At 64.0% G+C, this 134,567-nt stretch overlaps 6 protein-coding genes across 16 annotated transcripts in view; 5 read left to right on the forward strand and 1 right to left on the reverse strand.

The window, feature by feature from the left end:
* The first annotated feature begins 9,588 nt into the window (after positions 1 to 9,588).
* On the forward strand, positions 9,589 to 34,440 carry STAT6 (signal transducer and activator of transcription 6). 8 transcript variants are annotated; one of them, XM_075901815.1, is made up of 23 exons: positions 9,589 to 9,898; positions 11,780 to 12,075; positions 15,801 to 15,932; positions 17,328 to 17,466; positions 21,959 to 22,042; positions 22,638 to 22,776; positions 25,058 to 25,119; positions 25,313 to 25,461; positions 25,680 to 25,811; positions 26,519 to 26,707; positions 26,798 to 26,885; positions 28,080 to 28,202; positions 28,523 to 28,615; positions 29,061 to 29,267; positions 29,348 to 29,442; positions 29,954 to 30,090; positions 31,096 to 31,242; positions 31,364 to 31,433; positions 31,984 to 32,112; positions 32,469 to 32,543; positions 32,754 to 32,846; positions 33,252 to 33,398; positions 33,486 to 34,440. In XM_075901815.1, the coding sequence occupies exons 2-23, from the start codon at positions 12,068 to 12,070 to the stop codon at positions 33,610 to 33,612; spliced, it is 2,565 nt and encodes an 854-aa protein (XP_075757930.1). In that variant the 5' UTR covers positions 9,589 to 9,898; positions 11,780 to 12,067; the 3' UTR covers positions 33,613 to 34,440. The 8 variants fall into 8 exon arrangements, with proteins under 8 accessions (XP_075757930.1, XP_075757932.1, XP_075757933.1 ...); XM_075901817.1 differs by lacking the exon at positions 11,780 to 12,075 and having other exon boundaries at positions 9,590 to 9,898; XM_075901818.1 differs by lacking the exons at positions 9,589 to 9,898; positions 11,780 to 12,075 and adding an exon at positions 13,750 to 14,618.
* A 2-nt stretch (positions 34,441 to 34,442) lies between these two features.
* NAB2 (NGFI-A binding protein 2) lies at positions 34,443 to 41,539 on the reverse strand. Of its 2 annotated transcripts, none has more exons than XM_075901824.1 (7): positions 41,309 to 41,539; positions 38,085 to 38,887; positions 37,565 to 37,698; positions 37,077 to 37,128; positions 36,598 to 36,730; positions 36,225 to 36,425; positions 34,443 to 35,580 (listed from the first exon to the last, which is right to left on the reverse strand). In XM_075901824.1, the coding sequence occupies exons 2-7, from the start codon at positions 38,871 to 38,873 to the stop codon at positions 35,486 to 35,488; spliced, it is 1,404 nt and encodes a 467-aa protein (XP_075757939.1). In that variant the 5' UTR covers positions 38,874 to 38,887; positions 41,309 to 41,539; the 3' UTR covers positions 34,443 to 35,485. The 2 variants fall into 2 exon arrangements, with proteins under 2 accessions (XP_075757939.1, XP_075757938.1); XM_075901823.1 differs by having other exon boundaries at positions 41,305 to 41,538.
* Positions 41,540 to 51,373: 9,834 nt separating this feature from the next.
* Positions 51,374 to 66,854, forward strand: NEMP1 (nuclear envelope integral membrane protein 1). Of its 2 annotated transcripts, none has more exons than XM_075901826.1 (9): positions 51,374 to 51,527; positions 55,633 to 55,754; positions 59,221 to 59,440; positions 59,995 to 60,067; positions 60,483 to 60,576; positions 61,170 to 61,284; positions 61,917 to 62,142; positions 63,197 to 63,370; positions 63,889 to 66,854. In XM_075901826.1, the coding sequence occupies exons 1-9, from the start codon at positions 51,455 to 51,457 to the stop codon at positions 64,073 to 64,075; spliced, it is 1,284 nt and encodes a 427-aa protein (XP_075757941.1). In that variant the 5' UTR covers positions 51,374 to 51,454; the 3' UTR covers positions 64,076 to 66,854. The 2 variants fall into 2 exon arrangements, with proteins under 2 accessions (XP_075757941.1, XP_075757942.1); XM_075901827.1 differs by lacking the exon at positions 51,374 to 51,527 and adding an exon at positions 54,822 to 55,530.
* Positions 66,855 to 68,249: 1,395 nt separating this feature from the next.
* On the forward strand, positions 68,250 to 93,638 carry MYO1A (myosin IA). The gene is given in 32 exon segments (XM_075901825.1): positions 68,250 to 68,491; positions 70,845 to 70,994; positions 71,240 to 71,355; positions 72,652 to 72,746; positions 74,005 to 74,093; positions 74,095 to 74,110; positions 74,359 to 74,405; positions 76,296 to 76,359; positions 77,813 to 77,911; positions 78,138 to 78,241; positions 78,954 to 79,101; positions 79,310 to 79,428; positions 79,723 to 79,809; positions 80,115 to 80,180; positions 81,026 to 81,130; positions 81,704 to 81,766; positions 83,355 to 83,555; positions 83,895 to 84,121; positions 84,523 to 84,723; positions 85,042 to 85,135; positions 85,658 to 85,807; positions 86,226 to 86,294; positions 86,665 to 86,751; positions 87,400 to 87,486; positions 88,971 to 89,057; positions 89,567 to 89,641; positions 90,310 to 90,444; positions 91,111 to 91,217; positions 91,351 to 91,483; positions 92,138 to 92,290; positions 92,636 to 92,763; positions 93,229 to 93,638. Coding segments are annotated over 31 exon segments (3,399 nt in total). The 5' UTR covers positions 68,250 to 68,491; positions 70,845 to 70,871; the 3' UTR covers positions 93,353 to 93,638.
* Positions 93,639 to 118,367: 24,729 nt separating this feature from the next.
* LOC112547062 (tachykinin-3) lies at positions 118,368 to 127,169 on the forward strand. Its single transcript, XM_075903402.1, has 7 exons — positions 118,368 to 118,522; positions 120,544 to 120,695; positions 123,672 to 123,780; positions 123,943 to 123,972; positions 124,264 to 124,317; positions 124,614 to 124,688; positions 126,302 to 127,169. The coding sequence occupies exons 2-6, from the start codon at positions 120,582 to 120,584 to the stop codon at positions 124,685 to 124,687; spliced, it is 381 nt and encodes a 126-aa protein (XP_075759517.1). The 5' UTR covers positions 118,368 to 118,522; positions 120,544 to 120,581; the 3' UTR covers position 124,688; positions 126,302 to 127,169.
* A 4,048-nt stretch (positions 127,170 to 131,217) lies between these two features.
* Positions 131,218 to 134,567, forward strand: part of ZBTB39 (zinc finger and BTB domain containing 39) — an 11,207-nt gene continuing 7,857 nt past the window's right edge. The window contains exon 1 of one of the 2 annotated variants that reach the window (XM_075901828.1): positions 131,218 to 131,338. The gene's annotated coding sequence lies outside the window, so the exon portion shown is untranslated. Of the gene's footprint in view, positions 131,339 to 132,230; positions 132,750 to 134,567 lie in introns of those variants that run through there. The other variant, XM_014577357.3, reaches the window with a different exon arrangement.

A 134,567-nucleotide genomic window follows, 5' to 3' on the forward strand; every position in this document is an offset into this window, starting at 1 on the left:
AAACCTGGGTCCTCTGGAGGTTAGCGGGGGAAGCTACTACATTTACAGCATGAGTTATAGAGCCAGCTGGCTCCTAGCTCCCTTGTTCTTAGCTCTCGCCGTAAGTGGGTTACATGCCACTCCATGGGGTGTAGGCTACAGAATGTCAAGCTGAAGAGGCCCCCGGAGAATTACCCCCACAATGTGCATTATTCTCACAGAAAGGACAATGAGCATAGAAATGATCAAATTTGATATTTGCATCTGTCCCCGCACAGAGGGGAGGATGCAACAAAAAACGAGTCGTCGTTTTTGTGTTTGAAGACCCTTTGTAATCATAGAAACATAGAACACCAGAACTGGAAGGTCCCTCGTGGCAGGACCCAGTACCATCTAGATCAGTGGTCTCCAAACTTTTTTGATCACACACCCCTATCAGTAAAAACTTTTTGAGCATGCACCCCCAATATATGTATATTTATTTACATAATAAGCATGCGCTTACCGGCTTGTAATCTACTCTCCATGGGTGAGTCGATTACACGAATTGTCGAGCCCTGTTAATACTCATATTTTTTAGTGAGAGCGATGTGATTGAATATGCTCCATTATTTTTGAAAATCTTGGTTTAACACGTTGTGAGGCAGCAATTCGAAGGTCTGGTTCTAAGTCCAGTTTATTTCGCTAATTAGTTTTAATGACTGTCATAGCGGAAAAAGACGCCTCACAAAGATACGTAGGTCCAAATGGAAGAAATGCATCGTTGCCTGCGCTCACTCAATCATGATACTCGTTTTTCAATCCCGTCCACCAATTATGCAAAGGTTTTTGTTGAAATTCGACTAGTAAATTTCCATCTTCCCTGATGTCAATCAGTCGTTCTTGCAAACGAATCGGAAGGTGTTGCGTTTTTATATTTTTAACAAATGGGTTCAAAACCCACTGAAACGCTTCGTTTGGAAGATTTTTAAACAGGTTAGAAAATTCTGCTTCCAAGTTTTTTCAGGGTGCAGATAGGTGACACACTTACATCGTTTTTGGCAATAAAATCACACAACGATGGAAACCCTTCCAAACACCCTCCCTCCACCAGCCCTTCTCTCCCCCCTGGGCCCCCAATGCCCTTCCCCCTCCTCTCCCAGCATCACCCTGTCCACCCCGCCCCCCTCCCGACCCCTCCCCTCCTGCCCTTTTCCTCATTGTCTCCACTTGGCCCACTGGCATTTGTCTCTCCTCCACCCTGTCCCTTGGGGCCTTCCCCTTTCTTCTCCTGACCTGCCCCCCTCCCCCCTGCCCTCAGCACAAGCCCCTTCCTCCCCCACCTCTTCCCCCTATTTTTCCTCCTTCCCCTCCCCCACCTTCTGCCTTCCAATTTGTGGGGCTGCAGTCTGTGATTGGGCCCCAGAAGTCCCCGTAGTCCTGGCCCCAGCTGCTTCCAGGGCTCCAGTCCACGTGCTGAGCCTCGTGGTGCAATGCTGGGCCGGGCGGTTTTAAAGCCCCAGGCCTTGATGTCGCGCCACGCCCGGGTGTCTCCCCTCTCAGCTGTTGAGCACACCACTCATACACTCCCTCAGCCCCACCCCTCTCGGCCCCACTGTGCCCCGTACATGGCCGGCGCCGGGGAATTTTCTTCCCGCACCCCGATGGATCGTCTTGCGCCCCCTCTGGAGTGAGCGCCCCCCACGTGGGAGACCACTGGTCTAGATCATCCCTCGTCGATGTCTAGCCAACCTGCTCTTCCATATCACCAGTGATTCCCCAACCTCTGTAGGCAATTTATTCCGGTGTTTAACCCCCCTGACAGGACATTTCTCCTAGGCTGTGTCTACACTGGCCACTTATTCCGGAAAATCATGCCAGTGTAGGCATAGCCCTAATGTCCAGCCTGAACCTCCCTTGCTGCAGTTTAAGCCCATTGCTTCTTGTCCTGTCCTCAGCGGCCAAGGAGAACAATTCCCCCCCCCCTCCTCCCTGTGACTCCCTTTTAGATCCCTGCAAACGGCTCTCATGTCCCCTCTCAGTCTTCTCTTTCCCAAACTAAACCCGCCCAATTCTTTCAGTCGTCCCTCCCAGCTCGCGTCCTCTAGAGCTTTCCTCATTCTCGTTGCTCTTCTCTGGACCCTCTCCAACGTCTCTGGAATGTGGTGCCCAGAACTGGCCACAACGCTCCAGATGAGGCTGGAAAACGCCGCTTTGGAGGGAGAGAGATGCTGGTGTCTGGCCCCGAGATGGAGCCTGGCCCTGGCTGGACCAGGCAAGGGGAATACAGGCGGGGCTGCTGCGACGCCCGGCTTCGCTTCGGATCCGGTCTGGCCCCGGCGAGCGGGTCCCAGCTGACAAAGTCCAGCTCAAGGCTTCAGGATCAAAGAGCGGCTTGACTACCCAAAAAGTCCGTCGTATCCAGAACACAGCTGGGGTTGGGCTGTTTTGGCAGGAGCCTTTGCCAGTCTGCGGGGGGGGGGGGGGGGGGGGGGGGGGGGGGGGGGGGCGTCGTTGCTAATCAACTTCCTGCTTTACCAGCCTGGTCAGCCACACCCACCCAGGGCAAGAGGCTGGAAATACTGGTTCAGACTGGATACCTCAGGGCGCAGCAGGGCCGACTCAGCAAAGGGAGGGAGACGCGCCGTGTGACAGAAGGGGAAACTGAGGCACCGAGCTGGGGTGGGAGGAAGCTCCTGGCATCCAGCTAGAGAGCGAAGGGCACAGATGGGACCCAGGCATCCTGGCTTCCGTTCCTTGGCTTTATCCCCCCACGGACCAGTAAGCCGGGGGAGCACGGTTGTAGGGGGAGTTCTGGAGCGTGGAAAACCCTGCTATGTTCCATCTGGTGGGGCCCATTATTAGGTGCATTACAATCGTACGGAGCAGCCTTGCTCCCAGACACGGACACCTCCCCCGGCGCTAGGAGCTGTATTTCCACAGCGCAGTCCTCATGCTAAGCTTTGGCCACCGGCAGGTTTTGGGAGGGGCTGGCATCTCCCATCGAAAGCCACCATGAAACCAAAGGCCCACACGCCCTTCCCACCCTCTTGGCGAGACTTATTCTGGGCTGGATCGCTGGGCGCTGTCTGGGACGGCGCAGAGGCGTGGGACACCTGCGACGGCCGCCGCCTTAGCCCCTGGCTCATCCCGCACGCAGCTCTCCGACAGGTTTGTGCTAAGAGGGTCTCTCCACCGGCCAGAGGCGAGCCCCCGCAGGCAGCAGGGGAAACAGCCCGGCACGGCGTCTGCAGGACGCCTTCCCTCCTGCCCAGGTGGACATCCAGGGTGTTTTGATCCTGCCAGGAGCTGACTCCACTTGGCTCCGAGCTGCAGGGAGCTGCAGGAAGATGGGTGAGCCCTCGGGAAGTCAGCCAGCACAACCCAAATCCAGCCAGCTTGTCTGGAGGCACGGCTCCTTCCCCAACAGAAGCTGATCCGACAACAAATATTGCCTCTGCCACCTCGTCCTCCCTCAGATCCAGAAACAACACAGCAACAACCGCACGGCCAGCTCCTGGCCTGCACTCAGCTGTGTCCCTGTGGGCACGGGAGAGCTAGCTCATTCCTGGCCTTCCTGAGGCCCCCTTTCCGTTTCCGAGTGCCCACGAATAACCCATTATCTCTTAGCCCCATGCGGGGCTTGGGCCACTTACGCTTAAGAAGAGAAGGTTAAAGAGACTGCGACTTTTCAGTTTAGAAAAGAGGAGACTGAGGGGGGATAGGATAGAGGTCTATAAAAGCATGAGTGGTGTGGAGAGGGCCGATAAAGAAAAGTTATTTATTAGTTCCCATAATAGAAGAACTAGAGGACACCAAATGAAATTAATGGGGAGCAGGTTTAAAACGAATAAAAGAAAGTTCTTCTTCCCACAGCGTGTCATCAACCTGTGGAACTCCTTGCCAGAGGAGGCTGTGAAGGCTAGGACTATAAAAGAGTTTAAAGAGAAGCTAGATAATTTCATGGAGGTTAGGTCCATAAAAGGCTATTAGCCAGGGGATAAAATGGTGTCCTTGGCCTCTGTTTGTCAGAGGCTGGAGAGGGATGGCAGGAGACAAATCGCTTGATCATTGTCTTCGGTCCACTCTCTCTGGAGCACCTGGTGCTGGCCACTGTTGGCAGACAGGATACTGGGCTAGAAGGACCTTTGTTCTGACCCAGTACGGCCGTTCGTATGTTCTTATGTAGAAGAAATCAACACGTGCAGAGTCTAGATCAGTCTTAAATTAAGCTCCTCCACCAGTCGTGAGATGGAAATGGCCGTGAAGCACATAGAGGAAATCAGCTAGTTCTAAGTCCAACCACCACAGCCTAGTTCTCGGGCGAGGGAGCAGGGAAACTCTCCCTGGTTAATATCTCTGAGGCACAGAACATCACTTGCCGCATGCAGCGGGTCCCTCAAAACGAATTGGCCTCACAAAACTGCCAAGCTGACCCTACCTCTGTCCTCCAGGGAACAATGGACCTCTGGAGGCAAAGACACACCTGGCCACTGGCCACCTGACTCTCCAGCTTGGAAGAAGCCAGGAGGGGATATAAAGATGCCATGTGGCCGACTCCATCCTGGTGCTCAGCTCAGCTCTTCATCCCAGAGGCAAGAGGGCAGGGAGCAAGGAGCCAGAAAGAACTGTGGACCTATTCTGACATAGGATGTGCCCCAAAGACTTTTAGCCAGCAGTTATAACATCTCTGCTGCGAGCCTGAATCGAGAACTGGGAGATTCGCTGCATGTAATGAAGGATACTTTAACAACCTCACTCGCAGGCTTTTCTTTCTTTCAGTAATAAACCTTTAGGCTACGTCTACACTGGCCCCTCTTCCGGAAGGGGCATGTAAATTTCACCAGTCGTCGTAGGGAAATCCGCGGGGGATTTAAATATCCCCCGCGGCATTTAAATAAAAATGTCCGCCGCTTTTTTCCGGCTTTTAAAAAAGCCGGAAAAGAGCGTCTACACTGGCCCCGATCCTCCGGAAAAAGCGCCCTTTTCCGGAGGCTCTTATTCTTACTTCAAAGGGCGCTTTTTCCGGAGGATCGGGGCCAGTGTAGACGCTCTTTTCCGGCTTTTTTAAAAGCCGGAAAAAAGCGGCGGACATTTTTATTTAAATGCCGCGGGGGATATTTAAATCCCCCGCGGATTTCCCTACGACGACTGGTGAAATTTACATGCCCCTTCCGGAAAAGGGGCCAGTGTAGACGTAGCCTTTAGACTTTAGATTCGAAAGGATTGGCTCAGCGGGATCTTGTGGGTAAGGTCCAGAGTGTAAATCGACCTGGGATCTGTGGCTGGTTTCTTGGAACTGGACAGAACTTGTTCAGGGTAGGTGGGATTGGGTTTTAAAACCCCTCACCTGTGTATGAGGCCCGGGGCCATCTGGAGCATGGATATTGCTGGGGTTTCGGAGGGGTTTTGCTCGGGAGGCTTCAGGCTGGCCAGGCAGGCAGCTGGAGCGCTCTGGGACTGGTTTGTGGCCTAAATGGGAAGGTCTACAGTCTGGGGGCTATAGAGAGCCCCAAATTTGAGCAATTTGCCCTGAGCAGATACCCTCAGCTGTGCCCAGACCCGGTCCCGTCTGTCACACCCCTACCCCCCACCCCGTGCCATTTCTCCCAAAGACTGAACACTTGCTCGCACAATGTGGAAATTAAAAAAAAAAGACCTTGAAAGGTAACCAGGCCTCCTGGTGACCCCAACCACCACAATGTTACTGCAGTGCCAGTCCAAGCCATTGCGTGAGTTGCTGTGCGGACACAAAACAAAGAACTCAGTCCCTGTCGCAAAGACTTTAGGTCAGCGAAGCGGACATAAGCCAGCTCCAAGGTGCTGGCCTCTCTGCTCAGCCCACAAAGAACTCCATGCCGTGCTGGAAGGTCTTTCCAGCCCATCTGCCACGCCACCGTTTCATTCGCACCAACAAAAAGTACAGAGTCACACGCCACTCACGATTAAGTTAGGACCCAGCTGCCTTTCACGCCTGGGCTAGTCAGATTCCATCCTCTTGCCTGCAGCTTCCTTCTATCTAGCCTTGATTGAAAACCCAACCTCTGGTTCTCAGCTGCGAGGGATTGTCTCACACGGCCGGCCGGCCTTGGCTCCTCAGGCCAGGCCAGGTTTGAGCGGATGTGAAGTGTGTCCACGTGGGAGTGGGCACCCACTGAACTCACACCCGTTTCACACACAACTGTGATCACGGCTGGGGCAATGCGTCAGGGAGCCAGGGAATTCACGAGCCTCATGGTGCCAGGTGTGGACATGCCTGGACTTGCGGGAGCCCTGTCTCCCTGCTGGGGCATCTGTTTGTGTCTGCGCATATGTTCGTCTATGGCGGGGTGCACGTGTGCATGTGTCCCTCTGGATGGGCGCACAAGGACGTAGGTGTGCATACACAGACGCTGTTCTTGAGAGAGTTTGTCTCTCTGCTCATCTACCTGTGAGTTCAAAAACTCCTCCTAAACGGTCAGAGCTAGGACCGCCACCTTCGCTAGCCAGCTTCCTCGTCTCCTAACGTAAAGCAAGGGCAGGGCTTGGTTCTGCCGGGACAATGGGATGTGCCTGGAATGGGATTGTTTCTCATCCAGTGGAAAAGGGAGGGGTCTGGTAAGAGGGACAGTTATACCATGGAATGACCACGGTGGGGAGGAGGGGTAGCAAGGGCCCCGAAACTGGGACCAGGACCATCAGGCCAGTACAGGGCAAGGGTGGAGAAAGAGACAGCTATCCACTATGTATTTCAGGGAGTTTGTGTGTCTGTCTGTCTGTCCCCATGCCAGGTGACATGCGCCCCTTCCCCGGCTCTGCCCACCATGGACGGACGTGTCTCCCTTGGCCCCAAGCTGCTGCAGTGACAGAGGGCTGGGGCTGTCCTCTCTCCCCAGGGCACCTGTGTCCCCAGCCTCACCTCGTTGCAATGCCTGAAATGAAGGAAAACAAAACTTATTGGAGTTAAGGACCCGAGCAATGGGGAGTCAATCAATGGGGAGTCAGTCTAGTGCATGTGTGGCTACCCATGTGCATGGAGGGTGTGTGTGCACATGTTGGTAGGTATATGCACGGCTGGGTATGGGCACAGGGGCATGTGTGCATACATGTGCCCCTGTGCATGTTCCTGTATGGCTACATGGGTGCACGGATGTACGGGTGCACACATGTGTCTGTACATGCACGGCTACATGTGTGTATGGATTAATTGGTACTCACCCGTGTCTCCAACATGCATGACTCCATGCGTGCATGTCACATGTGGCTACATGTGGGTGCAGGTCGGTGTGCATGTGCACATGTGTCTTGGTACATGTGCACAAGGTGGAGCCAGGAGGGGGCTTGCTGGTCAGCACCTCCAAGCCCCCTGCAGCCCAGTACACCCACCCTGCGGGCTCCCCCTCGGCTCCAGTCCAGCGGGCTGCTCCGTTTCCCGGCCCAGCCAGCGAGGGGCGTGGGGCAGCAGGCAGGCCAAGCCCAGCTGTCCATGCGGCCCGGCCAGTTATCCCCATACCCGCCAGCCTGGGCGCACGTGGGGGTTCGCTGGGAGATCATTCTGCCCCCACGATACTTCTGGGGCCACTCGGGGGGGTCCCGGGGCCAGACGTGGGAGGCCGGGCGACCTGAGGGCTGCTGGGACAGAAGGGTTTGAGGCTCCCAGCCACGGCCCCCGCCAGCTGCAGGCACTGCCCCTGGCTGTTGGCTCCCTCCGGAGCCGAGAGCTGGGATCAGATGGCAGCTGCTGGCAGGGCCCTTTGGCACCCGTCCTGCCGTCTCCTGGGTGGCTGCTGGAAGTGAAAGGAACTTTCTTCAAGATGCTGCCCTGCCTGAGATGCGGGGGGGGGGAGATTCTCTGGGATGCAGGATCCAGGGGGAGCTGCAGTGTGAGGGCATCACCAGCCTTGGGCATCACCAGGGCTGGGCTGGCAGGGGTTGCGGGTCAGGAGTGAGGAGCCCCAGCAGAACCGGGGGGCAGGGCTGGGCTGGCAGAGGCTGCGGGGTGGGAATGAGGAGCAGGGCAGGGCTATGGTGGGGAGGTTGGGCTGGCAGGGGCTGCGGGGCGGGAGCGAGGGGCACCGGCCGGGGTGGGGGCAGGAGCGAGGGGCACTGGCCGGAGTGGGGGCAGGGGCTGCGGGGCGGGAGCGAGGGGCACTGGCCGGGGTGGGGGGAGGGGCTGCGGGGCGGGAGCGAGGGGCACCGGCCGGGGTGGGGGCAGGGGCTGCGGGGCGGGAGCGAGGGGCACTGGCCGGGGTGGGGGGAGGGGCTGCGGGGCGGGAGCGAGGGGCACCGGCCGGGGTGGGGGCAGGGGCTGCGGGGTGGGAGCGAGGGGCACTGGCCGGGGTGGGGGGAGGGGCTGCGGGGTGGGAGCGAGGGGCACTGGCTGGAGTGGGGGCAGGGGCTGCGGGGCGGGAGCGAGGGTCCCCAGCCGGGGTGGGAGGAGGGGCTGCGGGGCGGGAGCGAGGGTCCCCGGCCGGGGTGGGGGCAGGGGCTGCGGGGCGGGAGCGAGGGGCACTGGCCGGGGTGGGAGCAGGGGCTGCGGGGCGGGAGCGAGGGGCACTGGCCGGGGAGGGGGCAGGGGCTGCGGGGCGGGAGCGAGGGTCCCCGGCCGGGGTGGGGGCAGGGGCTGCGGGGCGGGAGCGAGGGGCACTGGCCGGGGTGGGAGCAGGGGCTGCGGGGCGGGAGCGAGGGGCACTGGCCGGGGAGGGGGCAGGGGCTGCGGGGCGGGAGCGAGGGGCACTGGCCGGGGTGGGAGCAGGGGCTGCGGGGCGGGAGCGAGGGGCACTGGCTGGAGTGGGGGCAGGGGCTGCGGGACGGGAGCGAGGGTCCCCGGCCGGGGTGGGGGCAGGGGCTGCGGGGCGGGAGCGAGGGGCACTGGCCGGGGGAGGGGGCAGGGGCTGCGGGGCAGGAGCGAGGGGCACTGGCCGGGGAGGGGCAGGGGCTGCGGGGCGGGAGCGAGGGGCACCGGCCGGGGAGGGGGCAGGGGCTGCGGGGCGGGAGCGAGGGGCACCGGCCGGGGAGGGGGCAGGAGCTGCGGGGCGGGAGCGAGGGTCCCCGGCCGGGGTGGGGGCAGGGGCTGCAGGGCGGGGAGCGAGGGGCACCAGCCGGGGTGGGGGCAGGGGCTGCGGGGTGGGAGCGAGGGCACAGGCCGGGGTGGGGGCAGGGGCTGCGGGACGGGAGCGAGGGGCACTGGCCGGGGTGGGGGCAGGGGCTGCGGGGCGGGAGCGAGGGGCACAGGCCGGGGAGGGGGCAGGGGCTGCGGGGCGGGAGCGAGGGGCACTGGCCGGGGTGGGGGGAGGGGCTGCGGGGTGGGAGCGAGGGGCACCGGCCGGGGTGGGGGGAGGGGCTGCGGGGTGGGAGCGAGGGGCACTGGCCGGGGGTGGGGGCAGGGGCTGCGGGGCGGGAGCGAGGGGCACAGGCTGGGGTGGGGGCAGGGGCTGCAGGGTGGGAGCGAGGGTCCCCGGCAGGGCTGGGGGCCTGGCCGGCAGGGGCTGCAGAGCAGACGTGTGCTGGCGGAGCGGGAGCAGGGGAGTCCCGGCCACCCTCCAGCTCCGGCCAGTCCTGGGTCCAGCCCTGCCGGGGGCGTGGGGGGGGGGCACGGGCCGGGGGAGCCAGAGGCCGCGGCGCGCAGGGCTCCAGCCGCAGCCAGGCGCCGCAGACGGCCCGGGTGCGACCCGCCCTCCCCAGGCCTCCTCCCTCTTCCTGCCGTGGGTTACTTTCAGTTACAGTGCAGAGGCTCTGATGTCAGCCTGCGAGAGCCTCTCCCGCACCAATCGTCACTTGGCGCCCCGTCCAGCCCTGCCAAGCCGGAAACCCCACGGCGAGCGCCCCACGGGGAGCGGGCGGGGGGCCGAGAAGCCCTGAGCCCGGCCCGCCAGCCCCCGGCCCCTCTGGGGCAGGATGGATTAAACAGACGCGGCCGCTGGCAGCAACGTCTACAGCTTGGCACGGGGCTGGCCACAAGGTAACGGCGAGGCTGGACAAACGCGCCCCACCTCCCCCCCCGGGAATGGGGCTGGGGGCCGGGCCATCTAGGCACCCAGGGACCAGCTGGCGGGAGGGGGAGGGAGGGGATCCGCTCTCCCAGCTGGGCTCGCTCGGGCCACCATGTGCCCCAGGAACGGGCTTGAGGCCTGGCCAGGAATGAGGGTCCCTCCCCGCCCCCCGGCTACCTGCCCAGGCAGGAGCCACGGCTGCCTTTAAAATCTGCAGCCTGCTGAGGAAGTTGGCTGCTTCCTTCCAGGCATCCTGCCAGCTGGGCAGCCCGGAGGCCTGACAGCGAGCGAGGGAGGAAGCCCTGGTGTTGCTGTTTTGTTGACCAGTATTACCCGGACTCGAAGGCTGTTGCCCCAGCCCGGGGCCGCAATGCCACTGAGTTTAGAGGGAGTGGGGACTAGTGGTTAGAGCAAGGGCTGGGCGCCAGGACTCCTGGGTTCTCTCTCCAGCCCTGGAGTGGCTCTCTCCTCAGCTCCAGCTGGAGGTGGGGCAGGGAGCCAGGACCCAAGCTTGACCACCCAGGAGCCGTACAGCTGGACGAGTCTCTCTGGAGTTCCCAGCCGGGGAGGGGGTGCAGCAGGATAAATAAACCAAAAGGGGGAGGGGGGTCCGGCCCTTTAAGGGAAGTCACTCTCTCACTCCTGACCATGGAAAGAAGGGATTCTGGGACTTGGAGTCCAGGGAGCCCATGGGTGTGGCCTGCAGTGCATGCTGGAAAGGGAGCAGGGCTATAAAAGAGCTCCCTTTGGGATGCTCAGGCAAAGCCAAGAGAAGGGACAAGTGTAGGTGTCAGGAGTAGGGCCTCTTGGGAGGCTGTGGCCCTTCCCCAGCTTGCATGGCTCTGGCCGATAGGGGAGGGGGCTAGCTGTTGTCCCCCCCCACCTGCCCCGAGCGCTAGGTACCCGCTGCTGTGCAGGTCTGAGCCCCCTTTCCAGAGGCCTTGCAGGGGGATGCTGGGCGGTGGGGGGCAGGACTGCTGCAGCGTGGGGGACAACCCCAGTCCCGAGCCGGTGTCTATAGGGGGAAAACCAGGCCTCCCTCACCCAGCGGGTGGGGAGGGGAGCAGGGCCGTGTGCTTTCAGAGCTAGAGGACCATATGCTTTCCTGCCATCCCCCGCCTCCCTGTGTGCCCCCCCCCCCGAACTGAGCTCCCTTCCCGCAGGGGGGGCCCAGAGGCGAGCGACTCAGGAATGCCCCTGAGGAGGGCGTGCACAGGAAATCCGCAGTGCGTGCTGCCCCCCCTCCGGTGGCTTAGGGTAGCTACAAAAAGAGGAAGGCCGGGGAGCGGGAGAAAGTGGAGAGGGAGGAAAAGTGGCCGCAGCTCCTGGCGGAAGCCGAGTTTGTCTCTGCGTATCCGGCCCTCTTTTCCATCTCCGTGGGATGGGGTATCCCCCTGCCCCCGCCCCCCGCCCCCGAAAGTGGCAGCCCCCAGCTGGCAGGCGCGCCGGAGAGTGGCTGGACGGCGCTTTCCCACGGTCCCCCTGAGGGTATCCCCTTCCCGGCGCTCCTCATGCGCCTCCCAGAGAGAGATCCGTGCCCCCGCCCGCCTCCGGGGGAGGCCGGTCCCTCGCAGTCCGGGGGGAGTTTCAGGCCGGTCAAGGCGTGGCTGATGGGAAATTCTCTGCCGGGGCAGCGTGGAGCAAGAGGAATGTGGCTGGGTAGGGCTCCGGGAGTGAGGGGGAGAGGAGCAGGCCAAAGACTGGATGCTGGGTTGTGATGCAATCTAAGGGGCCAGGCCGGATCCGGCAGGGAGGTTTGGGGAGACCAAGGGTCACCTGAGGCCTGGTGGGGAGAGGCTCTTTGCTCTGACTTGATGCCTGTGCACCCCACTCTGCCCCCACTTTTCCAGGCAAACAGGGGAGGGGAGGCTGCAAGGAGAACACCCAAGGGGCTTTTCTGCTCCTTGGAATCTCCCCCACGGAGCCACGGAGAATCCAGGGAAGAATCGGGAGCAGCTTCCGGGCCTTTGTTTTCACAAGCGCCCCTGCACGTTCGCGCTGCTGCGGCGCCTCGTGAAACGCAATCGTCTGTCCTTCCTCAGCCCTAGGCAGGGAGTTCGTAGCCCTTGTTCCCATTAGTCCCCGGACGAGGGTCATGTCAGGTCGTCGTGAGAAATCCTGCCCGGCGTGATGAAATCATGTGTCGGTGAGTTCTGCAGGCTCACCAGTGTGTGTTCAAACCACGGTGGCTGTGCTGTGCGTGGGGGCCCCTGTGGCTCCCAAAGTCCCCCGTGATTCTACGGCTGCAAACCGCCCTGCCCTTCCCGTGGGCGAAAGACCAAGCTCCACCGAGCGTCAGACACGGGTGGGGTCAACTGGGGAAGCCCCGTTCTCTCTCGCTCTGAATCGGCAGAGCTTTCACTGGCATGCGAACTGTAGCTTGTGGCTTCCCGTCTGCCACACGCCCGGGCAAGGGGGGTAGGAACCTGCCAGCCTGAGAGAGGGGGGTTGGCTTGGCAGCTTTCAGATGGCTTGTATGCCTTGAAATCTGAGCCGCGTGGGACCTGAGCCGGCTTGGAGAGAGAAACTGAGGCTGTGAGAGGCGGAGTCATGGGAGGCAGGTGGTGGAGCTGGGACTGATCTCCTGGACTCTACCCCTTGGGCATTCCTTCCGCCACGAGTTTGAAATCTCTGCCGGCTTCTCGCCACCAAGAACAAAAGCCGCACGGGGTGGGCGGACCCTGGCTCAGCCGCGGACCCTGGCTCAGCCCCGGTCCCGAGCAGAGAAGCTGCTAGGTTGGGAACCAGGGCCGCACGGGACCCTCGGAGTCACGCGGCTGGTGGGTGGGGAAGGGCCCAGCGGGGGCGCAGCCGTCAGTACAACCCTTTCCTCGCGGTGCCGGTGCCTTCCTGCCCCACAGGGGTTGGGGGGGGAAGCAGGGGAGCGGGTCGGCTCCTGCCTCTTCTTGCCAGGAAATGACAGAGCAGGTCATGAGTAACCGCAAACAGCTGGGCTGTTGCCTCCAGTGCTGGGACCGGCCTCCGCTTCCCACTGCCTATGACTAAGTAGAAAGCCCACGGAGGCCTCCCTACTTCCCCGGTGGGGCCTCGCCTCCTCCCTCCTTCCCCTGAAGGGTCCGGGAATACCTGCTGCCCAGGGGAGAGGAAAGGGGTCACCTTGGCAGCTGCCAGTCTCCAGAAAGGGTCCTGCCGAGCCGGTAGCAGCCAGCTAAGACTGCAACCGTCGGCACGGACCCCCAGCCCAGCCGCACGGACCCCCAGCCCAGCCGCACGGACCCCCAGCCCAGCCGCACGGACCCCCAGCCCAGCCGCACGGGCCCCGCGCCGCGTCTACACACCCGCAGCCCCGCCGGAGCTGGGAAACCGGCAGCAGCACGCTGGGCACGCAGACAGCGCCGTGGGCGGCCGATTTGCCCCGAAAGCCACCGAGGGGTAGCCGGGGGTGGGGGGTAACTGCCCAGATCGGAGCTGATGCAGGATAGGAGCTGCCGATTCCTGCCTGCTGCTGGTGGGAGGCCTGGTCTGCTGTGTGGCCCCGGGTGCCAGGCGGGAGGCGGGATTTCAGGAGCTCCGGAGGGGCTCAGAAGCCACGGGTGAGGGGCCCGGCGCCTCTTTCCGGTAATGGCACTTCTGAGTTGGCCTGGCCTCCAGCCCCGAAACGTGGTTATCACCTGCCCGGGTGGACTTGATCCGCAGGCCCGGCTGAGCAGCCCCGACACACCCCAGGGGACTCTGTCTCCCGGGGGGGGGGCCTGAGGGGGCGGGGCAAAGGGGCGTGGTTGGGCCGCACGTGCCGAGGAATCAGAGCGTCTCCAGGGTGAAAGTCGTTGGGGGGGGGGGGGGAATTCACACCCCGCTTCACGGAGCCGGTCCGGCTCTGAAGGGCCACCCACGGGGAGCCGGCTTTGTCGTCCCCCCACCCCCGCCAGCGCCTCCCTTCGCAGGCCTGGCTGTAGCTTTTGAGACCTGGGGCTCCCAGCAAACTCAGGCCGGGGCCGGTTCTGCTCGGGTCCTATTTTCCCCCCAGCAGGGTCCATGTTCAGCCGTGCTCTGCAAGGGGGTGGAGATCGCTGGGGTGACCCCGCGGGTGTTTACCAGCGTGAGCTGGCTCCCTTCCCATGGGCGTGGGGAGACTGGAGTTATCTGGCAATGCTGCATTTGGGCCAGGATCCACAGTCAAAAATTAACCCATTCCAGGCCCCCCAGAGCTGTTGCCGGCTTAGGATGGGGAGAGGACGGAGCCCTGTCGATTTCAGAGGGCCCGGTGAGGGGCCTGGGTTTGTTTCTTCCCTTCGTGGCTTCGCCGCATTCTGCCGCCCCCGGCCGCGGGCGGGCAAAGTGGGTGGTGCCCACTGGCAGCTGAGAACCCTTTTCCATCTGCGCCACGCGAGTGGAAGGGGAGGAAAAAAAAGGCCTTGGGTGTTTGCCATCCGTCACGCAAACCCACTTCCCCAAGCAGGCGGCTTTGGTTTGCTTTCGCCGAGGGGCCGCTGCGTGTTGTCAGCCGGGGCTGGTTTCCTGGCCTGGCCCGCGAGGCCTCCGCAAACGCCGGCTCGCCTCCGACTTTGCCTCCGGGATTGTTTGGAGCCGTCTCTAGGGCTCAAGCTTCACTCCTGAGCTTGGATCCAGAGGGAGCCGGCTCCTGCCAGCGTCTCTGCGCTCCGCCTCCTTTCCGAGCAGAGACGTGCAAAGATCGGGCTGCAGGGGAAGACGCGGGGAGGCCAGCGTGTGAGCAAACTGGAGCGGCTCTATGGAAACCCAGGGCAGGGAGGGGGAGGCGGCTATATAAGACCTGGCCTGAAATGTTTCTCGCTTGCAAACGGTGGGTCCTGGCGGGATTTGCCGGCTGGACCCAGGAGCAGAACGTGTCCCGTTTCCAGACTCTGGAAGGACTAAGGTGGCACAAGGAATGCAAGACGGGAGCGGATCTTTGATCTGTCTGTCTCCGCCAGGAAGCAGATATGGGGCACGGGGGGAGGGGAAGTTTCTTCCTGACCTCTAAGAGTTAGGGGGCAGCATTTGTCCTGGAGCATGAGAGTTTACGACCTTCCCATTACAGCTCTTGGTCTAGAAACGTCCGTGTGTTCCCACTTGCCAGGACATCCCGTGCCAGTGAATCCCACCCGCCGTTTGTTAAGCGTTGCTGAGATGGTGGGGGGCAGGGGGCAGCAGGCTCCCCAGGAGGAGGGGGGCGTGCACGCTGAGGTGGAGAAGGGAGAGGCGATGCCAGGGAGGGAGGTGGGGCGGGCACAACAGGCTTTGGAAATGACGGAAAGGGTGGCCAAGCAGAGACTGCGTGCTTTGCTGCTGAACGGGCAAGCTGGGGGTGTGCGGCTCTCAGGCCACATGCTCCAACTCCCTCTGCCTAGACTTTAAACCTGTCCTCAGTACTTCTCTGCCCCCTCCCGAGCACCAGCCTGTAAGATATTTATCTCCATACAAACAACCCTGCCCCATGAGGCTGTGTATTCTCCCTGTTGTAGAAATGGGAAACTGAGGCACATCACCACCACCCCCCCCCCCCACCCCCCACCGCACAGAGCAGGGAATTGAACCGGGCTCTAGCAGCATAACCACCGGGCCACCTGTTCTTTCCCCGTCCCTTGTCCCTGACACGTGGGACGATAATGATGCTGATCTCTTCTCTTCAGTGGCACTGCTCCCCTCCTCCCATTTATGGATGGGGAAACTGAGGCATGAGGCAGAGCCGCAACTTGCGAAGGCCCCGCAGAAGACCAGCAGCTGAGTGGGAGCCAGAGCCCAGGTTTCCGGAGGCCTAGTTCAGGGCTCTCTCCACTAGTCCACATTGCTCTTTCCGGGGTCCCCGAGGGAGAAGCCAGGTAGCTTGCAGGGAAGGTTTGGGGGGTTAACGGCGGCTGGCTCACGTGGTCCTCTCCTGCCTATTTTTAGCCCCGTAGGCGGCAAGATGTCCCTGTGGAGCCTCGTCTCTGCCCTGCCTCCGGAGCATGTCAGCGGCCTCTACGGAGAATTCCCAGGCAGCCTGCGCGGGCTCCTGGCCGACTGGCTGGAAAACCAGCCCTGGTGAGCGCCGAGCACCTGTCCCGGGCGCCCCGCCGAGGGGCAGGACCCACAACCTGCCCCGCCCTGCTCCCTCTCCCCTCCCCTCCGCTCCCTGCCCTGCCCCCCACTCCCCGCCCTGCTCCCTCTCCCCTCCCCTCCGCTCCCTGCCCTGCCCCCCACTCCCGCCCTGCTCCCTCTCCCCTCCCCTCCGCTCCCTGCCCTGCCTCCCCACCCCCACCCTGCTCCCTCTCCCCTCCCCTCCGCTCCCTGCCCTGCCCCCCACTCCCGCCCTGCTCCCTCTCCCCTCCCCTCCGCTCCCTGCCTGGCCCCCACTCCCGCCCTGCTCCCTCTCCCCTCCCCTCCGCTCCCTGCCCTGCCTCCCCACCCCCGCCCTGCTCCCTCTCCAGCCCCCTCCTCTCCTGTCCCGCTCCTCCTCCCCTCCCGCTCCCTCACCTGCCCTGCTCCTCTCCCCTCCGCTCCCTGCCCCCCCACTCCCGCCCTGCTCCCTCTCCCCTCCGCTCCCTGCCCCCCTCCACTCTCGCCCTGCTCCCTCTCCAGCCCCCTCCTCTCCCGCCCCCGCTCCCTCCCCCACCCTGCACCCTCTCCCCTCCGCTCCCTCCCCTGCTTTTTCCCCTGCCCCCCTACTCCCACCCTGCTCCCTCTCCAGCCCCCTCCTCTCCCATCCCGCCCCGCTCCCTTCCCCGCCCCCGCCCGCTCCCTCTCCCCTCCCTCTCTCCCCCACCCTGCTCCCTCTCCCTCTCCCATCCTCTCCTTTCCCTGCCCACCCCACTCCTGCCCTGCTCCTCTCCAGCCCCCTCCTCTGCTGCCCCACCCCGCTCCCTCCCCCGCCCTGCTCCCTCTCCCATTCCCCTCTGCTCCCTCCCCTGCCCCCCCATTCCCACCCTGCTCCCTCTCCAGCCCCCTCCTCTTCCGCCCTGCCCCGTTCCCTCCCCCGCCCTGCTCCCTCTCCCCTCCACACCCTCCCCTGCCCTCCCACTCCTGCCCTGCTCCCTCTCCAGCTCCTCCTCTCCTGCCCCACCCCGCTCCCTCCCCCACCCTGCACCCTCTCCCCTCCGCTCCCTCCCCTGCCCCCCTCCACTGCTGCCCTGCTTCCCCTCCCGCTTCGTCCCCCGCCCTCCTCTCCACTCCCTCCCTCACCCCCTCCCTCCACTCCCCCTCCCTCCACTCCTTCCCCTGCCCCACTCACTCTCCCGCACTGCTCTCCTCCCCTGCCCCACTTGTTGTTCTTTCCTCTTGGAGGAACCAAGCCGCAGCTCCGGCTCCTAAAATCCCCAAACAGGCCCTGAACATCGGGAGCAGTTTGAAGACCGTCCCGGCCTGGTGGGAGGAGGTGGGGGGGGGGAGTCTGGGCCGTTTGCAGCCGTTCCTCTCACCCGCGCTTCCCTCCGCCGCCAGGGAGTTCCTCACGGGCACCGACGCGTTCTGCACCAGCGCGGCCAACGCGCTGCTCTCTGCCATGGTGGAGAAGCTCCGCAGCCTGACGGGTGGCAACAGGCAGCCATGTCAGGTCCTGCAACACATCAATAACCTGGAGGTAGGCCCGGGACGGGGGTGCGGGGCAGGGGACTCCCAGGGGTGGGGGGGCACCTTGCCAGGGCTAGGAGCATGTCACGTAGCAATGGGACACGGGAACACAGTCCTCAGCCTGGGTGCCGGGGTGAACCCCTTGGGGCATCCGCCCCCCCCCCAGGCCTGTTCGCTGACAGCTTGGGACTTGCCTCTGCGGCGCCTCCTGCTGGCTGCTCTGGGGGATTCGTTCTTCAGCCCGCAGGGCGCCTCCTTCCGCCCCCGGCCTCACTCCGACGCCCCAGTTCTGGACTCACGGCGCCACGGCGCCCCTTCAGGCTGCTGCCCTCTGGCCGTGCCCGCGCCAGTGTCTCTCGGCCGCCTGCCGGGGGTTTGGTGGTAGGCCTTCCGTCTCAGGAGCCAGCCACAGTCTGCATGAGCCACGCCTTGGTGGCCAAGTGGGATGCAAGAGGTTGGGAGGGCACCCAGGCCCGCTTGCGACTCTGGGTCCCGACCCAGGGACCCTCTGGTGGCTGCCTTGTCATAGAATCCCAGGGTGGGAAGAGACCTCAGGAGTCATCGAGTGCAGCCCCCTGCCCAAGGCAGGACCAACCCAACTCAATCACCCAGCCAGGGCTTTGTCAAGCCGGGACTTAAACACCCCTAGGATGGAGACTCCACCCCCTCCCTAGGGAACCCAGCCCAGCGCTTCCCACCCGCCTAGGGAAAGAGTTTCTCCTAATATCCAACCTAGACCTCCCCCACTGCAACTTGAGACCATGGCTCCTCGTTCTGCCCCCTGCCCCCCCTGAGAACAGCCTCTCTCCATCCTCTTTGGAACCCCCCTTCAGGGAGTTGAAGGCTGCTCTCAAATCCCCCTCACTCTTCGCTTCTGCAGACTAAACAAACCCAAATCCCTCAGCCTCTCCTCGTAGGTCATGTGCTCCAGCCCCCAAATCATTTTGTCGCCCTCCGCTGGATCCTCTCCAATGCGTCCACATCCTTTCTAGAGTGGGGGGCCCAGAACTGGACACAATACTCCAGATGTGGCCTCGCCAGAGCCGAATAAAGGGGAATAATGATTTCTCTGGATCTGCTGGCACTGCTCCTCCTAACGCTCCCCAATATGCCGTTAGCCTTCCTGGCTACAAGGGCGCCCTGTTGACTCCTGTCCAGCTTCCCATCCACCGGATCCCCCAGGTCCTTTTCTGCAGAACTGCTGCTCAGCCGTTCGGTCCCCAGCCTGTCACGATGCTTGGGAATCTTCCGTCCCACGGGCGGGACTCTGCACCGCTCTTGTTCCCGGGACGCTTCCCCTGCGGCCCCTTTACACCCTCCTGGCCCTTGTGGCAAGGCCACAGCCTTTCAGCCTTTCTTGCCCCGCCGAGCCTGCTTTCCCAAAGGGGCGTCTCTGGGAGCCAGGTCCTGCACCATCCCTGGTCAGGGCCCAACTGCCTAGGCTCTGCTGAGCAGCTCCTTTTATACAGGCCTGCCCCGGCAAGCTACACCCCTGATTGGCCCATTGAAAGCCTTTGGGCTCTCCCCTCCCCCGCCGCTTGCATTAACCCCTTCCTGCCAGTGTGGCGCAGCCGCCCTAGCACACAGCTGTCGGGTGGGCCTGCCTGTCTTGCATGCGGTGAGACTGCAAGGTCTCAGCTCAGATCCAAACAGGGCAGGTACTTTCCAGCCTGAGCCCCTGAGCAAAGGTGTTCTCTCCAGGCACAGGTACGAGCCAGAGGACCCCGGCCACGGAGGACCAATATGGAGTTAGGTTTATTTTGGTCCCAGATACCATTTCACGCTCACCTCGGCCCTCCTTGCAGCATCGAATATTACAACCCCGGGGCAATTTTTTGCATCCCTTGAACCTTCCCCCACCACGCTCCACCCGCAATGACTTTTTCGGGCAGGGCAAATATATTTTTCATGTCTTTTGCATTTTGAGCGACCCCTCTTTTTCTTTTTAACGAGTGTCAATGTTTCGGTAAAAAGTTGTGGGATTTTTGATTGACTTTTGATTTAAAATGGCGGGGAGGGGATAGGGAGGTTGGCGTTCAAACCCCAAAGTGGGGACGTGTTTTTTACTGAAAACCTTTTGCTCTTTCATTGCTCAGATGGCATCTTGTTTTTTTCCCCCTTCAGGAAAGTTAAAAAAATAAAATCTTTGGAAATTTTCCCAGCAAAAAAAAATCGTGGATGCTTTTTGGATCTGCTCTACTAAATACAAAGAAGGATTAAATCTTAGATCAATGTGTCTGAGTCTCTGTTGATTTAATCATTTTTCCTGGTACAAATTTATGCCATCGGGCACTTTGCCCAAACACATATGCCCGAACTTTCTTTACAGGACTAAAAATATTGGCACTCTCTGTTAAACTCTTTTTGTAATTCCATGCTAACACCAGAATCTTTGGTGCTAGTCGCTTAAAATCACAGCTGCTGTGTACCCCAACTTGGAACCATCATACCAAACTCCTCTGTTTTGATTTTTAGCTTGTTTGGAACATTCACAGAGGATCAGAATAGCTTCTTGTGCTTCTTGTAACCCACTGGAGCATGGGAGGGATTTTAATTGAAATCCTGTTTGGGCCAAAACCACCAAGACCTTAGAACGGCAGCTGTTTATGACAAAGGGGATCCTTTCACCCAATCTTCCACTTTGAAAACTTGCCAAAAAGACAAGGTTTTGGATTTTTTTTCCCTCGCACTTCATAACAAAGTTTTTTAGGGGGGAGTTGTGACTTTTCGCTATTTTGTACAACCCGAGAAAGGTATCGATGTAAAAAGTGAAAATCGAAAGAAAACATTTTCAAACGGTTGAAACAAAACCTTTCATAGAATCATAGAGCTGAAAGAGACCTCAGAAGGCCATCAAATCCAGCCCCCTGCCATAGGCAGGACCAATCCCAATTAAACCAACCCTGCCAGGGCTTTGTCAAGCCGAGACTTAAACACCTCTAGGGATGGAGACTCCACTGCTTCCCTAGGGAACCCATCCCAGTGCTTCACCACCCTCCTAGGGAAACAGTTTTTCCTAATATCCACCACCACAACTTGAGACCATTGCTCCTTGTTCTGTCATCTGTCACATACTGAGAACAGCCTCTCTCCAGCCTCTTGGAACCTCCCTTCAGGAAGTTGAAGGCTGCTATTTAATCCCCCCTCACTCTTCTCTTCTGCAGACTTAACAAACCCAAATCCCTCAGCCTCTCCTCATAGGTCATATGCTCCAGCCCCCTCATCATTTTGGTTGCCTTCCGCTGGACCCTCTCCAATGCATCCACATCCTTCCTGTAATTGGGGGCCCAGCACTGGACCCAATACTCCAGATGTGGCCTCGCCAGAGCCGAGTTAAGAGAATAATCACATCTCTGGATCGACTGGCAATGCCCCTCTTAATGCAACCTACTATGCCATTGTGATAGAAATGTAGCCGTGTTAGTCTGGTGCAGCTGAAACAAAATACAGGGCTATGTAGCACTTTAAAGACTAACAAAGTGGTTTATTAGGTGATGAGCTTTCGTGGGCCAGACCCACTTCCTCAGATCAAATAGTGGAAGAAAATAGTCACAACCATATATACCGAAGGATACAATTAAAAAAATGAACACATATGAAAAGGACAAATCACATTTCAGAACAGGAGGAGGATGCAGGGGGGGGGGGGAAGGTAAATGTCTGTGAGCTAATGGTAGTAGAAGTGATAATTGGGGAAGCTATCTTTGTAATGGGTAAGATAGTTAGTATCTTTGTTGAGACCGATGCATAGAGTGTCGAATTTTAGCATGAATGACAGTTCAGAGGATTCCCTTTCAAGTGCAGATTTAAAAGGCTTCTGAAGCAGGATGCAGGTAATTAAGTCGTTGAGACAGTGTCCTTTCTGGTTGAAATGGCAAGAAACTGTTTTTTCTTTGGGATCCTGTCTAATATCTGTTTTGTGGGCATTGTCCTTTGGCGAAGTGTCTGAGACGTTTGTCCAATGTACAAAGCACATGATAGCATACATTATATATGCCATTAGCCTTCTTGGCTACACTTTCAATTGAGCCAAGCCATTTTCTTTTTCTGGATTATTGGGTGGCAAAAATGTGCCAAGAGTTTGAATTTGCATCCCATTTTTGAGTGGGGGGCGGGGGGGGGAGAGAATTCTAAAATCTCACACTTTTGTGGGACAGGAAAACTATTTCTCATCCGACACCTAACCAACCCCACTTAATCTGAGAGCTGCCTTTGAACCGACAGAGGTCAAACCTTGAGTCTTTGCTGTGTTCTAGTCTAGTGGCCCTCCTACCCTCCTTGTTAGGGTGAGCTACTGGGGAGGCGAAGATCCGTGGGCTCGTGGCTGCGGGTATAACCTGCAGCCACGGAATTCTCCACTCACGCCTATAAGCAGGGCAGCACATGCTGATTTGCACCAGTTTGCACGTGTGTGGAGGAGGCCACAGGAGGCTGGAGACTGGGGGAGCATGGATATTCTCCTGCTATTCATGCTAACGGCGTCCCCTCCGTGCCCGTTACAGAACACGTTTCGGAGGGACCCGCTGCGGTTGGTGGGAATCGTGAAAGGAATTCTGGAGGGCGAGAGGGCGGCTTTGCTCAAACAGGTCAGTGACTCACCTGAAGGGGCGTTCCCTGGAGCTGCACGTGCACACACGCGCACGTGCAAACGCCCACGTGCACGCCTCCAGCCCCTCCTACCCAGCAATTGCACTTTGTCCTTCGTCCCAACCTACAGCCTTCCCCCACCTCGCTGCAGCTAGCAGCATCTGCTGACCTGTGTTTGGCCAGGGAGGATTAGGGCCCTAGACAGGGGGTGCGTATGGCAGTCAGCCCCACTGGTCTGCTGTCAGATGGCAGGAGTAGGGCTCTGTGCCGTGGGATTTCCCAGGGGATTGTGGGGGCCCAGCTACAGAGATGCTGTTTGGATCACATTGGCCCAGAGATCTCGCGGCTGGTGCTACGTGGGTCTCGCTGCCACGGCTCGGGCCATGCGGTGTGTGGGCGGTTTGCCCCCCTCTGGGTAAATGAGCCCCTCCCCGGCGGTTCTGTATCCTCCCGCTGGGGGGCTGCCATCCTAGGGAAGTGCATGACGCCACGGCATCTGAATGAGAAGAGATGCGGCTCCGGGTCTCCCCCCGCAGCGGGCCTGATGGGGGGGCCTGGGCTGATGTATAACACCCCCCGTTGCTGCTTCCCTAGGATCGCCACTTGCCGCTCAGCTTCCACCGCCGGCAGGAGGAGCTGAAGTTTGGATTGGACCTGCAGAGGCTGCAGCACCGCGTGGGGGAGATCCAGGCGCTCCAGGAGCGGTGGAAGCAGATGGCAGAGGGGATCAGAGGTGAGAGGCTCTAGGAGGGGCTGGCAGGGGATTGGAGGGACAGGTGGGAGGGGCTGCAGGTGTACAAAGGAATGGAATTAAAGAAGGGCTGGCAGGGGGTTGCAGGGACAGGTGGGGGGGCCAGAGGTGTGCAGGGGGGTGGGGTTAAAGGAAGGTAATTGAAGGATGGGTGGGAGGGACTGCACATGTGCAGAGGGGGTGGAGCTAAAGAAGGGCTGGCAGGGGATTGGAGGGACAGGTGGGAGGGGCCAGAGGTGTGCAGGGGGGTGGGGTTAAAGGAAGGTTATTGAAGGATGGGTGGGAGGGACTGCACATGTGCAGAGGGGGTGGAGCTAAAGAAGGGCTGGCAGGGGATTGGAGGGACAGGTGGGAGGGGCCAGAGGTGTGCAGGGGGGTGGGGTTAAAGGAAGGTTATTGAAGGATGGGTGGGAGGGACTGCACATGTGCAGAGGGGGTGGAGCTAAAGAAGGGCTGGCAGGGGATTGGAGGGACAGGTGGGTGGGACTAGAGGTGTGCAGAGGGGCGGGGTTAAAGGAAGGTAATTGAAGGATGGGTGGGAGGGACTGCACATGTGCTGAGGGGGCGGAGCTAAAGAAGGGCTGGCAGGGGATTGGAGGGACAGGTGGGTGGGGTTATGGGCATGCAGATGGGGTGGAGTTAAAGAAGGATTAACAGGAGATTGGAGGGACAGGTGGGAGGGGCTGCAGGTGTGCAAAGGGGGTGGAGTTGGGGGCTACACATGGACCCAGCCAGGTTCTAGACTCCAGACCCTGACAGGCACCCTAGTGACCAGGCTAATTATGCAGTTGCCATGGTAATGGCCCAAGAGGCCCCACCCACCCCATCTGGCCCCGGGCTGGGTTTGTTCCCTCCACAGCTCGCTCTGCCCGGGTCCAAACATGCCCCCAGCCCAGCCCCTGCTCCCCTGGCCCACTCCAGCGCCACACAAGGAGACGGGGGCTCCCCCAGCCTCCCTCAGCTTCTCTTTCCTGGCCCTCGGACTCCATCTCCCCGCAGTCCCCCTCCCCCCCATGCACCTCCCCTCCCCAAGCTGGGAGCTGTGGGGCAGACATGCCCCGCCACGGTGCCTCCTGCTGGTAGTGCTGGGAATAGCTCTCGCCAGCCCACGGGGCACCTCCCTCTGCCTGGTGTCTCCCCTCTCACCCCGTTCTCCCGTGCCAGACCCACGGCGCTCCCAAACCTCTTCAAGGCTCTGCCCTCCAGCAGCGCCCGCTGCAGTGTCTCTCAGACCCCTTCCGGGGGGGGGGCTATCAGTCTCTGCACTCAGGGGTCCTCCCCTCCCAGGGAACCCCCAGTTCCCCTGTACCCGCCTTGCCTCCGTGAGCCACCGCCCATCTTCACTAGCCCCTGCCTGAGGGCAAGAGGCAGCCTGACATGGCCACTCAGCACTGGCAAGGGAGTGGGGACTTGTCTCTCTGCAGCCCAGTATCCTCAGGGCGCCCCAGCTCTGCCTGCCTTCCCCCAGCCCTGCTCCATCTCAGGAAGCCCCCAGTTTCCCCTGGCACCCCGGTCCCGCCTGCCTCCCAAAGCTCTTAACCCAGCCCCCCGCTGGGCCCTAATGAGCGATATCAGCTTCAGCCTTAGACTTTGCTGGGTTTGCTGGGTTTTAGCCTTAAAGAGCCAGTGTGGGGCAGGTGCCCCATCACACCCCCACCCCAACACACAAGGGGCTTGGAGAGTGGAGGGCCTCAATCTCTTGGTGGGGGGGGGGGGCTTTCCCCTGCATAGGGATGCCAGATAGCTTCACAAAAAAATCCCAAACAGGCAGGGAAAAATTGTTTGAGCCAAGAAAAAAAAAAGGCACCGTGCCTTTAAATTTCCTCTCTCCCTCCCACCCTCGCGGACGCCGCCAGCTCTCTGTCCAAAGAAAACAGAAATACTGGACATTTTACACGTCTCTTTTTTTTACCGGATGGAAGGCCAAAATACCGAACTGTCAGGGCGAAAACCGGACACCTGGCAAGCCTACCCCTGCAGTCAACCCCCCCATCTTCCCTGCCCTCATCTCGCCCTTCCGAGTAAGCTCACCAGCTCAGCCCTGAGCTGGGTATCACAGGCCGGTGCTGGAGACCCAAGCCAGGGACCGGAGCCGACAGCCAGATCTGCCTCTGGGCTGGAGAACTGCTTCCGTCTCCTCTCCCCTGCTCCAGGCCCCCGGTACCCGCCCTGAGTGGGTGGGGGAGGGGGGGTACAGAAGCAGCTGCTTTTCTGTGGACACGCATGGGTATTAACCAGGCCTTTGTCACACCCCTTCCCACAGCCTGTCGGCAGCCAAATCTGCAGGAGTCCCCGCTGAAGACAGAGGGGAAACTCCAGGGGAACGTGAGTAAGGAAGGCTGGGGCGGAGGGTGACCGGGGGGCGGACTGACAGGTGAGTGCAGATGCCATGGTAGGGAGGGGGGATGCAAAGTGACCCCATATCCGCAGAGAGGCACTCTCGTCAGGGCTCAGCTGCAGCGAGGGGGAGGACAGGCCTGCCCACCCCCGCCAACCTGCCCATCCTGTCTCACCCCAGGATCTGCCCGCTCTCCTGCTGGGGACCGTGAAGGAGCTGGAAGGTGCCAAAGTGCAGGTGCTGAACAGGCTGCACATCTGGAAGCGGCAGCAGCAGCTGGCGGGGAACGGGGCTGTGTTTGAGGAGAACCTGGCGCCACTCCAAAAGAGGTGAGCCTGGGGACAGGAGCAGGAGGGGCACAGGGACTCTGGGGGCTCCCCTCTCCCTCCCAGCACTGACAACCCTTGGCTGCGCTCTGACTGCTGGTGGGTGCGGTGGGATCTGCACCGCTGTCTTGCCTGCGTGGGGCTGGGAACCACAGACCAGGCTCCCGGCCCAGCACCCTGGTCGGCTCAGACGTGTCCCCACCCGGCTGCTTTCTTGGCAGGTGTGAGAGTCTGGTGGACATTTATTTCCAGCTGCAGCAGCTGGTGGCAGCGGCTGGCGGGGAGCTGGGCTCCGACCTGCTCTCCCGGCTCCTGGAGAGACTCAACGCAGTGCTGAGCGCCCTGGTGGAAAGGTACCGCAGGGCAGGGCCCTGGCTGGGGGCAGCAGCGCTCCTGGGGGGCTCAGAGGGGCTGCTGCAGCAGAGGGGGACTGGACTTGAGGGCTCCCCTCTGGGCCGGAGTCTGCTTGGCCCTTTTGTGAAGGTGAAGAGACAGGAGCAAAGCACTTCCCAGGCTCCTCCAAGGGGATAGTGACAATGTGCCCCCCACTCGAACCACCAGCCCCCACTGTCCTCCCAGAGCTGGGGGAAGAACCCCGGAACCCTGGCTCCAGTCCACCTGAACCACTAGGCCCCACTCCCGTCCCAGAGCCAGAAATAGAACCCAGGTGCCCCGGGTCCCAACCCACCTATTCTAACCACTAGACCCCCCCCCCCCCCCCCCCACACACACACACACCTGCCCGGAGCTGGGGGAAGAACTCAGGTCTCCTGGCTCTCAGCAACCTTCCTGCTCTAACCTCTAGGCCCCACTCCCTTCCCAGAGCCAGAAATGGAACCCAGGAGTCCCGGCTCCCAGCCCGCTGCACTGACCATCCCACCTTGCTCCTCCCCAGCCAGGAGGGTGAATGGGGAGATGGGGGGGCTCGGTGGGGAACGGGAGGAGGAGGAAGTTGGGAGGCTGATCCTGAGGGGCCGAGGAGTCTGGGATGGGACCCTCAGCTCCTGCCTCGGTGGAGGGACCCGCCGGCTCCCGGTCAAGCCCGTGACCCTCCCCCCAGCTCCTTCCTGGTGGAGAAGCAGCCGCCCCAGGTGCTGAAGACCCAGACCAAGTTCCAGGCCAGCGTGCGCTTCCTGCTGGGCCCCCGGCTGCTTCAGGCCTCCACCAAGCCCCAGCTGGTCAAGGCCGACATGGTGACGGAGAAGCAGGCGCGGGAGCTGGCGCTCGGCGGCTCCGGCACCCCGCTCAGGTGAGACAGCCCTGCGGGGGCGGCAGAGCGGGAAAGGGCGACCCCTCGTCTGTTAGCCCCTCGCTGACCGCCCTCCCCCTCCCCGCACAGCGAAAGCACCGGGGAGATCGTGCACAACACAGTCGCCCTGGAGACCAACAGCGCCAGCGCCGCGTCCTCCGCCACCTTCAAGAACATGGTGAGTCGGGTGCCCCCCCCAAAGCTGGCGGCAACGAGCCGAGTTGGGAGCCGGGGTTGGGGCCCGAGGGCCAACAGGGTGTGACGGCGCGTCGGGGGCCCCCGACCCTGCACCGCCGTCCGCAGCCAGACGTGACCCTCCGCCGGCCAGGAGTCGAAGGGTTTATTGCTTCTCAGCTGGGTGTGGACACAGGAGCCAGGGCAGCGCCTCAGTGCTCCTTGGGGCAGGGGCTTCACCCCCTTCCTTGGTCTAAAACATCCTCCTTAGCCTAGCCCAGACTCAGCTCCCCGGCCCTACCCCCAGCCTGGGGACAGTCCCGGGGAACAGGGTTGTTATCGGCTCAGGCCAGGTGCCTGGGCCGATCCACATGGGGAGTGAGTCGGTGGGAATCGCACATAGCAACACAGCCAGGTGGGGACACTGGGTTACAAAGCAGACAGCCCCCCCACTACGTCACACAGGGGCAGTTTGGGGGAAGGGAGAAGCAGAGGAGGGCTGCGGGGCCTGAGTGAGGGGCACCGGCAGGGCTGGGGGGCAGGGACTCTGGGTTGGAAGTGAGGGGCACCGGCAGGGGGGCAGAGCTGGGCTGGCAGGGACCGGGGGGGTGGCAATTAGGGGCACTGGCAGGGCAGGGAGGCAGGGCTGGGCTGGCAGGGGCTGCAGGGCGGGAGTGAGGGGCACCAGCAGGGCTGGGGGGCAGGGAGCTGCAGGGCGGGAGTGAGGGGCACCAGCAGGGCAGGGGGGCAGGGAGCTGCAGGGCGGGAGTGAGGGGTACCGGCAGGGCAGGGGGGCAGGGAGCTGCAGGGCGGGAGTGAGGGGCACCAGCAGGGCAGGGGGGCAGGGAGCTGCAGGGCAGGAGTGAGGGGTACCGGCAGGGCAGGGAGCTGCAGGGCGGGAGTGAGGGGCACCGGCAGGGCTGGGGGCAGGGAGCTGCAGGGCGGGAGTGAGGGGCACCGGCAGGGCTGGGGGGCAGGGAGCTGCAGGGCGAGAGTGAGGGGTACCGGCAGGGCAGGGGGGCAGGGAGCTGCAGGGCGGGAGTGAGGGGCACCAGCAGGGCAGGGGGGCAGGGAGCTGCAGGGCGGGAGTGAGGGGCACCGGCAGGGCTGGGGGCAGGGAGCTGCAGTAACGCCCAGGGAAGATGCTGGGGCCCTGTCTCTCCAGCCCGGCTGTGACTCTCTCTCTCTGTCCTGGCAGCTGCTGAAGAAGATCAAGCGCTGCGAGCGCAAGGGCTCCGAGTCGGTGACGGAGGAGAAATGTGCCGTGCTCTTCAGCACCGACGTGACCTTGGGCTCCGGCAGCCAGACCTTCCACCTGCAGGTCTGGGGCTGGCGCTCTGAGGCAGGGTGGCTCCTGGCTCCCAGCCCTGTCCCTGGGCCCTGGGGGGGGGGGGGGGTGTCCCGGCCAGGCTGCCTGGATCCGTTTGCATCCGGGGCTGGAACTCGGCTCCGCCCTCCAAGGTCATGGGCCAAGCCCTGGGGCTCTTGGAGATGCGGCCGCTGAGCTCTGCAGTCCCTGTGCCTGACCCGGTGCCCATTTGGGCGCCCGCTGGGCCATCCCCAGGCCCGATGCCACGGTGAGGGTGGGCACCGCTCCCCCTGCCCCGCCCCCACTCATGGGCTCTGTCCTCCTCTCTCCAGGCCCTGTCCCTGCCTATCGTGGTCATCGTGCACGGAAACCAAGACAACAACGCCAAGGCCACTGTGCTGTGGGACAACGCCTTCTCTGAACCCGTGAGCCCCGCAGGGACGGGAGGGCGGGGGGAGGGGTTTGCTTCCGCCTCCTGTGGCCACAGCACGGAGCCAGGGAGTGGGGGCTAGTGGTTAGAGCAGGCAGCTGGGACTCCTGGGTTCTTTCCCTGGAGGTGGGGGTTAGAGGAGAGGGGCAGGGGTTCTTTAAATTACCAGCTTGGGGGGGGGGGGTGTCTAGTAGCTAAAGCGAGGGGGGCAGGGCTTTGGACCCAGACTACGATCCTTGTCTCGGGAGGGGAGTGGGGTCTAGTGGTTAAAGCCGGGACGTCTGCCCAGGACTCCTGGGTTCACCCCTCATTTGGCCTGGCTGCCCCCCACTCCATGTCCAGGATGGCTAATAAATGAAGCAGGAGGGTGGTGCCAGGGGCCCGAGGGGCTGGGCGGGCCTGGGGGCCTGGCCTGACCTGCCCTCCATGCCCTGGGGCAGGGCCGGGTCCCGTTCGTGGTGGCGGAGCGGGTGCCGTGGGAGAAGATGTGCGAGACCCTCAACCTGCGGTTCATGGCGGAGGTGCAGACCAGCAAGGGGCTGCTGCCGGAGCATTACTTCTTCCTGGCCCAGAAGATCTTCAACACCAGCACGGCCAGCCCCGAGGACTTCCACAACCGCAGCGTCTCCTGGGCCCAGTTCAACAAGGTGAGGAGGGCGGGGCGGGCTGCGGGGGCAGGCTGCGCCCTCGGGGCCCGGCCTCACCCCCTCTCTGCGGCTGCCCACAGGAGATCCTGCCCGGCCGGGGATTCACCTTCTGGCAGTGGTTTGACGGAGTCCTCGACCTCACCAAGAGGTGCCTCAAAAGCTACTGGTCAGACAGGTGGGTGCCTCGGGGTCGCCCCGGGAAAGACTGAATTGGGGGAAGGGGGGGTGCAAGAATGGTAGAGCCAGGGAGAGAACCCTGGCTGGCAACCCGCTGCTCTCACCACTAGGCGCCGCTCCTTCCCGATGCTGGGGACCCAGGTGGTGTGGTCCCTGCCCTTCCCCCATGCTTTAACCACTAGACCACGCTGCCCTCCCCAAGCTAAGAAGAGAGTCCAAGAGTCCTGGCTCCGTGTCCCTTCTGCTCTAAGCACCCAACTCTACTCCCTTCTCAGCTGTGGGGAAAGAATACAGGCATCCTGACTCTGGGCCCCCCTTTTCCTCCCCCCGCCGCTCTAACCACTAGACTCCACCTCGCTCCCAGAGCTGAGGACAAAAGAACCCAGGTGTCCGGATTCACAGCCCCGCCCCTTGCTCAGTAAAACGGGAGGGGAGGGAGGCCCGAGAGAGGAGGTGGGGTGGAGCCGTGGCTGCAGCTTGCTCTCTGATCCATCTGTCTGTCCACCCAGGCTCATCATCGGCTTCATCAGCAAGCAGTACGTCAGCAAGCTGCTGGGCGCGGCGCCTGATGGGACCTTCCTGCTGCGCTTCAGTGACTCGGAGATCGGGGGCATCACCATTGCCCACGTCATCCGCGGCAAGGATGGTAGGAGGGGGCAGTGCTCATCCCCAGCCAGCAGGGGGTAATAGAGCTGGGGGGAGGGGCAGTGCTCAGCCCTAGCCAGCAGGGGGTGATAGAAGGGTAGTGAGGGGCAGTGCTCAGCCCCAGCCAGCAGGGGGCGATAGACGGGCGGTGAGGGGCAATGCTCAGCCCCAGCCAGCAGGGGGTGATAGAGCTGGGAGGGGCAGTGCTCAGCCCCAGCCAGCAGGGGGCGATAGAGCTGGGGGGGCAGTGCTCAGCCCCAGCCAGCAGGGGGTGATAGAGCTGGGAGGGGCAGTGCTCAGCCCCAGCCAGCAGGGGGCGATAGAGCTGGGGGGGCAGTGCTCAGCCCCAGCCAGCAGAGGGCAATAGAAGTGTGGTGAGGGACAGTGCTCAGCCCCAGCCAGCAGGGGGTGATAGAGCTGGGGGGGCAGTGCTCAGCCCCAGCCAGCAGGGGGCGATAGAGCTGGGGGGGCAGTGCTCAGCCCCAGCCAGCAGGGGGTGATAGAGCTGGGAGGGGCAGTGCTCAGCCCCAGCCAGCAGGTGGCGATAGAGCTGGGGGGGGGCAGTGCTCAGCCCCAACCAGCAGAGGGCAATAGAAGGGTGGTGAGGGACAGTGCTCAGCCCCAGCCAGCAGGGGGAGATAGAGTGGGGGGGGCAGTGCTCAGCCCCAGCCAGCAGGGGGAGATAGAGTGGGGGGGCAGTGCTCAGCCCCAGCCAGCAGGGGGCGATAGAGCTGGGGGGCAGTGCTCAGCCCCTGCCAGCAGGGGGCAATAGAAGGGTGGTGAGGGACAGTGCTCAGCCCCAGCCAGCAGGGGGCGATAGACGGGTGGTGAGGGGCAGTGCTCAGCCCCAGCCAGCAGGGGGCAATAGAAGGGGGGGCCGAGCTCAGCCCCACCAGCAGGGGGCGATAGAGCTGCTGGGGTGAGGTCCCGGGGAGCCCCCCAGCCATGGGGGGCGTCGTATCTGAGCCCAGGCACTGAGGCTGACCCTCTGCCCCCCTCCCCTTAGGCTCCGGCCAGGTGGAGAACATCCAGCCCTTCTCCGCCAAGGACCTCCACATCCGCTCCCTGGGCGACCGCATCCGGGACCTGGTCCAGCTCCGCAACCTGTATCCCGACAAGCCCAAGGACCAGGCCTTCGGGAGCCATTATAACAGTGAGTGTCCGGGGGTCCCTGGCCCTCCAGCGCCTTCCCCTGGGCCCTGCCCCCGCACAGACCCCCCCCTTCCCTGGGGTCGGCCGGGGGGGCCGTGTCTCACCCCTTCCTCTCCCCGCAGAGGAGCAGATGGGGAAGGACGGCCGCGGCTACGTCTCCACTGCCATCAAGATGACGGTGGAGAGCGAAAGGTAGGTCGGGGGGCGGGAACCTCCCTCCCCTGAGCCAGCCCCTCCCCCGTGCTGGGGGGCTGGTGCTCTTGGGGTCAGGTAGACAGCACGCAGCAATGGCCCAGCCCCTGCCTGGTTTTTCTGGGGGTCAACGCCCCCCCCCCCCCCCGCTCCCCGCAGCCCAAAAAGGTTCCCCACCCCCATCTAATCTTTTCCACCCTGGTACAGAATAAATTTTGTGTTGTGCACCGCGGCAGGTGCGACTGTGCACCACCAATAGAAACACCCCCACGGACGAGTCCCCCCCGACCCAGCCCTGCACCCGCCTGAATGGGGCTTGGGCAGACGGGCCCACAACTCCTGGGGCAGATCCCCCCCCCCCAAGCCTACTAAGTGACCCTCTGCCCGTTGGCACAGGACGTGCCAGGCAGCTGGGGGAGGTGTTCGGGGTGGGGGCAGAGAGGAGCTAGAGGGTGGGGCCTCGGGAAAGGGGGAGGAGCTTGTGCAGGGCCTTTGGGTGACACATGAAAGGCCACGCCCCCCCCGCTGCCACGGTGCTGTGTCTCTGCAGGGATCAGCTGCGGCTGTCCCAGGTGCCTCCTGAGGGCGTCCCTCCCCCAGCCCAGGGGCAAATATTCGACTTCCTGGGCCCCAGCCCCGAGCAGGCCAACCCGGTCCAGATGCTGCCCCCCGACATGCGGTAAGACACCCGCTCCGACCCCTTGCGCTTAGTACCTGCCCGGGCGACCGTCAGCCCCAGGAGGCGGGGCCAGTGGGTCGGGCTGCTGCCCCGTGCCCTTGGGGGTGGGGTGAAGCCAGGCTGGCTTGTGCCCCTGGCAGACCCTCGCTACGTGGCCCCGGCAAGAGGCCAGCGCCCCGCGGTGCCCAGCCCCGCAGGCTGGGGTTCAGCCTCTGCTTTCCAGTGTGGGGTTGCGTCCCGGGGCGATTAGAGCCGTGGGGCCCGCGGAGAATCCCCATAATGCTGGGGGGCTGTGGCCAGGGGGGGCCTGACCCTCGGGCCCGGCCCTAAGGCCCTGTGCGTCTGTTTGTCGCCAGCCCTGCCGGGTACCCTACCCCGATGGTCCTGCCCCCGTTCCACGAGAACATCCCTGCCACAGACCCATTCCACAGGTAAGCGCTGGGCCGGGGTGGAACTGGATTGGAACCGGCGTCTGCCGCAGCTCTCCTGTGCCCCATTCCCACCCCCCAGCTGAGGGGGGCTGGGTTTCACCGGCATCGCCCAGCCCCCGGGGAGGAAGGGGTTAAGGTCGCCTTCCCCGCAGCCCGACTGCCCCCCAGGGCCCTTTAACACCCTCCGCCCGGTTCTCGTCTTCGCTGCAGCCCCCCGACGTTGCTCCCCGTACCCGTGGGCACCACGGCCCCAGCGCTGCCCCTCTGCTCCGACAGCCCCTTCAGCAGCCCGCCGCTGGCACAGTAAGACACCGGCCCCCTGGGTCCCCACCCCTGCACAAGCCACTGCCTGCCCCCCAGCTCGGCCCCACGGCACAGTCCCCCACCCTGGGAGGAGACCGGAGCCAGAGTCCACGAGAGGGGAAAGGCCCCGGGGCCCATTTCCTGACCCCCAAGTCGGCCAGGCCCGGCCCTGGGGCCCGATAGGGACCAGCCCCAAGCCCCGCCCCGCCCCCCCAAGTCAGCCAGTCCCGGCCCTGGGGCCCGATAGGGACCGGCCCCAGGCCCCGCCCCCAAGTCGGCCAGTCCCGGCCCTGGGGCCCGATAGGGAGCAGCCCCAAGCCCCATTCCCCACCCCAGAGCCGTCCAGTCCCTGCCCAGCTGGAAGCTGGCACCCCCCCCCCCCACCGGCTGCTCCGTGCCTTGCAGGAATTTGCTTCCCTGGATGCCCCCGGGCTTGGGGGACCTGTCTCCCGAGCCCCATGACGAGGAGATGCCGGAAATCCCCCCCTGCTCCCTCTCCAGCCTCTTCTTGCCCTGCGAGACCCTCCTGCCACCCCCGCTGCTGCACCGGGGGTAAGTGCACGGGGAAGGGAGGGGGCGGGGGACGGGGCTGGGCCGCGGCTGCCCCCCCAACGCGCCTTCCTCTTCTCTCCCGGCCAGCGTGGGCGTCAACGTGGACCTGCCCTCGGAGGAGGAGATCGACCGGCTCCTGCAGGACGCGCAGATGGAGGAAGGGGCCCAGCCCTGCGGCTTCCCCGGCGACCCCATGGCCAACTCCAGCTGGTGACCGGGCCACGGGTCGCCCCCTACTGGACACGTGGAGAACGGCGCCCACCCCGGAGAGGCGTGGCCAGGGGCCACCACCCCTGCCGGACTCAGAACAGAGCTGTGGGTGGGTGGGTGGGTGCTGCGTGGGGGGGGCAGCGTGGCGGGGGGGCTGTCGGGGTCCCTCCCATCACCGCCTCATGCTAGCCACGTACAAACGCCACCCCCCCCCCAGACGCGCACATCCCCGGGCCTCAGCCCCCCGTAACCCCCCCACTCTGGGTTGTGCAGGGGGGGACCTCAAGTGGGAGGAGGGGTCCTTCCGGGTGGGGGCTCTCAAGTGGGAGGAGGGGTCCTGCCAAGGGGGGGGGGCTGTTCTAGGAAAGGGAGCCCGTCGGGGGTTGCTAGCCCTGAGGCTGGGGGAGGGCAGGCTGCCTGGGGAGGGGCGTGGGTGTTAGCACGTTGCCCTGGGTGAATGAACCCACCATCCATTGCTGCCGGTGCCCCTCACTTCCGACCCTGCACCCCCAGCCCCTCACTTCTGACCCCACAGCTGTTGCCAGCCCTGGGCTCCCCCTCAGCCCCTCATTCCCACGCCGGCAGCTGGTCAGGCTAGCTTCCCCCCCCCCACACATACACACCCCTCTCTCCTGACCCCTGGCAGCCTAACCCTGCCCCCCCTGTATTGCCCCGGGCTCTCCCCTCCATTCGCTGGCACCCGCCCCCTCTGTGACGCCCCCCGCCCCATCCCACGGACCCCCACCTGGCAGCCAGGGAGTAGGGAGGGGGAAGAGATTAAGCCATAAAATAAAGTTTTATTCCAAAATAACAAAATAAATAATCTACTGTACACATTGCAAAGGAAAAGTCACTAATGCTCAAAGCCGGTGGCCCCCAGAGAGGGAACGGGGGGAGGGGCTCTGGTTCTGAGGGGTGGGGGTGGGGCTCTGGTTCTGAGGGGTGGGGGTGGGCCCCCGGGGTGGGCCCCCCCCATCTCACACCCCCATCTCTCTATAGGCCCTCACACAGTAGAGCTCAGCCAGGTGGCTTTTAAATATGTCTCCACCCCCCTCCCCGGTGGTGGCACGGGGGGAGGGATGGTGACTGTCCCTTTAATCTCCCCCTCCAGCTGTACCTGGAGGGGGGCAGGGGAGAAGAATGGCTGGGGGGGGGGGGCAGTGCAGATGTGCAGAAGACAGACCCACCCTCCCAGGATCTGCATACCCCCCCCCTTCAGCCCAGGGAGGAGCCGGGCAGGTGGAGGGATGGGGGTGGATTTGGAGGATCCCACTCTTTGGGTTGGCCGGGGGGGGGGGAGGGGGGGCACGGCCCCAGGAGTGGACTGGACAGGAAGGCCCAGCCCCCCACCCGTGACAGCCCCAGGTGGGCCCTTCCCCTCCCTGCCCCGGCGGGCGGCTGGGCTGGACACTCTGGGTTTTCATCCCTTCTTTGGGTCACCCAGGATCGGGCCCCCTGTCGGGCCTGGCTGGCAGCGACCCCAGCTCCTGCCTCTCCCTGCCTGCTTGGGGGGCAGGGGAAGCCCCCCCCATTCCACCACCCTGAGCAGAGCTGTTCAGACTCACGTTGCCCCCTGCCAGCCAGCCTGGTGAGGGAGGTTTTGGGGGGACCTGTGGGGGGGGGGGGCATGGACGGAGGATACTCCTGTGGCCTGGGCCAGCTCTCTCCAGCCTGGCAGTGCCCGCAGGCTCCGGGCGGGGGGGGGGGACGGACCCTGCTCTGGCTCCCCCCCCCCCCGTCACTGGGCTGCGACTCGCCGTGGGGAGTGAGAGGTGGGGGGCGGCTGCCCAGGACGTACCCAGGCACCTTATTGCTTGGTTAGTGGGGGGGGGGGGGTTCCCGTAGCCCCACGCCCCCAGGTGGGGGGCTCCCGCAGTTCACTGCCGGCTGGTCTCCTGCTCCACCTTGATGCTGCTCCGGCGGGACTCGGGTGGGGCCGGGGGCCCCCCCTCTGCCACCCCGTCCTCGAACTCTGCAGGGAGACGGAGGCGAGGTCAGCCCGGCGGAGCTCCCCCGCCCCCCCCCCCCCGACTGCTCCTAGCAGCAGGCTGGCCCTGGGGGAGCCCCATGGGAGCACCTGCTGGCTGGGGGGGGGGGAGCCTGCAGGGTAGCGAGCTGGGCCCTGGCCAGTCACCCCCCCCCCAGCGTCCGACTCCCGCAGGCCTGTCCTACCCCCCCCTTGACTCTGACAGAGCTGCCTTCTCAGGAGAAACCCCCCCCCCCTCCCGCCAGACTCAGTGGGATTCCCAGGACGTCACCCGCCCCCGCCTGCCCCCGCCGCCCCCACTTCCTTCCTCCCCTGCGTGGGGGGCGGGGGCAGGGGGGGGAATTTCCACCACAGCGTCTTTTTTCCATTCAGTAACTGGGGAGACTAAGAGCAAAGCACAGAGCTGGGCCCAGGCTCCAGCTCCCCACTCCCGCCCCCCGGCCCTGCCGGTGCCCCCCACTCCTGCCCCCCAGGCCATAGCACACCTGGTCTCTCCCGGCCGTCTAGCCTGAGCTGGGTGCGGGGAACGCCGTGTGGGCAAGGCTGACTCATCCCCCTTCAGGCCCCACCCCCCTCCGGAGCCTGCCCTGGCCCCGTGACCCCCTTCCCACCCCACAGGGGCAGCTCACCTGGGCCTGGGGACTTGCCTGGCAGGCAGGGGCTGAGATGCCCGCCACGTTCGTGGGATACCAGCCGGGCCAGGCGCAGCCCCTCGTCCATCAGCGTCTGCTGCAGGATGTGGCGGCTCCAGAGCCCGTGGGGGGGCAGGCTGAGGGGCAGGTCGGGGGCGGCGCTGGGGGGTGGCGTGAGGCGGGGGCAGGTGCTCACAGCTGTCGAGAGAGTGAGTGTCAGTGGCCGGGGGGGGGAGATATGAGGCAAGTCCCAGGGATCTCTGCCCCCCCCAGGGCAGCTATGGGGGTGGGAGCACAAGCAGCCTCCCCCCCCATAATGCAAGGCAGAAGGGGGGGGTCCGTGTTCCTCCCCCCGATGCTCCCCACTCACCCTGCAGGTGCCCGTCCAGGCTCTCTCCAGACAGGCTGGCCGCGTCCTCGTCCAGACTGGCTCTGTAGGGGGGCGCGTAGGCCTCCGAGCCCCCCGGCAGCTGCAGGGGTTCGGGGCGGCTCTGCTCACCCACCTGCAGGGCGAGCGGGGGATTAGGGGGGGCGGGATGGGGCAGAGCATAGACAGCACCGCCGGGCCCGCAGGCCCAGGATGGGATTCAGCCGGACCCCTCCCCAGGTGGGCACAGGTGCCAGGCCCCCCCCCCCCCCCCCCACTGCTGGCTCCGCGCAGAGAGCCCTGGCTATTGGGGCTGGCTTGGAGCCTGGGGGGCCGTGGCTAAGGCGGGGGAGACACCCCGCCGGGGCAGTCGCTCTTGCTGCTCCACTGCTGCGCCCGCGCCCCCAGAGCCGGCATCGGCCCCGCTCAGCTGCACCCCGCGGCACAGGCATGTCCCCTCCCCCCCCGCACCCAGCACCCACCTCCTGCTTCAGCCTCTTGGGCTGCGCGGCGCCACTCTCGTCCGGGTGCGACCTGCGGGAAACAGGTCGGTATCAGGGGCCGCCCGCGGGGCCTTCCTCGGGGCAGGAGGAGCCAGGCGGCTAAGATGCTGCTCCGGCTTGGCTGCCGGTCGCACCCCGGGTGGGGACAGAGCCAGGCAGCGCTGGAGGGGCAGGGCCGGGGGGGCGGCTGGCTCGACAGGAGCAGAAAGTCCCCCGCGGGGAAAGGCGGCTGAGGGGCAGATGGAAGGGGCAGGGCAGCTCCGCGGGGGCAGGAGTCTCCCGACAGCCTGACTCCCCCCCCACCCCATGCCCAGTTCCTCCTCCCACTGCCCGCCCCCCCCCCCCCACTTTCCACCCCCGCGCTCCTCCCCTCTGCACCTCCCTGCCCGCCCCCTGCTCTGCCGAGGGATGCCCCAGCCTGGATCCCGCAGGAGGGATTTCCCGGGGCGGGGAGGAGCCCGGCTCACCTGGCTCCCTTGAGCGAGGACAGGTAGGTGCTCTCCCGGGCCACCTGGCGCGACAGGGAGAAGAGCTCCACGCGACGCAGCAGCAGCGTGTGGTCCCGCAAGCAGAACTGCGCAGCCGCCTCGTTGATAGTCAGCTGGGGGGCGGGGAGGGGCGGAGACGAGGCTGTTAGCGGGAGGGGGTGGAGCCGATCCCCCCTAGGGGGTGGAGCCGATCCCCCCTAGGGGGTGGAGCCCAGCATTAGGCTGGGAAGGAGACGAGTCGGCAGGGAGGCCCCCGAGGAGCCTCAATGCCGGGGTGAGGGGCAGAGCTGGGAACTGGGGGCCGATGGGAAAAAGGTACAAGGAAGGATCCAGGGAGGGGCAGCAAGGGGGGCAGGGGCAGGAATAGAACCCAGGCTCCCAACCTGCCTCCCACCCCCCGCTCTCACCGCCACCCATCAGCTGCGCCGTCCCACCCCAGAGGTGGCTGCATTCTGGGGAACGGGGCGAGGGCCCCCCTGTTCCCCCCCCCGTGGCTCACCTCGTGCAGCGTGAGGGGCTTGCCGTCGCGGCGCCGGGCCTCGCCCCGCCCGTAGATGGCGCTGTGCCGCCGGATCTCCTCCTCCCGGCGCCGGTCGCCCTCCTCCAGCTGGAAGATGTGCCCCACCGCCTTGGCCAGCTTCTTGTTGAGCTTCATGAGGGCCCGGAGCTCGGCCTCGCCCCCCCGCGGGCAGCTCTGCAGCAGCCGCTCCACACCCTCCGCCACCGTCCGCGCCAGCTCCGGGTCCAGCTGCTCCGGCGCCGGCTCCCCGCCCCCCGGCGAGAAAGGGGGCGGCCCCCCGTCCTCCTCCGCCCCGCCCCCCTCCAACTCCGGGGTGCTGCGCCCCGGCCACTGGGGGGCCGAGAGAGGGGACAGCTTCTCCCCCAGCTCCGAGGGGCTGCGGGCGGGCGGCGTGGCCAGCCCAGCGCCCCCTTTCCCCGGGGCCTCCCCGGGGCTGGCGTGCCCGTTGCTGAGCGACTTGCGCCCCCCGCTCTCGGAGATCTTGAAGAGGGGGATGCTGCTGACGGGCAGGGAGGCCATGGGCTGGCTGAAGAGGCCGGGGTTGGAGGCCCACTCCCTCAGGGCCTTCTGCAGGCGCCGGACGTGCAGGGGCTTGGTGGCCATGCCCACCAGCGCCATGATCTCCAGGAACTCCTCCTCGCCCGCCTCGCACAGCTGCTGCACGTCATCCCCGCCCTGCTGGATGAAGGTCTCGTAGTAGGAGAGCAGGTTCGCTCGCTGCAGCACGCGGTACAGCTGCAGCTCGCCCAGGGTGCGGGGCAGGGCCATGGCGAGGGGCAGGCCTGTGAGGGGAAGAGGGGACATCAGGGCCAGAGCAGGGCGATGGGGGGAGGCGAGCGGAGAACCAGCGGCCGCTTCCCCGCACTGCCTGGCCGCAATCCCCCACTGCGCTCTGCACTGCACCCCGCCAATTCCTCCACCCTCGCCTCCCTGCACTGCATGGCTGCAATCCCACACTGCATTCTGCACTGCACCCCGCACTGCACCCCGCCGATTCTCCCACCCTCGCCTCCCTGCGCTGCATGGCCGCAATCCCCCACTGCGCTCTGCACTGCACCCCGCCAATTCTCCCACCCTCGCCTCCCTGCACTGCATGGCTGCAATCCCACACTGCATTCTGCACTGCACCCTGCCGATTCTCCCACCCTCGCCTCCCTGCGCTGCATGGCTGCAATCCCACACTGCATTCTGCACTGCACCCCGCCAATTCTCCCACCCTCGCCTCCCTGTGCTGCATGGCCGCAATCCCCCACTGCACTCTGCACTGCACCCCGCCAGTTCTCCCACCCTCGCCTCCCTGCGCTGCATGGCCGCAATCCCCCACTGCGCTCTGCACTGCACCCCGCCAATTCTCCCACCCTCGCCTCCCTGCACTGCATGGCCGCAATCCCCCACTGCATTCTGCACTGCACCCCGCCAATTCTCCCACCCTTGCCTCCCTGCACTGCATGGCTGCAATCCCGCACTGCACTCTGCACTGCACCCGCCCAATCTTCCCGCCCTGCGCCTAGCACCCTCGCCTCTCTGCACTGCATGGTGCAATCCCGCACTGCTCCCTACACTGCACCTGCCCAATTTTTCCATCCTGCACCTAGCACCCTCACCTCTCTACACTGCATGGTGCAATCCCCCACTGCTTTCTGCACTGCACCCTGCCAGTCCTCCCACCCCGCGCCTAGCACCCTCACCTCCCTGCACTGCACGGCTCCAATTCCCCACTGCTTTCTGCATTGCACCCCACCAATATTCTTTCCCTCACCTCTTCATGGTTCGTGGCTGTAACCCTCCACTGCATTCCACACTGCATCCCCCCCCCAAACCCGTTGCACCCTCCCCCCCACGTCCACCAGCTTCCCAGGTCTGCATCCAGCATCCTCACCTCCTTGCACTACAGGGAAGCAACTTCCCACTGCACTCTACCAACCTCCCTGCACTGCATGGCTCTAAACCCTACCCCTTCCCACTGCACCCAACCAACTTCTCTGCACTGTACCTAGCACCCTAACCTTCCTGCACTGACTTGCTGCAACCCTCCTCGTCACGCTGCACTGTTCTCCACCAGCTTGCCCGTTCCCCTCTGCACTGCACCTGCCCAATTTTCCCACCCTACACCTAGCACCCGAGCCTCCCCGCACTGCATGGTTGCAATCCCTGCTGCACTCTGCACTGCACCCCGCCAGTCCTCCCACCCTGCGCCTAGCACCCTCACCTTCCTGCACTGCGGGCAGCAGCCTCCCCTCACTGGATTCCACACTGCACCCTACCAGTGTCCCCCCCAACTGCACCCAGTACCTCCTTCACACTCTCCCAGTGCCATCCAGCCCCCCCCCCCCAGTATTTTTGCAGAGGGCTCTCGCTAAGGGGCAGTGCCCCATGTCCTCAGAGAGAATCCTGCTTTTCTCAGTGCCACTGGGACCTGAGATACACATGGCTCCAGATGGCGAGAATGCCGCCCCCCCCCCGGGTGCCAGCACCCCAAGGAGCCGGGGCAGTTGGCAACCAGCTTGGAGAGCCTGATCCACTGATCACCCCTCTCCACAGCCCCCTGGCCAGCCCCACTCCCACGCAATCTGGAGGGTCTTTCTCCTTCAACCAAGAGACATCCCCGCACCCAGCCTCTGCCCCCTCCCCCGGAAATGTCTGTGTGGCAATGCCCCCCCCCCCAGACAGGGGTGCTGGGGGTACATGGCAGCTCCATCCCTGAATGGGGAAGGAAGAAGACCCCAGCCCCTCCCCCATCCACTTTCCCCAGCATCCCAGATCCCTGCTCAGGTGCCTTATTCCCATCCCCCCAGGCCCACATCCCAGCAAGACGCTCTGAGCAGTGTGTTGGGGGGGGGGGGGGTACAGTCCCGAGACCCCCCCCCCCCCAGCTCTGCTCTGACTTTGCTGGTCAACTAGCCCCTCCCCCAAGCCCAGTGGCACTCTGACCAGCTCCTACCCAAGCTTCCCTCCCCAGGACCAGACCGACCCCCCCCCAGCTCACCTCCTGCCCCTCTTCCTGCCCCCTGTGCCCCCAGCACTGCCCCTCCCCCACTCCTCAATACCCGAAATTATCCTGTGCCTGCCCCCCAGCGCCAGCCAGCACCCCCCCCCTCCCGTGCCAACCCCACTTCCAGCCCCCCGCCCCCGGCTCCCCCCTGCCAGGCCCCACCCCGCGCCAGCCCCCGCCCCCATGTGCCAGCCCCCCCTCGCTTACTGGCCTGGCTGGAGCTGCGCCCGGCCGCTCTCGCTCCCAGCTCCGCGGCGCCTCGCCCGGGCATGGACGGCGGCGGGGGGCCGGGCGGGGGCTCTCCGGGGTCCCCGCTGCCCCGGACCGGCTGGATCGCGCCGCGCTCCCGGCTCGGCACCGGCCGCTCGCTCGCTCGCTGCCTCCGCCGCTGCGCTCTGCGCGCCGCCCACACGCGATTTACAGAGAAATAGCAGCGCCCGGCTGCGCGGCGCGGCGCGTGGGAGGCTCCGGGGGCGGGACCCAGCGGCGCCTCCCTCCGCCGGCCCCCGGAGCGGGCCGGGCCGATCGGCCGAGGGGTCGGAAGCGGGGGGCGCGGGGCGCAGGCCGGGGGGAGCGCAGGGGGAAGAGGGCGGGTGTGGGGGAAAGGGCGCAGGGGGAGTGGGCGCCCCGGGGGGAAGGGAGAGGGGGCGGGGGACGGATGAAGGGGGGGATCCCAGGGGGAGGAGTCCGGAGGGAAGGGGCGCAGGGAGAGTGGAGGGCCCAAGGGGAAGAGGGAGGCGCGGGGGATGGGGCCCAGGGGAAGAAGGGTGCGGGCTGGGGGGGACCCAGGGGGAGGAGGGTGCGGGCTGGGGGGGGCAGGGGAGGAGAGTGCGGGCTGGGGGGCGCAGGGGAAGGAGGGTGCGGGCTGGGGGGGGCAGGGGAGGAGGGTGCGGGCTGGGGGGCGCAGGGGAAGGAGGGTGCGGGCTGGGGGGGGCAGGGGAGGAGGGTGCGGGCTGGGGGGCGCAGGGGGAGGAGGGTGCGGGCTGGGGGGGGCAGGGGAGGAGGGTGCGGGCTGGGGGGCGCAGGGGAAGGAGGGTGCGGGCTGGGGGGGGCAGGGGAGGAGGGTGCGGGCTGGGGGGCGCAGGGGGAGGAGGGTGCGGGCTGGGGGGGACCCAGGGGGAGGAGGGTGCGGGCTGGGGTGTGCAGGGGGAGGAGGGTGCAGGCCGGGCCGAGCGCAGGGGGAAGAGGGAGGGCGCGGAGGAAGGGACATAGGGGAGAAGGGTGCGGGCTGGGAGGGTGCAGGGGGACGAGGGTGTGGGCTGGGGGGCTGAGGGGAGGAGGGTGTGGGCCAGGCGGAGCGCAGGGGGAAGAGGGAGGGCGCGGGGGATGGGGCCCGGGGGAGGAGACGGGGAGGAGGGAGGGCACAGAGGAAGGGACATAGGGGAGAAGGGTGCGGGCTGAGGGGAACACAGGGGGAGGAGGGGGGGCACAGAGGAAGGGACATAGGGGAGAAGGGTGCGGGCTGGGGGGAACACAGGGGGAGGAGGGGGGGCACAGAGGAAGGGACATAGGGGAGAAGGGTTGCGGCTCCCCTCTCATACCCCTCAATACCCAGGTGGGGTGGGGGGGCCTGGGCAGTGCCTAGGCCCCCCCACCAACGGGCTCAAAGCTGGGGCTCAGTCTTAGCCTGGTACGCAGTGCAGCATCCCCCCTATATATCGCTTCCCCCCCCCCGTGAGAAGAACCCCTTCATGGCTGGGGTGCCATTGCCAGAGCCTGTCCCCTCCCATGCATCCTGCTGGGTACCCCGTGTCCCATCCCCCTGTGGCTGCTGTCCCGGCTAGACGGATAAAAGCCTTCTGTTGCTGCCAGCCAAGCCCCCCCCCCCCCCCCCCACAGCGCCTTTTGTGTGGACAGCCCCAGGTTCAGAAGCGGGGAGGAGGAGCAGGGGCCTGGCCGGGCCCTCGGCGCAGCCCACATGTGCCGTGTGGGCTCTGGGCTTTGCGGGGGCGGAGGGAGAAGTGATTCATCTTGGTAGCAGAGAGGTCACGGTGTGGATTGTTTCTGCCCCCTCCTTCCCTTTGCGGCGGGAGGGGAGGTGTCCCGAGATGGGAGCAGGTGCCTGTGAGGGGGAGGTAGGAGGCAGGAGCCTAGCACAGGACCCAACCCCTCCTCCCCCATTAGACGTTCGGGGCCCCTGACATCCATTAGATCAACCTCCCGGCTGCTCTCACTTACGCCCCTCTCCCCATGCCCCTGGGATGCAGAGAATACCCACAATGCACTGTGCTCTGGCCGGGCCTGCCATTTGCCACAGGCCGGAGGGGCCCCTGTGTGGGGCTGGAGGGGGGCCCGGGCCCCGTTGTCCCTATGTGTGTGGTGCTGGTGCAGCCAAGAGGGGCACAAGGCCTCGTCCCTTCCCAGTTGCCCCTGCTTGGTGGCTCGGTGACAGAGAAAGTGGCTCTGGGACTGGACCGGTGTTGTGGGAAAGCTTCGGTTCATGCGCATCCCTGGTTGCTATAGTAACCCTGAGCATCATCTAGGCATTGATGTGGTTAACACAGGGCCCTTGGAAGCACACGTGTAGCTAGGCCCAGCGCGGATGGCAACAGCTGGATGTCCAGGGCCCCCCTTATCTGGGGGGCATGTGAGCTAATTTGAGGGGTGGGGTGAAGATACGGGGGAACCTATGCCCCCAGCATAGCAATGACATGGGGCACTTTTAGGGCATTGCTCAGTCTCAGCCGCATCTAAGCACCTGCTAGCAAATGAGGATGTTTTCATGGCCATCGTTAGGTTTCAGAGTCAACACTCCCACCCAGAGCCAAATGGCTGGTGCCAGTCGGCAGATGCTGTGGGTAATGGCGGGATGTCGAATGGTGGTTTGGCTTGAAATTGGGGATTTGTTCCAAACGAAGGCAGACTCACAAGTACAGCAGCTTGGGGCGCCATGTTCCTGGTGCATGGGTGCACACGCTGACTCCCGGGGCAGGGAGCCAATGAGTCCTGTTCTGCTCTGTCTCACTCCTCCCCCAGGGCACCCCCTTGTAGTCCGTGGGAATAGCTCAGCTCTGAAAGGGCTCTGCCTGGTTCTGTTCCCTGCATCTCAGCTGCTTCTGGGGTCTGCAGCCTCCTTGGCAGGTGGGGGGAGAATCTGGTTCTCCCAGAATACTGGGATGGAGCCAGCGTGGACGGGCCGTAGCCCTGTCGGGGTCAGTGGGTCTGGATCCTGGCTGGTGTGGGGCCGCATCCCCGTCGGGATCAGTGAGGCCGGGTCAGTCTGCTCCATTGCAGTTGGCGATGCCGAAGCGACGTCACTTCCCAGAGGCTGGGGATCTCGCCCCTAGTTCGTTGGTAACTCCTTGGGGTCTCCATTTGCACCCCTGTCCTGGCTGCCCTTCCCTGCAGGCCCCTCCTCCACTCCTCGTGGGTTGAAGTTTCTTTCTTCCCCCAAAGAACATCATGCCGCCCCCCACAGCAGGGCTGCGGTAGGGTCCCTGGCCATTGCTGCAGGAAGGAGCTGGGCGGCAGGGAGCTTGTGTGAAGTCGCAGGCCACGGCTGCCCCGGGGGCAAATCGGGAATCAGGGATGGGTGCTGGGTGGCCGAAGAGCTGATGGTCCCTGCGGCCTTTCCTTCCCCTTCCTGGTGCTGAGAGAGAGGAAATATCCGCCCCCCCCCCAGCCATGCCCCCTCCCCATTCCTCCCTCTCCCCTCCTGCACAGCCCTCTGTCCACCCCTGCCCATCCCCCACCCCTACCCCCTTGCTCCACTGCACCCACGTGGCTCATTCAGCCACGCTCCGGCAGCTATTCATAGCCCCACTCGGGTCCCTGGCGCAGGCTGGTGGCTCTGTGAGATGGCAGGGCCGGACTGCCTGGCGGGTGCTCAAATCCACCCACTCACGTCATGCCTCAGGAGCAGCATCTCCTGCTGGTCCCAGCTCCCCAGGGCCTCTGCCGGGCGCAGGCGGAGCTGGAACTGGCGGGGGATGGATGGCGAGGGCCCTGGAGGGGTTGTGTGTGACACGTGGGCACATGGACATGTATGGACTAACGGTGTGACTCCCGGCAGCTCCATGTACCCCGCAGCCCCCTGCCAGCCTCTCTGGGCTCCCCATCCCCCACTCCGCCGGTGCCCCCCACTCCCAACCTGCAGCCCCCTGCCAGCCTCTCTGGGTTCCCCATCCCCCACTCCGCCGGTGCCCCCCACTCCCAAACCGCAGCCCCCTGCCAGCCTCTCTCTGGGCTCCCCATCCCCCACTCCGCCGGTGCCCCCCACTCCCAACCCACAGCCCCCTGCCAGCCCATCTCTGGGCTCCCCATCCCCCACTCCGCCGGTGCCCCCCACTCCCAACCCGCAGCCCCCTGCCAGCCCTAGCACAGGCCCAGTAAATGTGGGGAGGGCTGGAGAGAACACCCAGGATTCCTGGCTGCCATTCCCTGCCACCCTATCTCCCTAGACCCCTCCCCACCCACACTCCTCCTGCGCTGGGCATGGTCCAACGCATCCTGGGCAGTGGGGTCCAAGCTGCTCCAGGCCCTTGTCACAATGTGGGGCTCAGGGTGCCCCCTGGGGGCTGTAAAGATTGGGGTGTGAAAGGATCTAGTCCCCCACGTGAGTCCATCTCTTCCCCACCCCGCGGGGATCAGGGCAGCTGCATGGGGCTGGGAGGTGTTAGATGTGGGGTTCTAGCCCCCCCAAGCGATGTGGAATCGCGCTCCCCCGGAGTGATCTGGAGTTCTGGCCCCCCAAGGATGTGCAATCGGGGTCCCCGAGGGATGTGGGGTTCTGGCCCCCCAAGGATGTGCAATCGGGGCCCCCGCGGGATGTGGGGCTCTGGCCCCCTAAGAATGTGCAATCGGGGCCCCCACGGGATGTGGGGCTCTGGCCCCCCAAGGATGTGCAATCGGGGCCCCCGAGGGATGCGGGGCTCTGGCCCCCCAGAACGACGTGAGGATCAAAGGCCGCCGCCCCGCTCCAGGAGCTATTTGGGGCTGGCCGGGCTGGAATTCACTGGCCCGGCCCCACGTGCTGCTCGCCCCCTCGCTGACGCACATCCCCCGCCCACGCGGCCGGAGCTGGCTCCGCTAGAGCCCGGCAGCCGCCCACGGGCCGGGCCCAGCTGAGGAGGGGGGGTGCCCAGCGGCCCCTGCAGCCCGCCAGCCGTTCCCGCTGCGCTCCCCTGCGGCACGCAGCTGCCTCCTGCTCCCACCACTGGGCCACACTCCCCTCCTGCAGCTGGGGAGGGAACCCGGAAGCCCTGGCTCCCAGCCCCCCCTTCTCTAACCACTGGGCCACACTCCCCTCCTGTCTCTGGAGAAGGGAACCCAGGAGCCCTGGCTCCCAGCCCCCCCTTCTCTAACCACTGGGTGACACTCCCCTCCTGTCTCTGGAGAAGGGAACCCAGGAGTCCTGGCTCCCAGCCCCCCCTTCTCTAACCACTGGGTGACACTCCCCTCCTGCCTCTGGAGAGGGGAACCCAGGAGTCCTGGCTCCCAGCCCCCCCTTCTCTAACCACTGGGCCACACTCCCCTCCTGTCTCTGGAGAAGGGAACCCAGGAGTCCTGGCTCCCAGCCCCCCCTTCTCTAACCACTGGGTGACACTCCCCTCCTGTCTCTGGAGAAGGGAACCCGGAAGTCCTGGCTCCCAGCCCCCCCTTCTCTAACCACTGGGTGACACTCCCCTCCTGTCTCTGGAGAAGGGAACCCAGGAGCCCTGGCTCCCAGCCCCCCCTTCTCTAACCACTGGGTGACACTCCCCTCCTGCCTCTGGAGAGGGGAACCCAGGAGTCCTGGCTCTGGGAGGGGAGCAGGGTTCACTGGTTAGAGCAGGAAACCAAATGTCTGGACCCCTGCGTTCAGTTCCCAGCTCTGGGGCTGGGGGGCAGGGAGTAGGAGGTTCAGGACTCCTGCGTTCTGTCCCTGGTAAGCTGTGAGCCCCCGCAGTGGCTGCACTGTGGGCAGCAAGTGGGCACAGCCCTGCCAGTTCCCTCAGCAAGAAAATATTTGGCATTAAAGTCCCGGGCGGGGGTTGGGAGCAGCAGGATCGCCAAGAATCTGCCTCCCCCCTCTGTGGAGCTACTGGGGGCTGCCCTCCCCCTCCGTTCTTTCATTTTCCATGTATGTCCCCCCCCCCCCATACACACACACTCCCTCCTCCAAGCCCAGCCTTCTTGCCTGGGCTGCCAGCTGCTGCATCTCTCCTCCCCCCCCCCCCAAATAAGGGCAACTGCATTTCAGTCCTGGGTCCCCTTACAAACAGCTGCCATACTGCAATCCAGAGGTGGCTGCCTCCCAGCACTGGGGGGGGGGGGGGAGGGGGGAGAAGATCCCTATATAGGAAGGTACCATGCTCCACCCCAGAAGTGGCTGCATCTCAATGCTGGGAGATTGATTCCTGTCCAAACTTACTGCCTGCCCCACTTTCCAGAGGGGTCCATTTCACCAGCAGATGCAGCAATTTGGGGACAAAATGTGGGAGTTTATTTGGGAGGGGGATGAAGTGGGAGAACTTCATGTATTAGGAATTACATCCTGGATCAAAATAAAACAAAGGCCAAGAGACGTAACGCTGATCGGATGGACCGGCCACATGGCGTAATGGATACAACACTCTGCTCCTTGCTCCACACACCTTGGCCAAACGCCTTCCCCCACCTCTGTGACTCAGTTTCCTCCCACACACACACGCAGCCCCTTTGTCAGTGGTAAATGCTTTGGGGGCAGTGACCGTCTCTCCCTGGATCTGGAATGGGGGTGGCCAGAGGTAATGCCCGTCTGCTCCCTTGGAGGTGCCCCTGCCAGGGGTTGGTGGGCCCCCTTGCTAATTTCAACCGTCTCCTCTCCCGCCCCCCGTGAAAAAGGCCTGTGCACCCACTCGTTCCTCCTCCCCTGGTAGGTGACGGCCAGGAGCCCAAAGCGCAGTGGCAACTGGAGCAGAGAGGAGGCGAGAGAGGGGGGCAACGCCCATGCTGTGCACCCGCCGTCCGTGCCACCCCTTGGCTTAGGGGAATGGCCCTTCGAGAAAAGCCCCGGGGTTTATATTTCAGGCAGGGAAAAGGCTTGTGAATTGCTTATTTTGCAACGAAAGGGGGTGGAGGAGCTCAAGCAATATTTTGACATCCATCACTGATGCCGCAGGGCTAGGAACAGCCAGCCCAAGTGGGGCTGGCACACAATAAGCACCGCCCGGCCCTTGCTAGGGTAGGTAACAAACCCCAGGGCCCTGTGCCAAGTGCCACGGTGCCTCACGATGGCAGCCCCGGATCGGTGCTGCCTGCAGCCCGGGGGAGGCTGCACGGAGTGGATGATTCATGGCAGCGCCGGCTGCTGTTTGCGGGAGCGTCCTGGGTGTTTTGGCCGGCCCTGGCGTGTCACCAGCCCACTGGGCAGGGAGGCCAGGCCCAGCAGGAGGCGCTGTCACACCCAGAGGGATCAGCCCATTAGGACAGCGACGGAACTGGGAAACCCAGTGGCTCTTTCCTTCCTTCGTTCCAACGGGGCAGAGGCGGGAGAGGGGGAAAGCTTAGGATTGGTCAGATCATCTGCGCATCCCAGCAACCGCCTTGGTTCCTTCTAACCACTAGGCATGATAGCCCCCCAGATCCTTGAACGGACAACCCCCTCCCCACTCCCAGCACTTGGACGTGGGGGCATTTCTGCCCCTGCCTCCCTGCCTCTCTCAGCTGCCACCCTGCAGCCCCTGGTTTCATTGCTCTGCCATAACTTCAGCTGGGGCACATTGTTGCACCTTGTTCTCTCCAGCAGCTGCATCTCATGAGAGCGGGCTTGAGACCGCGCGGGGCTGAGTGCAGAGTAAAAGCATGAACAGCCAGAAACCTGGGAAAGTCCCAGGAAGAGTTTTGTAATACCTCCCCCACGCACACACAGACACACAAAATCCAATGTCTCCAGCGCTGTATGTTACCCCAAACATCTGTAGTTTCCCATTTAAAGTCAGCAAGTGAGTAGATGCCATGCTGGACTTGATCTTTCCAAACCCAGATCAGCTTTCCTCCTTTAAAGTCCCTTGCAGCAGCCCCAGAGACAGTCTCTGTATCTGAACTCAGGGGACATGGCAGCTTGTGCTGGAAATATGGGGGGTATAGAGAGGCTGGATTCCTTGCAGCTTTTCAGGGGCCACCGTCGCGGCACTGAAGGCGAATGCACCCTGAGGCTCATGGGGAGCCTGTTCAGCTCCTTCCAAGCATCACGTCTGCCCACCCACGCGCCGCCTTGCAAGCTGGGGAGATTGTCAGGACTCTGGGACTCCATTAAAGGCCGGGGGGAGGGGGCTATGAGCTAGAGAAAGAGACACGGTCCCCAGCTTCGATCCACTGAGCTGATTTCAGTATTATTTCGCAGCCGTCTGTAAGGTCCAGAGGCCTCCTTTGAGGATGGAGCCCTCCTGGGTTAGGCCCTGAGCACAGAGGAAGACACACGCATGGGGAGAACAAAGGGCTCACCGTCTAACTAGAAAAAAAGGAGAAACTGAGGCACAGGGAGGCAAAACCTTTTTGTCAAAGTCATGGGAATGAAAGCCAAGCGTCTTGAATCTCTGCTTCATTCCCTTACCCCGCTGGTCCACAGGGCCTCTGCAGATTAACGAGGGCCCTGATCCTATGGTGCTCGTGCACGTGCTTCTTTTCAAGTCCACGTGACTACGTGTGCGCAGGGAGCGAGGCACATGTGAGCGGGCCGGGCCGGGGGCACCAGGAGCCAGGTGGGCTGTGCAAGGTGCGTGGGAGGAAGGGCAGATTCGATGGGATGCGATGTCTCTATAAATAGCTGCAATTGTCAGGCTATATATATCGACTCACAAAGAGATGGAGGAAGGGCCACTTGCACCAGCACCGGCTGGCTCATTTCTTGCCGGCGTCACAGCCCGGCGGGAGCTCGAGTGTTTAGCGGCGCAGGGGGGCGGTTTCCAGGCGGGAGCTCCGTGCTGGAGGGGCAACATGGTGGGAGGTGGCACTGGGAGCAGCAGGCAGGCGGACAAGGCTGAGGCTTCTGGCCCAGCAGGGTGAGTAGAAAGGGGCAGGGCTCTGAGAAGTGTGTGTGGGGGGGTCAGACACTTGCCCCCAGTGCAGGGAATCACCCGCAGGAGGTGGAAGGACTCGGAAAAGGCAGCATTGTGGTGAGAGAAGGCCTACGCAAGAGCCCCTACAATAACAACCCAGCCCCCCACGAGGGACCCTACAATAACAACGCACAGTCAATCTGTGGAACTCCTTGCCAGAGGATGTTGTTCAGACCAGGACTTTAACAGGGTTCAAAAAAGAGCTAGATAGATGCATGGAGGACAGGCCATCAATGGCCTCAGAATCTGGAAATGGGCAACAGGGGATGGATCACTTGATTCCCTGTTCTGTTCATTCCCGCTAGGGAACCTGGCTTTGTTGGAATGCAGGATACTGGCCTAGATGGACCTTGGGTCTGACCCAGTGTGGCCATTCTTATGTAATAACAACCTAGCCCCTGTGAGAGACCCTACAATCACAACCCAGCCCTCCAGCAACCCTACAATAACAACCCAACCCCCCCATGAGACACCCTACAATAAGATCCCAACCTCACAATGAGAGACCCTAGAATAACAACCCAGCCCTCCAGCAACCCTACAATAAAAACCCAATCCCCCCCATGAGAGACCCTAAAATAATAACCCAGCCCTCCGGCAACCCTATAATAATAACCCAACCCCCCATGAGAGACCCTACAATAATAACACAGCCCTCCAACAACCCTACAATAACAACCCAACCCCCCATGAGAGACCCTACAATAATAACACAGCCCTCCCATGTGAGACCCTACAATAACAACCCAACCCCCATGAGAGACCCTACAATAATAACACAGCCCTCCGGCAACCCTACAATAACAACCCAACCCCCCATGAGAGACCCTACAATAATAACACAGCCCTCCGACAACCCTACAATAACAACCCAACCCCCCATGAGAGACCCTACAATAACAACCCAGTCATGAGTTCAAATGTTGCTATGGGGCAAAGACGTCACCTGATAGGTAGAGAGGTCTGTCAATCACCCTGGTTGCGCACGTGTGGGCTGTGTTCTGATATACTGGGGAAGCTGTCTGTCACCGTCGTTGCTAGGGGAGGGTGTAAGAGTTGCTACGGGACTGTTTACTGAGGGCCGCGGGGCTCAGCTGTCCAACGATAGGCTGTGTAGCTTGTCAGTCAGCGTGACAAGCGGGAGGCGGAAGCCGGGCGTGGCCGTCAACTGAGCCGCTCTCTGATAGGCTGAGGAGGGCTGTCGGTCAGCGCGGTTGCGCGGGGGCAGGAATTTGCGTCACTCTAGGCCTGGCCGCCTATAGGCTCGCGGCCCGCCCGCCCCCCCGGGTTGCTAGGGCGGGCTGGTGACGGCGCGGGCGGAAGTGAGCGGCGCGGCCATGGCGGGAGGCATGAAACCAGCCCGGGGGTGGCGCCTCCTGGGGGCCCTGCTGCTGCTGCTGGGGGGCGCAGGTACGGGGGGGGCACCCCGAGGGGGGGCTGGCGGGTACTGGGGGGGGCACCTCGAGGGGGGGCTGGCGGGTACTGGGGGGGGCACCTCGAGGGGGGGCTGGCGGGTACTGGGGGGGCACCCCCAGGGGCGGGGCGGGGCTGGCGGGGGGGCACCCCGAGAGGGGGCTGGCGGGTACTGGGGGGGGCACCCCGAGAGGGGGCTGGCGGGGGGGGCACCCCCAGGGGCGGGGCTGGCGGGTCCCGGGGGGGGCACCCCCAGGGGCGGGGCTGGCGGGTACTGGGGGGGGCACTCCGAGAGGGGGCTGGCGGGGGGGCACCCCCAGGGGCGGGGCTGGCGGGTCCCGGGGGGGGCACCCCAAAGGGCAGGCAGTTCCTGGGTCACTGGGGGGGGCACCCCAAGGGACTGGGGCTGGCGGGCACTGGGGGGTGCAGACCCATAGAGTGAGGAAGAGGGGGCGTGTGCTGGGGGTGGTGGATGGGAACCCAGGGAGGCTGAGAGCGGTGTGTGTGGGGGGGGAAGAGGTGGCATGTACAGGAGAGCTGGGGGTGGAGCCACTTGGGGGGGGGGCTTTCCCGAGAGCACCTGGAGTGGCGAGTGGGAGAGCAAGGAGCGTACGGCCTATAGACCCACAGAGAGCCATGACTTCTCTGAACCCCCCTCCCCACTCCACTGGCTGCCCCTGTGTGGGGAGGTGGCAGATAAAACCCCCACCACTCTGCTACAGCCCTTTCTGTCACCCCACCCTGGGACTCAGCACTGCCGGCTGCTCTGTTCAATGGCCACCTTCCCTCCCCATCCCAGCCCTCTGTGCCCCCAAACCCCACATTGCCAGCCAATCCAGGCTGTGCATGCAGTGACTTGGGGGGAGAGACTTGCGAGTGGCAGACCCCAATCAGTGTGACTGTGAGCCCCGGGGGTTTGGGGTTGGCAGGCCAGGAGAGCCTTGGCAGCCGGGGTAGGCCGGGGGGTTGGTACAGGGCAGGAGGGTGCTGGGAGGCAGCATGGGGCCAAGTGGGGAACTGGCAGGACAGGGAGGGGTCAAAGCACAGTCTGGCCTGAAGTGCTTTATACTGCACTTTTCAAAATGCATCCATTCCAAGTGAAGCTTGTGAGCTCTCCAGCAGGGGGAGGGGGCAGCAGTCCGGGGAACGGGACTAAGGCAGGACAGAGGAGGGTGTTGGCGGGGGATGGTACACAGCAGAGGTTGGAGGAAGCCTGGGTTCATAGACAAGGCTGTTCTGAGACTTGGGGTCAGCTCCCGGCTCTGCCGCAGACTACAGTGTTTCTATGTCCCCGTTCTGAAGCTGTACCATGGGATTGATGAACCTTTGTCTCCCAGTCCTCCTCTAGGTCAGACTCTTTGGGTCAGGGACTCTTTGAGGCCACATTGTGCAGGGCCCAGCACAAATCTTAGGACCTCCGGGCACCTGCCTGATGGAGGTATGGCAGAACTGCTTGTGAAGAGGATGCCTTCCTGCCCACGGTGTGGGCATTTCCTGCATGGTTTAGCATAAGGAACAAAATAGCATTTCAGGGAAGAAAGAGAGACTATGAAAAACAAGCAGTCTTTTGATCCCTTTAGGAGACTCTGGAAAATTCCCACTTCAAAGCCAGAGGAAAGGGGACGTTAAATCTATTGTGGCTTGTGTTAAGCGAGAAGTTTAGGATGGTGGTGGGGGACGGCCCAAAAGCGAGTTAATTTTGTGTGCTTGAAATCGCTGCTTCTGGGCTCAGCCCTTTGACGTGTGAGTTATAAACAGAGTGCCAGTTCCTCCTGGTGGTAATCTCACTTTGTAGCTACTTTAACACCTTCCTCTTTCTTGCGAGTGCCCGAAGACGCACCAAAGGTTCTGTAAGTTTCTGCGGGAGTGTTTCCAGTCGTTTGACTGACAGTTTCTCTGGGGAGCAGAGGGTGAATTGAATGGCAGTGAGGTCTATCATGGGTTTAGCTGCCTCTCCGGTCTGCCTGGTGTGGTGGAGAAGGGTGTAGGTCATCTGATTGGAAGTGCCGGTGTCACTTTTAAAGGTTATAAAATAAAATGTCAGTCAGGAGGCAGAGAGACATACTGGGTAGCAATGTTCCCTCTAACCTTTAACATCCATGTGCAGAATAATTTTATGTGCACCGAGGCATGTGGGAATGTGCACCACCAGGAGAAACAAAACACCTAGCTATGGGCGCTCTGCTAATTAGCTGGTCAGCATCGGAATCTCTCCTGAGTCGCTTACAGCTGGGTAGGGGACACCAACTGGGAATAGGAGACCTAGTGCTGCAGATGACTTGGTGGCTGACTTCAGGCAAGTCATGTCGCTGCTCTGTGCCTCAGTTTCCCCATCTGTAAAAGGGGTCTTGCCTCCTTTGTGAAGTGCTTCAAGATCTATGGATGAAAAGTGCGAGCAGAACTTTGCCTTGCATGAAGGGTCCACACGAGCCCCAAATGTTGTCTGGTCACACAAGTTGGTGACTGTAGCATAGTGATTTTTAATGTAAGTCACGTTCTTTCCCTACTAAAGCTGTAGGTAGCTTAACGTTTTGTTTTTTTTTTCCTCCTCGGTCTAATGTCTCCCCTCTTGGGGAATAACACTTTTCTATGAACCTAAGCACGTTGGTAAATAGTCTAAAGTCACACAGCATTACTCAAACGCCCACGCTCTGCCATGAATCTACATGAGCCTGAGCCATCTCCGTGGGAGATGCATGCGCCTGTTGAGACTCTCAGCAGCCTATAAGACACGCATGCCTCGATGGACGCCCCGGGTTGGCTTTTCCCTAAGAAGCCTAAAGGGGAGGATTACCTCCTTACAAAGGCACTTACCGATGCCAAGCCGGTTATAAAACACGAGGACTTCGACGGGATGAACTAAGCTACTAATAGCGACCCAAAGTAATGGCCACCCTGCTAGCTGATCCAAATTCCACTATCCGTCCCCCTTCTGCTGCTGTCCTCTACTGACAGCTGTTCTGTATTATGACAGGGGAAGGTAAACTGAGGCATGGTCTAAGGTCGCAGCTGACTGTAAAGCTAAATCTGGCCTCGGTCCGGGTCTGAAGGTGAAATTGATGCGTGTTTCCTTCTCCCTGTTGAGTGAAAATGCACCTAAGTTTGCCGCGCAAGTTATAGGACTGGCATAAATGAGGGATTCCCCCTTGTTTTAGCCACCGACATTGGGTCTGAAGCAGGAACTAATATGGGGAAATTAAGGCTTGTGCTCGAGGCCAGAAGCGACTAGCTCTGTGAATACTCCGCAACCAGAGGCAAGTTCCCTCAGGGCTGTCTCTCTTAGAGCTGGCATGCTTCCCACGCACACAGAGGGGCAAAGAACACCGGGCTCACAGCTGCTTAGGAAGAAGGGAGTGACTGGAGCAAAACATGGGTTTGTTCCCAAAGCACAGTCCCTTGCAGATGCCACTGTCTGGCAGGAGACCAGGCTAGTTGGGGCCCCTGGTGTGGCCGTTCTCATGTCAGCTCTTCAGGGGCTGCCGTGGGCTGCACTGCAGGCCCGTGGGTGTAAATCAGGAGTTGTTGCGTTGAAGGAAGTGGGCTGCACTAGTATGTTTAGAATCAGGGTCATGTTCCAGAAAGGTTGGTCTCTGGCTGGTGTTTCCTTCGCCTCAGCCTTCCCAGGACAGTGCGTTGGGGGCTGGTGGCAGCACGGAATGCCTGATCCCTAGTCTTGGGGGAAACGTCTGCTCTTGCTTTAAACAGAATCGCTCCCAGAGAACTCCCTCCCCGTGGACTCCACCTGTGGGATGCTTGCTAGGTTCTAAGTCTCCCTGTAAACACAAGCCACTCGCGATGGTTTCTGTCCCCGGTGAGTGTGAAGAAAGTCCATAGCAACAGGAGCTGAGGGCGTAGCGCTGTTGTGGTGCCTTCCTGGGTCTGCAGGCAGCCTGAAACGAGCTCAGGAACAAACAGTCCAAGTGCCCACCTGCAGATCTCCGACCCCGGCCGCCCGTCCTGAATACCAAAGCCTCCAGCCTCCCCGCTCGGCACAGAGCAGGTGCTGCGGAGGTGGGGGCAGGGCCGGACACAGCCGGCGATCGATGCTGGGGTCTGGTTTGTTACTAAATCCTCTCTCCTCCCTCTCCCCTGTCTTACGAAGGTGGCAAGGCCCCAGTGATCCAGCTCCGAGAAGGGCAGGTGCAGAACGCGACGGCCTCGCAGCAGTTCTGCTACGCCAACCCAGGGACCCCGAAATGGCACGACATATGGACCCGCATGCAGGTAGGAACTGGCAACCGCTAGGCCAACCGCAGAGCAAGGGCCATGTCTCGCGGCCCCGTCGCTTGTGTACAAGCCAAGAAGCCCAAAGAAAGAGGCTTTGCCAGGTTTGTGCTCACCAGCAAACGTGCCTTGAACTCCAGCCCCCTTGGTCCTGTGGCCTGCGTTGGGGAGAGAAAGGGGGTAACCAGGTACAGGCCAATTGCCGCGACAGACCCGTCTTACCTGCCTTTGGGCCAGTCCCTGGTGGTTTCTCAGCCTTTGCCTTGCTCTTCCCATCCGGGGGTTTTCGTGGCATTAGCAACCAGACTGTGCCTGGTGCTCTCTAGCAGGGGTGGGCAAGATGCCGCCCATGAACCGGATCCGGGCTGCCCCCAATTGAGCCCTGGAGGCAGGGGAGCGTGTGAAGCCATTCACTGTTCAAAATGGCTGGTGGCTCCCTGTAGAGCCACACGCCCCTAGCAGGGGCAGGGGGAGGGGGAGAGACTTTCTGAGCTCCCCACGCTCCAATTGGCCTGGGCTGGGAAGTGCACAAAGTCTCCTCTCCCTGCCGGGGCATGCGGCACCTACAGGGAACTGCCCCTTCCACCGGGGCAGAGTTTGTGAAGTGGCCCCCCTGCAAAAACAGTTCTCCTCTTCTCTCCCCCCCCCCCCCCCCCTCCCGCTCTAGTGTCCCGTGGGAGCACAGCAAGGCCAAAGAACGACCTTACTTCTCCTAGGGACGCGTTTCAGCGGTCAGAGCCGGCAGGCTTGGTTTCAGGACTCCTGGGTTCTATTCCCAGCGTTGGCAGGGAGTGTTGTGTAGTGGTTAGAGCAAAGGACTAGAGGGGTCAGGAGTCCAGGGTTCCCTTCTCCCGCGCTGCCGCTCGCTCGTGTGGCCTGTGGGTCTCCGCTGGAAAACAGGGATAACGTTTGAAGCAGGTCAGGCTTTTCTGGTTGGGGAAAACCTTCGACTTGCGAGCTGGTTCCATCAGCATCCACCATGGGTGCCAAATGGTGTCGCTGCGGTTTGTTAGGCAAAGGATCTTGGGAAGGCGAAGGGAAGGACTCAGGGTTAAGGAAATGAGGAATCGCGTTGGGGGCTCGCTCAAAGACCGGATGCTCATATGAAACAAAAGACAGGACTATGCAGCACTTTAAAGACTAACAAGATGGTTTATTAGGTGACGAGCTTTCGTGGGTGCTCATATGATACTGAGGCTTTGTCAGACATGGGTGCAGGCTGTCCCCTGACACCTCCCCAAGCTCCCCCACCACAGTGGGCACACGCTGTCCCGGTTTTTCACAGGTGCTGCCCGGAGGTTGCGTCTCCCGTGGGCAGAAGTGGCAAGTGTCTGTCAGGATGAGGGTCCCTTTGCGTCGCTGCTTCTGGAGCTCCGTGGCGATGTTCTTTGCATCCTCCTCAGCTGCGATTCCTTCCTCCCGCCTCCGGCTGGGAGAGAACCGCGCGCCCGCTGTCAAAGGCGAAACTGCCTGACGAGCGTGTCGGGGAATGAATAAAAGGAGCCCATCGAGAGAAGCTTGTGCGATCAGCACGCAGCTCCTTCCCTCAGGGAGATGCCGCAGTTCGAACAAGGATGTGTCCGTTCAGACACCCAAACGGCGTGTTATGCCGCGAGTTACAGATGGGGAAACTGAGGCGAGGGGCAGGGAAGCACATGCAGGAAGCAAGTGGCAAAGATAGGAACCCGCTAGACCAGGAGCAGGGAACCTCTTTAGGTCTGGGGGCCGCTGACCCACAGAAAAACCAGTCGGGAGCAGCTCACAAGTGAGAAGCAAAACAAAAAAACAAACCTGCAGTGAGAACATTCCCCTCACACACCAGAGCTTGGGGGCCCCAAGCTAATCGATTTTGTGTGCCAACACGGGCTCCCCAGTGTTGGGGGGGACACGACCCTGAGCTTTTGGGGCCAGATCCAGACAAGCCAGCGGCCACATCCCCCAGGCCTTAGGTTCCCATTCCTGCTCTAGACTTTCTAGCTGCTGGTCCTGTGCTTTGCAATCCTCCCTCGTCCTTCAGCTAGTCCCCTGAAAATATCTCTAAATGAGACCCATTTTTCTTGTAAGTCACATTAACTGCTCCCAGCTAGAGGTTCTTGCTGATGAGAAAAGGAGACATTGAGGAGAGTCGGTAGCTTGGATGCGAAGGGGATTGTAGGTATCCAAGTGGCTAAACTTCCTGAGAAGTCAGGTAGTTACTGGCAATGCGGCAGGGGTGTTTTCTCTGCAGAGCGCGAAGCTTCTGTATTTTTCAGAGCCCTTGCACAGACCTGCATGCTGGCTTGGCTCTTAGGCCGATGGCTCTTCTAACTCAGTGCTTTTTGGCCAGGAATGTATGTGCCCCTAGAGGAGCCCAGACCCCTTCCAAGGTGTCTTGCCTTTTGATCTGGGTGTTTGCTGCGTTTACAACAAGCTCCTGAAAAGCGCCAGCAAAGTCCGTCCGCACTGCAATTTCATACAGACACCGACTGGTTTATGCTCAGACTATGCCCAGAAATGTTAGTACGGTATTTTGGCGTTGATGGATTTATCTTGTAATCACACGGTGAAAACGAGAGAGAGGCCAATTTCCCAGCCGTAGGGGCTGGGACACTGGTGTGTTTGCTTACCAAAAATCAGATGAGCACTTAACGGAGGTGAAACTTGGAGGGCACCCAGGATGAATCCAACTCCTGAAAGCGTCTAGTAGTCTGGAAAGTTTGAGAGCCGCCTAAGTGACTCTTGATTAGTCGTGTGCTACTAAGTCACTTAGGTTGTTACCTTTTATCTCCCGAAGAACTTCAGAGACCTCCCTGGCAGCTGTAACAAGCAGCAATTCAGGTGCCCTGAGACCATTGATCAGGGAGGAGAATGAGCCTCCCTCGCTGCCGGCGAGCTGGCGTTCGAAAGTTCTATGCCAGGACTACTCAACTTTGGAAGCCCCGGGGCTGCAATGATACTCACAGCGCATGCCGAGGGCTGCAATTGAAGTGTGGTTGCATAAACATGCAAATATATGCAAATATATGCAAATAACTTTTCACACTGACGGGCATGAATACAAAGATTAAGCCATGGCACCCGCCCCAAACGTGGCCAGTGAGAGCCAGTCAACCTCTCAGGCTCTGCCCGCAAGGCTAAGCAGCCAGCATTTCCCACAAGGCCCGGCGCTCCTGGCACCTCCTCCCTGGGGGCTAGAAAAACCGACATCCTGTACCCGTCTGTTCTGCCAGCCCGTCCGCTTGCGTCTTTCAGTGCTCGCCCTGCCTGGGAGATGCCTCCCCATTGTGGAGCGTGGTCGCAGTGGAGGCCACGTTCAAAGATCCCACCTGTGGGCCCCAAACAGCCCACGGATCGTGTGCTGAGTAGCCCTGTTTTAGGCAGTATTAACCCTGCCCAGCACAGGTCCCCATCTAGTTTTGTCTCCCTCGCACGCTGGCTCAGTCGCAGACCCCTGGGGGCGTGCGATCCACCTCTCCCCCGTCCGCAGATCCGCGTGGTCAGCAACAAGATGATCCGCGTCATCCAGGTGGAGAACGAGGAGAAGCTGAAGGAGCTGGAGGAATTCAACGTGTGGAACTTCCTCGCCTCCTTCCTGAAAGAGAAGCTGAACGACACCTACATCGCTGTGGACCTTTACACTGAGAAAACCTGCCTGAAAGTCGAGCTCCTGGAGCAACCCACCACCTACAGCGTCGTCCTCTTCCGGTGTAAGCTGTGCTGGGGGTCAGGCTGCCCCGGCCCGCTTGGGGCTGGAGGGGCGATTCCTCCGGCTTAGTGGAGCACGCGCTAGCTGCTCACCTTGCCTGGCTACTGCCTGGCCCGGCTTGGTTGCCCGTCCTATGCTGGGTCCCATGCTGGTTAGAAGAACCCAGCGAGTCTTGCGGGGTGTCGGGGCGAGTCGCCCTTCGGGCGGACGGGATCTCTGGTAGGTGCTCAGGACAGTCGGTGGAACCAAACTGCAGGGAGCTTGGTCCAGAAGGGGCTCCTGATTGGTGCGGGGGAGACGCCCCTCTCCCAATGTGGGCTGCATAAGCCTTGGAGAGAAGCGGGGGGCACCCGTCTGGTTCCTCCTGCCCCAGGTCAGTGTGGTACCACGGTAGATCCGTGGTCTGAGATTCACCAGGGTCAGAGCAGAGCCTGGACCTAGGGTCCGTTTGCCCCGAGACGGGGTCAGGGGTCTGCCTCTACGTCGTGCTGGACGGCAGGGCCCTGTCGCAGTCGTGTAAACCAGGTTTCTCTGATGCCATCTTCTCTCTTCTAGGGTTTGACCCCAAGCTCTTCGTGGTTTCCTTCCTGGGCCTGCTCCTGTTCTTCTGCGGGGATTTGCTTAGCAGGTGGGCTGCCCCGCCGCTGCCCCTGCTAGACAGCCAGACCTCTGCGCGGTGCTGCTCCTGCCGTCCTGTGTGCTTGACCTCCCCGTGTGTGCCAACGTGCTGCTGTGCCCAGGGGCGTTCCCGAGCACTGCCCGCACCAGCCTCGCCCGTCCCTCAAGAGCTTTGTAAACCCAGGGCTTGTAACATCCGTAGCTGGCCAGCCTCCTCCTAGCTGTCCCGGCCGTTAAATCTGGGCGGTCGCTCGCCAGGCAGCGGATCCCACTTGGCTCGGGTCTGTAGCTCCGTAGAGCTTTGCTCTGTTTCCAAGATGCAGCGCGTGGCACCTTAGCTCCCTTCTCAGCTCTTGCGGTGGCGGAAGGCGCGGTGGCTACGCTTTGCCGGGGGCGCCTCTCAGACTCGCCCCTGGTCTCCGCAGGAGCCAGCTCTTCTACTACTCAGCTGGGATAAGCGTCGGCATGCTGGCCTCACTGCTCATCCTCATCTACGTGATGGCCAAGGTGATGCCCAAGGTGAGGCTGCGGTTCTGGCGCCAGGCAACCGGGGTGTTACTGGGGTGGCATGGAGCACTCGGCACCTGGCCGATGTGCTAAAACATGGTTCTGATGCGCTGGGGGAAACTCGTCTGGGCCTTTCGGTGGCAGGGCCGCTGGGTCCGAGGTCTGGCCGCTGCTCTGAGCAAGGTAGAAGGTGGTGAAAACGTCACCCTCGTTCGGTGGCACGGCTAGCGCTGAAAGCCTGCTGTCTCGGCGCGGAGGCATGTCCGGAGAGCTGGCGGCTGTTTGAGGAGGGCGAGGGTCCGCCTGGCTCGTGTGGTACAGAAGCACCCAGCTGAGATCAGGCCCCCCGGGTGCTGTGTAGCGAGTGACGGCTGCCGTCTGCCATGGCAGGGGTAGGAGGGGTCGAGGAGTGGAGTGACGTGCTCCAGGTTGGGGAACAGAACCCAGCCCGGTACCACGGGGCCTGTCTAGCAGCTGGAACATCAGACAGCGGCAGGTCGGCTCCAGCAGAGGGCAGGGCGGCGCTACCGGCAGAGCAAGTGGCGGCCTGTTTGGACCCCGATGGACACCCCTGTCTTGTTCCCACCTCTCCCCTTGTGCCCTAGAAAAGCCCCATCTACTTCATCCTGGTGGGCGGCTGGTCCTTCTCCCTCTACCTCATCCAGCTGGTTTTCCGAAACTTACAAGAGATCTGCAAGTCGTATTGGCAATATCTCCTGGGTGAGTCCCGGTGCTTGTAGGGGAGAGGCTGCGACTTCTTTGCGTTTGGTCAGCTGTCTGCGCCCGCTTCCAGGAGAGGGGGTCTGGGAGGCCGGGGAGTCCTGGGGCCTGCCTGAGCAGCACCTCCGCTCAGCCGAGCATAGCCACCTAAGCTGAGCTCAACAGTCCCCGTCCAAAGGGGGTTTAGAGCCGGGGGGCAAGACGTGGGCTGGATCCAGCCTCTCAAGCCTTTGAATCTGGCCCATGGTCCAGTTGCTGGGCCCCTCCAGCAAGGAGCAGCTCCCGGCTGCTCAAAGTAGCTGGATGCTCCCTGTGCCTCGTGTCGGGGGTGGGGGGAGGGGAGGCTTTGCGTGCCGCCCCCACACAGACTCTCAGCTCCCATTGGCCTCCGTCGAAGTGCAGCCCTTGACCACGTGCCAAACTCTTGGAGTGGCCCCCGAGCAAAAGTGCTTGCCCAGCTCGGATTTCGCGTCTCTTCCCTGGGAAGGGGCCCGGGATTGTAGCAACGCCCGTGGCACGGGGCCGGGAAAGGAGCAGCTGCCTTGCCGGCGGGGCTGGGAGCCCGGTGTCCAGCGACGGCCCGGCCTGTTCGCCGCAGCCTCCGGTGACTCCCCTCGTCCTGCCCCTGCCAGGCTACGTGCTGCTGGTGGGCTTGGCCAGCTTCGCCGTGTGCTACCGGTACGGCCCGCTGGAGAACGAACGCAACATCCACCTGCTCACCTGGACCCTGCAGCTCCTGGGCCTGCTGCTCATGTACGCCGGCATCCAGATCCGGCCCATCGCCCTGGCGCTGATGGCGGCCGCCGTCTGCACCAAGTACCTGGAGCACCCTGTGCAGTGGCTCTGCACGGTCTACAGGTGAGGCGGGCGGGATTCGGTCCTGGGTCGGGAGCCGACTGGCTGTTACCTGCCGGCCGTGTGGCTGAGCGGCAGTAGTAAGAGGGGAGCTCCCAAGCCAAGCGATGGCCTGGCTCTAGGCCGGCGTGGGGAACCTTTTTGGGGTTGGGGGACCCACAGAAAAATCACTCGGGGGGGGGGGGGGGCTGCACAAATGAGAAACAAAACAAACCTGAAACAACCCCCACACCCCCCCAAGCAAGAGAGAGACCACCCCATGTTCCCTAGAACCCTGGGGGGGCCCAGCCTAGTAGATTCTGTGCCCTCCAGCCCTGGGGGGGGGGGGCTGGAGCGCCAGCGCAGGTTCCCCAATGCTGGGAGGCCCCGGAACCTCAGAGGTCCGATCCAGACAAGCCCCCAGGCCTCCGGTTCCCCACCCCTGTTCTTGGCCCTCGGCTTGGTCAGAGGGAACCCCTCTAAGGTCAGCCCGAAAATCTCCTGGGTGCGCCAGGCAACCGGAGCCTTCAGCTCCGCGTCCTGCCTCAGACCCGAGGCAAGGGGAAGGATTGGGGGAGGAGGGAGTGGCTTGTGCTTGGGCGGGTGTCAGCGCCCCACCCCCCCCCCCCCCCCCCCCCCCCCCGCCCCTCGGGTCTCTGGCTAAGGACAGATTTTTGGAGGTGGCGGGCGTAGGCCTGGCTCTGCTCCCACCGCTGGAGCATCCCTCGAGTTCCTCAGGGGCAGGGTTCCAGCCCCGGCTGCGCTGCCAACCCCACGCTGGCCACTGTGTGGCGCCAACGGCCGCGCAGAGCTGGCTGCTTCCCGCAGGCATCCGGGCATCTGTCTGCTGGGCCCGGTGGGGCAGCGCCAGCCCCCCTCCTCTGGCCCGGGTGGGAAGCTGGCTTGAGGCGGGGCCGGCAGCGTTAAACCGGGGGGCCAACCGCTTGGAGCCTTTCGCCCAGGCCAGCGGGTTCCCGCCTGGCTCCTCAGGGGCCGGCCGGCCCAGCGGCAGAGCCCCCGCGGCTCTCGGGGCAGCCCCTTGGTAGGGGACTGCTGCAAATCGCTGCTCTGCTGGCAGGAAGGTGCAGAAAGCGGCCGGGAAGCCGAGCCCCCCCCGCCTGCTGACCGAGGAGGAGTACCGGCTCCAGGGGGAGGTGGAGACGCGCAGAGCTCTGGAGGAGCTGCGTGGCTACTGCTCCAGCCCCGACTTCTCTGCCTGGACGGTGGTTTCCCGGATCCAGTCTCCGAAGAGGTAAAACGCCCTGGGGGCGCCCCCCCGACAGTGCGCCCTGCTGGGGGGGGCGTGGCTCTGCACACATCCAAGGGCTGCCTCTTTTCTCTGCCAGTGGAGCAGCCTGCAGCTAAACTGGGGACCTGCCAGGGCCGTGTGAACCCCCCGGAGCTGCCTGCTCTGACGGGCTGTCACTGGCATGTCCCCGCCGGTCCCAGAGCAGGGCAGCTGGCTCCTTTTCCCCATGCCTAAGCGTCCCTATGGGGCTGGGCTTGGCTGGTGGTTGGGGCAGCAAGACAGGATGCCCCAGTTCTAGTCCCAGCTGTGTCTGAGCTAGGGCCTGTCGCTCCCCCACCTCTGTGCCTCAGTTTCCCTAGCGACACAACAGGGTCAGTAGTTCCACTGTGGAGGTTGAGGTTTAGTGATGTCTCAGCCCTTTAAGGGATCAGAACGGCCACACTGGGCCAATGAGTCCTGCCTTGCCACAGTGGAAGGCCCAGGGCGGGTGCTAATTGCTCCCCATCTTCGTTAACCTCCAGGTTTGCTGACTTTGTGGGCGGCGCCTCCCATCTCACCCCGAACGAGGTCTCGGTCCACGAGCAGGAGTATGGCCTGGGGGGCTCCTTCGTGGAGGACCAGCTCTTCGAGGACGACGAAGACGACTCCTTCGAGGGGGAGGGGCGCGCCCACTCCTCCATGTCCTTTAACCACCTGGGCTTGGCGTGAGGCAGCCGGTCAGGAGCCCTGCGGACCGACTTGGCGGCGGAGCCGCAGAAGCGCCCTGCCGGCCGTGGAACGGTCGCCGCTCTCTGAGCGCCCCCGTGAGCACGTGCGCGTGAAAAGCCCATCTTGTCGGTGCGAGTGCACCAGAGTCAGCTGCTCCCTGTACGGCTAGTTGGGACGGGGCTTTGCACGGTGCGGGAGAAGCCGCTGGGGGTGTGTGTCGGGGGCGCACTCTCCTACTGGCGCTGGGCGGCCTGCCCGGTCCGGGGCAGAGAGCCCTCGGGGCTGCTTGTGTGAGCCGCCCCGGCCTGACTCCAGTTGGATGGGCAGGAGGGCTCTGGCCATGACTGTAATTTGTCTGTAGGACGCAGCGTCCGCCCAGGGCTCGGACCTCCCCTAGAGCGGAGGGAATTTCCCCGTCTACGCTTGTGTGCGGCCGCAGAGCCAGTCCCAGTGGCTGTTGCTCTCCTGGTGCCCTGGGGCTGAGCTGTGCGGGAGGCGGGCAGCACCGGGTACTGGCCCCTGCCGCCTCCCCGTCCTTTGGCCCCCGCACGGCTGGCGCTGTGCTGCCGCTGCTGTGCGGAGAGCCTGGGCGTGCGCTGGTTCGCAGGCGGGCCTGCGGGTGGGCAGGGCTCTGCCCCTGGGCCCAGCAACTCGATCTCTTCCTCTTCCCAGCTGGGAGCCGCTTTGTTTGCACAAGAGGAGAACTTTGGACCCGCTGCCCTGACAGGTGCGTGCGGAGCAGCTGGCTTTCCGGTCTCCGGCTCGCAAGGGCTGCCAGCTTCTCCCCCATCGCAGCAATGGGGGCGGGGCCAGGAACGGGTCCTCTTCGAACCAAGGCCAAAGAGCCCAGGGGCTACTGAGCGCATGCAGCCCCTGCCCACAGGGCCGAGCAGACGTGCGCTGCTCCTGTAGCTGAGCCCCCTCGTTTGAACTGGGCTGTGCCCCTTCCTGCAGCCACGCCAGGGCTGGCTCCCCCCGGGATCGGGACCTCTCAGGGCTCCCTTGGGTATCTCCCTGTGCAAGCAGGTGACACCCCCCCCATCCCCGGCTTCAGGATGCCTGTGGACGCGTCCTCCTCCCTGCTCGCTCTGTGGCCCGTTTATTTACAGCCACGGCCGTTAGCGGCACAGCACAGCCCGGCCCGTTAGCTGGCGCGTGCCCCCGTCGGCACCGTCCGTGGGCTTCCTTGAGCCCGTTCTCGGCCTGACCCCTTCCGCGGCCGCTGCCGAGGGGTCCCCTGCTAAGGCTGAGCACAGGGTGGGGTCTGCGGGGCGCTGCCATGTCCCCTCCCCACTTGGGCTGGCCCGGGAAGGATTCCAGGCCCCCGAGCCAGGGGTTAGTGTACTGCCCTGAGCTCCGGGTGGGGCGGCTCGGCTGCGCTGGCCTCTTACCCGAGGCCGGGGGGATGCAGGGATTAGCCCAGCTCTCCCGCCCTAGCTGTGCGGAGCCGGCTCTGGGGCCGAATGTGGTGGCAGCCAAGCCCTCGGCCTGGCCTGCTCTCGTTCACTTCCGCCGGCTGGGTCCCAGCTGGAGGCCGGGGTGGGTGGGTGGGACAGGCGGATCTACCTAGAGGGGGCAGTGGCTGGCTGTGTGCACAGAGGCCAGCCCAGGCTACTGCACCGGGTAGCCCATTTCCCTCGCGGCTACTTGGCGCTAAGGGTGCATGTGTTACCCGAGTGAATTAGGAGCACAAATCCCATTGATTGCAACAGCTCTTGTGCTCCTAAATCACCTGGGCGCTTCACATCTCCCAGGATCACTGCCTGCCCCCCCCCCCCCCCCCCAAACTGCTGTCATTCCAAAGATCTTCTCTGGGTAAATGGGTGAAGCGAGACACCCACCCGCCCCAGCCCCCTGCCTGTCGTGTCTGATGGTGACACGCTCGAGGGGGGACTGAGCCACTAAACTGGGGGGGCACCCTACTGCTCTAAGCAGAGTGGCTCCCACAGCTGGGACTGGCTGTCTGGGCACGCAGGCCCCGGCCCACCACGTGCCCCCTTAGATCCGGCAAGCCAGCTGGCCGGCTTGTGCCTTAGCGCTGGGCCGGTGCCGAAAGCCGCCAGGGTGCCAAACCGCCAGGCACATCTCCCCGGGCTGCTCGTCCTCGTCCCTTTCACAGCAAAGGCCCCCGCATCGCGCAGTGTCTGGGCGCCAGTCAGCCAAAACCAAGAGGGGCCGGGTCTGTGGAACCAGGCGTGCTCGGGGGGGCTTCTCGGATAACCCCAGGGGCCGTGAGCTGCCCGCCTGCCGCGGGGGTTGTGCGACGGCAGGTCTGCATTGCCCCTCCCATCCCTCCAGCCTCTCCGCTCTGCGCACGCTGCGTCCCGGGCGGCCTGCGTCAGGCCTGTCCGGCACAAACGCGGGGGCTTCCCCTCCAGCTCTGGGCAACTCTCTGAGCAATAAGGGCCCGGCTCTTCCGTGAAGAGCTGGGGGAGCAGCTCGTGTTCACTGCTCCGTAGCACCCCGGGGGCACCTGCAAGGCAGTCGGACTGGGGGGCGTCCGTGGGCCACAGGGAGACCTGTGCACTGCAGTTGTCTTGGCACTGTCTGCCTGTCGCCTGCCCTCCCCCGAGGTGGCAGCCCCCGGGGGCTCGTTCTGTTACATTTTGAAGGATGTCTGTGTTGCCGCGCTCCTCGTATTGCTTGGGCCTGCGGGGAGCCGCCTGGCGGAGGGAGCCGGCACAGGCCTCGCGGGCCCGCCTGCCTTTGAACGCTTGTTTCTCTCCCCGTTGTTCCCGCGGGTTTGGAATTTTAATAAAGTTTGGTTTTGTAGACGCCAGCGTGTGGGAAAGTGGCGGTTCGGCTCCTGTGTGGCTGTAGCGCAACCCGCCCCCAGCTGTCCAGCCTGCCTGGGGCAGTGCCCTGCTGCTGAGGTCTTGCCCCCAGGGTAAGCTGGGGGAAGGAAGGGAACAGTGGGGCACAGCCCTGGCCTGGAAGGGTGCCTCTGCACGGGTTAGGACGCACTTGCAGAACACAGGACTGTCCGGCTCCCAGGCAGGATCCAAGCTCACGCTCAACAGGGGTGAAGGGATTTCCCCCTCTGTCCTCGTTACTGGCCTTGCTGGGGCTTCGTTAGCGAGCCGGGGGGAGGTCAGAGAACGCGCTGACCCACTTGCGGGGCTGAGCGCCGTACTCCCCGTCCCGGCTCGCTGCGGGCAGGGAACAGAGCAGTCTGTCCGAGGTGCGGGCGGGAGCAGGGATAGGGGAGCTGCCGGTGTTCCTGTGTGTACTTTGTGCCAGCCCAGCCCCCGCTCTTGGAGAGAGGCACAGTCACCGCCATCAGCCACGCCGGGCAGCCCTCCCCTCTAGGGCTTGTGGGGCACAGGCTGGCGAGCGAGGCTCCTCTGCCAGATCACACCCCCCTCTTGTGTTGGCAGCCGATTAGCCAGGCAGTGGAACCTTAGCCCCGGCGCTACTGGCTTCCCCCGGTGCCCTTGGCTGTGTCACACGAGTGGGTTGTGGCTCCGTTTCCCCAGGGCTCGTAAAACCTGCCTTGCTGCGGTTCTCGTTTCCAGGGGGCGGACGGTGGGGGGCATGTGGGTAAAACAGTGGCCAGGGAGCAGGAGAGACCTGGCTTTGATCCCCCACTCTGCTACTGCCTACGCAAGTGCCCTTGAGTAAGTCACTGACTCTGCCTCAGTTTCCCCTGCTGTGAAACGTGCCTCAGTTTCCCCTGCTGTGAGGGGGAGACCCTCCCTTGGGCTAGTCAGACAGACTCTTTGGGCTGTGCATTTGTACAGCGCCTAGGCTGGAGGGGGGGGAGCTTCGCTAGGGGCAGGACTGTCCTTCCCATTGGTGGGGTACTAGGCCGTACTACCACACGGCCGCCCCTATACCTGATGGCAGCCGGGTGGCGGCGGCGGCGCGATGATTTTTTTGACCTGTAATTTTATAATCTGCAGCCGCACACGGATGAAATAGTTGTAAAGCGAAGTTTATACTAAAGTGCTATCGACTAACAGTCAATTCAGCAACAGACACTCGAGAGCGGGGGCTGCATTAGCACCAAATGGCTCTTTCACCGGGTCGAAGTTCTGCTAAGGGCTCTGGCAGGCTTTGTTACGGAGCCAGGGAGAGGAAGAGGCGGGGGGGGGGGGCATTAAGACCCAGCGGTGCCCCAAATTTTCAGGTGCCCTACTCAGCAGTGTGTTTTGCCTATAGGCAGAGAGCGCCCGGGCTAGCATGCTAATAAAGAACCGGAGAGTCCTGCGGTGCCAGAGGCTGCCCCGCCTCACAGCCTGCCAGGAAGTGGGTGGGGTGAGGGCTGCGAGGGGGTGGCCCTGCCTCGGCGCTCGGCACACCATGGACAGCTCCCTCTGAGCCAGGGCAGGGTGGCACAGCCGGCTCCTTCCGCAGAGCAGCCGGCAGAACCGGCCCGACACACCGAGGTGCCAACAGCGTGGTGTCACTGGGGAGGTGAGTCCGGCTCTGGCTGGCTGTGCCCAGCCGCTCTGCGCCTTGCCCCGCCTGCCTGGCATCCCCCGGCCCGTGCTGGGCAGCAACGCCCTGAGCTGGAGGGCGGATTCTGCGAGACCATCCTCTCTTCCCGAAAGGAGCCGCCGGCCAACTCCCGGCTGGAGGAAATTGCCTGCCCTTGCTGGCCGCAGCTTCCAAGGCGAATACCGAACCTTTTCCTCCCCGGTCTGCTGGGGGAAAGGCAGCCCTGCAGCCTGGCCAGCGGCCGGTGGGAGACGTCTGCACCCAGGCAGGCCCGACTGAGCCAGCAGCCAGGCACTGAGGGTCATGGTGCGGGGGCCCCGTGCCCCATTCTGTCCTACTGGGGGAGGGGGTAGTTTCCAGCAGGCCCCCCGTATGGTGGGAGAGGGCCCAGCCCTGGGCAGGGGTTGTCTAGTGAGATGGAACTCTCTCCTTGGCTGAGATGATGAGAAGCCAGAGCCTGGATTTAGGGCCCCCCCTTTCCACTGCACCCCCCAAACATGCAGCCTCAAACCCCTCCCTGGCCTTGACTCTGCTTTCTTCCCCCCTGCCCGCTGCCTGGGCCTGCGCTGACCTTTCTCCAGCAGGCCTGATAAGCGCTGCTGCGGTTTATGGCCCGGGGCAGAGTCCGGGGTGCGGCCGCAAAGCGAAGGTGAAGGTTGGCTCATTCTGAGCCCCGCTATAAAGGGCCGGGCGGGTTGAAAATAGCAGCAGGCAAAGGCAGGAGCCTGTGGGGCTGTGCCAGCTGCTGCTGCAGGCCCCGGGGGCGCCAGGTGGAGCCGAGTCCCGCGGGCCCAGGGCTGAGCCCGGATCCCGCTGCGAAGATTTACCTGAACTCCGCCCCGGCTCCCAGGGCAGTGTTGGCCCCCTGGTCAAAGCAGGGTCCCTGGCGAGCCAGCTGCAGGGCTGGGGCCAGAGGGGCACTGGAGTGGGGGGAGAATAGGGCTCCTGCTGGGAGGAGCCCCCCTTCCCCCCCAGGAAGCAGCAAGGAAAGCGCCATGAGGAGCCATGCAAATGGCCCAGCTGGTTCCTCTTGGCCGGGCCTGCATCCTGCCCCAGCGGGGGCTTCCTGCCCTGAGTCACTCCTGGCCGGCTGGGGCGTTAACCCCTCAGGCGCCAGGCCCACCTGCCCCTGTGATCTCGTTCCGGCAGCGGGGCCTCCCCCGTTTCCAGTCCTGGGCGCCGGCCTCTGTCCACCAGCCTCAGCTGCAGCCTGGAAAAGCAGGGACCTGGGGGAGCACACAGGGAACCCAGGTGTCCTGCGTCCTACCCACTGTGTGGCCCCTGCGCGGCAGCGAGCCCGGGTGTCCTGACTCATTTCTGGGAACACCCCCAGCACCGGCTGCCTCTCGCCCCAGGGGCGCCCCCCTCCCCTTTACGGCTGGCCACAGACTCTGGGCCCTCCAGCTGCTGCTCCCCTAGGAGCCGCTGGGGGCAGCTCAGCGAGGCACCTGGCGTTCGGGGGGGGGGGGGCATCCTGCCAGCACCCCTCACTGCCGAGGGACGGGGCAGCCATGCAGCTGGCAAAGGGGCACCCGGCTGCTCAGCTGAGCCCAGCCAGCTGCAGCGGCCACGTGGAAATGCAGGATCCCCGGCCTGGCTCCCAGCCCCGCTCTAACCACTAGACCCCACTCTCTTCCCAGAGCCAGGGGTAGAATCCAGGAGTCCTGGCTCCTAGCTTTCCCTCCCCTGCTCTAACCACTAGACCCCACCCCCTTCCCAATGCTAGAGACAGAGCCCAAGAGTCCTGGTGCCCCCGTCTCCCCTGCTCTAACCACTAGACCCCACTCTCTTCCCAGAGCCAGGGGTAGAATCCAGGAGTCCTGGCTCCTAGCTTTCCCTCCCCTGCTCTAACCACTAGACCCCACCCCCTTCCCAATGCTAGAGACAGAGCCCAAGAGTCCTGGTGCCCCCGTCTCCCCTGCTCTAACCACTAGACCCCACTCTCTTCCCAGAGCCAGGGGTAGAATCCAGGAGTCCTGGCTCCTAGCTTTCCCTCCCCTGCTCTAACCACTAGACCCCACCCCCTTCCCAATGCTAGAGACAGAGCCCAAGAGTCCTGGTGCCCCCGTCTCCCCTGCTCTAACCACTAGACCCCACTCCCTTTCCAGAGCCAGCGACAGATCCCAAGAGTCCTGGTGCCCATCCCCCCAGGACTCTAACCCGCTGAGCCAGGGAGCTGGACTCTCCTAGATGGATTCAGCTGGGGGCAGAGGCTACTGTCTGGGTCGGGGGGGGGTGCCCCCGCTCTATCCACGGGGTGCAGCACCCCCCATTACACCCCTCGGCGACAGGGCCCCCCCCCCCGCTCATTGCTCTTCTCTCCCTCCAGCAGTCGCCCCTCACCCCTGCTGGGGCCATGGAAGCCAACCCCTCCCTGCTGGACACCGTCGGGGTGGGGGACCTGGTGCTGCTGGACCCCCTGTCGGAGGAGTCGCTGCTGCAGAACCTCAAGGAGCGGTTCCAGCACCAGGAGATCTACGTGGGTGTCGGGGGCTGCCCGGGGGGGCACTGGGGACCCCAGGAGGCTGGACCCGGGAGGGACTGGTGCACTCTGGCCTGGGGCCGGTCCCGGTTCGCTGGGGAGGAGGGGAGCCCCGATGCAGGCGGGGGGCCGGACCCAGCCTCTCCCTGCTTGCTCCCATGGCCTGGATCCTCTCCCCTCCCCCCCAGGGGTGTGCACGCCCCCCCTCCCCCGCACTCACGGCCTCTGTGCCCCCTCCGCAGACGTACATCGGGAACGTGGTGATCTCCGTGAACCCCTACGCCCCCCTGCCCATCTACTCCCCGCAGGTGGTGGAGGAGTACCGCAACTGCAACTTCTTCGCCGTCAAGCCGCACATGTGAGTGGGCCTTTGCTGGGCCAACTGTCCTCCCCCGCCCCCGGCACGGGGGAGCCAGGGGATGGGGCAGGGGGTGGGGCAGGAGACTGGTTGGCTTGGGGGGCAGGGAATGGGGCAGGGGCCTGTCCCAGCTAGGGGGCGCCAGCTCCATTGTGATCTTAGGATGTGGGGCTGGCTGGCACGGGGGGCAGAGGCTCCCATCCATGCCCAGGGCAGGGGACTGGTTGGCTTGGGGGGCAGGGCCTGTCCCCCTAAGGGGCGCTGGTTCCCACCTGCCCCCTGGTTGGCAGGGACCGAAAGCCCCTAAACGTGGCCACTCTGGAGCAAATGGGGTCCCAAGTCGGGGCCTGGGCTCTTGCTCAGCGACTCTACCGGGGGCTGACGGCGAGGCAGGTCCCAGCCCGGGCTGTCCCGGTGGGGCGGGAGGCCGTGGGGGGCTGGCAGGTAACAGGCTCAGATCGGTGGGGGTCAGAGCCGCGGAGTCGGGGCGGCTCGCAGGAGCGTTGGCTTGTTGGGGGGCAGGGCTGGTGAGTCCACGAACAGTGTCCTGCAGGCACAAGCACCGTGTGACACGGGACCCCTCAGTCCCCCCTGCAGCCCTCCCCCCCCGCCCTGACCCCCCAGCCCTGCCGGTGCCCCTCACTCCAGCCCTGCCCCCCCCCCGCCCTGACCCCCCAGCCCTGCCGGTGCCCCTCACTCCAGCCCTGCCCCCCCCGCCCCGACCCCCCAGCCCTGCCGGTAACCCTCACTCCAGCCCTGCCCCCCCCCGCCCTGACCCCCCAGCCCTGCCGGTGCCCCTCACTCCAGCCCTGCCCCCCCCGCCCCGACCCCCCAGCCCTGCCGGTAACCCTCACTCCAGCCCTGCCCCCCCCCCGCCCTGACCCCCCAGCCCTGCCGGTAACCCTCACTCCAGCCCTGCCCCCCCCCCGCCCTGACCCCCCAGCCCTGCCGGTGCCCCTCACTCCAGCCCTGCCCCCCCCCGCCCCGACCCCCCAGCCCTGCCGGTGCCCCTCACTCCAGCCCTGCCCCCCCACCCCGACCCCCCAGCCCTGCCGGTGCCCCTCACTCCAGCCCTGACCCCCCAGCCCTGCCGGTGCCCCTCACTCCAGCCCTGCCCCCCCGCCCTGAACCCCCAGCCCTGCCGGTGCCTCTTGCTCCTGCCCCACAGCCCCTGCCAGCCCAGCCCTGGGATTCACCCGAGACCCTGAGGCCAGGCCTGCAGCTGGGCTTGGCAGTGGGGCGGGAATTGGTCCCTGTCTAGCCCCCGTCTCTTCCCTCCCGGCTGACCCCCTGTAGCTACGCGATTGCGGACGATGCCTACCGCTCCCTGCGGGACGGCGACAGGGACCAGTGCGTCCTGATCACGGGCGAGAGCGGCGCCGGCAAGACGGGTGAGGAGGGGATGCTGGGGAGGGGGAGGTCTGGTGGGGGCGGGCGGGGGCAGGGCTGGGGGATGCAGGGGGGTCTGGTGGGACGGGGGTCAGGCGGGGGCGGGGCTGGGGGCTGCAGGGAGGTCCGGTGGGGCAGGGGCCTGGCAGGGGCTGCAGGGGGTCCGGTGGGGCGGGGGCCTGGCGGGGGCTGCAGGGGATCTGGTGGGGCAGGGGCCTGGCGGGGGCGGGGCTGGGGGCTGCAGGGGGTCTGGTGGGGCGGGGGCCTGGCGGGGGCTGCAGAGGATCTGGTGGGGCGGGGGGCGGGGCTGGGGGCTGCAGGGGGTCTGGTGGGGCGGGGGCCTGGCGGGGGCGGGGCTGGGGGCTGCAGGGGATCTGGTGGGGCGGGGGCCTGGCGGGGGCGGGGCTGGGGGCTGCAGGGGGGTCCGGTGGGGCGGGGGCCTGGCGGGGGCGGGGCTGGGGGCTGCAGGGGGGTCCGGTGGGGCGGGGGCCTGGCGGGGGCGGGGCTGGGGGCTGCAGGGGGGTCCGGTGGGGCGGGGGCCTGGCGGGGGCGGGGCTGGGGGCTGCAGGGGGTCCGGTGGGGCGGGGGCCTGGCGGGGGCGGGGCTGGGGGCTGCAGGGGGTCCGGTGGGGCGGGGGCCTGGCGGGGGCGGGGCTGGGGGCTGCAGGGGGTCCGGTGGGGCGGGGGCCTGGCGGGGGCGGGGCTGGGGGCTGCAGGGGGTCCGGTGGGGCGGGGGCCTGGCGGGGGCGGGGCTGGGGGCTGCAGGGGGTCCGGTGGGGCGGGGGCCTGGCGGGGGCGGGGCTGGGGCTGCAGGGGGTCCGGTGGGGCGGGGGCCTGGCGGGGGCGGGGCTGGGGGCTGCAGGGGGTCTGGTGGGGCAGGGCCTGGCGGGGGCGGGGCTGGGGGCTGCAGGGGGTCCGGTGGGGCAGGGGCCTGGCGGGGGCGGGGCTGGGGGCTGCAGGGGGTCTGGTGGGGCAGGGCCTGGCGGGGGCGGGGCTGGGGGCTGCAGGGGGTCCGGTGGGGCGGGGGCCTGGCGGGGGCGGGGCTGGGGGCTGCAGGGGGTCTGGTGGGGCGGGGGCCTGGCGGGGCGGGGCTGGGGGCTGCAGGGGGTCTGGTGGGGCAGGGCCTGGCGGGGGCGGGTAGCAGGGATGGTAAGGCCCCAGGGAGCAGGGGCCGGGTGCTGGGCAGGGGGCAGGGGCCTCAGACCGGTCCTGGGGGTGCCCGGTGGAGTCGGCCCCTGCAGCAGGCAGCTTGTCCCGGCAGAGGCCAGCAAGCAGGTGATGTCCTACGTGGCGGCCGTGTGCGGGAAGGGGGAGCAAGTGAACCAGGTGAAGGAGCAGCTGCTGAAATCCAAACCCGGTGCTGGAAGGTGGGTCCCCCCCCCGGTTCCCCCACCGCGGCCTGGCCGGGCCTGGGGGGGCTCCTGAAACCTGCAACGGGGCTCCCGGCTGCCCGCCCCGGCCGAGTTCATCTGAGCCCCCCTCGCGCCAGGCCCGAGCCCGGCAGTGCCCCACGGCTGCCTGTGGCCACGCCCCCAAGGGGCTGCACTGCCATGGGGGGGGGCAAACCCACGGACGGTTCCAATAACGACCCCCCCCCCCCCCGTTCTCGTTGCAGCCTTCGGCAACGCCAAGACCATCCGCAATGACAACTCCTCCAGATTCGTGAGTGGGTCGGCCCCCCCCCCCCAGCGCCCCCCGGCCCCATGGCTACTGCCCCCTCGGCTCACCCCCCCCAGCGCCCCCCGGCCCCATGGCTACTGCCCCCTCGGCTCACCCCCCCCAGCGCCCCCCGGCCCCATGGCTACTGCCCCCCCCCCCCAGCGCCCCCCCGGCCCCATGGCTACTGCCCCTCGGCTCACCCCCCCCAGCGCCCCCCGGCCCCATGGCTACTGCCCCCTCGGCTCACCCCCCCCAGCGCCCCCCGGCCCCATGGCTACTGCCCCCTCGGCTCACCCCCCCAGCGCCCCCCGGCCCCATGGCTACTGCCCCCTCGGCTCACCCCCCCCAGCGCCCCCCGGCCCCATGGCTACTGCCCCCTCGGCTCACCCCCCCCAGCGCCCCCCGGCCCCATGGCTACTGCCCCCTCGGCTCACCCCCCCCAGCGCCCCCCGGCCCCATGGCTACTGCCCCCTCGGCTCACCCCCCCCAGCGCCCCCCGGCCCCATGGCTACTGCCCCCTCGGCTCACCCCCCCCAGCGCCCCCCGGCCCCATGGCTACTGCCCCCTCGGCTCACCCCCCCCAGCGCCCCCCGGCCCCATGGCTACTGCCCCCTCGGCTCACCCCCCCCAGCGCCCCCCGGCCCCATGGCTACTGCCCCCTCGGCTCACCCCCTCCAGCGCCCCCCGGCCCCATGGCTACTGCCCCCTCGGCTCACCCCCCCCCAGCGCCCCCCGGCCCCATGGCTACTGCCCCCTCGGCTCACCCCCCCCAGTGCCCCCCGGCCCCATGGCTACTGCCCCCTCGGCTCACCCCCCCGCAGCGCCCCCCGGCCCCATGGCTACTGCCCCCTCGGCTCACCCCCCCGCAGCGCCCCCCGGCCCCATGGCTACTGCCCCCTCGGCTCACCCCCCCGCAGCGCCCCCCCGGCCCCATGGCTACTGCCCCCTCGGCTCACCCCCCCGCAGCGCCCCCCGGCCTCATGGCTACTGTCCCCTCGGCTCACCCCCCCCAGCGCCCCCCGGCCCCATGGCTACTGCCCCCTCGGCTCACCCCCCCCAGTGCCCCCCGGCCCCATGGCTACTGCCCCCTCGGCTCACCCCCCCAGCGCCACCCGGCCCCATGGCTACTGCCCCCTCGGCTCACCCCCCCCAGCGCCCCCCGGCCCCATGGCTACTGCCCCCTCGGCTCACCCCCCCCAGTGCCCCCCGGCCCCATGGCTACTGCCCCCTCGGCTCACCCCCCCAGTGCCACCCGGCCCCATGGCTACTGCCCCCTCGGCTCACCCCCCCAGCGCCACCCGGCCCCATGGCTACTGCCCCCTCGGCTCACCCCCCCCAGCGCCCCCGGCCCCATGGCTACTGCCCCTTCTGCTCCCTCCCCAGAACCCTCCTCAACTCACACCTCCGGATACCCCCCTCGGCTCACCCCCCCCCCAGTGCCCCTCCGGCCCCATGGTTAATGCCCCTGCCAGAACCCCCCTCAGCTCACACCCCCAGATACCCCCCTTGGCTCATGCTCCCCAGCCCCATGGCTACTGCCCCCTCGGCTCACACCCCCCAGGACCCTCCTTGGCTCACCCCCCCCCCCCAGTATCCCTCGGCCCACTGATTCCTGTCCCTCTATCAGCCCCCTCCCCCTCAACACAGCCTCCCGGTGTCCCCGGCCCTTTCACTCCTGCCCCCCAGCATACCCTTCCCCCACCCTCGCTACTCCTGTCCTCCCAGCATTTCCCTCCCCCTCCTGACTCCTGCCCCCCAGTGTCTCCTGCCCCATCACACCCCTCCCCCGCTCTGCGACTCCTGTCCCCGCAACCTCCCCCTCCCCCTTGCATCCCCCGCAACGTCCCCACATCCTGCCCTACCCCACAACTTATGGGTCTCTGCCTCCCTCAGGGCAAGTACATGGACGTGGAGTTTGACTTCAAGGGCGAACCCCTGGGCGGCGTCATCACCAACTGTAAGTGCCCCCAGCCCCCCTCCCCGCGGGCAGCCGGACCCACGGACCCAGCCCCCCTCCCCGCGGCCCGTGGGCAGCCGGACCCAGGGACCCAGCCCCCCTCCCCGCGGCCCGTGGGCAGCCGGACCCAGGGACCCAGCCCCCCTCCCCGCGGCCCGTGGGCAGCCGGACACAGGGACCCAGCCCCCCTGCCCGCAGGCAGCCGGACACAGGGACCCAGCCCCCCTGCCCGCGGCCCGTGGGCAGCCGGACACAGGGACCCAGCCCCCCTGCCCGCGGCCCGTGGGCAGCCGGACACAGGGACCCAGCCCCCCTACCCGCGGCCCGTGGGCAGCCGGACACAGGGACCCAGCCCCCCTCCCCGCGGCCCATGGGCAGCCGGACCCAGGGACCCAGCCCCCCTCCCCGCGGCCCGTGGGCAGCCGGACACAGGGACCCAGCCCCCCTCTCCGCGGCCCGTGGGCAGCCGGACCCAGGGACCCAGCCCCCCTCCCCGCGGCCCGTGGGCAGCCGGACACACGGACCCAGCCCCCCTCCCCGCGGCCTGTGGGCAGCCGGACACAGGGACCCAGCCCCCCTACCCGCGGCCCGTGGGCAGCCGGACACACGGACCCAGCCCCCCTCCCCGCGGCCCGTGGGCAGCCGGACACAGGGACCCAGCCCCCCTCCCCACGGCCCGTGGGCAGCCGGACACAGGGACCCAGCCCCCTCCCCGCGGCCCATGGGCAGCCGGACCCAGGGACCCAGCCCCCCTCCCCACGGCCCGTGGGCAGCCGGACACACGGACCCAGCCCCCCTCCCCACGGCCCGTGGGCAGCCGGACACACGGACCCAGCCCCCCTCCCCGCGGCCCGTGGGCAGCCGGACACACGGACCCAGCCCCCCTCCCCGCGGCCTGTGGGCAGCCGGACACAGGGACCCAGCCCCCCTCCCCACGGCCCGTGGGCAGCCGGACACAGGGACCCAGCCCCCCTCCCCGCGGCCCGTGGGCAGCCGGATACAGGGACCCAGCCCCCCTCCCCACGGCCCGTGGGCAGCCGGACACAGGGACGCAGCCCCCCTCCCCGCGGCCCGTGGGCAGCCGGACACAGGGACCCAGCCCCCCTCCCCACGGCCCGTGGGCAGCCGGACACACGGACCCAGCCCCCCTCCCCGCGGGCAGCCGGACACAGGGACCCAGCCCCCCTGCCCGCGGCCCGTGGGCAGCCGGACACAGGGACGCAGCCCCTGGCAGGCTCAAGCGCCATGCCAAGAACCCCTGCGGGGCCCAGCCTCTCCCCCAGCGACTCCTGGGCACCGATCCCCCCTCCCCACCAGGAGCCCCCCTAGGGCACCGATTCTGCCCCCGCGAGGTCCCCAAGCACCCAGCACCCGCCCCGCCTGCCGCCGCCCTGGGCTCTGGTCCCCTCCTCTCCGAGCACAGGACCCCCGAACCCGCCCCGTCTCCCCACAGACCTGCTGGAGAAGTCCCGCGTGGTGAGACCCGTCCGAGGGGAGAGGAATTTCCACATCTTCTACCAGCTCCTGGCCGGGGGATCCGACCAGCTCCTGAGTACGGCGGGGACCCCCGGGCGGGGGGCAGGGACGAGGGCTGGGAGGTGCGGACGGGGGTTGGGCCGGGCCCCCCTGGGCTGGGGGGGTTGGGCCCAGTCAAGCAGGCCGGGCTGGGGGGGGTATGTGGCCCCCGGAGCCTCCCTTCGCCCCTCAGGCCTGGGCGCCCGTCCCGCCAGCTGGGCTGGGCGGGGGGCCTGCTCTGAGCCGCGGCCTGTCCCCCGCAGGAGAGCTGAAGCTGGAGCGGGACTGCAAGCGCTACGGCTACCTCGGCCGGGAGGACCCCAGGCTGCCGGGGGTGGACGACGCGGCCAACTTCCGAGCCATCCAGGTCCGGGCGGGGGACGGTTTGTCCGGCACCCCACGGGCACCCTCTGAACCTGCCCCCCATGCAGGTTCCTGATCTGTCCCCCCGGAGCCCAACCCTGCCCCAGCACCCCCTGTCCCGGAGCCGGGGCTCCGGATGAAGCCAGGAAGGGCCCCGGTGCAGCAGCCTCCTCGCAGGGCTCTGGCGTTCAGCCCCCTGGGTGCCCCGTGAGCCCCCTGGGGAGCCTGACGCCCCCGGACCAGCCGGGATTCCCAGGAGGGAGCCGGTGGGAGCCCAGCACAGACAGCAGGAACCCTGGGCAAAGTCCTCACCGGGCCCCCCGGGCCCAGAGCCACCCGGCCACACTCCCCCCGCCCGGCCTCCGGGCTGCCTCTGTCCTCGGCCAGCAGGTCCCTGCTCCCCGTTCTCCAGCACCCGGCTGGCTCCTTGCAGAGGAGGGACCCTGCCCTCCGGTGCCAGGCTGCAGAGCGCCGGCCCTTCTGTGCGCCCAGGCAGCCTGTCGGCGCCCCGCCTGCCCCATGGGGTCGCTGCAAAATCACACCCTGGTCCCACCCCTCGATGCCTCAGGAACACAGAGGGGAAACTGAGGCACCCCCCCCCCCCAGTATTCAGTGAAACCCACAAAGCGTTTCCCCCGCGTGCAGTTCCCCAAACTGCTCCCCCCCCCAGGCGCCCGGCCCCGCCCTGGTGCCTGACACGGCTGTCTCCCTGGCAGGCCGCCATGCGTGTCATCGGGTTCTCGGCGGCCGAGGAGCGGGCGCTGCTGGAGGTGACGGCCGTCGTGCTCAAGCTGGGCAACGTGCAGCTGGGCGGCCAGTTCCAGGCCAGCGGGATGGAGTCCTGCGGCCTGCAGGACACCCGAGGTCAGGCGGGGGCCTGCGGGTTGGGGGGGGGGCCCTGCACCCCGGCATCCTGCTGCCAGCCTGATTCCCCCCCCCCCCCCAGAGCCCCCCATTCGGGGCACAGCCTTTCGGAGGTCCCTCGCCGGGGTGTGCCCTCCCCTCCTGGCCCCAGGGTGCCCCCCCCTGCAGCCCAGCCCCCCTTCTGGGCTAACCCGGCCTCTCCCCCCAGCGGTGCAGGAGATCTGCCAGCTGATTGGCCTGGAGGACAGCGTCCTGGAGCGGGCCCTGTGTTTCCGCACCGTGGAGGCCAAGAGGGAGAAGGTGGTGACGGCCCTGAGCATCGCCCAGGTGAGCGCGGGGGCGGGGAGGGGGGAGGCGCGCCCGCAGGCCCAAGCCGAGATGCCCTCCCTTTGCGCGGGCGGGTGTCTCCGTCAGCCCCCCCGCACCTGGCCGCCCGCTCCAGCGACTAGCCCCCTCGCGCCAAGGCCGTCCCAGGCGGGCGCAGCTCCTGGTGCCCAGCTGGACGCGCCGGGCATGGGGGGGTCTCTCCCCGACCTCGCCCCGTTCCCCAGCTGGGCGCTGAAATCCCCAGGGCCCCCCCGTCCCCTGCGCAGCCTCCAGCCCCTCTGCTTCTGCCCCCAGGGCTGCTACGGGCGGGACGCCCTGGCGAAGAACATCTACGGCCGCCTCTTCGACTGGCTGGTGAACCGCATCAACCAGAGCATCAAGGTGGGTGCGCCGGAGCCCGCCCCCGGGCGCACGAGCCGGCCTGGCAGAGGCTCCGGAGCCGCTCCGCATGGGAGGGGTGGGCCGGGGCTCGGGTATCCTGCTCTCCTCCCCCCTTTCCCCGCCCTCTTCTGCCAGCCCCTCACATCACCCTGAGCCCTGCCCCCACCCTCCCCGATGGGCTTTGCTGGAGCTTCCCATGTTGTCCCATCCACTGGCAGCCCCCCCCCCCCGCCTCCCGATCCCTGCCCCAGGCCGGGCCCTCGGGGCACAGCGAGTCCCCGGGTAACAAGCCCCCCCTTGCCCAGGTCAACTCCAGCGAGCAGAAGAAAGTGATGGGAGTTCTGGACATTTACGGCTTCGAGATTTTCAAGGTTAGTGCTGGCGAGGGCAGGTCTCTGCCTCCCCCCCCCCCCCCCCAACTGGGGCTGCAGGCAACCGGGGAGCCCAGGGCTGGGGGGCAGGGGCTGCGGGGCAGGAGCAAGGGGCCCGGCAGGGCTGGGGGGGCAGGGGTTGCAGGGCGGGAGTGAGGGGCCCAGCAGGGTTGGGGGGGGTCGGGGTGGGCAGGGGCTGTGGGGCGGGAGCGAGGGGCCCGGCAGAGTTGCGGGGGGTAGGGGCTGTGGGGCGGGAGCGAGGGGCCCGGCAGGGTTGGGGGGGCGAGGGGCCCGGCAGGGTTGGGGGGCAGGGGCTGTGGGGCGGGAGCGAGGGGCCTGGCAGGGTTGGGGGGGCAGGGGCTGTGGGGCGGGAGCGAGGGGCCCGGCAGGGCTGGGGGGTGGGAGCGAGGGGCCCGGCAGGGCTGTGGGGCAGGGGCTGTGGGGCGGGAGCGAGGGGCCCGGCAGGGCTGGGGGGGCAGGGGCTGTGGGGTGGGAGCGAGGGGCCCGGCAGGGTTGGGGGGGGCGAGGGGCCCGGCAGGGTTGGGGGGCAGGGGCTGTGGGGCGGGAGCGAGGGGCCCGGCAGGGCTGGGGGGGCAGGGGCTGTGGGGTGGGAGCGAGGGGCCCGGCAGGGCTGGGGGACAGGGGCTGCGGGGCAGGAGCGAGGGGCCCGGCAGGGCAGGCAGGGGGTGGGAGCTTGCCCTCCTCTCGGTTTCCTGGGCATGGTGCCCTCCTGCCTAGAGCAGCCCCTGGCGGGGGGTGGGGGGCAGGGACCGTGGCCCCAAACCCTCGTCCCGCTTCCCTTCTGTGGGGAGCCCGGGGCCAACCCGCCTTCTCCCCCCGCCCAGGACAACAGCTTCGAGCAGTTCGTCATCAACTACTGCAACGAGAAGCTGCAACAGGGCTTCATCCTGCTGACGCTGAAGGAGGAGCAGGAGGAATACGTGCGGGAGGTGCGGCCGGGCCCCTCGTCCTGCCCCGCTGGGCTCCGGGGGGCGGGCGGCCAAGCAACCTGGAGTTCCAGGCCTAGGAGCTAAACCGCCTCGGCGGGGGGCGGGGGGGGGGGGGTTACATCATTTCCAGGCCCCCCCCCCCCCCCGCCCCGTGCACCAGCTGCTCCGGCGGCGCCATAACAGGAAGGTTGGAACAAACAGGTGCAAAGTCCCTGCAGCCGGACGTCCTGTTCCCGTCCGGGCCCCGAGCTGGGGGCTGGACCCCCGAGGGCGCAGGGGGCGGGCGCCGGGGACTGTGTGGGGCGGCGCAGTCCTGGGACACTGGCTCAGACCCACGCGGGGGCTGCTGCTCTGTGGGGCTCTGCCACCGGGCCAGTTAACCCAGCCAGGCCCCGTGCGCTGGGACGGGGATCGGGTTCCAGCCCGGTCATCCCCCCCCAACGAGCCGGGCTTTGCAGCCTGGATGGAAGTGCCAGGCCAGGCCTGGGGGTTCAGCCCCCGGGAGCCCCTGAAAGCCCACGAGGCCCCCAGCTGGCCAGGCCTGTGTGGGTCCCACGGCCGGTCTCCTCGCAGGGCATCCAGTGGACACCGGTGGACTTCTTCGACAACAGCATCATCTGCAACCTGATCGAGGACGTGAGTTGCTGTTAGAGGCGAGGGGGGGGCTGGGGGCGAGGGGGTCCCAGCCCCGGCCAGAGGAGTCAGGAAAAAACACTGGCACTGCTGATTTGGGGAGCCCAGGGCTGGGCTGGCAGGGGCTGCAGGGTGGGGATGAGGGGCACCGGCAGGGCCGTGGGGTGGGGATGAGGGGCACTGGCGGGGCCGGGCTGGCAGGGATGAGGGGCACTGGTGGGGCTGGGGGGCAGGGCCATGGGGCGGGGGTGAGGGGCACTGGCAGAGCTGGGGGGCAGGGCCATGGGGCGGGGATGAGGGGCACTAGCGGAGCTGGGCTGGCAGAGCCGTGGGGCGGGGTGAGGGGCACTGGCAGGGCTGGGGGGCAGGGCCGTGGGGCGGGGATGAGGGGCACTGGTGGGGCTGGGGGCAGGGCCATGGGGCGGGGGTGAGGGGCACTGGCAGGGCTGGGGGGCAGGGCCGTGGGGCGGGGATGAGGGGCACTAGCGGAGCTGGGCTGGCAGAGCCGTGGGGCGGGGTGAGGGGCACTGGCAGGGCTGGCACTGGCGGGGCGGGGCTGAGGGGCACTGGTGGGGCTGGGGGGCAGGGCCGTGGGGTGGGGGTGAGGGGCGCTGGGGGGCAGAGCCGTGGGGCGGGGCTGAGGGGCACTGGTGGGGCTGGGGGGCAGGGCCGTGGGGTGGAGGTGAGGGGTGCTGGGTGGCAGGGCTGAGGGGCACTGGCGGGGCTGGGGGGCAGGGCCGTGGGGTGGAGGTGAGGGGTGCTGGGGGGCAGGGCCGTGTGGCGGGGCTGAGGGGCACTGGTGGGGCTGGGGGGCAGGGCCGTGGGGCGGAGCTGAGGGGCACTGGTGGGGCTGGGGGGGCAGGGCCGTGGGGTGGGGGTGAGGGGCGCTGGGGGGCAGGGCCGTGGGGCGGGGTTGAGGGGCACTGGCGGGGCTGAGGGGCATTGGCGGGGCTGGGGGGCAGGGCCGTGGGGTGGAGCTGAGGGGCACTGGCGGGGGCACTGGCGGGGCCGTGGGGCGGGGTGGGGGCACTGGCGGGGCTGGGGGGCAGGGCTGTGGGGCGGGGCTGAGGGGCATTGGCGGGGCTGGGGGGCAGGGCCGTGGGGTGGAGCTGAGGGGCACTGGCGGGGGCACTGGCGGGGCCGTGGGGCGGGGTGGGGGCACTGGTGGGGCTGGCGGGGCCGTGGGGCGGGGCTGAGGGACACTGGTGGGGCTGGGGGGCAGGGCCGTGGGGCGGGGCTGGGGGGCACTGGCGGGGCTGGGGGGCACTGGCAGGGGCACTGGCAGGGGCACTGGCGGGGCCGTGGGGCGGGGTGGGGGCACTGGCGGGGCTGGGGGGCAGGGCTGTGGGGCGGGGCTGAGGGACACTGGTGGGGCTGGGGGGCAGGGCCGTGGGGTGGGGGTGAGGGGCGCTTGGGGCAGGGCCGTGGGGCGGGGCTGAGGGGCAGGGCCATGGGGCGGGGCGGGGGCACTGGCGGGGCCGTGGGGCGGAACTGAGGGGCACTGGCGGGGCCGTGGGGCGGGGCGGGGTGGGGGCGCTGGCGGGGCTGGCGGGGCCGTGGGGCGGGGGCAGTGACGGCGGGCTCCGCGCAGAGCGCGAGGGGGTTCCTGGCGCTGCTGGACGAGGAATGCCTGCGCCCCGGCCCGGTGACCGACCAGACCGTCCTGGCCAAGCTCAACCAGCGCTTCGCCCAGCACGAGCACTACGAGAGCCGGGAGACCCAGAGCGCCCGGCGCATCATGGACGCCAGCCTGCCCAGCACCTGCTTCCGCATCCACCACTACGCCGGCAAGGTGGGCGGGGCTCGGGCTACATCCCTGGGGGGGTTCATGCCCCCCCCCGCTCTCCGAGCTCCCAGCATGCACTGCTCAGGCTGGGGGGCAGGCTGCCTGGCCTTGGGGTGGGGCTTTGTAGCCGCCAGGGGTTGGAGAAGGGAGCTCCTGGCTCGGAAGGGCAGTGGGGGCTAGTGGTTAGACGGGGGAGCGGGAGCCAGGACTCCTCGGCTCTCTTCACAGCTCTGGGAGGAGAGTGGAGTCTAGTGGTTAGAGAGGGGGCAAGGAGCCAGGACTCTGCCTGGGGATCCGGAGGCAGGGGAGCCCCCTTTCAGCGATGCCCTGGCTCCATCCCCACAGGTGACCTACAACGTGTCGGAGTTCGTGGAGAAGAACAACGACTTGCTGTTCCGCGACCTCTCGCAGGCCATGTGGAAAGCTCAGCACCCATTGCTGCGCTCCCTCTTTCCCGAAGGGGACCCCCAAAAAGCCTCCCTCCGGCGCCCCCCCACCGCCGGCTCCCAGTTCAAGGCCTCCGTTACGACCCTCATGAAGAACCTGTACGCCAAGAACCCCAACTACATCAGGTAGGCAGGGCCGGGGCCTCCGTGCCTGCTGCTCTCAAACCCAGGCACTGGGGGAGAATCTCCCTGATTGTGAGCAGTGTGGGGGCTTTGACACACAGTGGAGCAAGGCGTGACTCTCTCCCGTCTGTGAAGAGACTCCGTTGCCTGTCAGAGCAAGGGGAGAAATTCCCTCTGCTGTTAGTAGTGGAGGGTTCTCTTTGACATACAGGGGAGTGAGGAGAGAATCTCCCCGGGCTGTGAGCAGTATAGGGGCTATGAAACACAGCCGCATAAGGGGAGACTCTCCCAGCTCCATAGGGAGGGTTGACACATGAGGCTGAATCTCCCCACGCTCTGAGCAGTGCAGGGGCTTTGACGCTCACCGCGGAGCCATCTCTGACCTCCTCCCCTCCGCGGCCCAGGTGCATCAAGCCCAACGACAACAAGGTGCCGGGTGAGTTCACGGACGTGCTGGTCCAGATGCAGGTCCGGTACCTGGGGCTGCTGGAGAACGTGCGGGTGCGGCGGGCCGGCTACGCCTACCGGCAGGCCTACGACCCCTGCCTGCAGCGATACAAGATGCTGTGCAAACAGACCTGGCCCCATTGGAAGGGGGGTGCCAGGTAAGGGGGGGCAAAGGGTCTGGGGAGGGGGTTGCAGGGAGCACCCTGCTGGCAGCCTGGGAGGGGGAGGATGTCACCAGCGGGGAGATGCTGAGAAGGGGAGCTGGGGGGGGTTGTGGGGCTGGAAGGACCAGAGGGGCTGGCAGGGCCCGGAGGGCATAGCAGTGTCTGGCTGAGCCACCTTGGCCGGGGCGCCCAGGCCTGACCCGCCCCTGTCCCTGCAATGGGGTGTTTGTCCGGGGGGCTGGTGCTTCCCCCTGGCGGTTGCCTGCAGGGGGGAGCCTGGAGCCCCCCGCCTGACCCTGGTGTCTGGCACAGGGCGGGTGTCGAGGCCCTGCTGGCCAGCTTGCCCGTGCCCCCGACGGAGCTGGCCTACGGGCACACCAAGATCTTCATCCGCACCCCGCGCACTGTGAGTCCCCACTGGCCCGGGGCGGGGGGGCGGGGGGAGCTAGGGGAATGGGCTCATCCAAGCCAGGGGAGGGGTTGTACGGGGATATCACCCCCCCCGCGGGGAGCGGCAGTGGAACGGCCTGATCCTGGGACATTCTGGGGGTGCCAGGTGGGAGGGGCAGTGCCCCCAAGCCGCCATCGTCCCCTCCGCTGGCTGCCCCGTCTCGCTGCCAGTGCCACCTCCTGCCCCCTTGCCTGGGAAGCCGTGGGGCTCCCAGATTCCCCCCCAACCCAGCACAGGATCCCCTCCCTCCTATGTCCTTCCAGCCGGCGTCCCACGACTGGGCTGGGCCAGGGGGAAGCCTCGGGGGGGACCCTAATCCCAACGTGGCCGAGACCCCCGCCAGGGAAGCCGGAAGCCGAACGGGGTCTTGTCTGGGGGTGGGCAGTGCCCAAAGGGTTAATGCGCTGGGGGGGGCAGTTTTGGCTCCCAGCCTGTCTCTGACCTCCCGATGTGTCCCCCCCCCCGCCCCCCCCACAGCTCTTCGACCTGGAGGACCGGCGCCGGCAGCGCATCTCTGAACTGGCCGCCCTGATCCAGGCGGCCTATCGCGGCTGGCGGTGCCGCACCCAGTACCAGCTGATGCGCAAGAGCCAGATTGTGATCTCGGCCTGGTTCCGGGGACACGCGGTAACCTCCCCCCGCCCCCGTTTGCCCCCCCTTTTCCTTGGCCTCCCCCCTCCCTCTGGCTCTGGATCGGGGCCCCTGGGTGAGCCGGGGGGGGGGGGGGCTCACTCAGGCTGCTGCGAGTTTGGGGGAACCCGTGAGGTGTTTCCAAGCCCTGCCAGGCCCCGGTGCGCCTAGCGCTGCGCGGACGCAGGGGTGGGACCCGAGCCAGGACCTGCCCCACGGCGGGTCGGCCACTGGGCCCCCCGGTCCGCGGCTGAGCTGAGAACAGGACACAGGTCCCCTCCTGCCCTGTGTTCGGAGGCAGGGCTGCGCCAGGCGGGCCCCTGGGGATGTTGGACCCCCCAGGACAGGATCCGGGGAAAGCTCTGCAGGGCCGGTCCCTGGCTGGCGTCTCATCCCCGCACTCTCCCCTCTGCAGCAAAAGAATCGCTATGTGCAGATGAAGAGGTCGGCGCTACTGATCCAGGCTTACGCCCGGGGGTGGAAGGTGAGGAGGGGGCAGCCCCCCCTGCAGCAGACACACTTGGGGGGGAAGGCACCACCAGGTGGCTCAGCTGTGTGGCCGAAACGTTCGCTGGGGATCCGACACGGGACACGGTGCTTGGTGCTGCTGGCCAGGCCCGGGGTGGGGGGCAGGGGCCTGAGACAGGACTGGAAGGGTGCAGACTGGCACCAGAGACAAGGAGAGCCCCACTGCAGCACAGCGCCCCTATAGGACCTCTGCTTGCCTGCGTCTCTCCTCCCGGGGCAGGGGCGCTGGAGGCCGTCTCTCTGTGTCTCTGTCCTTCCTCCTCCTGCTCTGCCGCCTCCTCTGGGCGCCCGCGGGGCTCTGATCTCTCGCCCTTCCCTCCCCGCAGTCTCGCCGGCTTCTGCGGGAGCTGAAACATGATAGACGCTGCCATCAGGCCTCGGCTACCATTTCCGCCTACTGGAAAGGGTACAAGGTAACGGCAGCCCGGGCACCGGCCACGCGCCCGACGCCCGGGGCTCCCCGTACCAGGGCGTCCGCTCAGCCTCTGCCCGCTTGCCCAGGGTGCCCGATGGCCCCCATGGACACTGAGCAGGCCAGTGGGTATGTCTAGACTGCAGGGTTTTGTCGACAAAACTACATACCGCCGAGTTCTGTCGCCATAACGTCGAGCGAACGCAGCAGTTCTGTCGACGGCGGTAAACCTCATTCTACGAGGAATAACGTCTTTTGTCGATAGAGGTATCGCCTCTACGCTGTCCTTTGCGTCCACACTGTCATGTCGACAACGCGGCTGGTTTGTCGACAGAACTGGATGTAGTTTAGATCATGGATTCCCAAACTGGGGGGGTGCACCCCTCTGGGGGGGGGGGGACAATATTGCAAGGGGAGAAGCTGCTGGGGGGCGTGATGCCAGTTCAATATTGCAAGGGGGGGGGCGTGATGCCAGAAAGTTTGGGAACCACTGAACTAGATGCTCTTTGTCGACGGAAGCTTTGTCGACAGTGTCTGTCAACAAAACCTGTAGTCTAGACGTCCCCTCTGTGTCTCTGTCCTTCCTCCTGCTCTGCCACCTCCTCCAGGCGCCCATGGGGCTCTGATCTCTCGCCCTTCCCTCCCGCAGTCTCGCCGGCTTCTGCGGGAGCTGAAGCAGGAGAGACGCTGCCATCAGGCCTCGGCTACCATTTCCGCCTACTGGAAAGGGTACAAGGTAACGGCAGCCCGGGCACCGGCCACGCGCCCGACGCCCAGGGCTCTCCGTACCAGGGCGTCTGCTCAGCCTCTGCCCGCTTGCCCACTGGCCCGCTCGGTGTCCATGGGGGCCATCGGGCACCCTGGGTATGTCTAGACTACAGGGTTTTGTCAACAAAACTACACTACCGCCGAGTTCTGTCACCATAATGTCAAGCGAACTGGGTAGTTTTGTCAACAGCAGTAAACCTCATTCTACGGGAATAACGTCTTTTGTTGATTGAGGTATCGCCTCTACGCTGTCCTTTGCGTCCACACTGTCATGTCGACAACGCGGCTGGCTTTGTCGACAGAACTGGATGTAGTTTAGATCATGGATTCCCAAACTGGTGGGGTGCACCCCTCTGGGGGGGGACATCGTGGGAGGAAAAACAAGCCTTCACTCTGCGTTTGTGAGCAACAAGTAGTCAGAGACAGTGTATTGGAGCAATATTGCAAGGGGAGAAGCGGCTGCTATGCCGCTCGTCAAATACAAAACAATTAGAAGGCAATGTATATACTGCAAGAGCGGCGAGGAGTCCTGTGGCACCTTATAGACTAACCAAAGTGCATGCATCTGACGAAGTGGGTCTTTGCCCACGAAAGCTCATGCTCCTACACTTCAGTTAGTCTATAAGGCGCCACAGGACTCGCCGCTTTTGCAGATTCAGACGAACACGGCGACCCCTCGGATACAATATATATACTGTCCGTTCTATAGAAGAACAATACACAATTATTCCCCTTCCCATAACAATTCCCTTCGGATGCCACCTTACCTCAAGTCTTCACTAGAGTCAGCATTCTGTCCTTATCTCAAGCACGAAGGAGAGGCGAGAGGCGAAAACAGCGCCTGCCATAGCTCTCGCGTTGTGAGGTCTCAGAGTTAGCGTGAGTCAGGCTAACCAAACTCACTAATGGCTGCATCAAGAGCGGCCCGAGGCCGGCTGCGGCAGATGGCGCCCCAGGCGGAAGGCGCGATCGGTGGCCCCGCCTGATCGGCCGTCAATGGCCATGACGTCATTATCGGGCGCCCTGGGCTGGCGGCGCCCTAGGCGACTGCTTAGTCTGCCTAGGCTCACGGGCCACCCCAGGGCTACATACGGATCCCTTTGCTTCCACGGTGTGAAGAAATTCCAGGGGGGGTGCAAGGCAGCCTCGCCCCCCGCCCCCAATCAAGTTTTGCTACCCTGTTCAGTTCCTTTTTTCGTGTTTTTGGGGGGTTTTTGCTCAACAAGTTTGGCTGCTATTTGGAAGGAGGCAGGAGGGTTTTTTCAAAAATCGAAAAGGGGGGCGTGATGCCAGAAAGTTTGGGAACCACTGAACTAGATGCTCTTTGTCGACAGTGTCTGTCAACAAAACCTGTAGTCTAGACGTCCCCTCTGTGTCTCTGTCCTTCCTCCTGCTCTGCCACCTCCTCCGGGCGCCTGCGGGGCTCTGATCTCTCGCCCTTCCCTCCCGCAGTCTCGCCGGCTTCTGCGGGAGCTGAAGCAGGAGAGACGCTGCCATCAGGCCTCGGCTACCATTTCCGCCTACTGGAAAGGGTACAAGGTAACGGCAGCCCGGGCACCGGCCACGCGCCCGACGCCCGGGGCTCTCCGTACCAGGGCGTCTGCTCAGCCTCTGCCTGCTTGCCCCTTTGCCTGCTTAGTGTCTGCTGTGGCCGTCGGGCACCCAGTGCCTAGCTCGGAGCATGCGTGGCCCGTGAGACCGGGCCTGCCACCTGCCCCCTTTCCCTGCCAGCTGGTCTCCTGCCCCTGCCTCTCTTGCACTATCCTGGTTCTGTCCTGGCTCTTCGCCCTGGCCCCTTCGGGTTGGGGCAGCTTCTCCACTCCCTGCCCCGCTCCACCGTCCAAGAAGGGCTGGGGCAGTCAGGTAGGATGCACCGCTGAGAGAATCTCCCCAGGCTGAGAGCAGTACAGGGGCTTTGACACACAGCAGAGCAGGTGCGTCCACGAGAAAAGCAAGTGGGGTAGGGCAGGAGAGCAGCAGGGCCCCTTTGTCGCTTTCCCCGACTCCCGCCCCCGCCCTCCCGCTCACGGGGCCCTCTCTCTTTGCAGACGCGGAAGGAATACAAGAAATATTTCCGCTCCGGGGCATCCATCCGGCTGGCCAATTTCATCTACCGGAGACTGGTGAGTTGGGGCCGGGCAGGGTGGGAAGGGCCGGGTGGAAGGGGTCGGCTTCAGGCTGCAGTTCAAAGCCTGTTTCTTTCCGAGCCCCCCAATGCACTGTAACCCCCCCCCCCATCCCCAGCACAGCTGTGCCGCAGTGACTGGCTTTCGGCATATCGCCCCTGGGGCCCCATGAAGCTGCATTGTTCAGGGTTCAGCCCTGTGGGGCGGGGTTCTGCCCCACCCAGGGAAGTTTTGGTTTTCTGCCCTGGACCCCAGCAAGTCTGATACTGGCCCTGCTTGGCGGCCCCTGAAACGGGCTCACGGTCCCCCAGGGACTCCCAGATCCCTGCTTGAGAAACACTGGCTCAGGGTTGCAGGGAATGGGCCGTGGGGCCTGGCCCCTCTAGGGGGCGCTGGCTCCCATCCAGCCCCATGGCAGGTTCTGGGTAGGTCTGGGGGGGGGGCAGGGAATGGGCCGTGGGGCCTGTCCCCTCTAGGGGGCGCTGGCTCCCATCCAGCCCCACGGCAGGTTCTGGGTAGGTCTGGGGGGGGGGCAGGGAATGGGCCGTGGGGCCTGTCCCCTCTAAGGGGCGCTGGCTCTCATCCAGCCCTTGAGAGCCTCCCCGCCCCGGCGCCTCTTCCTCCGGCCCTTTCACCCCCTGCTCTCTGCTCCCTGCCGCCCCAAGTTGCAGAAGTTTTTTGTGGGGCTGAGGACCGGCCTGCCCCCCCTGGCAGTGTCTGACCGCAGCTGGCCTGCCGCTCCCTACAAGTTCCTGGCAAACACCAACGAGGAGCTGAAGAAAATATTCTACTGCTGGAAGGTCAGAGCTCCGCACGGCTCCTGTCAGAGGAGGGGCCCAGCCCTGGCTGCTTTTGGCCAGAGAAATATCCCACTTCTGCCACCACGGGGAGAGGCTCCACACCTGAGATCCCCCCTCCATAGCTACATCCCACCTCCCTCCATTCCCTCGTTGCCCCGCAGCGCGGTACCCCTCTTCTGACTTCCCCGGCCTCACACGTCTGCCGTGTTGCCATGCGGCTTTTCCTCGGCCACCCTAGAGGTGGCTGCATTTCAGGGCCAGGCTCGGAAGCAACCTCCAGAGCCTCCCAGCCAAGAGATGGCTGCAGGGCGGTGCTGGGGGAGCTGCTCCCCTCTGCCCCAGCTCTCGAGCGGCTGCGTGGCAGAGCTGGCTGCATGGCGGTGGGTCCGCTGCCACGTTCCCTTCCAGAAGTGGCTGCATTGCAGCGGCAGGCGCAATCAATCGGGCGATGTCACTCGCCGCCCTTCCTCCTTCTGGGTTTTCAGGGGGCTGCTGCCTTTCCCTGGGCCCTGGGCCAGCTTCTCTCTGCCCCGGGAGCGGCCCTGGCGTGACCGCTGGGTGGCCATGTGCATCGTGCCGGTTACTGGCTTCCCTGGGGGCCGGGGGTGGGGGGGCAGCCCCTGTGCCCGGTTCTGGTCCCGACCCGCCTCTCCCCGCCGCGCGCAGTGTAAGAAGTACCGGGACCAGCTGACGCCGCAGCGGAAGGCCCAGCTGCAGGACAAGCTGTGTGCCAGCGAGCTCTTCAAAGGCAAGAAGACCCTGTATGCCAAGAGGTGAGCAGGGGGGCGGGGCTTCCCGGGGGGCGGGGCTCCCTGGGGGGGGGCGGGGCAGCATGACTCCTGCACTTGATTTAAAGCAGGGGGCGGGCAGCTGGGCAGCTCACGGGTTCCGCTTGGTTTCTTCCAGCATCCAGCAGCCGTTCCAGGGCGAATACCTGGGGCTCCAGAAGAACCCCAAGTACAAGGCACTCCAGGCCGCGGCCAAGGGCAAACTGGTCCTGGCCGACACCGTGCAGAAAGTCAACCGGGCCAACGGCAAGGTGGGCCGCCCCCCCCCCCCGACTCTGGGCACAGCGCCCCCAGATGGAAACCAGCCCCTCTCTCGTCTGGGCTGGGAGTCCAGCTGCTGCAGGCTCCTGGCGTCCTGCCATCCTCCCCGGCACCATGCTCCGCTGGCCCCCAATCCGCCCCGGTGCCCCCAGGCCTGGCGGGTCCCCGTCCCCCTCTCCGGGCAGGGGGAGCATAGATCCTAGCGCTCGTCACCTGCATGTGCCCCACGGCAGGTCAGGATCATCCGCCCCCTTTTCTAGGGGGAGGGAAACTGAGGCACAGAGCGGGACAGGGACTTGCCAGAGCTGGCGACAGAGCCTAGGTCTTCGGGCGCTGCCCTCTAGGCCATGCTGCTCGGGGTCCCGCCGAACGGCAACCTCCTGGCAAGGGGGGGAGATGGAGCCGGGGGCACGGATGGTGCGTGGGAAGCCGGCTGGGCCAGAGGGGGTGGGACAGACAGGACTGGACCGGAGCCCCGAGCCAAGCGCCCGGAGCTCACCCTGTGTTGGTGACTCTCCCGGGACTTGCTGCCTTGGCCCTGCTGGGGATCACGTGGGCTGGGGGGGGGGGGCGGGACTGGCCTGACCCCCCTCCCCCCACGCGTCTGGCAGCCTCCCCTCACCCTCCTGCGGCCTCCTTTGCAGATGGTTCCTCGACTGCTCCTGCTCACCAAGGAGCACGTCATCCTGGCCGACCCCAAGGCCGCCCAGCCCAAGACGGTCGTGAGCCTGAGCGACATCCGGAGCGTCTCGGTCACCCGCTTCTCCGACGGCTTCTTCGTCTTGCACCTCAGCGAGGTGCGGCCCCGGGCCCGCCCCGGCCTGCTGGAACCTGCTTCCCGCCCTGCAGGAACGAGGGGCTGGCCCCAGGGTACCCGGGGGAGGGATTGTCCTGGGGGGGGGGGGTGAGCTGGACACGTCCACCCCCCCTCCTGGTGGCACACTGCCAGGAACTCTGGGCTGCGTTCCCAGAAGGCTTTGCGCCTCACCGCGGGCGGAGGGGGACCCGCCCATGCACCATGTGGTCGCTGCCCTGCCCCATCCTCCCAGGGCTCGCGGGTCCCCCTGTGGGCAGAGACCCCGCCCCCCCTCCAACCAGCTGATGTGGGCGGGGCTGTCCCTGTGTTTGCCCCCCTCCCTTAGATCTCCACGGTGGGAACCAAGGGGGACTTCCTCCTCGTCAGCGACCACCTCATCGAACTCGTTACCAAGCTCCACCAGACGATGCTGGAGAGCACCGCCAAGGCGCTCGACCTGAAAGTGGCTGACGAGTAAGGGCGGGGATTGGCTGGAGCGGTGGGTGGGCGGAGCCTGTGCTGGGCGGAGGGGGGAAGAGGAGACTTCTGATTGGGCCGATAGGCATGCGTGTCACCTGCCCTAGGAGCGTGGTGGTCTCTGTCGCCCCCTGGTGGCTGGCGTGGAAGGGGATAAGAGGCTACTACTGCTGCCGGCTGAGGGACCCAATCTTCTAGCTCCGGTGGGTTGGAGGCTTCTAGCGCTAAGGGACATGTGTTCGAATCCCGTGGTTGGCCCAAGCAGGGTCCCATCCATACTGCTGGCAATCCTAGGCGGGCAGGGCTCTGAGCCTCAGCCCAGTGGCACGTGCAGCTCTGGCTTTTCCCCAGCAGGGGGCGGTAGGCTGTGCATCCCACCTGCCTAGGGAGGAGACAGGGGGAACCACGCCAGGGACAGGCCTGTTGCTGAGCTCATACTGCTGGGGGGGGGGGTCCCTGCAGGTTCTCCACGCAGCTCAACAAGAGCAGCGTCGCCATCCGCGTGGTGGAGACGACCAAGAAGGAAGGGGCGGCGCCCGTGTGCAAGAAGAAAGGCAGCCAGCGCATGGAGGTTCTGGTCCACTGAGGCGGGCGGACAGGTTGGCAGGAGTGCGGGCCGCCTGCCCCCAGCCTGGGCTGGGCAGCCACCGTGCCACGAGCCAGCCGCGGAGAACCTGGCGGGACGTGGCACTTGAGGGCCCAGGAGGGTATGATCCAGCTGGGGCACGGACCTTTCTCCTTCCGCTCCGCTCCCTGCCAACCCAGGCAGCCTGCCGGCCGGCAAAAACTCTTCTCTTTCCGTGCCCGGGGGCGGGGGGAGAAATGGCCTTTGCACGAGGAGGGGGGGCTGGCCTTCGCACGAGGAGGGGGGGAATGGCCTTTGCACGAGGAGGGGGGGCTGGCCTTTGCACGAGGAGGGGGAATGGCTCTTGCACGAGGCCGGTTCCCGGCTCTCGGGCAGCAATCGGTGAAAATAACATTAAATATCGCAGCCAGGCCGCTGTGACGTGTCTGTGATGGTCCTGCCAGCCCCCGAGCTCCAGGGCGGGTTTGCTGCTGCGCGGCGTCTCTGCCCCCAAGGTTCTGGGTTTCCAAGCCAGCAGCTGGAGCAGTGAGCAAGCCGCACCCGGCCTGCCCTTCCCGGCCAGCGTTCGGATTGCAGGGGTGCGTAGACACCCCAGTTAGGGGCTGGGGCCTCCAGGGGCCAGGGGCTTGGCTCAGGGTTGGGGGTGGAGGTGCCCCAGGACTCCTGGGTTCTATTCCCGGCTCCCAGAGAGGAAGGGGGGGGGGTGTCTAGTGGGCTGAGTTTTCCTCCCTTGGATCAAATCTCCACCGCTTCCTGCCTCGGTTTCCCCCACTGCACCCTAGGGCTAATCATCTCACCTGGGGGGGAGGGGAATGAAGTTCTGTGTAGTGGCAGAGGGGGGCACAGACCCCCCCCCCAGGAGCTACAACCAGCGGAGAAGCCCCCAACGGGTGAGCGACAGTCCAGGCGTTTTTTTCTCAGCTGGCCCCCTCCAAGGCGGTTTAACGTTGCCATGGACACGCTGCCATCAGCACCTGGCGTTGCATCCCCCCCCTCCCCCCCCGGCTCCACTGCCATGGCCCAAATGCATCAGCCTGGCCGCTAAAGGCCTCGTACTCCACCCAGCCCGCCAGGGGCAGATCCAACTGCGGGCGCTGGACAGGGCCCTAGTCTCGAAGCACTTGGGAGCTATGTAGGGAAGGGGTGGGAGGGGAAACTGAGGCACAGAACGAGGCAGGAAGTGGCCTCGGTCTCGCCACAGGCCAGAGCTGGGAATTGGAGTCCCCCATCCTGCCCCAGGCTCTCCCTGCCCCACATCCCTGCCTGGCCTCAGGCCCGGAGGCCCAGAAAACTAGGCCCCAAGGAGCCTGTTTTGGGGAAAAGGCCCGTGGCCGTGGAGGCAGGGCAGGTGGAGGGGGGGGCAGGGGAGTGCCTGGCGCTGTCAGGCTGGGTTAGGCGCCGGCGTGTGACTGGGCGGGGGGAGGGGGGGGAGCTGCAGCCCTCAGCTGAGGTCATTTGGTGGCGGATTTCTCAGGGCGGCTGCGGGGAGGGTCTTGCCTCCAGGGGGGCCGGGCTGAGTCGCTGGCACATCGAGCACCCACCTATAGACCCCCTAGGCAGCTCAGCCACGGGCAGAGGGGGGAGCAATGTTGCACCCCCCCAGCCTCTCGCTCAGTCGTTCCTCCTCTTCCCCCCCCCCCCAGCCGGCATCAGCTCCGCCAGGAGCGACCCCCCCCGGCCCGTGTCCCTCTCTGAGCTGCCCGGGGGCTGCCCAGCCTGGCACCCAATGACCCAGCCCCATTGCTCCCCTTTTCAGCTGGCATGGGCCCCTCGGCTGTGGCACCAGACCTCCCCTCTCACCAGCGGTCCCCTTCCTGGCATGCACGGGAAGACCCGCTGCTGCCAAGCTGGGTCCGGGGGGGGCCAGCCACGGTAGGGGCATTGCGGGTGGCACGTACCAGAGCCCCCACCCGAAACCTTGGCATGAAACTCCCTGGGCGCAAACTGAAGCCGCCCAGCACAACCTGGACCCTGAGGGTTTGGCGGAGGGGCTGGGGGGCAGCGTTGCCCGGCACTGGGGAGGGGAATTGGGGGGGGCAGTCTCCCACAGCTGGGGGACCTTGGGGTGTGGCTTTTCAAAGCCCCCCTTCCCCTCGGAGGTCGGGGTCCCTGTCCTGGGCTCACTGTCAGCGCTGGTGCTTGGGTTCCAAGCCAGGGCCTGGAGTCCCGCCTGCGGGTCTGGCACTGCTGTGCCCCCCGCCCGGTGCCCCCCCGCCACAGCCCCGTGCAGCCACAAGTGCCCATGTAATTAGGCTCTGTAATTCCAGGCCGCCAGCTGGCGCCCTGGCACCTGCCCACTGCAGCACGGCCAAGCAATGGGGGGGCGGGGGGGGCGGGGCTCCCGGCACCTTGCCCCCAGCTGTGCCCTGCTCGGAGCCAGCTTCCTCCATCCCCCGCGAGGTCGGGCAGGGGAGCGGGTGTGGCTGTGCCCCAGCCCCCAGTCTGGAGGGGGCACATCTCTCCGGCCTGCAGAGCAGCTGAGGCTGGGGGGGAGCGGGGTGCCCCCTGCAGAAAAGGGGACGGCGTGGCAGCTCTCTTGCTTCTCCAGGATCCGGCATAGGCGTGATGTGGACATAAGGAGTCAGGGGCTGGCAGCCCTAGACCCCTTGGGGTGGGGGGCCACAGGCCCCTGACCCCTCCGTACTCAGCTTAGTCCCTTCTCATGTCATCCCAGCCAAAAACTGCCCAGCTCCCAGGCCCTGATCCCCAGCCCGGTGTCCGTCTTCGTCTCCCTCCCTTTGTCTCTCCCCCTGGGAAGCGCCTTGTCATCTGTTCCAGCTGGGTCTAGGGGTCTGGGCCAACCACAGGTGGGTGAGTCGGAGGGAATCTCACAGCCCAGCGCAGGGGGACCCAGGTGACAGAGCAGACAGCCCCCCCACTACGTCACAGCCCCGGCACATGTGGGAGGGAAGCAGGCACGGGAGCCCCAATCCGTCCCTCCTCGGTGAAAGAGACAAACGGGACGGCCCCCTCCCCTTGTGGGGTGCCAGGGCCGGGCAGGGAATGTTCCTGCCTGTCCCCGTGGGGTTTCCTTCCCTGGCGAAAGGAGGCATCGCAATTCCCCCGGCATGGAGATGCCAGAGAAAAAGCCCCCTGGTGCAACCAGCCAGTTAGCCCTGCCCTGCTCCCGCTGTGCAAGGTGGGGATACAGCCGGCAGGGGGCTGCAGGGGAGAGTGGATTTAGGGCACGTTGGTTTGGATGTTTCACAGACTGGGGGGAAGCGTCTCTGCTCCGGGATCTGGGAGAGGGTCACGAGCTTGAACGTGGCTTGGTGGGAGCCCCTGCTCCCCGCGATGGCAGGAGAAGGCTGAAGAAGGGGGTGGGGAAACTGAGGCACGTCGCGGCAACCCCGAGTTGTGCCACCAGGGGGCGCTCGAGGCTTTGTAACAGGGTGTTGGCACCCCCAGCATCCAGGGCGCTGCAGGGAACAGCCCTTTGTGGGGCGGGGGGGGGGGGGGCAGATATTCCTTATTGAACCTCATCCTCCTGACCTCAGACTATTTCTCCAGATGGATTTGAATTGTAACCCCCCCCCCAAAAAGCCCTTCCCCCCCCAGCTTGCGATCGTCTGCAAACCCCATAGGTGTCCTCTCTGTGCCGTCAGCTGCCTCGCGGATGAGGAGATGGATCGGACGTCGAACGCTTCCAGTGGGTTTCTTGGACATTTCAAAAGCGGAAGCCCCGCAGGGAACATGGGGCCACTCCCCGGGTCATTCCGGCTGTGCCTCTACTTCCCCTGCCCCCGCGGAGATGGTGCTGGGGGAAGCCAGCTTCCCCCCCACCCCACCAGCTCCTGCTCCCTCCCCCTTGCTGCCTCTCTCTGATTAGCCATATCACTAATCAACTATCTGACAAGCTTCTGCTTACGAGTCTCTTCCGTCCCTATTCAAGCTGCCCCCGTCCAGCCAGGGTGGCCGCGTCCCGTACTGCCTGGCTTTTCTCCCCCGTGGCCTAGTGTGATCTCTGTGGCCTCAATATTGTCCCTATGGGAAACTGAGGCCAGGCAGCCTGTGGAGTGTCTGCTCCGAAGCCTTGGTATGAAGAAGTCTCATTCCCATCCTGGAATGCCAGCCGCCTGGCCAACGCCTTGGTAAATAAACCGGGCTGAGACAGCCCTGGGGCTGGGTCACCCCTTTTGGCACCAAATGGGGAACTGGACAGGCCGGGCCCTGAAAATCCACAGCAGGCGTGGGTTCCGATCCTGCTCCCTCCGGGGAGCAGCAGAGCGAGAACCCGCCCCGGGGGAGAGTCTCTGGGCTTGGTGGAAGGCGCTCGGACGCTACGTTGGAGCCGCGCCGGCCGTGGGACGCCGTAAGGCTCCCATCCCACCGTTGGAGCCTCACCCGAGGGGGCTGGGGGGTGGCCAGAGCCAATTCCAGGGTGAGCAGCGGCAAAACAAAACCATCCTGCGCCAGGGGCGCCTGAGCACCATGCGGCTCAGGGAGGTGCCAACTCCTCGGGTTTTTGCAGCCGCAGCTGCGTGCACTGGTGTGAAAAGTGCCAGGGGTGTTTTCCGCTCCCTGGCCGGTGCCACGGAAAGTGTGAAAGGAAAGCGGGGAAGCTGATCAGATTGGCCTCCGCGACACCTCCTGGGCAGAGATGCTAATGAGGCGCTGCTAATAGCTAAGCAGAGCTAATTAATTCGTTGCTGGAACCGAGCGGACCTTAATGGCAAAGGCCGAGGCTAAGGATACGCCATAGCTGATATCTGTTGTTCTTGTCCTCACCCACCCACCCTCCTCCATCGCATGCTGTCCTGGGATTATGGATTATGGGCTCAGACCCCTCGAATCTTGGGACTGGGGAAGGGATTCTGAACTTGGCCCAGCTTCTCTGCTCTCTGGCCCCCAGGGAGCACCAGAGTGGGGTCCCCCCGGATCGGTGCCTGTGCTAGTGGGGGGGCAGCTTGGTCCTCCCCTAGTCTGGCACCCGGCTGCGAAGTCCAGTGACCCCTTTGGGGCTTTGCAAGGGCACAGAGTTGTGGGGGGCAGCTGCACCCCCCATCCTTGACACGCCCCTAGCTGCTGCCGAGACGGCCTGGCCTGTTCTGGGCTCCCCGTCTTCGCAGCAGCCTAGTGGGTGGGGGGAGGGGAAGAATGGAGACCAAGCATATCCAAAGAAGGGGGGCGGGAGCAAAGCTGGTGGCTCCCCCCCCCCCCCCAGTCCCTCTGCTGTGACCCCCTCCCCCCCAGCTTTCTCATGCTAAAGACCCAGCTCAGGTTTCAGGATCCATTTCCGGCTCTTGTGGCTACTGGGAGCACTCAACCGCGAGCCCTGAAAGCGCCGGTGGTAGTAGGTGGCCCACAAACGTACCCCCCAACTTCTTTAGAAAACCCCTCCAGTTTTTTTGGAGGCCTGACTCAGGCTTTTGGGTGTTCCCCCTCCCCCCCGGGGTCAGCAGTACGCCAGTTGTCCTCTCATCTTCAACAGATTGCAGAGCACGGGGTGAAGGAAGTCGGTAATGTTTTCCCCCATGTGCAGAGGGGGAAACTGAGGCATGGGAAGGGTTGTGATTTGCCCGGCAGGCCAGTGCCGGAAGTTGGATCTGCATCCAGGCCTCGCCTGTCTCTTGTCCGAAGCTTTATCCACCCGGCTGGACGATAGTTGCTTAACTTGGTGCGTCTGTGCAGGCAGTATGCTTGGGGAAAGAACGGGCCCCATATTGCTTTATGCCTCAGTTTCCCCCATTGCGAACAGTGACCACAATCCTTCCCGATATCATGGGGGGGTGATGGATTAATTGGGGGCTCTCTGGGGTGTGTTCATGAGCGGGGTGCCGAGGCACCACTGCATACAAAGCGCTGATTGCTCGGAGCCCAGAGGCTAGGGTGATGGGCATAGAGTCCAGACAACAGCCCTGAGGGAAGTGCTCTCCCCAGGGACTGGGACGGTGACAAGCCTGTGCCAAGGCTTCAGGGCCGTTGGCTTCCTTTTGCCAGCCCTGGAGGTTCCTTGTTTCCTTTGCCCCTGGTGCCCGAAGCTCTAAGACCACTGGGGGGAGGGAAGGGCAGGGGGGCGGCAGCAGACTGTCTGTAAACACGCCGGCGAGGGAGCTATTTTTGCAAGCCTGGTGCTTATTTTTGTAACACGTTAAATCCACCTTCCCCCAGGGCCCCCCGATGCTATCTGGGAGCATGCGCCTTGCAGCAGGCGAACAAGCTGCAGAGACCCAGCTGAGAGTTGGGGGAAGCCAGGTCGGGTTTCTGCGTCTGCCACCGACTGCCTGCGTGCCCTGGGGCAAGTCCATTTGCTTCTGTTTCCCTATCTGTAAAATGGGGGATCATCCGCCTGCCTGCCAGTCCGGGTGGCCTGAATTCCCCAAACGCCAGGAATGCAACGGAGCTGTCAGCCTTGGGCGACTGCTGGCCGCATCTGGTCACTCTCCTTGTCCGTTATCCCCTCTGCAAATACCAGCCCTTTAAAACATGCAGACGCAGGCCAGGTGGGGTGTGACGGCGCATCGGGGAGCCCCCGACCCTGCACCTCCCGATCCTGCACCCCCGTAGCTGCGAGAACAGACTCCGCCAGCCAGTAGAAAGGAGCGTGAATTGCTTCTCCGGGATTCAGCCCAGCACAGACGTGATGCGGTTACGGAGTCAGGGCCAGGATGCCTCAGGCCCTTGGGTTAGGGGTCCATCGCCCCCTCAGCACCCAGCTTAGTCTGTTCCCTTCATGTTTCCCAGCCAGAAAACTGCCCGGCTCCCGGACCCTGCCCCCAGTCTCTGCCTCCCTCCCTTTGTCTCTCCCCCTGGGAAGAGACTTATCTGCTCAGGCTGGGACTAGGTGTCTAGGCCAATCCACATGTGGGTGAGTCCGAGGGAATCACACAGCACAGCGGGGGGGACCCCGGGGGACAGAGCAGACAGCCCCCCACTATGTCACACCTCTCCCCCCTCCGAGAGCGAACTGAGCAGGGTCACTCCACTTGTGGCCTGGGGAAGTTCGGGTCCCCTGCCAGGTGAAGCCGCAGCGGGGACACTGACGCTCCCCTTGGCTTGGGGCTGCCACGGCGGTGCCCTGCAGGGGCCGGCTCCCCCGTGTTCGGCTGCTGCACGGCTTTGCGGGGGCCGGCGCGGGCCCGCTCCCTGCGGTCGGACCAGCCCTGCCACTTCCCTTGGGCTCTGCCCACGGTCTCTGGCTGGGCCCATGAGCTCCGCGAGTCTTTCCCGGAAAGCCAGGACGTCTTCCACCCGCGACTCTGCATCCGGGGAGGTCTCCCCCTCCCATAACTCTCTCCGCAAGCCCAGGGGTCCTTCCCCCTCCTGCACCCTGGCTCTGTCCGGGAGAGCCTGGCAGACCCTCGGGGTGCCTCCCTGTGTGCAGCCAGCAGGTGGGGCAGGTACTTGTCCCAGTCCTGCGGGTGCCAGTGCATGAAGGCCTCCAGCATCTGCTTCACGGTCTCCTGGAACCTCCGCACCAGCTGGTTGGACCGGGAGCGACATGCTGGGGCCCAGGTGAGCCGGGCCCCGTGTGTCTCCCACAAGCACCGGAGCGGGGCCGACATGAAGTTGGATCCCTGGTCCACGCGGTCGTACCAGTCCTCCTGGGGGAACCTCACCCTGCCGGAAATGGCCAGCGGCGCGTCTGCCACCGTGTCTGCCTCGCTAGAGGGCGTAGCCACATCGACGGCTGCCAGGATGTATTTTTTCCCCGTCTGGGTCGCCTCCCCGACAGGCCCCATCATCTCTACTGCTGCCTTCTGGAACGGCTCCTCTATGATGGGCAGGGGCCTCAAAGCAGCTTCCCCCCATCTCGGGCCTTCCTCACCCTGCGGCAGGAGTCACAGGACCGGCAGGACCGCTGCCCGGCTGCAAATATCCCCGGTCAGTAGAAGTCTTGGAGCAGCCTCAGCCGGGCGCGCCGGATCCCCCTGGGGCCCGCAAATGGGGCGTCATGGGCCAGATACAGCAGCTTGTGGCGATACTTTTGGGGGACGACCAGCTGCCGCTGGAGCCCCCATCCCCCCACCTTCCCTGGGGGGAGCTATTCCTGGTACAGGAATCCCTGCTCCCACAGGAACCTCTGCTGGCCGCCTTTCCCAAGGGGCTGAGCTGCACCGAGGCCAGTCCAGTCTCTCGGCAGTGGTACGGAGGGATCCGCCTGCCCCTCCGCCTGGAATTCCACAGCTGGGGCAGGGATAGGGACCTGTCTTCCCCCGCCCCTCCCATCGTTTGCCTGGGGCTGGGCTTCTAGCCCTGCTGGGCCCCATCTCTGCTGGGATGGGGCCCTGGGCCCCCTGCAGGGAGTCCTTCCCTGGGTCAGGGTTGCCAGCCCCTCGCTGGCTCTGGCTCGTGTAGGGTCCATCTGGCCGCTCCTCTAGGTCATTCCCCATCAGCAGCTCCGTGGGCAAGTGCCCGTGCACCCCCACTTCCTTGGGGCCCTCCTCGGCCCCCCGTTTCAGATGCATCCAGGCTACGGGCACTTTAAGCAGGGTCCCGTCTATGCCCCTCAGGGTCAGCTGAGTGTCGGGTACCATGTGGTCTGGGGATGCTTCCTCGGCAGCCGGGCCAGCGTCACCTCCGCCCCCATGTCCCAGTAGCCCGTCACCTCCCTGCCATCCACCTGCAGGGGCACGAGGCAGTCGCTCCGCAGGGGCCGCCCTGCCCCCACCCGGCACACAGAGAAATCTGCCTCCCGAGGGTCGGACCTCCCAGGGGAGGGGCACTGAGCATCCTTCCCCCCCCTCTGAGCTGAGGTTTGCCTGCTGGCCCCGGCCTCTGCGTCTTGCCCTTCCCCCAGCCCCAGCCAGTTACAGTCTCAGGTCGTGGGACCTGTCCTGGTGCCTGGGCACTGAGCTCTCTTGTGGCCTCTTTTCCCCGCAGCGCTGGCAGCCGGGGTCTCTATCCGGGCCCTGGGGGGTGGCTGACGGGTGCCTGTCGCCTGGCCTCGCCCCGTCGGTGACTCTCTCCGTTGCTCGGCCGAGAACCAGTCTCTGCACAATTCCCTTTCTCTCCGGGACTCCCGTTCACACCCGGACCAGCTCTCCGTGAACTCCTCCGCCAGCTTCCCGGCCTCCTGGGGGTTCTCTGGCCGCCGGTCCTTGAGCCACAGCCTCAGGCTGGACAGGCAGGCGTCATAAAACTGTTCCAGCATCATCAGCTTAAGCAGGTCCTGTGCGGTCTGGGCTCCGACCCCGCACACCCACTGGCGGCAGGATTGCGCAGGCGGGAGGCCAGATCCACATAGGTCTCCCGTGGCCCCTTCTGCACCCCCCGCAACGTCTTCCTGTCCATTTGCAGGGTCAGTCCTTGACCCGTTCGTAATCACCCGGCTGCAGATCCTCCAATTCCTTCATCCGCAGCTCCATCTCCAGCCGCTGCAGCTCTGCCAGGATGGACCCCGCCCTGGCCGGAGCATGGTGGAGCGTGGCTTGGCGGCCGCGGCGTCTGTCTGGCAGACTCCAGCCGTGCCTCCGGTCTGAGGGCCTGAGACTCTCTCAGGAGGTGTCTGGCTGCTCCCTGTTGCGACAGGATCCAGGCCCCTGGAAAGGTCATTCTCTTCCAGCCGGGTGATCAGCTGGGCCTTCGTTGCTTTCCCCAAGGCAGGTCCCTCTCTCTGCACAGCCCCACAGGGTCTGCCGTCAGGAGTCGGGCGTAGGCATCTCCCCGCCGATCCCCGGGGTGCAGACTCACCGGCCGCGGGCCGCAGCGCCCCACGACTCCCGCTATCGCTTTGCTCTGCCGCCAGCCTGCCTGGCTCTTGCACGCCCCTTTCTTCTACCGCGCCTTGTCACTCGCTGCCGGGCGCTCCATGCACGGGGTGCAGCGCATCCCACCCGACACCACCGTGACGGCGCGTCGGGGAGCCCCCGACTCTGCGCCCCCGTAGCAGCGAGAACCGGCTCCGCCAGCCAGTCGAACGGAGGGTTTATTGCTCCTCCGGGATACAGCCCGGCACAGACGTGATGCGGTTACTGAGTCAGGGCCAGGATGCCTCAGCCCCCTTGGGTTAGGGGCCCATCGCCCCCTCAGCACCCAGCTTAGTCTGTGCCCTTCGTAATTCCCAGCCAGAAAACTGCCCGGCTCCCAACCCTGCCCCCAGCCAGGTGCCGTCTCTGCCTCCCTCCCTTTGTCTCTCCCCTGGGAAGAGCTTTGCTAACTGCTCGTGCTGGGAGTAGGTGTCTGGGCCAATCCTCAGGTGGGTGAGTCAGAGGGAATCACACAGCGCAGGGGGACCCCGGGGGACAGAGCAGACAGCCCCCCCCCACATCACATGGGGTCTAAAGGAGCCACTTAGATCCAGGAATAACAAACCAGGACTCCTGGTTCTGTTCCCCGTCGCGCTGATGCTTGGGGCAGACAGACCCCTTCCCTTCTCTGCCCCCCCTCCCCCTTCAGCCAGCACAGGGGGTGTGCTTGTGGAGGGGTGCAGGGGGGTCCCCTCCTTGAGTTGGTGCTGGCTTTTAGCAGCCCATAAACCCAAACTCCTGCACCTCCAGGGCTCCAGGTAGCCTGGTGTTTCCCTGAATCCCTGCGTCAGTCTCACCAGGATTAACCGCATGCAGGTGAACCCCTTCCCCCCATATGCGCCTTTCAGCGGCATAAAAAGAAGCCCCGTGCCTCAGTTTCCCTGCATGTCAGTGAGGCCGACCCCGCCTCAGGGGAGCAGGGAGGAGGTCGTGTAGGGGGCGTAATGGGCTGCGGGGGCCGTGTGAAAGCAAAACCTCTTCCCCTCCCCTCCCGCGCCTGTTTCTATCCCTTGCTCCCCCCCCCCCCCCGCCTCCGGGCGCCCGGCAGGGGCTGTGATGGGACTAATTAAGGAGAAAAAGGGGGAGGCATTTAACACTCTCTCTCTGGTTGAGGCTAAGGCGCTAATTGACTGTGGGCCAGGTTGGGGGGGCCTCCCGCCTGCTCTCCCGCCAGGCGCCGGTTTCTTCAGGCCTTCGGCATGGCTGGGAGACCCCCGGCAGAAAGCTCCTGACAGCATAATCCCCCCAGCGGGGTGCACGCGCAGGCAGAGGCCTCCACGTGGCTCTCCTGCCTGCCCTCTGCCCCACTCCTGCCTTGTAACCCGTGTCTGACCGCTGCCGCTGACTCCTGCTCCAACCACTAGGCCTGGCTGCCCATGTCCCAGTGCAGCCCCCCCAGCCTTTGCCACGTGGCAGGGTGGCCACGTGCCCACGCCTTGCCCTCCCGCAGGCTGGGCATCTCCCCCTGCGCCTCCCCGGCTTGGCTGGGTCTGCGGAGTCACGTCCCCAGCTCCCGCTCGCTAAGCGCTGGCTGGCGAGGGCTTTGTGCGGCGCAGACAGGCGAGGGGGGGAGTGCGGCGCCCCCCCCCCGTCTAATCTCACAAAGGGGTGAAGTGGCTCGCAAGCCATAAACGCCGCGCCGGGAAATGGCTTTTCCATCTCCCCGGCTGGCGAGGCGCCTGCGACGCTCCCTCGCCTCCTTTGATTGCTGCTCCCCCGCCGCCAGCCAGACACCCTGAGCCGCCCGCAGCCTAATTGAAACCTGCTCAGACGGTCGCAGGCAATCGCTGCTGCGTGATGAGCCGGGAGAGCGGGCGGGGGGCGGGGGGAGGCTGACGGCCCAGCACCGTTAATTTGAGGCCCAGGGATTCAAGAACCTTACAGGGTGTCACAAGGAGGAGGGAGAAAACTTGTTCTCCTTGGCCTCTGAGGACAGGCCAAGCAGCAATGGGCTTAAACTGCAGCCAGGGAGGTTGAGGTTGGACATTAGGGGTGTGTCTAGACTACAGGGGTTTTTTTTCGAAACAAGGAGCCTTCTGCCGGGGATGGGGCCAGGCGCTGCGGCTCCCCCCGTCCCACCTGCCAGTGGTGGATGTTTTCTGGGGGCCCCTGGACACGGGCCCTCTCGGCCCAGGGCTAATCCCCGCCCACCCATAAGTGCTGGATGTGGGCAGTGGGTAAAAGCCCAGCTGGGGAAGGCAAGACCAAGCCCCGCCCCTTCCACTGAAGCCACGCCCCTCTCCTTGAGACCACACCCCCTTCAACAATCGCCCCACCCTGGCCAAGCCCTGCCAACCCCAGCCCTCAAGCCTGATCCTTCCTGGCCCCCATAAAGGCCGGCACTGCCGCGTCACGGTCCCAGCCCGCCGGGGCAGCTGGGCAGTGCAGGCAGCTGTGGAAAGGCAACACCTTCCCTTGCCTGCATTCCCCGCCGCCCACGGTGCTAGAGCCAGGGTGCAGCACCCCTGGCTTGAAGGGGGTGATATCCAGGGGTTACAGTTTGGCTCAACAGCTCATCCCCCCCTTGTACAAACTGCTCCTGCCCCCCTGCCGCCCTTGCAGCACCTTCCCTCCCCGAACATAGCTCAGTGGGTTCTGCGCACGGCCGCCCTGCCTGGAGCCAGCGGCAAACTCGGCCGCCGGGGAAGGGCTGGATCCAAACTCCCTTTCTGAGACTGTGCAGAGCCTGCTGCCCGTGGGTCTAGCAGGGCCTTGGCCAGGCTGGGCCCCCCCGCCCCCACCGCCACCCTTGGTCCTTTGCGAGGCGGGGGCCCCTGGACAGTGGGTGACGCTCCCATTCACCGCTTGACTGTTTTTTTACCGTGCGCTGGGCTCCCCTGCAGAGCAGAGAAATGGGGGGGGGATATGCCCCCCATGCTGCCCCGAGCTCACTCCCCCGGAGCAACTGAATTCTGCTGCTCCTGGAATATTCATCCCCCGCCCCCTCGCCGCCCCACCACCTGTCTCTTCTCAGCGCCGTACTGGGAGGCGAGCGTGTCCCTCCTGTTCCCAGGGCCTGTGGACCCCTGCCTGGGCGGGGTGGGGAGCCAGCCGGCCCCCGGCTTCATTGGCTCGCCCTCTAATCAGCTCTCCCCGCTCGGCCAGCTGCGCCGGCTCCCTGGTGGCGCTTGCTAGCACAGCGGCGCCGAGCCGGGTGCCAAGTGGCCGGCGGCCAGGCCCCAGCCAGCCGGGCCTGGCCAGCAGTGAAGCTCAGAGCCACATGGGCTGTTCTTGGGCTCCCTGGCTCATCCCGCACCTGTGCCGTCCACCTGCCCCCTCCCAGGCCGGCATCCTTCTCCCAGGAGCAGGAGGGCGGGGTCTGGGACGGGGGACCCTTCGCCTTCCCTTGGCCCAGCTGGGATGTAAGGGGAGCCCCCGATCCGGAGGAGTCCCTCTGCCCTTCACATGTCTGCTCCTAGGAACCAGAGGGGTGAGAGGAGGAAATCTCACGTCTCCTTCCCCATCCGCAGCACCGGCCTGCATTGCAGAGCTGGGACTCGGCCGGGGTGGTTCTGAGAGCAGCCGATGGGACGGGGGCCTTGTGCTTTCCGGAGAGACACGCCGTGGGCCCTGCAAGCCGAGCTCTGGTGCTGCCACTCCACAGGGCCTGGGCGTTCCCTGGTGCCCGTCAGCCAGAGTCCAGGGGGCATTGAGTGGGTCTATCAAAGCAGGGACGGCAGCTGACGCCCACCGTACAATAACCTGCTGCGTCCATCAGCCAGCTCCACGAAGAAGGGAGCTGTTATCGCCAAGTTATGGGTAGGGAAACTGAGGCACGGCGGGACCGTGATTTGCCAATGGTTCCCCCCGCCCCTCCACAGGCCCATGGCAGTCACAGCTACTCCCAAAACCTGGGGCTGGCGAGGCCTCGCCCGCTGCTCTATCCTCTAGGCCACGCTGCTTCCAGGTCTTCTGCGGGGCACTGGCCCAAGACGCCAGGCTGGGACAGCTAAACGCAGGAACCAAAGTGTCCCATCTGCAAAGGCCCCTCCCTTCCAGTGCCCCCCAGGCTGCGGGATAAGATTCCTGACCCCCCCATACCGCCCCTTTCCATGTAGCAGTCAGGGCTCTCCTGTGCCCAGTGCCGCGATGCTCCATAGGCATCCCCAGCACACAGACCTGGGGGGACATGATTTTCTGATGCCTTCTCCCCCCACACCCCGAGGCTGGCTCCCTGCTCTGAGCCAGGCTGCTGCCGTGACACAGCCAGGACCGGCCGGATGACTCCTTCCCATTGCTCAGCCGAGGCCCCTGGAGAGATGAGCCAAGTCACTCCTGTGTCATGTCACGCCCCCCAGAGCCGAGTGTGCACGAACAGGGGAGAAAGCAGCAGGCTGGAGGGGGAGGGAGAAGGATACAATATGATGGGGGCTAATTTAGCTACAACTAATCAGGAAAGAGATCGTGGAGTTATTGCGGACAGTCCTCCGAAAACGTCCACGCCGTGTGCAGCGGCGGTCAAAAAAGCAAACAGGATGTTAGGAATTATTAAAAAGGGATAGAAAATAAGATGAAGAATATCTTACTGCCCCTATATAAAACTATGGTACACCCACATCTTGAATACTACATATAGATGTGGTCTCCTCACCCCAAAAAAGATATTTTGGCATTAGAAAAGGTTCAGAAAAGGGCAACTAAAATGATTAGGGGTTTGGAACAGGTCCTATATGAAGAGAGGCTAAAGAGACTGGGACTTTTCAGTTTAGAAAAGAGGAGACTGAGGGGGGATTTGATAGAGGTCTATAAAATCATGAGTGGTGTGGAGAGGGTGAATAAAGAAAAGTTATTTACTTGTTCCCATAATAGAAGAACTAGAGGAGACCAAATGAAATTAATGGGTAGCAGGTTTAAAACTAATAAATGGAAGTTCTTCTTCACACAGTGCACCGTCAACCTGTGGAACTCCTTGCCTGAGGAAGTTGAGAAGGCTAGGACTATAAAAGGGTTTAAAAGAGAATTAGATAAATTCATGGAGGTTAAGTCCATCAAAGGCAAGCCAGGGGGTAAGGAATGGTTCCCTTGGCTTCTGTTTGTCAAAGGCTGGAGAGGGATGGCAGGAGACAAATTGCTTGATCGTTGTCTTTGGTCCACCCCCTCTGGGTCACCTGGCACTGGCCACTGTCAACAGACAGGATGCTGAGCTAGGTGGACCTTTGGTCTGACCCAGTATGGCCATTCTTATGTTTAAGGGGCACTCGGGGGGGGGGGAGTTTAGCCCCCCTACAGTTTTAACCCTGCTGGATTTCACACTTGCAGCCTGCTCAAAGCCCTGCCTAGTCCCAGGGGCCGCGGCCCTGCAGTGGTGAGGCTCCCAGCTTTGTCTCTGGGGTGGGGAGGGTGTTTATAAACATAGGGGGGGCCGGGTGATTAAGGGCTTGTCTCTCCAGGAGTTGTAGCCCGGTCAGATGCTCATGAAAACACCGCCCCAGCCTCCACTTAAAAGCTAGGAAACAAAGAGTAGCAATAAATAGTCGTGCGCTCTGTGTGTGGGCCTGGCTGTTCGACGCACTCAGAACTGATCGGGGCCAAGGGGTAAACAGTGAGGTGGCCAAATTTGCAGGGGGCCCCCAATTCCTCAGGCCCCGAGCTGACTGCAGATTGTGACTGAGGGGGCTCACAAAGTGGGGGGATGGGCAACACGAGGGCAGGCACGAGTCCCGTGCTGCGAAAGTGACGCACCCGGGAAAATGCAACCCCGCCGATGCCTGCAGACATGATGGGGTCTAAATTACCTGTTACAGCTCCAGGAAGAGATCTTGGAATCCTCGTGGCTAGTTCCCTGAAAGCATCGGTGCCGTGTGCAGTGGCAGGCTGAAAAGCGAATGAAATATCGGGACTCACGAGGGGAGGAGTAAATAAGACAGAAAATATCATCGTGTCGCTGTAGAAAGTCATGGCTCGCCTGCATCTCAAATACCCCATGCAGCGCCGGCCGCCCCATCAGAAAAAAGATCGGTCGGGTTTGGAAAAGGTACAGAAAGGGCCACGGGGGTGAATCGGGGTAAGGAGCAGCTCCTATTAGAGGAGAGATTTTAAAAATTGGGGCTTTTCAGCTTGGAAAAGGAAGGACTAAGGTTACGTCTACACTGCGGCGCTGGTTCGGGATACTTCCGGTCTCCCGAAATAGCTATTCGGCGTCTTTTCAACAGGCCCGTTCTTTCCAAACAACAGGCGGGGTATTCCAATGTCCCTGTAAGCCCCGTTCCACGAGGGTGACGGGATGTTTCGGAAGAGCGCTCTGTTTCGAAATACAGCCTCTCTCCGACTTATGAACCGGTTACGGACCAAGCAATGGGTCGGAACTCGGTTTGTTCGTAAGTCGGACCCCACTTACACGCGACTGCGCTGTTCGTAAGCGCGGATCGCGTTTGGAACTCGGGGTCCGCCATTGACGACAGTTTTGGTCGTAACTGTAGATGGTCGTAAGTCGACCGTTCGCAACTCGGGGGCCGGCTGTGCACTCGAAATAAGCAATGCCCTTTGCGGTGAACAGAAGCACATAAGAATGGCCGGACTGGGTCAGACCAAAGGCCCATCCAGCCCAGTATCCTGTCTGCCCACAGTGGCCAGCGCCAGGTGCCCCAGAGGGAGTGAATTGAACAGGTAACGATCAAGCGATCACTCTCCTGCCATCCATCTTTACCCTCTGACAAACAGAGGCTAGGGACACCATTCCTTACCCATCCTGGCTAATAGCCATCGATAGACTTAACTTCCATGAATTTATCTAGTTCTCTTTTAAACCTTCTTAAAGTCCTAGCCTTCACAACCTCCTCAGGCAAGGAGTTCCACAAGTTGACTATGCACTGTGGGTTGAAGAACTTCCTTTTATTTGTTTTAAACCTGCTGCCCATTAATTTCATTTGGTGACCCCTAGTTCTTCTATTATGGGAACAAGTCAATAACTTTTCCTTATTCACTTTCTCCACACCACTCATGATTTTACAGACCTCTGTCATATCCCCCCTCAGTCTCCTCTTTTCCAAGCTGAAAAGTCCTAGTCTCTTTAGTCTCTCCTCATATGGGACCCGTTCCAAACTCCTAATCATTTTAGTTGCCCTTCTCGGAGACTTTTCTAATGCCAGTCTATCTTTTTGGAGATGAGGAGACCACAGCTATGCGCAGTATTCAAGATGTGGGCATACCATGGATTTATATAGGGGCAATAAGATATTCTCCGTCGTATTCTCTGTCCCTTTTTAAATGATTCCTAACATCCTGTTTGCTTGTAGAGTGTTGGGTGCCGTGTAGATGCGCCCTAAAGGGGGGGGAGGGGATCTGTTAGCGGTCTAGAAAATCGCGAGGGGTATGGAAAAACCGAATGAGGCGACGTTATTTACTCCTTCCACACAAGAAGCCGACCCAATTACATTTATAGGCAGCAGATTTTAAACAAGCAAAATACATTCTTTTTTGCACGCTCAACCTGCGGAACTCCTCGCCAGGGGACGGTGGAAAGGCCTGAACTATAAGAGGTGTCCAATAAGAACAGAATAAGCTCCAGGAGGATCGGTCCATCGATGGCGATTAGCCAGGATGGGTAGGGCGGGTTTCCCTAGCTTGTTTGCCAGGAGCTGAGACTGGGCGTCAGGGGGATACAGAGCCAGATGGACCATTGACCTGATCCAGTCTGGCCCTTCTAATGTGCTGATAGAGATCCCAGATGTAGCTGCCCCCTGCTGTAACCCCTAGGCTCCACTCCCCTCCCAGAGCGGAGAGTCTGGGAGTCCTAATGGCCTCTCTCTCTCCATCTCCGCAGTTAGCAACAAAGCAGGAGCAGCTCTCACAATGGTGCGGGTCTGAGTCCGGCCCCACGGAGAGCCTGGAGGCCAACCAGGCATTTCTCGACCTCTCAGGCCGGCTGGCTCCCTCCTGCCTCTTTCCCACTCACCGGCGAGAGATCCGCTCCCCCACCGGGCCACGGAGATCGGCGTCCGGGCAGCCCTGCAGCCATCTCCGTTCCTGGCTCTTTGGTTACTTCGGTGGCTATAAATCAGGAGGGAGGCCGGATAGGCGCTGGGGAGGGAAGGATCGGGCCCATGAGCATAAGCAGGCAGGGGCTGAGCGCAGGAGCCAGGAGATGGAGCCACGTCCTGGGAATTGGGGGACCTGGGTTGGAGTCCGACTCCTTGGGCAAATCCGTGGCGCTCGGTTCCGCGCCGGGAAAGTGGAGCTGATGGCCGGGGAATGCTCCTTGTGTTTGTACAGCACCCGGCGCGGCAGGACCTGGGTCGCATTTCACACCTCCCGTCTGCTCCCCCGATCCTACCAGGAAAGGGGGTTCGGCTGCGGTGGCTGGACAGGCTCAAAAACGCCTCCCTTCCGGGTCAGTCCCCAGCTGAGGCCTTTTCAATACTGCCAGGATTTGGCCCCAGGAGGGCTGGGACGTGGGGGGGGGGGGAGTGTGAAGCTGTCAGCTTCTGAAGGGCTCTCAGGGCAGGCCTGAGTGAGCTAATTAACTTCCTTCTTTCTGCCTCGCTGCTTATTAGGAGTAATTGTCGGTGGCGGCCACTCTGCGGAGCTGGAAGGCGGAGGAAGCGAACCCGAGGCTGGCTGGTCAGACGTGTTTGTGTTACATTCCCGGCTCATCCGCCACAAAGGCCTCGAGTGTGAAACACGCCGGATGAAGAGGGGAGAGCCACATGGGGCCCTGTAGGCTCCGCCTTGCCCGCGTTCCGGGCAGGGGCTCATTTGCATATCGCTACCCAGAATGCTCTCCTCCAGCTCACAGGTGTCCCGCTGGGGCGGGAGGCGTCAGCGCCGGCTGCCTTTGCATGCGCTACCAGCGCCGGCACTCCGGGATCCGGCATGGGACGGAGGAGAGGAGGCCAAAATCTAGTGCTGCAGCTGCGGCAGGGAACACTGTGAGTAAAAGGTGGGTCCGTGGGTCTCCATGCTGCTCGTGCCTGCTGCCATTGGCTGCCCCCCAGTGACCTAGGCACTGTAACACTGTGCCCCCCACCCCTCAAAATCCTTTTCTGTCAGGACAGATCCTTTCCCGCACTGTGGAAAGGGATCCTTACCCTTCCTCCTCTTCGTTTTCTCCTTTCTCTCTTTGTGCTGCGCTCGTCAAAGTCAGCGCGAGACTTTCTGTCCCCACCTGTCACTCTGCACGGCGGGTGCTGACAACTTATCTTGGCAGCGTGAGGGAGAACTCCCAGGTGGGCTTGGAAAGGTAGATGCAATTAACTCAGCGCTGTGCGCGCGCGCGTGTGCGGGAGAGCGAATGTGTGTGTGCTGCGTGCGTTGGCACAGGTGTGCACTGCATGCACGGATACGGGCGTGTGAGAGGATGCTGTGCGCATTGACACGGGGGCACATGTGTGCACTGCATGCGTTGACATGGGGCTGTGTGCGCCAGCTGCGTGCATTAACACGGGGGCATGGATGTGAGTTGAGTGCACTGATGTGTGTGTGTGTGTGTGTGTGTGTGTGATCTGCATGCATTGGCCCGGGGGGGGAGGGCGAGCTGCGTGCACTGACGCGGGTGTGATTGTGAGCTGCGTGCATTGACACGAGGGCATGTGTGAGCGCTGCATGCATTGACATGGGGGGTGAGCTGCATGCAATGACACAGGGGTGCAAGCTGCATGCATTGACACGGGGTGTGTGTGAGCTGCATGCATTGACGCGGGGGTGCGAGCTGCGTGCATTGACACGGGTGCAAGCTGCATGCATTGACACGGGGTGTGTGTGAGCTGCATGCATTGACACGGTGGTGCGAGCTACGTGCATTGATACAGGGGTGCAAGCTGCGTGCATTGACACGGGGTGTGTGTGAGCTGCGTGCATTGACATGGGGGTGCGAGCTGCGTGCATTGACACAGGGGTGCAAGCTGCGTGCATTGACACGGGGTGTGTGTGAGCTGCGTGCATTGACACAGGGGTGCGAGCTGCATGCATTGACACTGGGTGTGTGTGAGCTGCGTGCATCGGCACAGGGGGGTGCGAGCTGCATGCATTGACACGGGGGGATGAGAAAGCAAGAATGTGTGTGAGTGTGTGGTGTGCATTGACACAAGTATGTGTTTGAGCACTACAGACGTTGACATTTGCGGGCCGAATGCCTTGACACGGTGTGTGTGTCGTGTGCGTGTGCACTGCATGCGTTTACACGGGGTGAGTGTAAGCATTCCATGCATTGACACAGAATGTGTGAGTGTTTGTGTGTATGCATGTTGCATGCACTGACACAAGGTGTATGTGTGCATGCACACTGCCTGCATTCACAAAGAGGTGTGTGCAGAATCTCATGACAGCCAGGAGACAGAACAGGGCTGTCTAGGGTATATGTATGTGTGTGTGTGTTGCATGCATTGCTATGCGGAGGAGGGGGGTGTGATGTGTGTGTGCATGCTGCTTGCAGTGATAGGGGGGGGATGTTGCATGCATTGCCACAGGGATATGTGTGCACACGTGTGCATGTGCACTGAATGCATTGCCATGGGCGGTGTGTGTGCAAGCATTACATGCATCGACACAGGTGTGCGGTGTGTATGTGCGTCGGCGCACACACAGACGGTGCCGTGTCCCCGCGTGGGTCCGGGCGCCGCGCCTGTTTCCTTCCACGGGTAAAGCCGCCCCCTCTTTAAACCTGATGAAACCCGATTCCCGGCCCTCCTCTCCTCCTCCTTCCCAGCAGCCCCGGGGGCAGGGCCTGTCCTCCGCCCCCCCTCTCCCCCTCTGCCCCAGTGCTGTCTTGTCCCTGTGCGGCCAGGCGGCACCCCCCTAATGATGCAGCGGATCAAGGGCTCCCCCCAAGGGCCATAACTCAGGGCAGACCATTCCCCCCCACCCCCCGCTCTGCAAAGGCCACGGTGCCCTCAGCTGCCACCCGGCCCTGCCGGTGTCCAGCCGGGAGCTGAGCTCAGCTGGGCACTGAGGTGCGGCCCTCCGCCTGGCACACAGCCCCTGCCTCTCCAACGCCCTGGCCTCAGGTGCACGGCCCGGCTCCCCGGCAGACGCGGGGGGCTTCCCTCTCCCGAGGGGGCCGCCCCGGGCTTTCAGACCCCTTTGCTGCTCTCTGGCGGGGTGAAGGCGCCCCAGGGAGCGGAGGAGCTCAGTCGCTCTCGCTCTTCCTTCCTTGTCTGGGGGTGGCGTTGGGAGGCCGGGCTCCTGGGTTCCCTTCCCAGCTCCGTCGGGATCCAATTCGGTGCCACTCCCGGTGCCTCAGTTTCCCTGTCTGGCCAGTAGGGAGGATAATGAACATCCTCCCTCCCTGGATTTCATTATAGCCAGGAAACGGGGTCGGGCTGTCGGGGTGCACGTGTCCAGCGGCCCGGGCCGTCTCATAGACCAGCGCCGCGTCTCCCAGACCCCTCCAGGTGCGCCCACCCACAGCAGAGGGCTGGGGGTGGCCGGGCGGGGTTTAACCCCCACACTGGGCAGAGGGCTGGGGGTGGCCGGGCGGGGTTTAACCCCCACACTGGGCAGAGAGGAGGGCAGGAACAGCCTTGGGGCTGGAGCTGGGGACAGGTGGAGCCGGGACACCTGGGGTCTATTCACATCGACATCCCCGTGTCTTCCCGCAGGGGCTGAGCGGGACCTAGGAACAGCAGCCCCCCCAGCCCTGAGGCCAGCCGTCTGCAGTAGCTGGGGAAACTGAGGCTACGGGAGGCCAGTCCCCAGAGAGTGGCAATTCCCTGGCGGCTCTGCTCTAACCGCTACCCCACACTGTCTGTTTCCCTGGTCTCCTTGCCTCGCTCCAGTGCGGGGCCCTGGCTCAGCTTGAGCTTTCGACTGCTGTAGCTCACGGCGTGCCCCGGGGCTGTGAGATTTCAATTCCCCCCCCAGGACTCCGGGCTGCGTCATTCTCGCCCCGGCCAGCCAGCGGCGTGGCGCGAGGCTCCGGGAGACGGGCCACCGCAAATGAAAGCCGTAAACAACATGCTGCGCTTCCCGGCGGGCGGGGAGCCACGCGCGGATCCCGCTGCAATTAGGCCGGCGGGAAGGGGGAACCGCTGGTATTAATTAACTTGGCTTCCTCTGGCCGAGACGCTCTGTAATTAACATCCCTGCTGCTGCAGATGCTGCCCCGGCCGCGTGCCGAGCGCTGGCCCGGCGGTCCCACTGGTCCCGGGGCACCGCCGCGCGGAGGGCCTGCCGGAGCGGGCCCCAGGGACCCCCTGACGGGGCGTGGGGGGAGCAGGAAGGGGACGCTTCTGCCGCGGCTTGCCAGCCACCCGGGCCCAGCACGCAACTTCTGGTTCCCCCGGTTCCGATGCCAAGCGTGCCAAGCGTGGCCCCTACAAAAATGACTGCCCCCCCCGCCTCTTGGGGCCCCCCAGCCTTTCTCTAGGGTGCGATTAGTTAGGGGTGGGCAGTCATTTTTGTAGGGGCCCCTTGGTCACTGTGGGTAGGGGTCGCGGGCCGCCCTGGAAGGCGGGGCTGGTGCTTACGGAGACAGACCCGCGCTAGCTCGGCCCGGCGCGGGGAAGGCAGGTGGGGCCGTCGTGCTGCCTGTCGTTCCCCAGGGGACCGGCTGGCTTGTACCGCGCGTGTGGATCTGTGCAGGGCGATTGCTCAGAGCAGACACCCCCCGAATCCCTCCATGGGGAATCGCTCCCTGGCCCCGGGCGAGGTCCCTGCAGCTAGCCCTTCCGTGCCCCCGGCTCGCCACAAACCGGCTTCAAACCCCACCGCTCCCTGCCCCTCTTGCCTCCGTCGACCTCCCCACATGGGGCCTGTGACCAAGCGGAAAGGCCTGGGCTAAGACCTGCCCCCACTAACCCGGCCACGGCCGGTGGCCCTGGGGCCTTTGCTCCGCTGGAAACCAAGTCTCAGCCCCCCCGGAATCAGCAAAGAGCGCCTCCCTTTTGGGCTGCCCGTCTCGGAGAGGGAAAAGGAGCCGGGGCCGGTCCAGCCGCTCTGGTTTCTCCTGTTGCCTGCCCGCGCCCCTCTTCCGCCGTCGGACCCGAGGGCGGCCGGCCGGGGGGCCAACTCTGGCCCTTCGTCGGAGCCCCCCGCTTCGGCGTTTGGCACTTCGAGATGCTAAAGAGACACTCCCGGGAGCGCGGGAGATGAAATGCACCGGCAGGGCAATTAGCGTTGCTGGGTTACAGGGGCCGGGAGTTTTAATTGTCTCCTCTAGGAATAAGAGACAGCCCCCCGCCCTTTGGAGTTTGTTCGGGCGGAAGTGGGGGAGCATTCGGCTCCTGGGACCTGGGGGTGGGGGGCAGGGAGCAGCCTGCGAGTCTCAGGGGCTGGGATGCGGGGGCAGGTCCGGGGCGGTGTCCCTCTCTGGGAATGGGCGGATGGATGTGCAGGCAGCGCCGGGCGGAACAGCAAGGGGCCCGGAGAAGGAAAAGGGAGAAAGGGGCGCGTGGGGGAACCGGGGAGGGGGATCCCCGCCCGCCCTGGGGCTTGGTCCCGGTGCGGCTGTGCCCACGGTGCCGGATGGGAGAGGCGGGGCGAGCCGGGAGAAATGCTGTGCGGTCAGTTGTGGTGCAGTTCCCCTTCCCTCCCCCCCCCCCGGGAGCTGGGCCCCTCCGCCGCCTGCATGTGGACCACGGTGCTTCGCTGGGAGGGCGCCCGTTCGCCGAGCCACGGCAGGGGGCCAGGGCCGTGGCGCCGTTGCTGTGCGTGGACAATGCAGCTGGCGCAGGCCGAGGCGGGGGGAGCTTCTCCAGGGGCTCCCACTGGGGGGGTCTCCCGCTGGCCTCCAGCCCCTGCTGCCGCTGTCCGGGCCCCCCAGACGTGGGACCGTCCCCTCGAGCGGGCTGCGGAGTGGAGATGCCGCCTGCTTTCTGTGCAGAGGTGCCCCGGGCCGGGAGGGGCCACAGCAGGGATGGGCGGCCAGCTTCCCCCACTCCTGGGGTGGGGGCAGAGACAGGGCCTCCCCCTTTGCCCGCCCCACCTCTGGGTCTCCCCCACCGGGGCAGTGGGGGGCAAAAGGGGCTTTGGTGGCTGCCCCTTGCTCCGGGGAGCAGCCCCTTCTACTTCCCACATGGCTACACAGCGACCGGCTGACGGGCAGGGAGGTGGCGTGGGGCTTGCCTGGGGCCTGGGGCCCGGAGCCGAGCCCCAGGGGGTTGAGCAGCAACCTGGGAGACGTGCGGGGTTCAGAGGTGCAGAGATTGGTGCGGATCAGCCCAGGGCGAAAGATGTGGTAGTAGTGTTGGGTGCATGTGCGTGTGTGAGTGTATGGTGCTTGCGTTAGGGGGGGTGTGAGTGCGGTGGGATGTGTTGCGATGTGTGTGGTGGTTGTGTTGGAGTGTGTGTGTGTGTGTGTGCGCGCGAATGTGTAGTGATTGCATTGAGGTGTGTGGGTGTGCATGCCTGGTAGTTGTGTTGTGTGTGTGCGGTAGTTGTGTTGGGATATGTGTATGGTGATTCTGTTGGGGTGCATGCATGTGCATGAGTGGTGATTCTGTCGGGGTGCGTGCTTATATGTGTGTGGTGGGTGTGCGCGTGTGCAGGGTGATTCCGTTGTGGTGTGTATGTGTATGAATGCGTGGTGGTTGTGTTGGGGCGTGTGCATGCAAGGTGGTTGTGTTTTTTGTTAGTTTCTATGGTGTTACAGGACTATTTGGCATGGGGTTTGTGCTTGTGTGTGCATGGTGGTTGTGTTGGGGGGGTGTATGGTGGTTCTGTTGGCATGCACGCATGTGCACACATAATGGCTGTGTTAGGGTGTGTGTGCGTGTATGGTGGTTCTGTTGGCATGCACGCGTGTGCACACATAGTGGTTGTGTTAGGGTGTGTGTGTGTGCGCATTATGGTGGTTCTGTTGGCATGCACGCTTGTGCACACATAATGGCTGTGTTAGGGTGTGTGTGCGTGTACGGTGGTTCTGTTGGCATGCACGCGTGTGCACACATAGTGGTTGTGTTAGGGTGTGTGTGTGCGCATTATGGTGGTTCTGTTGGCATGCACCCCTGTGCATGCACGGTGGTTGTGTTCGGGTGTGTGCGTGCATGTGTGGTGGTTGCGTTGGTACGCGTGTGTGCGTGCGTGTGCGGTGGTTGCGTTGGTACGCGTGTGTGCGTGCGAGTACGGTGGTTCTGTTGGCATGCACGCGTGTGCACACATAGTGGTTGTGTTAGGGTGTGTGTGTGCGCATGTACAGTGGTTCTGTTGGCATGCACCCCTGTGCACGCACGGTGGTTGTGTTCGGGTGTGTGCGTGCGTGTGCGGTGGTTGCGTTGGTACGCGTGTGTGCGTGGTGGTTGTGTCAGGGTGTGACTGGCACCTATGCAATGTGCGTGTGCAGATGACACAGTGTGCAAGGCGGAGGTGGGGGTAATGGGGGGGTGCCGACTCTAAACCCCTCCCCTGCTGCTCCCCCCATTGGTGGCTCTCCACCCCCTTCCCTCCTCCCGCCCCAGCCCCTTCTTAAGCCCAGCTGAGCCGGCTCTGCAGGGCTCATTCCGGTGACTGGAGGCTGCTAAGTCTGGCTTGGAGCGCGGCTGCCCCTGCTCTGGGCTGGGTCTGAGAGCAGCCGGAGGGACCACCCGGCCACTGGAAGGCGCCTGGGCAGGTAGGCGGGCTGGGGGTGGGGTGGCGGGGTGCTCCGGGCACGCTGCTGGGGTGGGAGCGCTTTTGCTTTGGGTTGAAAACCAAACCCTCGCTTGGAAACGAACGCGAAGGAGAAAGTTGCCAGAGCTGCCGGGACTGGTCGGGTCGGGGGCGTGGCAGCGGCTGGGGGGTTCGTGAAAAGGGCCGCTCGGCACGGCGGGGGTGGGGGGAGAGGTGCGTGTTTCCTTCGTGGGTGCTCACAACCGGCGTGCCGATGCTAACGCGAAATGGCTTCGCAGCTGCGGCGCGAGGCTGTTTGCCAGCATGTGCGCGCGTGTTTGTGTGTGCACGAGAGCGAACGTGTTTGCACACACGTGTGGGTCCAATGCACGCGCACGCACACGCGCACACACACATACAGAGGCCCCCTTTTGTCTCACGCACCTTCCCAGCTGCTTTCCGCTCTGCCAACCTCCAGCAAACTTTGCCAAAAGCGGCGGTGCCCTGGAGAGGTGGGCAGACGGCGCCATGGGGGCTGCCCGTGGGGCTGGCTGGCACCTGCCAGAGTCCTGCTCCGGGTTTCTTAGCGACACGCGCCTTGTTACGGACAGGGAGATTTCCTGGGGCGTAACTTGCCCCCTTCCCGTGTCAGCTTTGGCAGGGGGTCATGCAATGTGCCCTGCAAATTACAGACTTGATTAGGCAGCGGGAGGGGGGGATGGGGGGCAGTTAAATTGGCTGATTAGCCTCGAGAATCAATATGGGTCCCAGCCATGCGATGCCAACAGCCAAGGGGGGACTGGCCCCTAATCAGCAAAACCAAATCTCATCACATCACTGCCCCAGAAGAGACATTTTCCTGTTCCTTGCCACGCAGGTGCCACGGGGTTGGTCATTTCGCCGGGAGGACACAGAGGCAACAGCCACGGGGTCATGGAGTGACTTTGCTATCAGCTTGGCTCTGGCTTGTCCTGCCTGTTCCCAGCGGGTGCTGGTCCTTAGCGCGTCCCCTGCTTCGGGGTTTCCTTCCCAAGTTGGGACTTTATTTTTCAGGCTTGTGGGGCAAAACCCTGCTTAAAATCCAGCGCAGATCTGTGCGAAATTCTGAGGAGGTGAAACGCCAGATTTTGCGCAGGTTGGCTGGGGCGGTGGCCAAGTGGCACGGGGTGATCTGCCCGGGAAAAGGGTTGGGGAAAGGGGGTCGTTTGGGGATTTCCCTACCTGGCTGGGGAGCTGCCTTGGGCATTTGGACACTAGTGCGAGCCTCGCACCAGCCCTGCACTAGTGAGAAACACACCTTGCACCAATCCTGCTTTTTACCTAACATTCTGTTTTATTCCGTGTTGGATGCTTTCAAATCCCCCCCCACCCCACACACTTCTCCTTCATGCCCCCCCAGCAAGCTGCCTCCTGTGTCCTGTCCCCCCCCCAGCAAACTGATTTGCCTTTTAGGGCCTGATTATGCAACATTCACTCCCATTTGCAAGCGTTTACATGACCAAGTGGGTGTTGCCGTTGCCCTGTCTTGCATTTGGCACCCGTGGGTCTCCAAGCACCTCGCCAAGGCAGGCTGATCCGAATTCTGATGATGGGGAAACTGAGGCATGGGGGGGCCGTGACTTGCCCCGTGGTTGCCGGGCAGGCCAGTGGCAGAGCGGGGAGTAAAAAGCCGTCCAGCGTCCTCGCTGCTAATGCTAAGAACTAATCCAGCCTTTATTCTGTCTGCAATACCCGTCAGCACCAAGGTGGGTGTCGTGAGATCTTTTATTGGACGGCAGCCGCCGGGTCTCTGTCATGTCCTGGGAGCGGTGACAGCGGCACGGTGTGCAAACTGTCCGTTGTCCTTCCTAACGGTGCAGCACCCGCCGCTGGGCCGCAGCCCGGGGCTCTAAGCACAGTGAAAATGATTTATTAGGTGCTCCTTTCACTTCTGTAAGGAGAGATGAATGCCCCCACCTCTCCATGGTGGGAATTAACCCCCTGCCCTCAGCCTTCCTCCGCACCGGTGCAGCCTTTCCTTCCTCTGTCTCTCTCCTGCCTTAGATCGGCCGTCGCCCCGTCCCTGCCCTCCGGAGAGGAAAATGAAAATCCCCTTAGTGCTGACGGTGTTGCTGTCCGTAGCGGCGGCGAGTCTGTGTCACGCCTACTGCGATGGGAACGAAGAGCCACAGACGGCCAGAGGGCTCCAGATGAAGGTAGAAAGGGAGGGAAGAGATGTGAGCCCCTGAACCTCAGCTATTTCACCGATTCACCCCCCACCCTGGCGCTCCGGGCTAGTGGCCTAGAAGGGGAGACATTTTAGTTTTGTGCCTTGGCTCTCCCAGAAAACCGAGCATCCATTAGAAACGCCCCAGGAAACTCTGCGGCTGACCGGAGATCTAGCGGGATGGGGCACAGTCGTTCATCAGCTCCCACATCGTTTGCGCTGAGAGGGGAGGAGGGCTCAGTGTCTTTTCATTCGAGATCTTTCACTTTCCGCTGGCGGGGGGTGTTTGCTGGCTTTGGCGCAAGCCTATTTAACTCCTATGCCTAACACCTGTGTTGGAGAAAGGAAGTCATTCCTAAAATGGGGGGACACTCCAACCCGGTTACATTAATGACTTGGAAAAAACATCTAAATCTTTCCAAAGTGCCCGATTCCCACGTGGCATCACTACATGCCCTGGTATCCAAACGATCCGGCGGGGATGCCTGGCAGAGACTTGGGAAGCTTACGGCTTGATTACGGGGTGCCAATAGCTTTGGGCGGAGAACACCTTCCGTGCCCAGCGCGGAAGCAGAGAAAGGCAGAGCAGGAACCGGCAGCTGCAGGTGCCACCCAGAGCCGGTGACATGACCAATTGTTTCACGGTGAGAGCCGGGAGGCTTTGCTTCTCCAGCTCAGGCCGTCCCCAGATCCGGCCGGTGTGAGCCAGCCCCACATGACTGCTCTGAGCTGGGTGAAATTTTCAGGCCTGTGTTTGAGGAGAAGGCGGTCCGGGGGGGTCCCTTCTGAGCTGGAACCACCACCGTGAAGTCCTGCTGACTTCCACCCGTGCGCCTGGAGGATTCCCCTCCCCCTCGGGCGGCTGGGGGCCTGTCGGAGCGAGCTGCGTGGAACCAGGGGCTGGTTTTCCCGTCGCCGGCCCAGTGGGGAGGAATCGAGAATCCACGCGGCCCCTGCCCATTTCCAGCTCAGCGTTTCTGGCTCCACAAGCCGGTGGAGCCGGCACCAGCTGCACCTGCTGGAAATGGCCCAAAGCCGCCTCGGGCTGGGCGGTGGAGGGGGGGGGATGCTGCAAAGCCCCCGATAGCCCTGGGCGCGGGAGCGGAAGGCGGGAGCTAGTCTCTGGCCAAGTGGTTTATACACTGAGCCCCAGTCCCCGGCCAGGATCAGGCCCATCGGCCCAGCCCCCTGTGACGCAGTGGGGGTACTTGCTGGGCTGTGGTGACCCCTGCTGTCTGGAGCAAGACCCAGCAGGGAAAACCTCACTATGCAAAGGTGATGCCAAACTTGTTGAACCAGTGGCCAGACACCCCCCATGGAGAGGAACAAAGGAAGGTGGAATGCTGCCCTGACTGGGGGGCAGGGCTGGAAGGGAATTGAGTTAGTTCCTCGCTGGAAGGCAAGGTATAAGGAGCTGGGGAGGGGGCTGGGACTCCCCTATCTCAAGGGGGGGCACTGAGGCCTCTTAGCCCCAGTTCCTGTAACCAGATTACATCTGTGCTGCGCTGGGCTGGAGGAGCAATAAACCACCCTCAATTCCACTGGCTGGTGCAGTCTGTTTGTGCCATTTCGGGGTGCAGGAGACAGGGGACCCCAACGCGCCGTCACCCCCCCCCCCCAAATCCTGCCTGAGGGGCCAGAGCCATGCCGGGGAGCCGGCTGTGCCGGGCCGTGTAGCCCAGTGTTCCCCAAGGTGCCGGGGTTCAGCCAGCAACTCCCACGAAGCTTTTCCTCCAGCCTAGCCCCTCAAATTGGCCGTGATGTCCAGACACGGCGGGGATCTCTGGGACTTAGACCCCTGCTTCCCATTGGCTTCCAAGGGGCCTTAGGCGCCTCACTCCCTTCGGCTGCATCCACACGCACAAGTAGCCCTTCCGTGGGACACAGCAGGTGTCCGGCCGGGAGCCCCTGGCACCTGGGGGACCCACTGTCCCAATCTTCGGGGCTTTGGATTACCCAGACGCTCCCCGAGTTACAAGCCCCCCCGACTTGGGGGAATGGGACTGGCTGAGGACCCGGAGCAGAGCCCGTGTGGGGGAGGACGTGGCTAAGTGCCAAGGCAGACCGGGCGTCAGCCCCCTGCCACGGGCGCTCTGGGAGGCCTTTGCTAAGCTCTCCGGCCTGCCAGCCCCGTGCGGCTGCGTTTGCCCCACGGCCCCGAAGGGCAGCGTGGCGCCGGGCCGTTGGGAGGGGTGCCTCCGGCCCCTTTTCCTCAGTTTCTCTTCGTTCCTCTCTCTGGACACGGCTCCTCTTGCCGCGCGGCGGCTGGAACGGGCCACAAAGGAGGCCGGCGTTTCCGACGGGCACCACGGAATGAGGTGGGGGGGAGGTGGGGGGAGGGGGAGAATCTCTAGCTGCCACTGGGGGGCTCTTGTACCTCCCTGGGGCGTCACGGGGACTAGCCACGGTCCTGGCAAGGTGTGTGGCGGAGAGGGGGCTGGGAGTCAGGGCTGAGGGGGGGTGGCACAGCTGGGGAGGGGAGGGCAAACACAGGGCCTGGGCTGGCAGGGCTGCGGGTCGGGAGTGAGGGGCGCGGGCAGGAGGAATGGGCCTGGGAGTGAGGGGGGCTGGCAGGGCTGGAGGGGAAAGCCAGGGAGAGTCTGCTCCTGGAGCCCTGGGCCAGCTGGACTGGGCATGGCAGCCGGGACGCCAGGCGGGGCTCCGGGCCAGAGTGTTGGGGTGGCAGGCGGGTGAGGGCTGCAGGGCCAGGGCGATGGGGCGCTGGGGTGGCTGAGGGCTGCAGGGCCTGGGGCGCTGGGGTGGCAGGCGGGTGAGGGCTGCAGGGCCAGGGGGATGGGGCGCTGGGGTGGCTGAGGGCTGCAGGGCCTGGGGCGCTGGGGTGGCAGGCGGGTGAGGGCTGCAGGGTCGGGCGCGCTGTCCCTCGTCCCTAGCATCACTCCCTGCACCTGCCTCGTTCCCTGCCGCACTGGGGCTCCCTCCCGCCTCTCGCTTCTCTCCCCTGCAGACCAGCGCCGACCTCTACAAGCTGCCCCCGGCCCTGCTGAGGAGACTCTACGACGGCCAGCGGGTCTCCTACGAGGCGCTGCTGCGGCTGGCGGGCAGAGACGAGGCCCGTGAGTGCCTGGCGCCATCCCCCACCCCTGAGCAAACTAGCCCACGTTGGGGGGGGGCTTGTGGCTGCTGTCGGGTGGGGGATGGGGAGCTAGCGGCAAAAGGGGGGGGTTTGATTCACACCCCCTCCAGCGTCACTGAATCCCCGTTTCTTTCTCTTCCAGGTCCCAAGGTGCTCGTTCCCCCTCAGAAACGTAAGTCCTGTTTCCCCCCCTTCCCTGCCCCGTCCGTCTGGGGGCTCCCTGGCTCCCCGTTCCCGCTCCCGTACCAGCCCAAGCCTCCTTCAGCCCAGCGTCCCAGGGCCCGGCTCGGTCCCATCGGCTCTTGAGGCTTGGATCAGCCGGGGAGGCCCTGCCCCAGAGCGCCCGCCTCACCGGGCCCCTCCGTGGCTGCCTGCCCAGCCCACGGGCCCTCCGCAAACACGGCCGTGCCCAGCGCAGCCAGCAAGGGGCACTCGCCCCGCTGACCCCCTTGTCTTTCCGCAGGGGACATGCACGACTTCTTTGTCGGCCTCATGGGGAAAAGGACCCTGGAGCTGGGTAAGTGCGGCCCATGTGAAGCCAGCTTGCGGGGGGAGGATGTGAGGGGCCCACACCCCTGCCCCCTTAGGGGAGAGGCCTTGATGCACCCCACGGAGATGCTACAATTACCGAGCCGGCTGAGCTACCCCGGCAGCTCCGGTCGGCCTCCCCTCCCTCCCTGGTCACAGCAGGGGGGATTCTGTAGGGGCTGAGAAATGGGGCCGGGGGGCAGATCGGGTGTGTGGCTGTCGTGAGCGCCCACGGCTGGGCTCACGGATCGGGGGAGGCACCGACTGCGTCTCCTTTAACCCTAGACGACCCTGCGGACGGGGCCAAGGAGACGGCTGCCAGCTTCGGCGACCTCAAATACTCCCCCAACGCAGAATGAGGTATGGGCAGCGGGGCGCCGGCTCCATTGGTGCCTCGTCCCGCGTGACGCACGCGTGCTCCTGCGGCTTGCACGTGTGCCGCTGGCGTGTGCCGGCCTTTCCCCGGGGCCCGGCGACATTCCGGAACGCGGCACCTTTCCGGCTCGCTGCCCCTGGCGAGGAGAGGCTGGACTCGGGCCGCGTCGGCGAATCCTTCTCCCTTTCGGGTCAGATTATGTAGCGCGGCTGGGCTGCTTCGGGGCTACCTAGGGTGAGATCCTCGCAGGGCCGAAGCCAAATTCCCTCCAGTGAGCTTTGCCAGGTTCGCCCCCCTGAGGGTCGGATGGCAAGTGTCAAAGCTCACCTCCCCCACGGATAACAAAGGGCTGCTGGACCCAGCAGATGCTGGAGCTAGCCCGGAGCCTCAGGGACCAAATCCAGGGAAGCCGGGGGCCGCATCCGGCCCCCGGGCTTTTGGTTCCCCACCCCTGGATTAGATGACCACAACAGTGCCTTCTAGCCTGGCATTTAATGCATTTAAATCCCTGGGTCCACCAGTCCGGGATGGCTGAGAACTTTGCCGGGGGGAAGAGCCGACGCTGTCCCCTCTACTGACCTGCTCTAGGCTCCTTCTCCAGGTGGCTTTTGTCTCTGCGCCTTTTCCCGCTGTCCCCCAGGGCAGATAGAAGTCCTATCAGCCCTGCACATCCCAACCCCCTCCTGCTAAGTCCTGGGGGACGTCTCAGTGGCCCCCAATTTGCGATTTGGGGCAGCTCAATGCAGCCCTAAACGCCTCCTCTGAAGATGCCGGGTTATCCCGTGGGTGGGGAACGGGGTCTGATTCCACGTCCCATCCCCATTCGCCACGCCGGGCGTTGGTGGCTCCAGTCTCATTTTTCGCACGCGGGAGCCATTACGACGACCGCTGAGGAGACTCACCAGGCCACAGCCGCCCGAGGGGCTGCGCTTCGCCTCGCGCATTAGCTCTTAAATCCCTGTTTGAGGATCTTCACTTACCGCCCCAAATGATGGTCCGGAGTTCGCTGTCGCCCGCTTGCAAGGAGCAGGGCCCTGACCCGAGCGTGCGTAAGCGCGCGGCGGGCTGGGTTACGGGCCATAAATAGCTGTAATCCCCCTAACTGGGTGATTACACGGCACTTACTCGGCTATTACGAATTCGTTAGCGGGTGATTTGCATCCCGGCGCTGGCAGGATAATGAGCGGCGGAAGGCTGGTGGTTTTCTCTCCGCGCCGCCTCGGAGATAATTGCGGTGCAATTTTAGGAAATGGAGGAAAAGAGCAAATTGGTGAACGACACTTTCCCGTGTCTGCCGATGAAGCCTTCCCCACCAGCCCTGTGCGGGGTCGTGCCTGCGGGCTCGGGCCTGCAGGGGATTGTCTGCATCTGTAGAATTGGCGTGTGATTGCTCAGTGTTGAAAGGCCGGCTGTATAGAACAGGCTCACCGCGGCTGGGAAAGGAGCAGTAAAGCCGGTTTCCCTTGGCGCAGTCTTCCCAGAGAAGGGAAAGAGCCTGATGCATCAAACAGGTTTTTTTCCAGCTCTCCCAAGACTTATTCCCCCCGCCGGGGGGAAGGATCCAACGTGCTGCGGGTTTCCTCCTCCTTTCACGCAGGTGCCCACGGTGGGGACACGCGAAAGCGACTGCAGCACCTCGAGAAACTGAGACGGAGCCGCCCTCTTCTGCCCACGCCTGCCCTGCTCTCAACCGCACCGGAGCCTTTCACCGTGTCGTGGAGAACTCCTCCCTCCATCTCATCCCTGCCCGCCCCTCCGGCTTTCGCCTCGTCCTCACGCTAGTTTGGAAATAGAGTCCCGCCCCCGCCCCACGGCGCTTTCCCCTCTATGCGCGACCACAGACCCCCAGGGCAGCGGAACCCCCTTTTGTGGCGTAGATTAAAAAACCCCCTTGACGAGTCAATAACACCAGGATTTTTACTTATGAGCTGCCCTGCCTCTCACCTTCTTTGCTGGCTGTTTCTGTGTTGTTTGCTGGAGCCCCGCATGCGGGGTAGGACGCCACCGGGCTGCGCGCTGGACACAGAACGAAAAGCCACGCCCTGCCCCAAACCTCTGAATACTCGTCAGCAGGGGTCCCCATGTGGGAGCAGGGGAAATTAACAATGACCTTGTTGGAAGGGAAATTAAGATTTGTGTTTCATAAGAACGGCCAGACTGGGTCAGACCAAAACTCCATTTTGTCTGCCCACAGTGGCCAAGGCCAGATGGCCCTGAGGGAGTGAACAAAACAGAGGGAATCACCCAGTGATCCCTCCCCTGTAGCCCACTACCAGCTTTTGACAAACAGGCTAGAAACACCATGCCTGCTAATAGCCATTGACGGACCTTTCCTCCACGACAGTATCTAGTTCTTTTTTGAACGCTTGGACTTCACCACATCCTCTGGCAAGGAGTTCCACAGGTTGACTATGCGTTGTATGAAGGAATACTTCCTTTTGTTTGTTTTAAACCTGCTACCTCTTCATTTCATTTGGTGACCCCTGGTCCTTGTGTTATGGGAAGGAGCAAATAACTCTTCTTCATTCACTTGTTCCACAGCTGTCATGATTTTATAGACCTCTATCTTACACACACACATCCCGAGCTGCCTCTTTTCCAAGCTGAAAAGTCTCAATCTCCTCAGATGGCAGCCGTTCCAATCCCCTCGTCATTTTTGGTGCCCTTTTCGGAACTTTTCCCAGTGCCGAGAGATCTTTTTTGAGAGGAGGGGACCACTTCTGCACCACAATAAGATGTTTTCTGTCTTATTCTCTATCCCTTTTGTAACAATTCCCAGCATTCTGCTTGCTTCTTTGCCAACTGCTGCACGCCGAGCGAAAGTTTTCAGAGACCTGTCCACAATGTCTCCAAGATCTCGCTCTCTCGAGCGGTCACAGCTTAATTCCCCTTGTTTTATTGTGTTTCAGGGTCTGCACCGATTTCTAATGATAAGTGACCATGGTGGTACCTATGTGAGGGGTTCACGGCACTTCTAGTCTTTGGCCACCTCCAGAGACCGGATACTGGGCAAGAGGGACCAGAGGTCTGACCCTGTCCAGCAATTCCTATGCTCCTCAGCACAGAAAAGACAAGTGATTTGCCCCAGGTCCAGAGGGTAGTAGAGCTGGGAACAGAATCCAAATGTCCTAAGCCCCATACCTGTGCATGAACCTCACACCTGGCTTTTCTCCCGTCTCTCCTGCCGTTAGCAACAGGGTATCCTCTCTTGCTTCTTGCGATGTAGCCAAGCCGGGGAGGTAACAACCAAATCCCACCTGGTTATCCCAGAGAGCCGGGCGAAACATTTGTTTCTTGTCCATATTGGCCATCCAAACGTTTGGCAGAGCCGTCTCGCTGATGGGGAGGCCTCGAGGGGCAGGGCGGAGGGTTACTGGCTGCGAGAGGCGACGTTGTCCGTCCGCAAAATGGACCTTCCGGCCCATGTTCCATTTTGGGAAAGTGTCTTTGGGTTTGGTGCCCACATGGGACCGAACCAGATTTTTGAAACCTGGAGAAAGGTGTCATGAAAGAGAATTGTCCGTCCCCGGGGAGTTCTTTTCTGGCCAGCGAGAAGGGGGTTTCTTTCAGGATGGATTGTCCATTCATTCTGGCCTCTGAGGCCATCAGGGACAGTAGGAGACACGGGGACCGTCTTTGTAAGACGGAGAAGGCCGAGCTGCACAGAGTATGAACCCAACGTGGTGGCTGAGGTGCTGGGCGAGGAATCTGTCGTCTGGAAACGCAAGCCCACAATATTCCAACACCCCGGCTGCTGCCGCTTGCCCAGTACAGAGACAAGGTGGGGGAGGGGAGGTCTTGGATAAGACCGTCTCTGTGAGGGCTATCACGTCGCATAGAGCTCTTCCTCAGGGATGGGAAAGGTACTCGCGGGTGTCCCGGCAAAGTGCAAGTGGGAAGGATTGTTAAGCAGACGCAGCTCACGCAGATGGTGAGAGGTCATTCAAAGGGGTGTGCGCATGTGGTTCCTGGGTTACAGATGCTTGTACCAAGCACCAAGCCAGTGTCTCTCTCCAGACCTCGCTGTTTGGCATCTAGCAAGGTTGTGAATTGAAGCTCCCCGCACCCTGCCCACCCCACGTAGCTATAATCTTGGTCTCCGCCTGCTGTTTATACCAACCCTCTGCCCCATCCCCGTAGTTAACCAGGTGTGCATGCAGGGCTAAGCAGAGCCCGGTTCAGGAAAGCCTTTTGCACCTCCTGGAAGTTCCCGCGCTGCTGTTTTTCTCTGCACTTTGCTCACCCACAGGCTGAACAGACTCTGGCCCGGCCCTTTGGTTTAACTCCCCCTCCCTTTCTCATGGTCATTTTCTGCTCATCAGCTAAGAGGCGATCCTGGAAACTTCAGAGCCCGAGTGAATTTTAGCAGCAGAGAGGCCAAGAGAAATGGCCATCACGTAACCCTGGGCAGGGGTCCACACTGGGAAAACAGCACGTCTTCCGATGGGCCCCTTGGTGTGTGGGAGTCCTAGATTTGCGTTACTGATGCAATGGAGAGGGGGGCGCGAGCCAACGGCGCTCCCTCTGCATGAGCTGGACTGGAACGAGCCACGTTCTGAAAATGTAAATAGTTTTGAGAGCCAATTAGCCACACTCAGCAGGCCAACTAGCCACATGTGGCTAGTGTGCAGACAGGGCCAGCCCGAGCCATTCTTGCGCCCTGAGCAGCGGGCGCGTGGCGCATGCGCGACCCCGTCCCAGGCGCGTGGCACTGAATTGATATATACGGGGCGCCGCACCCCCAGGCGTGCAGCGCGTGCGTGGCAACCTATGGGGGGCGCCTGATGCAGCATCCCTTACCACTTCAATCAGGTGCCCCCCATAGGTTGGCACCCCGGACAGCTGCCTGGCTAGCCCCCCCTTAATCCGGCCCTGTGTGCTGGACACCACGGGACTGCAGAATCTTTCTCTGTTGCAAAGAGCCTGGCTGGATGGCAGGGAGTTGTTGGTAGCCCCAACGGTAAGAACAATCAAGCCATGTTTTCTCTTCCTTCCCGCAATAGCAGGGCCAAGTTGTGGGTCTGGGATTCTCTAACCCAGCTCCCAAGCAGAATACATGGTTTATGCCAGCTGTCTAGCTGCTGGGGCTTCTCCAATGCAGAAGGAATCCCAGGCAGACCTGGAAGGATTTTCTGCTTCTTTTGCTTCCAAAGGGCAGGGAAACGGAGTACAGTTACGTGCTCTGTCATCTTGGAACTCCGGCACAGCTGTCAAGGAGCCAACATAAATTCTAGACTGCCACAAGGGTGGCATTTCGGTCCACCGGGGGAACCGCTAACACGCTTGCTATCACAGGGAGCTCCCTGTGGCTGCACTGAAGTTCGCAGAGGGGCCGTGCCGAAGCGGTTAGCTTCCGCAAGCCGAAACGATACACAGTTCTGATCCACAGGAGGAAACTGGCCCCACCTGCCACGGCCAACGGCATCGTTAATCGTCCTGGCTGGTAGAAATCACCGCAGGAGCCCGGCATCTTAGAATCCAGGCTTCCCTCTGGAGTGGGAGGCGGGAGCAGTTGCTGTGAGCAGGGTCCACCAGCCGTTCAAGGCAACCAGGCTCCCCTCTTGCGAATTTGGCTCCTCCTGCAGCTCTGACACCAGAATCCCATGGGAGCCAGCCAGGGGCCAGTCTGAAGGGTGGGCTTTTAGCATTGTCCAAATGCAGAGATCTGGCTGGCTGAGGGCAGAGGGCTGGCACACAACACTCCGTTTCTGGGTTGTCTCAGCCCAGCGCAGACAGGCCAGCTCGGGGCAAGTCGAGGGTCTTTTCCGGCTCCCCGGCTGGAGTCTCCTGTGACTTAGAGGGTCCAGAAGACACATTATGTGAGGTGCTCTCAGGAGCTATGCCAGGGGTGCACCACAGGGATTTTCAGATGGAGCCGGTCAGCCGAATCAGGCCAAACGCTGTCCGGAGGACTGGGGCGGCTGTCACAGTGCGGGAGTGGCCCCGGGGCGGGTGCTCAGTGACGGGTGGTAGAAAGACCAAGCGGCTAGGCCCAGAGGGAGATATCAGCAAGAGAACTCCAGGCTGGGGGTGGTGCCAGGCCCTGTTTCTCCTCCTGGGCCTCTTGCTCTTGTCCCGCTCCTCCTCGGGCAGTGAGGGGCCCGGCCTGCACCGTGGGGCCGGAGGGGGACTGGTGCAAAAGGCAGCGACAGCTGGATCTCCCCGATGCTGCAGGCTCGTTACCCCAATGGAGCCCCCCGAGGGCGTCCGGCTCTGCCCCCGCTTGCGCTTTCCCCGTGGCCCCACCGCCCCCCCTCCACCGCCCCGGCAGTGACCCCATCTTGCTCTGTGGTAGGGGGGTACCGGGGTCACCCTCCTCTTGGGCGACCCCGCCCTACGGCCCCCAGCCCCCCCCAGCCCCCTGCCCCCTCCTTCCTCACTGCCCCCCCCCACCTCTCACCAGGCCCCATCCCCCCTCCTGCCCCTCCCTCCTCACTCAGCTCTACCCCCCCCCCCCGGCTGCAGTTCCCCGCCGGGCCGGGGGCGGCGCTGGGCCGGGGGCGCGGGGCGGCGCGCGGGGCCGGATGGAGCCTCTTGCCGGGCCCGGCGCGGCCGCCTCCTCGGCGGGGCCGGAGCGGGGGGGGCCGGAGCCTTTGTGTGGAGCCGAGCGGGGATGGTGCCCGGAGCCGGCCGGGTAAGGGGGGGCCGCCCCGCCCCCACGGGACCCCCCCGCCCCGGGACCCCCCCTCCGGGCCCCGCCCCCACGGGACCCCCCCGCCCCGGGACCCCCCTCCGGGCCCCGCCCCCACGGGACCCCCCCCGCCCCGGGACCCCCCTCCGGGCCCCGCCCCCACGGGACCCCCCCGCCCCGGGACCCCCCTCCGGGCCCCGCCCCCACGGGACCCCCCCCGCCCCGGGACCCCCCTCCGGGCCCCGCCCCCACGGGACCCCCCCCGCCCCGAGACCCCCCCTCCGAGCCCCGCCCCCACGGGACCCCCCCGCCCCGAGACCCCCCTGCGGGCCCCGCCCCCACTGGGCCCTCCCCGCCTCGCCCCCCCCCGGCACCAGCCCCCATCCTTCTACCCCCACCCCAGCGCCCCCCTCGGCATGGGACACATCCAGGATCTCTGCTCCCTCCCCAAATGGGGCCCCCCCGCTCCCCCCCCATCCTCAGGAGCCTCCCTTCTGTCCCTTTCCTGAGCGGGGGACCTACCTCGCCCCAGCCGCTTGCTTGCCGGGGGGGGGCCCATTCCCCTCCCCCCGTGCACAGGGACCCCCCCCACTCCTGCGCCCTACTGCTTTCCCTCTGCTCGCCACCCTGGCCCCGTCCACCGTACAGAGCCCCTAGCCCCACACCCTCCAAATTCCCCCCCCATCGACTCCCCCCCCCCCCCCCGTCTGCCTCCAGCTGGGCTGCCCCATTCCCCTGCTGTGTCCCTTCCCACCCTTTCATCCACCCCCCAGACAGACATGTACCCCAAGCTGGAGAGCCCGGCTGACTCATCCACTCTTCCCCTACTCCCCCTCTTCCCACCTTGGGTGATACACGGCAGCCCCCCCTTCATGTTTTCCCCCTCTCTCCCCAGCTGTTCCCCCCCTGAGGACTCCATCCTCTCTTCTGGCCTCTGGAGAATTCGGTGTCTAGCAGAGGGAAGAAAGGGATGTAGTAAACACTGGCACTACACCCAGCCTGAGGCTGTGCCTGTGCTAAGTAGGCAGAGCCGCTGCTAATGGAGTGACCAACCGCCCTTACATTCAGGGTAGCATTGCTGCTTTAACATCCACACACAACAGCCCCCTTTACCTGCCACTCTACTTGGATCTTCCTCTTCTCTTGTTTGGTGTCCTGGGAAATTGGAGAAGGGGCTGGCGGGGCTGAGGTTCAAAGCACGCTGCTACTGTGCAGACGTGCTGATGTGGAGTAGTCTGTCTGATTTGAAAACTGCCCCAAGACTCATAAACAAAAAGGGGGTCCAGGCTGCGTTGAAGGGACCTAGCTGGATCTTGCAGGGATGGCTATCGCAGTCTTAGGTAACGACGGTCCAGAAAGATGGCAGATGGGGCAGTGGTAGGCTGTGCTGTGGAGAAAAACGTGGCCGATGCCGGTGAGAACAGAGAAATAATTCAAAGTGATTTAGAGAAATTAGAACTAGAGCAGTGGTTCTCAAAGTGCGATCTCCGGACCACTAGTGGTCCACGGCCCTCTCCCAAGTGGTCCATGGTTCGAGCTCAGCCCCGGACCCAAAAAAAGTTCCCTGCCACAAATAAAACACCAAAACCTTTTTTGTCGGACATAAATTAATATTTTACTTTGATTTAAAATGAAGTTTGATAAACTAACACGAGAAAGTTAAAATGCTTCATCTGTTTAATCATTTATATGAAACCATTCTCCCTCGCTGCTGCACTAGCAAAATGGCTCAGGCATAATGATGTAATTAACGGTCACTTTCCATTAGCAACTGATGATACTCAGAAAGATTTGCATTGAGCCAGGTGGTCTACGGGCCACAAAGTTTGAGAACCACTGAACTAGAGGCAAGGCGTGAAGTGAGATCCAGCCTGGCAAACAAAAGTACCCATGATGGAGCAGCGGGAGGAAGATCTGAAAATATTCAGTGGCAGGAGGAGTCTGCAGAGCCAGTGAAACTCTAAGCTCGTGCGCTTCTTCGAGTTGCAGACATTTATTTTTCAGTCTGTTTTGCTGCAAAATCCTAAACTAGATTCACTCATGAACCGCTGAGACTAACTGCAGCACTAGCCTCTTCTGGGCTGCCACTGCATATGCTTTTAATTTCCCCCAACTCTGGTGGTGACGTGGGAATTGTCCGGAGGTATTTTGGATCTCAATGACTCAAGAAAAGTAGCGATTCCTTCAGCGGTGTCTGCGTACAGGAGTTGACCTGGTCTGTCTGATAGAGAGCTAGATTGTGTGTAGTCAGGGCATTAGAAATAATGGTGAGTCTAGCCTCTGTGCCATGCAAGAGGGGATGAAGAAATCCTTAACCCTCCACTTCTTTATCCATCAGCGTCGTTATACCTGCTAAATTGTGCAGAAGCAAACTCGGGCTCATCCTGCCACGTAATGTGGAACGAACCATTCCCACTTTGCAAGTGCTACAGCATCATAGCTGCCGGGCTGTTGTTGCCCATCTGTATGCTTCCTAGGGCAATAGAAGGGGGTTTTCCATTGCTGTGAGGAGTCCACTTCTCCCAGAGGCAGAATTCTTGATGGCTCTCAGAGGTGTGAGTTTTTCACCCCCCTGAGCACTAGAGATGTGAACGGGTAACTGGTTACCTGGTAAGCATCGCCCTTAATGGGTGACACTTACCGGGTAACAGTTGACTGTTACCCCAGGAGAAGCCCCCCATCCATGGCCCACCACAGGTTCCAAGCGGGGCCATAAGTGGCAGTAGGGGGACGGAGGAGCTGACGGCCACCATCCCGGGCTGAAAGCAGCGGCTGGCCGGGGAGAGGAGGGGGGGCGCTGCCACATCTGGCCCCTGTGATGCTGTCGATTCCCAGCCTTCATGGGCTGGGAGCCGGCAGCCCAGTGCGAAGCCAGAAGCAGCCAGGCTGGAGCAGCCTCTGCTGCGGTGCGGGGGCCGCTGCCCACCCCCGTTTAATCAGTGAACTGGTGAAACTTACCGTTGAACCAGTTAACTAACTAAACGGGATTTTACATCCTTCCCGAGCACATCACCTGTGTCAACCCAACTTGAAAGTCTGGACCAGGTTTCAGATGTAACTGTGGTGAGGACGGGATACAAAGCTGACCGGAATGGAATCCCAGATATTCAGGGATGGATGGGGCCTCGAGGACCTCCCCCCCATGCCAAGGCAGGATTAAGGATACCACAACCCTTCCTGGCACGTTTGTCTAACTTGGTCTTAAAAACCTAAAGAATTCGATGTAAGTACA

This window comes from Pelodiscus sinensis, chromosome 19 (genome assembly GCF_049634645.1).
Source record: "Pelodiscus sinensis isolate JC-2024 chromosome 19, ASM4963464v1, whole genome shotgun sequence".
Classification (NCBI taxonomy): domain Eukaryota; kingdom Metazoa; phylum Chordata; order Testudines; family Trionychidae; genus Pelodiscus; species Pelodiscus sinensis.

Coding starts and splice junctions, on each gene's coding strand:
- STAT6 (XM_075901815.1), top strand. Junction 25,812..26,518: donor CTGAGCGCCCTGGTGGAAAG/GTACCGCAGGGC, acceptor CCCTCCCCCCAG/CTCCTTCCTGGTGGAGAAGC. Junction 32,847..33,251: donor AGCAGCCCGCCGCTGGCACA/GTAAGACACCGG, acceptor CGTGCCTTGCAG/GAATTTGCTTCCCTGGATGC.
- NAB2 (XM_075901823.1), bottom strand. CDS start 41,368: ATGCCCGGGCGAGGCGCCGCGGAGCTGGGAGCGAGAGCGGCCGGGCGC. Junction 38,888..41,304: donor GCGCAGCTCCAGCCAGGCCA/GTAAGCGAGGGG, acceptor TTCCCCTCACAG/GCCTGCCCCTCGCCATGGCC. Junction 37,129..37,564: donor TCCTCGCTCAAGGGAGCCAG/GTGAGCCGGGCT, acceptor TGTTTCCCGCAG/GTCGCACCCGGACGAGAGTG.
- LOC112547062 (XM_075903402.1), top strand. CDS start 120,582: ATGAAAATCCCCTTAGTGCTGACGGTGTTGCTGTCCGTAGCGGCGGCG. Junction 123,973..124,263: donor GCTCGTTCCCCCTCAGAAAC/GTAAGTCCTGTT, acceptor GTCTTTCCGCAG/GGGACATGCACGACTTCTTT. Junction 124,318..124,613: donor GAAAAGGACCCTGGAGCTGG/GTAAGTGCGGCC, acceptor CTTTAACCCTAG/ACGACCCTGCGGACGGGGCC.
- NEMP1 (XM_075901826.1), top strand. CDS start 51,455: ATGGCGGGAGGCATGAAACCAGCCCGGGGGTGGCGCCTCCTGGGGGCC. Junction 60,577..61,169: donor TGGCCAAGGTGATGCCCAAG/GTGAGGCTGCGG, acceptor CTTGTGCCCTAG/AAAAGCCCCATCTACTTCAT. Junction 63,371..63,888: donor CGGATCCAGTCTCCGAAGAG/GTAAAACGCCCT, acceptor GTTAACCTCCAG/GTTTGCTGACTTTGTGGGCG.